Source organism: Cnephaeus nilssonii (assembly GCF_951640355.1).
Source record: "Cnephaeus nilssonii genome assembly, chromosome: 10".
Lineage (NCBI taxonomy): Eukaryota > Metazoa > Chordata > Mammalia > Chiroptera > Vespertilionidae > Cnephaeus > Cnephaeus nilssonii.
In genome coordinates, this window is record NC_137081.1 from 84,235,919 (window position 1) to 84,380,097 (window position 144,179).

At 44.8% G+C, this 144,179-nt stretch overlaps 2 protein-coding genes across 6 annotated transcripts; one reads left to right on the forward strand and one right to left on the reverse strand.

The window, feature by feature from the left end:
- Positions 1–23,640: 23,640 nt before the first annotated feature.
- On the reverse strand, positions 23,641–104,568 carry LOC307105835 (UPF0538 protein C2orf76 homolog). Of its 5 annotated transcripts, XM_079781724.1 has the most exons (9): positions 93,411–93,531; positions 89,235–89,341; positions 68,159–68,276; positions 67,722–67,778; positions 66,484–66,628; positions 48,166–48,216; positions 44,086–44,123; positions 32,958–33,039; positions 23,641–23,854 (listed from the first exon to the last, which is right to left on the reverse strand). In XM_079781724.1, the coding sequence occupies exons 5-9, from the start codon at positions 66,614–66,616 to the stop codon at positions 23,778–23,780; spliced, it is 381 nt and encodes a 126-aa protein (XP_079637850.1). In that variant the 5' UTR covers positions 66,617–66,628; positions 67,722–67,778; positions 68,159–68,276; positions 89,235–89,341; positions 93,411–93,531; the 3' UTR covers positions 23,641–23,777. The 5 variants fall into 5 exon arrangements, with proteins under 5 accessions (XP_079637850.1, XP_079637848.1, XP_079637847.1 ...); XM_079781722.1 differs by lacking the exons at positions 89,235–89,341; positions 93,411–93,531 and adding an exon at positions 104,500–104,568; XM_079781721.1 differs by lacking the exons at positions 89,235–89,341; positions 93,411–93,531 and adding an exon at positions 104,500–104,548 and having other exon boundaries at positions 68,205–68,276.
- Positions 104,569–104,648: 80 nt separating this feature from the next.
- Positions 104,649–109,791, forward strand: DBI (diazepam binding inhibitor, acyl-CoA binding protein). Its single transcript, XM_079782621.1, has 4 exons — positions 104,649–104,786; positions 105,873–105,990; positions 107,994–108,056; positions 109,505–109,791. Exons 1-4 carry the CDS (start codon positions 104,778–104,780, stop codon positions 109,576–109,578), a joined length of 264 nt encoding a protein of 87 aa, XP_079638747.1. The 5' UTR covers positions 104,649–104,777; the 3' UTR covers positions 109,579–109,791.
- The last annotated feature ends 34,388 nt before the right edge of the window (positions 109,792–144,179 follow it).

Here is a 144,179-nt window from a genome sequence, read left to right on the forward strand (position 1 = left end):
AGGCCCACCAAGAGTGTAAGCTCTGGAAAGTTCCGAAATAGCCATTAAGATGTAGAAAGTCGGGAAAGTGAGAGGTGTCCCGAGCAGCACATATAAATGGAAATGAGACCTGCATTCCCATGTGGGTTCATTCATCAGACATCCCTGCGTCGGAGTGAAATATCTGACACGGACAGGTTGGCGCGACTCAGAGAATCTGTTTTCCTTTTGAATTGAAGTTTCATCACACAAGGTGATGCTGGTGGGACTGTCACTCACCCAGCCTCCTCTCCGTCCTCTCGGGTGACTCAGCACTTCCCCGCTTGTGATTCCAGGTGACAACCTACCGCCCACTTGCCTTCCACTCTCTTTCGTGGGCAGAGCTGGGCTAGTTTTCACGTGTTGATTTTTTTAAGCCCCAGTGTCGCCGGAGATGGATGGCTAGCACGGTGGGCAACAGACTTGGGACCGTGGCGCTCTGAGCCTCCCATTTTGTGTGGCCGGGTCACTGGTGGCGCTGTGTAGTGTCCACCTTGGGCCTGATGGACAGGAGCGCACCAGGGCCCCGCATCCCTCCCTGAGCGGAGGAGGGTGATTTCGGAGGGCAGAGCTCCAGCCCTGGAGGCGGGGCCGCAGACACCAGCACACAGTTCTGCACCACCAGTCCAGCAGAACAAAAGTGGGAAGAGAGGATTTAAAAACAATCCAAACTTCATAGTCCTGACAGGCGTGTGATGGGATGGGGAACGGGCTCAGTGTTGACAACGGACTGAACTTGGAAACAGACGTCCTGGGAAGTCCAGAGGACAAGGCCTGCTTGGCTGGACGAGGACGTGGCCACAGCCCCGGGAGCACAGCTCAGACACTCGGGTGGGCTCCTGGCACAGTCGGCCTCCTGCTGCTCACGCGGCACAATAATGGTCTCAACCCCCAGGCTCACCCTCCCTCTGAGCCGCGTCCCTTTCTCCCTGGAACACTGGAGTCCCGGGAAGCCCTCCCTGGGTAACCAGCCCCAAGTCTAGGTTCTCCCTGCCCCTCAGCCTTCAGAACCAGCAGTGCGTCCCTGCTGACTGGTGCGAAGGAGTGTGCACATCCAGCCATGGCAAGAGCCGTGGCCCTCACCGAGTCGTACTTGGGGTGGCACAGTGTTGAGCACTGGACAGACTCCTGGTAGTTAATCCTGACCACCCCATGCACCAGGCCCCTCAGCCTAATTTCACGGAGAAGGAACGTGGGCTCAAAGTCAATTGCCTAGTGCAGTGATGGCGAACCTATGACACGCGTGTCAGCACTGACACGCGTAGCCATTTATGATGACACGCGGCCGCATGCCGAGGATGAAACATTTGCTGCTCCTGAGGATGAAACATTTGTGACTAGAGTCTTGGAGTTAGTTTTTTCCTCTAAGTGACACACTACCCGAGTTATGCTCAGTTTTTTGGCGAAGTTTGACACACCAAGCTCAAAAGGTTGCCCATCACTGGCCTAGTGTCACATGGACCCCAGAGCCTCTGCGCTAACCACTGTGTCACTGTACCCATAGGATCCGGAAGAGACCTCCGTGGGTCACTGAGTTTGTGTAGTTTTGATTTAGGTGTTTATTGTCCAATCACCTCCACCCTGAAACTACGCGGAGAGACTGGTGGGTATCAGCCTCTGTTCACTTTGTACACTGTGCATCTTTTTTTTCCTGTTTTTGCCATCTAACAACTAAATTATTTTTGTGTTTAGAACTTAAATACATGTACATGGATAACAAATAAGAAGAAATAAATATACCACAGGTGTTTGCCAACAAAATGTTATGGTTGACAATTTTCTAAAGTATGTAACCCAGCCCTGGCCAGTGTGGCTCAGTTGGTTGGAGCGTCATTTTTTCACAAAAGAGTCATGGGTTCGGTTTCCAGTCAGGGCACATGCCCAGGTTGCAGGTTTGTTCCCTGGTCAGGGTGCCTATAGGAGGCAACTGATAGATGTTTCTCTCTCTCGGTCTCTCTCTCTCTCTTTCCTCTCCCTTACTCTATATCTAAAATCAATAAAAAAAAAAAAAAACGTATCCTTATTGCATCAGATATTCTTCTAAAGGTTGCTGGGTTTTCTGGAATTTATATAAAGGAATTCAGATACCAGCAATAATATCCAGATAACGCAGCTGTGCCCAAATTGCCTGACGAGATCATCCCAGCCTCAGAGCTAGGACCACAGTTCTGTTTCTCTGATATTCTCTCCACGCCCTGACACGGGGCTGGGTATGCACTCCCTGTTCAAAATGTATTTGTTGACTTGAGTTGGCGGGTGGCGGGGGCTGGGACACAAAAGACACAGGAAGTGTGGACCCGCTGTTGAGGACCTGACCTAAAGGGAGACGGGAAGGATCCTGTGAGGGGAAAGCCGCTAACAATTACTGAAACTCTATGCCAAGGTCCTAGAGATGGCTGCGCATGCCCCAAAGAAGCCCTCCGAGCTGCACGGCCCGATAAAGGTCGATAAAGGTCTTCCTTCACCACATGATTTGTTGCAGTAAAAACAAGGAAGGAATCTCGAGGCAGTTAAGGTCACTTTGTACTGAGACTGATGGCACGCTGTCATGTGAAAGCCGGTTCACAGTTACAGTGTCTTTCTCTTCCAGTGATTTCGTGCACAGTAGATAATTTTATTACATATGTGCATATAGATGGCCTGGATTTGACTAGATATTTTACTTTTAAGAATTTACCAAAAAAAATTAATTAATTAAAAAGCCCTGGCCATTTTGGCTCAGTGAATAGAGCGTCGGCCTGTGGATTGAAGGATCCCGGATTTGATTCCTGTCAAGGGCACGTACCTTGGTTGCAAGCTCCTCCCCTGGTCAGGGCTCATGCAGGAGGCAACCAAAGGATGTGTTTCTCTCACAGCGATGTTTCTCTCTCTGTCTTCCCCTCTCTCCTTTACTCTCCCTAAAAATCAATGGGGAAAAATCCTCAGATGAGGATTTAAAAATAAAGAAAGAATTTCATAAAACATACAAACAAATGTGCATCTCGAAGGGAAGAAACCAAGATGGCGGCATAGGTAAACACCTAAACTGCTGCCTCACACAACAATTTCAAAACTACAACTAAAAGACAAAACTGACATCATCCAGAACCACAGGAAGGCTCGCCGAGTGGAAATTCTACAACTAGAAGGGAAGAGAAAAGCACACTGAGACTCAGAGGAGCTGCAGAAGGAAGAGGTACAGAGGCACGGGTGCGGAGAGGGCTGGCAATTGATTATGCGGCTGGCATTCTCAATCAGGAGGGAGACAAAAGCTCCCGACAGCTCTGAACTCCAGTTCCGGGTGAGACTCTGGGGACCCAGTCTCATTCGGGGGAAAAACTGGACTGTCTGGCAGCGGGCGAAACTCAAGGGCGGCTTTCTCTCAGAGGTGCTTGCAGAAATTACCACAGGACACTGAGACACAGGGGCCTCTTAGGGCAGGGCTGACGGGAAGTCATTGCTGTCTGCTCTGCCCTGAGACTCCGCCCCATCCAAGCTGAGCACAGAGGCTTTTGCAAGTCTTATCTCATAAGGGTGTCTCCAGCACAGAAGTTCTCCCAGCATAGACACAGTTGATCCTCACAGCCAATTGGCCTGGAGGTCAATACCTCCCAGTGATACCAACAACAATCAAGGCTTAACTACAACAAGACTGTGCACACAGCCCACAAAGGGGTGCACCAAGAGTGTCCACCTCAGGTAACTGGAGAGGCTAAGCCACTGAGCCCTATAGGACACCTAGCACACAAAGCCACTCTATCAACTCAGGGAAGCAGCCAAAATGTGGAGACAAAGAAACAGGTCACAAATGAAAGAAATGAAGGAAAGCTAATGACTGGATATAGAGTTCAAAACCACAGTTATAAGGTTTTTCAAGAATTTTCTAGAAAAGGCCGATAAATTTAGCGAGACCCTCAAGGATATGAAAAAGGACCAACTAGAAATTAAGCATACACTGACTGAAATAAAAAATAATATACAGAGATCCAACAGCAGACTAGAGGACCCCAAGAATCAAGTCAAAGATTTGAAATACAAAGAAGCAAAAAACACCCAACCAGAAAAGCAAAAAGAAAAAAGAATCCAAAAATATGAAGATAGTGTAAGGAGCCTCTGGGACAACTTCAAGCATACCAACATTTGCATTATGGGGGTGCCAGAAGACGAGAGAGAGCAAGATACTGAAAACCTATTTGAAGAAATAATGACAGAAAACTTCCCCCATCTGGTGAAAGAAATAAACTTACAAGTCCAGGAAGTGCAGAGAACCCCAAACAAAAGGAATACAAAGAGGACCACACCAAGACACATCATAATTAAAATGCCAAGGGCAAAAGACAAAGAGAGAATCTTAAAAGCAGCAAGAGAAAAACAGTTAGTTACCTACAAGGGAGCACCCATACGATTGTCAGCTGATTTCTCAACAGAAACTATGCAGGCCAGAAGGGAGTGGCAAGAAATATTCAAAGTGATGAATAGCAAGAACCTACGACCAAGATTATTTTACCCAGCAAAGCTATTATTTGAATTGAAGGTCAGACAAAAAGCTTCACAGATAAGAAAAAGCTAAAGGAGTTAATCACCGCCAAACCAGTATTATATGAAATGCTGAAGGGTATTCTGTAAGAAGAGGAAGAAGAAGAAAAAGGTAAAAATAAAAATTATGAACAACAAATACATATCTATCAACAAGTGAATCTAAAAATCAAGTGAATAAAAAATCTGATGAACAGAATAAACTGGTGAATATAATAGAACCAGGGTCATAGAAAGGGAGTGGACTGACAATTCTCGGGGGGAAAGAGATGTGGGGGGTGCGGGAAGAGACTGGACAAAAATTGTATACCTATGGCTGAGGACAGTGTGGCGGGGGTAAGGGCAGAGGGTGTGGTGGGAACTGGGTGGAGGGGAGCTATGTGGGGGGGGAAAGGAACAATTGTAATAATCTGAACAATAAAGATTTATTTCAAAAAATGTGCATCTCTTATGGAAGGAAACCTGAGAGCGAATGCAGGAGTACTGATGACTGTGGTGTGCTCTTTTGTAGATCAATGCTCTAATCTGGTCTCCACAGCCCTGAGCAGATATTATGCCCCCTCCTTACAGGGAGAAACCCAACGCTCAGACATGTTAACATGCCCACGGTCTCTGCAGCCAGTGCTGTACAGTGTAGGAGCAGAATCTAAGTTTTCTTCAGAACCTACAGATATTCAAGTCTAATTTCATGGTGTTTGAGAGCATGGTTAATCAGATAATTATTTGGTAAGAGGTCAAATACATTTGAAAACAAGGAAAATCTCAAGTTTTGTTCAGAAAAACAAAGGGGAGTAGGACCTTGAAGATCTGTACGGGGGCCATGACATTTATTCAAAGACATTAGGAATCTTTTGATTAACTGAGCTTTTCAATACACATGTGACATGCAGCTCTGCTGATTATGACGGAAACTGGTTTCCTCAAAATCCTTTCTAGGAAACAATAAGCTTCTCCTCACTCCTGAAAAAGGGGCTAGATTCAGACAACTGTTTTGCTTGTTTTGTTTTGTTTTAAGGAAATAGCATTGCTCTCACTTAAATGATGGAGAGGCAGAATTGGGGGAAGCGGAAGGGGGGAGGAAGGAAATGTCTGGGTTGAGGGCATGTTCTGTAAGATACAGATTGGGGTACAGTGTATACACATATTAAAACGTAACTTAAGATCTTTGCAGCTTCCTGTGTTTAAATTGCACTTTAATTAATTTATTTATTATTATTTTAAAAATAAAATTTTATTGCCCTAACTGGTTTGGCTCAGTGGATAGAGGTCAGCCTGCGGACTGAAGGGTCCCAGGTTTGATTCCAGTCAAGGGCATGTACCTTGGTTGCGGGCACATCCCCAGTGGGAGATGTGCAGGAGGCAGCTGATGGATGTTTCTCCCCCATCGATGTTTCTAACTCTCTATCCCTCTCCCTTTCTCTCTGTAAAAAAAACAATAAAAAATATATTTTAAAAAATAAAATAAAATTTGATTGGCTTAAGGAAGTCCTGTCCTCCCTCCATCTCCCCCTCCCGCCCCCGGCCCACACAGAGTCTGTAGCAGGAGCATAGTTAGTGTTGGGTTAAGAAAGGAAGGATGGAGGGCCCACTTGTCTAGGGCCCAAGGGCCAAACCCAAAGTGGGGACTACAAATAACTAGAATGCTCAGGTTTGTTGTCTCTGGGATTAGGGTGCTTTAATTTTTTTAGAAGGAAGTGATGGAAGGAGGGAGATTTCCAGTTGAACATAACAGACACCATATTCACTTTATTATCTCCTCTGGAAACAGCACTAAAAATGAAAGTAAAGGGATAATCCTATATAATAAAAGGCTAATATGCAAATCAACCCAATGGAGGAACAATCGGTCGCTATGACGCACACTGACCACCAGGGGGAAGACGCTCAAAACAGGAGCTACCACTTGGTGGTCAGTGCGCTCCCACAGGGGGAACACCGCTCAGCCAGAAACCAGGTTCAGTGGCGGTGGCGGGAGCCTTTCCTGCCTCTGCGGCTGCACTAAGGATGTCCAACTGACAGCTTAGGCCCGCTCCCCATGGAGCTGTCAGCTGGACATCCCCTGAGGGCTCCAGGACTGTGAGAGGGCACAGGCTGGGCTGAGGGATGCCCCCCACCAAGTGCATGAATTTAATGCATTAGGCCTCTAGTTAGGTATAAACCCATGAAGACAAAGAGACCAGGAGGGAAGACATCAGGGACAGGAGAGTTCATCCCATTTTTTAGGATGGAAAGTGGATAGAGGAGCAGGAATTGCCCACACAGATCTGAGCAAGCTCCCGCTGAAGTGCTGACAGAAAGTGGCATCCCTAAGGAGCTGGCTCCTTTCTCCTTCTCATCCTGGGAGCCCCAGGCCGTTCCCTGGCAGGGGCTGGAAATGTATTCTCGGGGCTCTGGAACACCCTGGAAGAGCAGGTCCCACCCAAGCATAGAGCGCTTGCAAGGAGCTTTGGAGTACCTCATGCTTAAATATAAATGGAGACATTTGAGGATGCCTGCACTATGTGAGAAAGAAACCAACTCAAAGAGAAACCAAAGGAAACAAAGACAAGGCAAGGGTCAGAAATAAATATTTAAAACTACACCTAACATTTTTAGGGAGAAAAGAGAAGATATTCCACCCATAAAATAAGAAATAAATATTGTGGGAAAGAAATATAGAACTAGAAATTGAAATTTGAAAATATAATAGCAGAATTATTTAAAAAGCAATAGAAAAATGGGAAGATAAATTTCCCAGAAAGGAAAAGCAGAAGATAAAACATAAGGGCTGAAGGAACAATCCAGGAAGCCCAATACCTGGTGAGTAGGAATGCCAGAGAGAACAGAGGGAACAGCAGAGAGAGAAAGCATCGAAGAACCTGTACAAGAAAATTCCCGACTGAAGAAGGGCCCACTAAAAACCAGCTCAGAAACTTAAAACGCGCCCACACCCACATAGACAGACTTCTATTGATTAAGTCCTGACATGTGCCAGGCAGTGGAGCAACAGTGAGACTTGATCCCCAAGCTTGGGGAGAGCCACATCTTGCAGGAAGATCTACACTAATAAAAGAGTAACATGCTAATTGACCATACCTTCACCACGCCCACCAGCCAATCAGGCGTGGGTATGCAAATTAACCCAACAAAGATGGTGGGTTAATTTGCATACACAGGCGCCCATCGGCTGGGGCAGGGTGGGAAGTTTGCATCGTAGCCATGGCAACAACATAGGTATTCTGCACCACCCCAGCCACCCTGGGCCTCTGGGAAGTGTGGGAAGGCAGAAAGGTGGCTCCGGCCAGAGTGAAGGCGGTGCCAGCAGCCAGGGGAAAGAAGCCCATTCTTGCATGAATCTTCGTGCATTGGGCCTCTAGTGGACATATAACAATGAAGGCCGCGTGTGGGAAGTGCTATAACAGACTGGCCAGGGCGTGGAGGGCCCAAAGGAGCTCACAGTCAGGTCTGTGGCCATGAGGAGGTGATAGAGGGATCAGGAAAACCCGGAGACCAGGTGATCCGTGACACTGTCTCCCTAGCTGAAGGCAATCTGGTGGCGAGAGCCCGGAGGCCTGTGGCCAGTGCACCCGAGAGCAGGCTACGGGGCTGGGGAGCTGCGGGAGGGCAGGGGAGGGTGCCAGGTCACACTGCGGGAGGAAGGCTGGAGGCGAAGCCGGGAACTCCCGGTGCCCTGCGGTGTGCACTGCGTCCTGCCGGAAGGTCCATCACGCGTTCTAAAGGGAGGGACACGGTCAGTCTGGCCGCGGGCAGGAGGGATAGCTCGGTGGGTGAGTCCGCAGGGTGCAGGTCCGTGAGGACGCGGGAGAGGGCGCCTCCAAGGCCACGGTGAGAAATGGTGAGGCCCCAGCCACCTGCGTCCCTCCTGACACCACCTGCGCCCAGGCAGGGCCGGAGGCGAGCTGTGAACGGAGCCCACAGAGGCGGCGCACCACGGCCACGGAGTCTCATCCAGCCCCCAGCGCCGAGGGCTGTGCTGTAATGTCTAGGTAACCTAGGAACAAACCCCGGGGCTTTCGTAAACCATCCAAAGGGCTCGCGGCATTGCCCACTCGCGTGTGGGAACACCCCCCCTGGAAAGGGAGGAGACGCCCCCTCACGCCAATGGGAGCCCTGAGGCGGGGCGCCCACCAGCAGGGGCTGTGCTCCGACATCACTGGTCGGGAAGGAATTTGTTTCAGCATCTCAGCTCTGCCCAAGGAAGTTACCCATAACGCCACGTGCTTGGGAGCCTTGGACAGAGGATCTATTAACACGTGCTTGCCACCTTGCAATCCTAGGCTTTCCAAGTGTAATTTTCAACAAGTAAGCAGGAGCATCTTGCAAAGCGTGAACACACCGTTGGTATTCATTTCAAAAATAAGGAAGGTTATAGAGGCCTAAGTGACTAAAGTTTTAGTTATTGACTTTGAAATAATTAGGCATTGACTTTTGAAATGAATCAAAATGTTAGGCAGCAGCAAGCACATGCTCGCGTTTGAACATGAGTGTAACATTGCAAGCCATTTACCGGCTGAAGGCTGTCACTTCCAGCGAAGGGCCCACCTGGCAGGTGGATGGACCTTCCCACCAGCTTTGAGAAAGGGCTGGGCTCCTTCCGCCTCCGGCTGTGAGGCCAGGCAGCCTCTGCTGACACCTGGTGGCCACAGCGGGTAGCGGACCGAGGCCACAGCAGGTTAACCTCCACCTGACCTGCTTCCTGGACGCCCAGTCTGTGTCATGAATATCGATGAAAACCGCAGGGAAGGTGTTTCATTGGAATGGGAGGAAGAGCTGCTGCACAAGATCGACAGATTAATGGTCTGGCATTAATCAGCACCAATTTAAAAAAGTCTGGGTCGGTCTCTAGAAAATTCAAATTGTAAAACCTGCCTTGGAGGGATTCTTCTTCCCCAAGATTATATCTGTTTGAACAGCCTCGGCATCTACCTCTGTGTCCATTTGTTCTCCCATCCCCGCCCTACTCACGTTTAAAGCAAGTTATGCCCAGAGAATAGAAAAAGGGAATGCTTTATTCTTCCCAAAAGTTTAAATTGTTCTGCTGTTGTTAATGAACTCAGCCCTAATTGGGAACAATTCCAACCAGAAGAAAGGGGACATGTGAAAGAAACATCTGACAGGCGACGTGATAAGGGCTGTTTGCATCAAGGGCAAGGCCCCCCAGGAAAGAGAATGGAAAGGACAGATTCTTGGGGAATAAAACATGAGTCCGTCCCCGGGTCCCAAGAACACTGGGCTGCGCAGTCGAAACGGACAGGTGAGGAGAGAGAATGGGCAAGCGGCAGGGAACACCTGCCTTCTAGGAAAAGACCTGGCTCCATGCCAACCTTTGAAATGGGAACCCCTCATTCTGGGTCTACACTCTCCCTCTGTGTAACAGAATGAATAGTTCCTTGTGAAGTAGCAGCGTGACACTTGTCCCCAAAATAGAGTATGTATGTGCCAGGCACCGAGCTAGGTCATCTTACCGGAGCCTTGGAGCAATTCTGTGAGGTCAATGTTGTCCCTCTTTAGCAGAGAAGAAACTGAGGCTCGAGAGGCTGAGTGGCCTGCCCAAGGTCACACCTCTAAGCTAGTAACAGCGGCTGCGTTTTTCCAAGCCAGGGCAGGCTGACTTCAAAGCCAATGCTCTTTACTCCTCATCACGTTTGCCTAAAGCAAACACTGAAAGATAAATAATTCCAATACATGCAAAAATGCACCATTTGCCGCTTTCAATTTGTATAATTTTAAATGTCACCATGAATTCTCTTCTAGGTCACTTTTAAAACAAGCAACTTTGCTTGAAGGCAAGTGGCGGGCGGGGGGCGGGGGGGTTCCCCTGCTTTAATTTGTATGGTTGCCGAAACCACTGTTCAGTCTTCTCCTCAGCTTTCCAGGGACTGTTCAAACAGCACAGAGGACAGCCTGGGACACCGCCTTGCCTGCTGTGAAGAACCATGCAGCGTTTTCCAGCTGGTAGGAAAGCGGTGGAGGAGGCGCAGGCTCGCCCCAGGCACATGGAGGAACTGTGGGCAGACAACTGTCAGCGGTGTGAGCATGCAAATGCAGCAGCAACCACATTCAGAGCAATAGAAACAAACTGTTAACTAGATTCTTAATCTCATTTCCTCAATTCCATTGGAAACACATATTCACTCAGGACTGCTAACCAATTACTCCAGGCACAATCTACAGCAGGGTATAAATCCAGATGACTATTTCAAGTAAAGAAACTTCTAGAATTTATCCAATCTACATGTGTCTACTTTGCTATGAGACGAGCTTCAAGATTCTGTAAAGTTTTGCTTTAAAATTGAAATACAATCTTAAAGTTATTCATTTATCCAAGAAATACTTATGCTGGCCCATTAAGTGCCAAGCACAGTTCTATATATTAGGGACATTCCAATAGCAGGAGACAGGCCAGAAAATGATGTTTTGTTTTGCCTTTTAAAGTAGAGTTAGAGGAACAGAGAATGCTGCAGAGGTATCTGCTGTTTTATATAGGACTAGAGGCCCATTGCACGAATTCGTGCACAGGTGGGGTCCCTCAGCCTGGCCAGCAATCGGGGCCAATCAGGGCCATGGGAGGTTGGCCAGGAGGAGGGGCTGCAGGAGGTTGGCTGTGGGAGCACATTGACTACCAGGGAGCAGCTCCTGCATTGAGCGTCTGCCCCCTGGTGGTCAGCGTGTCATAGCGACCAATCGACCAGTTGTTCAGTCATTCAATTGCTTGGTTGCTTAGGCTTTTATATATATAGACTAGAGGCCCAGTGCATGATTGAATCATGCACGTTTAGGGGGGGAGCTGGGTGCCTGTCCGCTGGTGCACCAGGCCTTTCAGAAGCCTCGGGCGCGGCGGAGGCTTCTGAAAGGCCTGGTGCCTGAGCAGACAGGCACCCAGCTCCCCTGCTTTTAATGGTCCGCGGTGGGACGTGAGCTCCCCCTTCTATGCCACAGCATAGCCATGGCACAGACGCTGAGCTTGAGCCGCCGCTGGCGACACGAGCTCAGCGTCCCGCCGGCCCAATCAGCCACCCCGGCCCCCCCCCCCCCGAGTCCTACCCCCCCCGCGCCTCCTGGCCAATCACGGGCATAGCGAAGGTACGGTCAATTTGCATATTTGTCTATTATTAGGTAGGATGCGCAGGGAAGTCTTCGTTAATGGCATTTGAATAGACACCTGATAGAAATGATGGGATAACCCACATGAATAACAGAGAGAGGCATTCAGAAGAAGGAAGAGCAAATGCAAAGGCCCTGAGGTGTATGTTTGGCATACACCAAGAGGAAGAGAGCCAAGGCCAAGGTGGCTGTTGCGGGATGATGGGAGATGTTAGATGAGGTCAGAGTTGGCAGGGGCTGGTCAAGCCAGAAAGAGAGGTCTCACCAAGAACCAAATATGCTTGCACTTTGGTCTTAGATTTCCCAGGCTCCAGAACCGTGAGAAATAAAAGTCTGTTGTTTAAGCTAAAAAATAAATAAATAAATAAATAAATAAACAAACAAACAAACAAATAAATAAATAAAGTGAAATGCATGAGGTCATCACAGGAGTGGATATAACCAGAGGTCTGAGGACTGAGCCGGAGTGGCCAATGCTGAAAGGTTGAGGAGCTGAGGAAGGACCAGCAAAGGAAGACGAGGACAGCGGAGCACAGGAAGCCAAAGGAAGAAACGGTGTGCAGCAGGAGGTGTCACTGCTTCTCTGCATTAATGCCTCTGGTAGGTTAGGTAACTTGAAGACAGAATCATAGTCCTTCGGCAACAAGGGAACCACTGGTGACCGTGACCAGAGCTATTTTAGCAGAGTGATGGGGACAGAGGCCCGACTGGACAGTTCAAGAGAAAATGAGAGGAAAGTGGGAAAAAGAGGGTGTGGAAACATGTGTTAAGAAATTTTTCTATAAAGGGAAAATGGAACAACTATTGGGGGAGGGTCAAGAAGGGAGACCTTACCGCATGCTGGTGGCAACGATCCCGAGGGAGGGGAGACGTGATGATGCAGCAGAGAGGTGCTCCTGAGCACTCAGGGGCAGTGGATGGGTGCTCCAGCCAAAATGTGGGAAGGGGCTCTAGTCACACCATCACAAGGCGGGCACATGGGGTGCAGCGTGAGCAAGCTATCTTCTGATAGCCTCTACTTTCTCAGGAAACAGGAAGCCAGGATGGCGGCTCAGAGTGGGAAGGAGAGGTGTTAGGATTGAGGGCCAAGGAGAACCTGGGGGAGCATAGGAACTACAGACATGTAGAACCACAGGGCTGCGTTAGGAACTTACGAGTTTGGGAGTCATGAGCTAAAGCGTCGTTAGTCGGCCTGTTTTTATCCAGCCATGTGCAGCTATACCAGGGCGGGTGTGGAGAAGGCAGAGTGGAATTAACCCTGGGGCGTGGGGATGGTAAGGAAAGTGAGAGTCCATACAGAGGAATGATGAGCACCAGAGAATCTTAATTAGGTGAAAGGAAAGGACAGTGAAGGGTCAGTGACCTGTAGGTCTGGCGAGGTTGAAGAACTGCTGGAGGGGGCAGCAGAGGGACAGAAATGGAGAGTCAGGAGCAGTGTTTGCAGAACGGGAGACACGATATTGAGATTATGTTGTGGACTAGAGTGTGGTTGCTGATGATGACTATGGCTAAGGTGTGACTGTGGGAGCAGGTGGCTGAGACAGAGTTGATGATAACGTTGAAGTCGAGCCGGGTGGGTGGCTCAGTGGTTGAGTGTCGACCTATGAAATAGGAGTCACAGTTTGATTCCTGGTAGGGGCACGGGCCCAGGTTGGGGATTTGACTCCGTGTGGGGCATGTGGAAAGCAGCCAATTAATGATTCTCTCTCGTCATTAATCTCTCTCTCTTCTCTCTCTCTCTCTCTCTCTCTCTCTCTCTCTCTCTCTCTCTCTCTCTCTCCCCCCTCTGTCTTCCTCTCTGAAATCAATTATATATATATATATATATATATATATATATATATATATATATGAACATTGCAATCGAGCTGGTCAATGACTCAAGAGGCCCCATGGTATTGGGAGGCTTGTCTACACTGGAGCAGGACAAGAGTGGTATTGGAGAGAAAAGCAGTGAGCAGGGAGCAAGGAGGAGCGGCACAGGGGCCCGCAGGTGTCTGCAAGAAGTGGGCGGGGAGGCAAGCAATGCCTAGTGATGGCAGAAGATGCAAAGCTGGCCTTACAGGAGGAGGAAGTCATGACCAGGAAATTGTGAGGGTTTTTTTGGGGGGGTGGTGGGGGGCGTTGCTTAACAGAATTCAACACTGAAAGGACTGAGGATGCAGCTCTTGAACTTTCTGGCTCTCATTTCCCACCAAGTGAGAGGTGGGGGGAAGAAGCCCTCAGGATCCTCGTCCTACCACGTGCCTTGTTCCTGTTAAGACTCCGAGAACTCGGGCCACTGCTTTGACTGACCACAAGAATATTGTTGCTGCTGGAGACATTTTCCCTGTGTCTTGGACTTTGTAGGAAGGAGCTGAAACCAAAAGCTTGAGTCTCCATGTCCGCATTCCCCAATCACCTGCCTTCGCCTATCTCAATTGTATGACATCACCTGGGACCCAAAGAGGATTGTGTCCGTCTTAGGCCTTGCTGCCTGAATGGCAGTACTTACTGAACACTCAGGCGAAGGCTCAGAAGCACAGGAAGAGCAGGGCCACCGATCTCTGAAAATCCACACTGCAGAGCAGCAGGACACATATCCTCTTTGTTTCTTTTAAATCATCACACATTATATGAGCGTCTCACTGACAATTGAAAAATGAGTCTCCAAAAGCCATTATCCCAAGTCAACATTATCCCAAAACGCACACTGGAGATGGGGAAGTGGTCTCAGTCTGATCCATTGAATAAATATAGCTCCTCTGATGGAAGGAAGGACAAAAGCTGCGCTCTCCTCCGCCCTGTCCTCACCTCCCACAAATGCTGGAAGTGCTGAGTGAAAGGTCAAGAGTGGCAATGAGTTTTATGCTGTGGGTTCAACATGAGAGACAGGTACTTTCCCAGCCTGCAGACACCCAAGACCTGCCATCTGGATGGTAGAGTTTGAAATACTAACCTCAAACCAGTTAAGTAGTTATTCCCCTTTCTCCAATCATCTTTGCTGATCTGATTAATCATGAAAGATTTTTAAAGCAGAAAATGAAGGGAAACTGCCAATAGCCAATAATCAGAGCTTTTCCCCCAACACACAAGCATGACACACAATGAAAAAAAAGGTGACAAGAGTCTGGATCCTCAGACATGGTCATACATGGACTTCTCTGTCCGCCAGAGACATGGTACAGTGATCTCAGATTCCCTCTTCCCCCTCCCCCGTCTCCTTAGCCATCAGCAACAGTTTTTCAAGGGGCCCAGGCCAGGCCACCTCTCTTGGTGTCCCAAACAGGCAAAGTGTCATCGCCTCTCCTGCACGTGTCTGGAAGAGAAGGGAAATAAGACACCTTTGCTGTGGCAATAAGCTCCTCAAACTCACATCACACTGTTATCAGAGAATTTTGTTGCAATTTCTCCATTGCTAGTAGAAGTGGAGTGTCCACGGGTGGAAGTGGGGGATCCCTTTCCCCACTGGTGCTGGGGGTCAGGTTATTACAATATCTTGAGAAAAAGAATTTTCTGAGACTCACATGGAAGAATGAATGCTTTTTATCTGCATGGAATTACATCCCTAGGTTTGCAAAGTCCCATTTCCTTTAAACCAGGCCTAGAAGATGTGCAGCTGGGGCTTCAGCAGAGCCCAAAGCAAAGCCAGTGTCCAGTTTCCGTCCCATGGTGGAGTGGAGCCCGGCCCAGCATCAACCTAATTTTAGTCCATCAGTCCGCATGTGCGCGGCCCACATGGGTGTGGGCCATGTGGGTGAGTGCAGAGCCTGAGAGCACCCCCCTGCAACAGGAGTCCCAAGAGATCGAGAGGGCCTAGTCAGACAACTCCCTGTGTTCAGGAGCTTATGTAGCTCAGATTTTACACTCATCTTGGCCAATGACCATCTCCCACGTGTGACTGACAGACAAGCACCCTCTCTACATTATTTAGACTTTACTGCATGAGTCTACTCGTTCTTTGTCCAGTCCCTTCCCCCAGGATCTGCGGGGAATGGACCTGGAGAGTGTTAAGCTGCAGTTTTCAGGCACAAATGGCATGCCTGTATTATCTGGCCTTTCCTTTTGCTCCTTTCCGGTTAGTTAATTAATTAATTGTACAATGAGATCAAAACTAGGGTATGATATTAAAACTAGGCTTGGATACTCGATGAGGCTAGGGCCTGTATGTCCCTTGGTCATGAGAAATTTATCTTCAACTGAGAATGGCACAAATGCATGTAGAAGGGGTGCCAGCCAACAAAAATGGGACACTGTCTCTTGACCCATGCTTGGGACAGCCTTCCTACCATGTTTTTCCAAGGGCGACACACCCCTTGTTTTCATAGAGTGGCAGAACATGGGATTTGGAGCCAGAAGAAACCTGCTCTTGGATTTATCATATTTTAGGCTTAGGCAAGTGGCTTAATATCTGACAGCATCAGAGTTCTTGAGTCACATGAAGTTGATGCTCCTGAACTGCCCATAACAGTCATCATAAGACATTTAATGAGCACTTACTACATGCTAGGCACTATTACTAAGCGCACTAGGCAATGTCTCCCTCGATCCCAGGGTTCTGTGAGGTGGGCATTATCCTCTCCATTTCACAGATGGGCCTAGCTCTGCCCAACTCGAGGACATGGATGCGAGGACATACAAAACACTCATTTGTGGAATATAATGAACAACATAAACTGATGGACAAAATAGATCCAGAGACACAGAAGCATCGAACAGACCATCAAACTTCAGAGGGAAGGCAGAGGAAGGGTGGGGGGGTAAGAGATCAACCAAAGGACTTGTATGCACTAGTAAGCATAACCAATGGACACAGACATTAGGGGGGTGAGGGCATGAGCGGGGAGTGGGGGTGGCCAGGGAGAGGTCAATGGGGGAAAAAGAAGACATGTGTAGTACTATATGTAGTACTTTAAACAATAAAGAATTTAAAAATAAATAAAAGTAAAGTAAAATCACATGCACTGTCTGGCACAGAATGATGATTCAAAACAAAATGAGACTCCTCAACCATATTGAGGAGAATGGTAATGTTTTAAAATACACAAAATGGTGCCCTGCTGGCGTGGCTTAGTGGTTGAGCGTCAACCTATGAACCAGGAGGTCACAGTTCAATTCCCAGTCAGGGCACATGCCCGGGTTGCAGGCTTGATCCCCAGTGTGGGGCGTGCAGGAGGCAGCAGATCAATGATTCTCTCTCATCATGTTTCTATCTCTTCCTCTCCCTTCCCTTCTGAAATCAATACAAATATTCTTTTTTTAAATAAAATGGTCATGCTTTGAAATGTATGTTTACATAATGAAATATGCACAGAAAAACTCTGAAAGTGTGAACACCAAACCATGCAAGGAGTGAGCTTTGAAGAAAGGAATTTTTACCTTTTCACCTGATAATTGGTTGTTTTTAACACTCAAGTATTACTTGTATAATTTAAAACTCACAAAAGAAGATCAGAAATACTGAAAAATATACATAGAAAAAATATCCTAGATGGAATATGACAAAATGTTAATGGCAATTGTCTGATGGGTTTTTTCCTGATTCTTTTCATTTCCATATATTAGCTTTTACTAATTCTTAACTCAAATACATTCTCCTTATAAATAGTACACATAAGGCTTTTTACTATCCACACCTCCCAATTCTAGTTCCCTCTCCAGAGGTAATCAATGTTATCAATTTGGTGTATATACTTTTGGGTATATGTATATGTGTATACCATGTGCATATTCATATACATACACAGTATATTATCCCTTTGTGCTTTTTTAAACAAATGGCATCAGGTTATGAGTCCCTCTGCAATTTCATCCATCAAGATGCCTCAAAGATCATCCATCAGTAAATAATATGGATGCCGCTCATTGTTTTAAATTAAGTAGTAACCCAGAATATAGATATACCATGGATTATTTAGCTAGCCCCCTACTGACATCATATAGGTTGTTTACAGTGTCTTCCTATGATAAATAACGGCAGTGAACTTGCTTACAAAGCCTCCTTCTGCAGGAATGAGAGGGTTTCTCTGGGGCAGATTCTGAGAAGTAGAACTGCTGGGTCAGTGGAATATGCTCATTTGTTATTTTAATAGATACCACCCCAAATTGCTTGCCTAAGTGACTGAACACGAATTTATACTCCCACTGACAGTGTAAGCACACATCACTGCCCATACTTATTACCAAATCTTTTACTTTTTGCCAACCCGATAAATGAAAATGGTACCCGGGTGTTTTAATTTGAATTTTCATAAATAACAGGATGTGCATCTTTTCACTTTTATAAGACATGTTTTTTATAAATTTATTTTTATAAAATGTGTCATTTTCTTTAGTATACTTGTCCTTTTCTCATTGACTTACAGTTCCTCTTATATTCTGAAAACAAATGTTTTGTCTTTACTACCAAAACTTCCATCTATAAGCATGTAATACTTCTCTTTATTTAGGTCTTTTATGTCCTCTAGTAACATTTTTTTTTAATATATGGATTTGAGAGAGAGTAACATTGATTTGTTATTCCACTTATTCATGTACTCATTGGTTGATTGTTGTATTTGCCCTGACCAGGGATTGAACCTGCAACCTTGGAGTATTGGGATGATGTTCTAACCAACTCAGCTCCCCAGCCAGGGCCTCTACTACCCTTTTTATAGCCTTTATGCACACTTCATGTTAGGTTCATTATTAAGCACTCCTGAAGTCTCTTATTAGTTCTTGTAACTCTTCAGCTGATTCTTTTGCAATCATTTTGTCAGAAAATAAGCATTCCTTTCTTCCTTTCCAGTAGTCGTGAGTTTTCTGACTCCTTTTCTTATTGTCCACCACAATGAGACCTGAATAAAAGTTCTGAATAGTCCTGTTGATAAGGGTCACCCTTGCCCTAATCATGTCTAATAGGTGTGCTCACACACTTCTTCATTAAGTAGCTTTCTGCAGGTAACATTCGTCAAGTGAAGGGCATTCTGTTCTAAATTTTTACTCATTCATGGGATTGCATATCATCAAATGCATCTATTGAGATAATAATTTCTTTTTTCTTTAATCTACAGATGGTGTGAATTACATCAATTGGTTTTCTATAGTTTTGAACCAATCTTCCATTTCTGGTAAAAGCCCGTTATAGTCATAATATATTTCTAGTTTTTATTTTTACATCCTGTTTGTAAGTGAAAAAAGCCTGTATGTAACTTTCTAATAAGGAAAATAAATACACACCAAAAGGATCATATTTTTGCACTGTTCATAAAAAGAAAACATACAGGTAAAGATATGCTTACTTTTTATTTAAAAACTTGTGTGTAAACTGAATGTTTATAAAATGATTAAATGGGAAGAAAAAGAAAATAACATAAAAATAAAATTAAAAACCTAAGTGAACAAATGGAATATGCTGTAACCTGTTCTTCTACTTACTAAATTCACTGTTTGGGTTAATGCTGTCACCATCAATCCAGTCACTTACTCAAGCAAGAATCACTGAAGTCTCCACACCTCCTTCTTCTCTTTCACCTTCCGGGCCCAGTCACTCACCACGTCCCAATGATTCTACTGGCCATTCTGATACCGCAGGCAGTTAGCTAGATACTAACAAAAGGGACCCCAGCAAACGGAACCAGACTAAGCCAGATTAACTAGGGAAGGGCAGTTTCGGTCACTCCAGGCATCTGAGCAGGCAGGAACGATGCTTTTTGGTCCCCCAGGAGACACCCAGCACCCCACGAAGCAACCAGCACCGTTCTGCCAGATTAACAGCAGGGGGGTAGGGACCACGAAGGGAAATTCCTTTCACTAAGGGCATGTGCAGTAGAAGCCAAATGATGAAGCAGAACTCTGAGCCACGCACAGGAGCCAAAGTGGCAATCATAAAGGGGGTGGGGACTAGCCTGGGAACTCTGTGGGGAAAGGTCAGAGAGTATGAGGGCAAGAAACCCTGGAAAAGCCAGGAAGGGACTGGATGAAGGGAGGGCTCAGGCACAGCCCCGGGGGAAGCCAGGGAAGAGAATGGATCGTGTGAAAGAAAGTCTGATCTTTTCTAAACTCCAGAAAATATATGGAGTCTTAGCAAGGACCTCGGGCAGCCTGCCCACTCCACCTCTCCGAGGGTGTACTACCTCTTTTCACTCTAATAAATCTTGCCACTACCGCTTAAACTCCTCCTACGTGTGTGTGTGTGTGTGTGTGTGTGTGTGTGTGTGTGTGTGTGTCCCAAAATTCTTTTCCTGCAACACCACAGAAGACTCCTCTTTCCAGCTGTGAGGGCAGCGCTGGGCTGGTCCTCCTCCAGTGATAATTCTACCTCAGACCTCCACTGAGAGGCCAGGTCAGATTTTAACAGACCAGCCTCCAACCCCAATGCACATCATTGCCTTGCCTTGAGTAAATCCCTTTACCTCTCTGGGCCCCAGTTTCCTCTTCTATAAATAGGTATGATACTATCAAGACTGAAGAGTTGTGTAAAAATTAAATGAGATCATGTATGTAGAGCACCTAACACAATGCCTGACCAAAGGTTAACACTATGGCAAGGAGGTCTCCTCTTCTCCTGTTATGTCCTTGGTCAAGGCCTTCCAGTTTTCACCTGCTCTATGACAAATGCCTTCTAGTCTTTCTGCCATCTGGACAATGCTCACTTCCTAAAATACAAATCTAATCATGTAATTTACCTGTTTACATCTTTTGACTGGCTCCCAGCTACCAACTAGATAAAGTTCTAACTCTTTAGCATGACTTACAAGGCTCAACTCACCTCTGGTTTTATCTTCCTCCACTTTATTCCAAGTGCTTTATACTCCAACTAGAGGCCCAATGCACGAAATTCATGCAAGAGTAGGCCTTCCTCCCCCAGCTGCCAGCACCAGCTTCCCTCTGGCACCCAGGACCCGGGCCTCCCCCCAGCCCCAGCTTCGTCCAGAAGGACATCCAGTCTAATTAGCATATTATGCTTTTATTATTATAGATGAAATTTGTACTTTCTAGTGAACACCCCAAGCTCGTCCACAGTGCTTTGCCTTTATATATGCTGTCCTTCTTCCTGAATGCCTTTCCCTTATTTTCCACTAAGCAAAAATTCCTACTCAATCTTTTAAAATAAAACTTAATCCCACATAGAATTAATTACCCCATCATTAATGGTCCTGTAGCAGTTTTCACTGCCATTAAAATTACTTGCTAATATATCTTTCCCCATTCATTGAGGCAAAACTGTATCTTTTTAGCCCCCAGAAGCCTAAACCGTGTGTGCATTCAGCAGTTCACTCAATGAATGAAACAATAAATTTCTTTTAAAAATAGGCTCTATTAATTTTTTTTTAAATATATTTTATTAATTTTTTACAGAGAGTAAGGGAGAGGTATAGAGAGTTAGAAACATCGATCAGCTGCCTCCTGCACACCTCACACTGGGGGTGTGCCCACAACAAAGGTACATGCCCTTGACTGGAATCGAACCAGGGACCCTTCAGTCCACAGGCTGACGCTCTATCCACTGAGCCAAACCAGTTAGGGCTCTATTAAATTTTTCGGCAATAAAAAAAAAAAGCATCTTCTTCTTATGTTAACCAAACTTTCAAAGTTGAGTTTTTAAAAATAATGTTTTTTCTCAAGTTAGCCTCTACCATCATGAAACAAACCAATTTGCCCTATGGCGATTTTAAAGGTTCATGGAGTAATTCTAGAGCCAACAGCCTGTCTAGGAGCTCAGATTAGATGCATGCTGGCTGAGAGGCCCCTCTTCAACTCCTCCTCCTCAGGCACCGGTGGTCGGTCAGCCACTGTCAGGAGCTGAAGTATTACTGTGAAAGAGTGTGTCTTCCATGACTGGCCTTGTTCAAAATGAAGTGCAAACATCCTGGTGCGCTCTTTCTCCAAATAAATGAGTTTGGTTCTATTTGCTTCTTAAGTCAGGAAACATAGCTCACATAAAAATATTTCGGCAACGTTATTTGTGTAGGCTGAAATATTAAAAGAAGAAGCTCTCTTACATCAGAAAACCTTCCTAAATTATACACGATTCAATTTCATGAGTGGTGGTGTGTATCACCGTGAGCTAAAAGATGGCATTGATAATCATAAGAGACTCTTAAAATCTCTGCTCGCCAAAGATAGCAACAGTGCCTTTAATTAGAAACTATGGAAAACACACAAAATAAACAGAATCACCTTAGTCTTATAATCTTTTTATTTATTTATTTATTTATTTTTGCTCAGTGACTCTTTTTTTTCACTTTTTATTTTATTTATTTATTTATTTTTTAAATTTCTTTATTGATTAAGATATCACATATTTGTCCTCGTCCCCCCATTCCCATCCCACACCCCTCCCCACACATGCCCCCACCCCCCTGTTGTCCTTAACCGCTGGTTAGGCTCATATGCCAGTCTTATAATCTTTTTAAAGAACTCAACATGCAAGTCACCAAAACATCCCCTAACTTCAGAAAAACAAATTATGACTAAAAACAAATATTCCATAATGATTTCTGGAAAACTATTTCTTCACTTTTAAAAAAACCAAACTTGGAAATTCTGGGCTGGAGCTTTCCGTCAAGTGGAGTAAGTAAACACTGTACTCACCTCCTCCCATGACCTCATCAAAATTACAACTAAACTACAGAACAACCATCGAGAACTGCCTGAAGTCTAGATCACAAGTCCTGTTGTTGCAGAAGACCAAAGGAAAACCAAGCAACGCTTTTAGAGAAAAGGAGTGACACTGTTTATGCCGGCGGACTCAGGGAATAATTTTCCAAATCTGAGTAAAGTAACATGCAGGGAGCTTCTCTTTTATATCTCCCTGTGGTCTTTGTCCCACAAATATGGATTATGCTTCGGGTCCTTTTCTTGGGCCTTGCAAGAAGGCCCCCAGGTGTTGGGGGTCTCCAGGCTGCATCTGATGGTCTGGCCTGGCGCCAGCATTAATAACCCTCCCTCCGGGGCAGTGCACTGTTCACAGTTTTATGGCCTCTGTAACAGGTTCTGCAAGACCAGTTTCTGGGAAAGAGGCAATGACTTAATTATAGGTCATCAAGAATGTACACTGGACTTGCTATCACAGATCCAGATTGCTAGCCCCCCAAACATCAGGGTTACATTGGAATTAGCCCTTTTTAGCCTTCTCACTATAACTAAGGATGTACAGAAGAGGCACGTGGAGATGGGTAGAAGGGGTGGAGAGGAGCCTGTCCCACACCCAGGTAGGGTGTTAAAGGTTAGAAGGGAGCCCTGGCTGGTTTGATTCAGTGGACAGAGCATCGGCCTGTGGACTGGAAGGTCCCAGGTTCAATTCTGGTCAAGGGCACATGCCCGGGTTGCGGGCTTGATCCCCAGTAGGGGGCGTGCAGGAGGCAGCCAATGGATGATTCTCATCATTGATGTTTCTCTCTCTTTCCCTTCTTCGTTGACGTTTCTATCTCTCTCCCTTCTTCTCTCTGAAATCAATAAAACATTTTTAAAAAAAAAGTTAAAGGGCTATCTTGGGTGCGGAGGTCTACCCTGAGGAGCAAGGAGTCCCAGTCCTGTACCAGGCTCCCCAGCCCAGGGTTCCAGTGGCAGGAAGCAGAAATTGTAAATGAGTGAGACAAAGGGCTGCTGGAGTCCCAGGTGTTCCCTTAAAGGGCCCATGCACAGACTTACTCACACTCGCAGGCTCTGAGCTCCAGCACTGGGCAGGCGCTCAAAAGGCTCCAGGGACAGACAGGGACGAACTGAATTGTCCAGCAAGGGCTGGAGGGGCAGCTTATTCCCAGACATAGTGCTGGCAGAGGCCATGGTTCCTGTGCTGGGTCCTCCTCCCACAAAGCTGGCAGATGGGTGCCATATCTGAGTTCCCATCAACCTGGTCACCCTGTTTGCCCACCTGGTGATTCCCTGAGACCCTGCCCACCCACCTTCCAGGCCCACCCATGCCATTTCAAATGGCTTTTCCAGAAAAATAAATAAATACATAAATAAATAATCCATCAAACTTTTTCTCACAAATAAATATATTATTTTACAACAAGAAAGAAAAACAAGACTGGCAGAGAGAGAAAACCCCACAGATTTTAACTCAAATAGCAGAGCCCGAGATTAATTTTTAAAGTTTATTTGTCAATTTAAAAACTCACTAGTGGAATAAAGAGCTTAATATAGGCATGCAAAAAGGAAGCCCCGTGGGGTTTTCACCAGGATGAAATGGGATTAGCTTTGTAGTTCTTATAATCTTCTTCACAGAAGAATGCAATTTCAGTTTCATTGGCTGAAAAAAAGATAAACAGAAAATGGAAAATAATGTTAATGTAAAATTGGATTTAAATAAGTATGGAAACCCACATTACTCTGACTTGGTGATTTAGATGCCTAAAATGAGAGAGATGAGTTATTTGTTTGGTTTCACAGTTCACTAAATCAACAAGAAGTATAAATTGGAGTTTTAAGATCTAGAAATCAAGTAATTTAAAAGTAAAAAAGAACAATAAAGAAAAAAAATTTATAACAATAATTAACACAAGAATCTGGTTTTCAGAAAATCATAAATTTGCTCATTTATAGTCCTCTTAACAGTCCTAGAAAATAACAAACCTTTATTTTTTTCAAATTTGCTACTCAATTACTGAAGGAGGAAAAACTCTTTTTTCCTCTGAAATTAGCCTGTAGGTATAATAATTTAATACTCAGAGGATCAGTAGAATATTTTACAGATCACTTTACATTCTCCCTCATGACCCATCAAAATATGTGTCTGAAGAAGTTAATTTTTTGCCTGCTTATGATTAATTCATGAGGCTTCAACAATATGCAAAGTGAAAGACACAAATTGGCTTCTACCTCAATACCTTCAAATACCTCTAATTATTCACAGGGGATACGGCACAGCTAAAGGACCCGCAAGGTTCAGAGCAGTCACAATTCTTTCAACCTAGCAGGTCAAGGACTCTGTCTTCTAAAACAATAAGTCAGCAACATTATTAATTCAGACTGGAGACAAATCTGATGGAAAGCCTTCCAATTATTAAACATGCAATTCTTTAAGGTGTTGCGCCAACAAGTTCCACATTCGTTTCTTAAATTAAACCAGAAGTTAATACAGTCTGCTTAGCTTTTACAGAAAGAGCAAAAGGGCCTTCAGAATCTCGACAAGAAAACAGACAAGATTATTTGTAATGAATACTGATCAGTCAATTAACATATCCTCTAAAAGCAGACAAGTAAACTCTTCAAGACAAATAAGTAGGATAATAAGGAGGGGTGCCCAGGATTACCACTTCATTTACAACGCTCATCTCATCATTAGAATATGTCACGAAACAAGGAAAGCAAACACTTAGTATGACATTTCATTAAAAATGTTTTTGCTGGTTTTAAGAATATCAAATTTAATGTTTCCCAAGTGTAAGTTACCCATGCTCATTACAGCAAATACAGAAATGTTGAAGAAGACAATAAAATCACTCGTAGTCTCAGACCCTCATTCTAGTCCACTACATGAAGATTCATCTTGATGAAAATCAGACTGCAAACTCTCATCACAATGAGCTTGGAGGGCGTGGGGGTGGGTACAGCAGAGAGAAACTGGGAATCAGCGAGGAGGGAGCATTTAGTTAATTGCACGCAAAAAAAGCATTTAAAAGAATGGGTAAGAGGCTCCACACTAGGAATCAGTAAAATGTTGAAAGGGGGCTTTCAAAAAATCCAATATTCAAAGATAAGATATTTTGAGATCTATCCTTTATATAAAAAGCTCCTGGGGTTTCCTTTTGAAGGGAAGCAAATCTAAAAGTAGACTTAATCATTTGCAAGTGATTTAATCATCTTTCTAATGGAGAACGAGCAAAAGCACCCTGTTCTTCATAATCACGATGCAAGGTTTCATCTACCACATGCTATTTACATACAGAACTCCCCACAGCACTGTGCCAATACACACTATCTGTAATGACAATATTCACTTCCCGAGGTTGACATTTATCTGTACCCCTTTTGAGAACCTAATACAGCGTACAGCTCTTCCGTACAGTAACAATAGGTCCAGAATAAGCTGATGTAAAGAAAGGACTGACAGAGCATTTTTCTTTTGACAGCAGGTTCTCCTGGATCTAATTAACTTATAGATCAATCCATTATTCATATAAAGTATTTATGCCACCTCTCATAATACAGGCTCAAATGAGATCATCTAAGATAAAGATTTTATTTTCAGATGAATGCATTTTTTCAAGAAAACTAGATTGGCAAATGAGTTAAACTCAAATTCATCAGGTTGATAAAAATTTTCTCCCCTGCCCAGCCAGTGTGGCTCAGTGGTTGAGCAATGACGTATGAACCAGGTCACCCTTCAATTCCCCGTCAGGGCACATCCCCGGGTTGCAGGCTTGATCACCAGTAGGGGACATGCAGGAGGCAGCCAATCAATGGTTCTCTCTCATCATTGATGTTTCTGTCTCTCTCTCCCTCTCCCTTCCTCTCTGAAATCAATAAAAATATATTTAAAAATTTTTTCACCCCTAACAAATTGGAAAACAATACCAATTGAAAGTTAGTTTCTCTAAACATTCAAAAGTAAAATATAAAATGAATTTTAAACTTTAGGAATGTGGTCTCAAACAGAAATAGAACATAATGTTTCTTTTAAATCTGTAAAACTCTGTTGAAAATGTTTGAGAGAATGATTTCAAGCACTTATAATGCAAATTTAGTTGCCAATTAAAGTAAAATGAATTATGAAAGATTTTCAAGACCTCTACACAATCACCCTTCCCACCATTAGCCCTTAAATCCTCGCTTCCCAGATTCTATTCAGATGGCTCCGGAGGAACCTCGGGAAGGCTGCCTGGCTGGTCCTCTGGGCAGCGGGCTGTGAATTAAAAGTGTGCAGGCGGCGGTGCCTGCGGCGCCCGGTGCCTCAGTGTGTGAATCTGAAATGAACGTGCGATCCAAAATCCACTAAGTACACTGCCCGCTCCTTCCTTTGTCTTACTAGCAAATGAAATCAAGGGCCATCCAAAAACATTTGTGGATCATTTTAACACTGACTTTCAATTTTAATGACATGAACACAAGCCAGCACATTCAAACTTTGGCTATAAAATCAGTAATTTTGTTTCCAAACAGGACACATACACACACACACACACACACACACACACAAACACACACACACACACACACACACACACACACACACACCTTTATCAGGAAAGTAGTAATAATGACTTTATATAAACAAATATAAAAACCAATTTTAAATGTAAAAATCTCAAGGAAAATTTAATGCAATGAACTCAAACCCAAATAACATCTCAATGAACTGGCCTCTGTGGACGAAAGGGGCCACATGCTGACCTGACAAGCTCAGGGGAGGCCTGCATGGCAAACTCAGAGACCTAAAGGAACCACAGAGGATGGTCTGAAATTAAACTTTAACTAAACGCAGTGATGGTGGGCAGTTACGTCCTAGGCTGCTATCTTCACTGACAAGGTCAACCTTCACTTTAACTGAGCCCATCTGTCTTTTTGCATCTATAATAACATACCCTTGAAATGTCTGGGTAACTCTAACTTCCCTTTTTCTGGAGCCCCTGGGGCACATCCAAATGTGGTGGGCGCCAGGACAGATGCCACAAATTCCTTCTGAAGTATGGTAGCAACCATACTTGGGTAAAAATTGCTGTTTAATGTTCTAACCTTGCTGTTTTGGGTTCTGTACTCATTTAAAAGTTATTTTGATTTTCTGAACTTATGTATGCTATCCCAATACTCCATTGATGATGGTTTGAATATCCCATTGATTGTGATCTCACTAGTCATCGAAGCACATTCTTCTGGGACCCAGGACAGATCAATTATCCTAAATTGCCTTAGTAGCTACAGATAGTGCATTCCTGTTGACTCAGTGATCCCAGAATCTGGACAGCACAATTATTCTAAATTGTCCCGGATAATGTGTTTCTGTTGATTCAGTGATTCGTAGATACTTTAGATAACTAACTTGCTCAGTTTCACTTCTGTAAAATCGAGAAACAGGTTCCTCACTCCAGACCCAAAGATGTAATCGATACTTTTGTGATATTCTGCCAATATAAGCCAGATGTGGCAAACTGTTCGGGGCTGCGAGATTTGGAGCTTTAGCCCCTCGTATGCCACCAACCATTAATAAATGACTCCATAATTCGACTTTTTTGAGGCGTCCTTTGTAAGATGGAGATTACATCACACTTCATTATCATGTTAATTGTTCCTGCACCCACCTAAGTATGTGTCCATCATTTTACTTTTTATCGAATCCCAGGGGTTTCCCACCGCTTTGCTTTATCCCACCTCCTTAATCTATCACCAATGAATTTCATGTAACCCACCTATGTCCCTCCTTTGATTGTAATGTATAAATACAGATGTAACCCGCCATTCTCCGGAGCATTATCTCAATTCGTTGAGGTTCTGCTTCCCGGCATATGTTGACAGTTTGGCTCAAATAAACTCACAAAAATTCTTTACAGGTTTCAATGTGTTTTTTTTTATGTTAACATTACTGATGAGAGTTCATGGCAGTTTCCAGTCCGAGCCGCGTCCCCTTCGGCAGCAGTGCCATGAGGCACTGCAACTGCTGTCTGAGAAGAGAGACGGACATGAACACTGACTTTGTGGTTCAGACAAAGAATGATCAGGCCAGGCTGTAATGTGATAATAATTGCAGATGATTGGCAAAAGAACCCCAACCCCCCAAAAATAGGAAGAGCTAGGTGTGGATTCTGCAGCAATTTGAGACCCAAAGGACAAAGTTCACCCTCATTCCTGCTCCGGGCAAATATCCTATCCTTCCAAGTTTCATAAAATCCTAATCCACAAATCATTCACAACTGTGCTGGCAGCTGAGTTATATTTCTAAATTTTCACCAAAGGAGGTCAACCATCCAGGAAAGACGGTCCCAACTACTATGTGTTTATTTCCTATTTGCTCCAAGTGTCTGTTTCAGATAGCTAGCAGAGAAGATTTCAAACTACAGTTTGAAGAAAACAGTGAAATAAACCTGATATTTGATAGGCAGGACACATGCCTGTGATTTCCACAATGGTGAGGGGAGGATAAAAAAGAATGGTTTATGGGAGGCTCCTTCTGGCCCCCCGTCTGGAACCCCACTTGTTGGGCCCACACCTCCTCTACCCAGTCCCAGACAAAGGCTCATAGTATGGCCTACTGTATCTTGTAAAAATTTTCCAATAAACCACAACTGGCTTTGGAAGAGTTTCCCTGATACTAAACCAGAGAGGATTCAAAAAGTATAACAGTTGTAGAATGTAGCAAAACAAAAGATAAAATACAGTAGTGCCAAGAAAAAAACACCTTACATGCAAATTTATTGCTTAGGGGAATTGGTCCATAAAATTACAATTGTTAAAAACAAGGTAAACTTCTTTAAAAGTGTAAGTAACAATTCTAGGTGAAGCCTTTTTCTTCCTTCCACAAAGCAAATCTTTTTACTTATGTGCCAGCACTGGTCCACAAACACTAACTTCCCCCACGTCAGGCAAACATACAGCTGGGATCTGCAGTGCAGATAAAAGGCCAGAGCAGGAACTGGAGAATTCCTCGGTGAGAAAAGAAATCTTCAAACAATTCTGTCCCCTGCACCACCCCCCCTCCCAGTCTCTCTTCTTCCTTTCAAGACTCCTGCAGAAAAGTCATAATGATACATTTTGTTACATTGGCATTATTCCCATGTCAACTGGCTGTGAGAGCAGAGTGACTGCTCCGCAGCGATATCAGTGGTAAAGGGGAGAGTGATGACTTGGATTTTTTCTCTCAAACCTCTTACAAAGCCAACCAGAGCAGCACCGAGGGAGGGAAAGTCCCCTAGGATAATCACACACTTCAAGGACCGTTTCACACTGCAGCTCTCCAGGGACCCCCTTTCCCTGCGCACTGTGGCCTGTTCTCCAAGTACATCACCACTGCTCTAGGTGAGAGCAAGGACTGTGCAGAGGAGAGAATGGTCCCAGCAGTGACCCAAGTGGCTCCTGACCAGGGCTGCGGGCTGGCCAGCGCAGGAGGGCAGTGGACGTTCTTGTACCGCCCAGAGACTAGCGAGAACTCATGGGAAGGATCTGATTCTGATCAAAGGCCTATGGCCTGGAAACGAGGAAGACAAACATGATGGAATTGATTCTCACCTTTACAGGTGACTCAGTACATGAATCTGAAATTAATGACAATTAAGCCAACAACTCAATGTTTTAATAAATTCAAAACATTTGCCAATTGCCTTCCCCAGAATGGTTCCTAAATAAAATGAATATTTTTGAGGGCTTTGCATGCATTTCTCCAGATGCTTTCGTATCCATGCTTTTACTCATCTCTATGACGAGCCTCTAAAATAGGTTTAATTACTTCTGTTTTGTTTTACAGAAGTCGAAATAGAAGTTCAGAGAGGCTGAATGGCTTACAGAAGGCCACAAAGCAAGTAAAATTCGAGCCTTCATTCAAATCAATTTTCTCCAACTCTAGGACTTTATTCTCTACAAGTAATAGATGTAATTTATATGTAAACTGTAGACAAATTTTAAATTACAAGAACAATTCGATAGTATGGTGAGGAAAGAAAAAAATCAATTTTTAGCAATGTCACCTCCCTCAGAAACCATTTCTTTTCTCCATATACACATACAGACATGTAAATATGTACATTTTAAAAATATATTTTTATTGATTTCAGAGGGAAGGGAGAGGGAGAGATAGAAACATCAATGATGAGAGAGAATAATTGATTGGCTGCCTCCTGCACGCTCTCCACTGGGGATGGAGCCCACAACCTGGGCATGTGCCCTGACCAGGAATTGAACCGTGACCTGCTGGTTCATAGGTCAATGCTCAACCACTGGGCCACACCGGCCGGGCAATGCGTACATTTTTAAATAACAAAGGTCTGGCACAATATATCCTATTTCCACTTCCACACGAGTGACTCACTAACGGGGAGGCGAGAGAACACGGCCGCCTCTCAGAAGACATATCACTGCCTCACAGGAGCCAGAGCTGGAGGAAGCAGGTCCTGTTGGCATGCCGACAGATAAGACACCACGTTAAGTCTGAGGAAGCCCTGCTGGTCAAACTGGAAGTTACAGGTGATGGATACTCCCAGCAGTAGTTCGGAAGATCGCCCCTTTCCCAACACCAGCACTTTCCTCATGGCTGCTACTCTTACAATTACCGCTGGCCCAAGGTCACCCAGCCAGTAAGTGGCAGATCAGCCATGAACCCAAGCCCTCTGGCTCCAGGTCTAATTCCTAACCCTTAGACTAGTACACGACATACAACAGTATCTATTTTCATGTGCATTTCTCATGAAATAAGGTTGAATTATTTTTCATGTTAGCTATTTCTTCTATCAGTAGAATTTCTTGTTTACCCTTTTCAGACTAATTATAGGTGCTTCTTATAAAATCAGGCTCATACCCTTTTATGTGTCATATATGATGCTAATATTTTTTCATAGTTTATTGCTTCACCTTTAATGCCGGAAGCCGATCATTGTTTTAATAATACAGAGCTGTGGACAGGGAATTTGGAGTGCTGGTCAACCTTAATTGCTCTAAAGGGTCAGAGCTAATTATTAGATATTGGTAGTTGAAGAAGCCCCCACCTGTTAGTCCTAAATTCACTGATTGGCTTTTATTGGAGTTTCCTGCCTAGGGGATATGGGTGTATCCTATAATTTTAATCTTTATAAAAGGAATGGAAAAGTCAGAGCGAGGAGTAGTTCTCCCACTAGAGTTGGACTACCGCCTGGCCCCCATTTCCCAAATTAAATGTTTTCTAAGTCTCTTTTCATTTGCGTGCGGCCTTCTCCAGAACTCGAACCCTGAACCGGAACCCTGAATCACGCAGGACGTGAAAGGGGCTTCCACACGTTAACTCTGTTTGCATTGTTTTTAGTGCTTGTGGTCATGATTAGAGCTCTTCTCTTCCCCAAGATTATAAAACTATTGAGCTACATTTTGTTTTTGTTTTTTTAATTTTACATTATAACACTTAATCCACCTAGAATTTATTTTGGAATAAAGACTGAGATTAAAATTTTAATTGTAATTCCCCAAATGCTTTGGCAATGAGCCCAACATCATTTTCTGGTTAATTCATTCTTTCCTCACTTATTTGAGATGTCAAAAATTGATCTAATTGTGACACCTTAATTTTTTTTAGTTTATTTTTAGATTGTCTATTCTTTTCCATAGATCTGTCAATTCCTGCATCAATACCAGTTGGTTATATTCATTATAGCGTTATGCTAGGGGCCATGTGCCTCAATAACACAGGTGCCACCTGCTATAATAATACAACAGCACTTGAAGAAACATATGCCAAAATAAAAAGGTTTTTTCAAATAATAACAATAAATCTTATGTATATGGTCAATCATAATATGAAAAGACACTAATCTAGCAAATAGTATGGACAAACATAGAAATCAAGTGTAATATTTCATAACATGTTATTTAAAAATCCTATTTAAATTAGAAGATATGTCAGGAACTTACTTTAGCTACACAATCAAAAGTAAATTCCTGACATTTGTGACTAAAGTGACAAAACAAAACACGGAAGGCTCCCTAACACGGGCCTCCCTGACAGTGCTCCTCAGCAGTGCACGTAGCAGCTGTAGAGTGTGACTTGTGCCGTTTCATTAGTCACCGACCACAAAGGTGTGTCAGAGGCATAAAGGCTTCAACTGCTCACAGCTCTCCCAAAATCTTCACTCCTGCTGCCAGATAATCTTTAGATGCACATATAAGTAGAATTAGAGTGACATCTAATGGTCACAAAATATGTAACAGCATTTATTTAAACTAGAACTGCATGCCTTTTCCAGGTTGAAAGGCTAAATCGGGCCATTTTTCAACTGTACTCACTAGGCTCCTATTTGAGATTCCGTGACTTGGTCGGCCCGGCGTGATCTGGACAACTATGGAAACCACGCTGCATGTTCTACAAACATAACCCTTCCTTATTCCACATTAGTTTCTACCAGGTCCACTTCTCTCAAACCATCGGTTCAAATGAGGCTGATAAGAATAAGCAGGTTATTGAGCAATAACCTGCCAATCATTTAAAATAACCCTCAGCAGAATTCTGAGCATACCTTCCGAAAAGAACTATTTGCATTCGGAACATTTAGAGAGCAGATAACTACTGCCCTCAGTGAAATGATCTGAATGTACATTCTTCTCATCCTCCTCTGAATAATTATCAGGCGGCGCTCAGGGCACCAAGAGTAGCCTTTACTTTGCAGTGAGTTATCCAAGTATAATCAGCCGGGGCCGCCATGCAGGCTGGGACTCCTGCTGGCACCACACGCACTCTTTCTCACCGATTCCAGCTGCTTTCAGAGTGTGGTCTTCTTTCAACATGAGTGTGTCATCATCTTCCAAACTCAGCACAAGTTCATTTGTCTAGAAAGAAGGAAAATCTGCATTTTAGCAGTACTTCTGTGCTTCATATGTGGTGAGATTTCTCAAAGACACAGAATTGCTATGTCAGGACACAGCAATAACCCGAGTCACATTCTACTCCCACTACTGTAAGGAGAGAAGTGAATGGACAGTAAGCACCTACTAAGTGCGCACACTGTGGAAAGCACTAGGGAGACAGTGCTACAGCACACTGCTTCAGAGTTCCACCAATGTCCAGCTGTGTGCTCTCAACAAACTACACAGCCTCTCTTAGACTCGGTTTCCTCATATGAACAAAACGGGGAAAGGACACATTTTCTCTATTACTTTGTGGTGAGGATGAAATGAGATGAAGCATATAAAACACTCAACACAGTGTCAGCCGCATAGCAAGAACTCTCCGTTAGCTGTTAACTGTTCTCTTGCTGCCACTGCCACACCACCACCACCACCATCATCATCACCATCTCATATCATCATCATCCTCTCATATCATCATCATCACCGTCTCATATCATCATCATCATCATCATCACCATCTCCTCATCATCATCACAACCATCTTAGCCCACCACACCATCATCATCACCACCATTTTATCCCACCACCACCACCATCATCATCACCATCTCATAACATCATCATCATCATCACCACCACCACCATCATCACCATCATCATCATCACCAACATCATCATCACCATCTCATCCTCACAATATTCCAGGACAAATCAGAGAGGTTAAGATACAGGCCCAGAGCAGGGTGGTAAAGACCTGGGGGGTGAGTTGGGGCTGGGAAGAGGGAAGGGAAGGGGGGTATTGGGAGACACCTGTAATATTATCAACAAAAAAAAGAAAAAGAAAAAGATACAGGCCCAGAGTACATGGCTAACCCAGAGTACTCTAGGCCTGTATCTGATCAGTCTGACTTCCGAGGTAAACAAAATCCATATAGCTAAAACCTCGCCCTAGCTAATAAATACTTGCTCCCATGTCATATTAACTGTCACTTTTCTCTATGTGATTTGGGGTGGGAGTAGATGAATCTGCTCTGCAATATTTACAAATCCAGTTAAAGATTATAAATATCGGAGAAAATTTTGAGTTGATATGTGCCACTAAACAGCACATAGAGGTGACCACTAGCTGGGCACACAGTACAACTTGTCAACTAGCACACAGCTGTGCAGCAACATTTTCTATTTCTAGAGTGCGGCTGAGAGGGAGCATCAACAGGAAGGCCTCTCAGCAGCCGAAAGAGCAGGCCCAGCAGCCATGCTCCACGGGGCACACCTTCACTCACTAGAGAGCACAGCGGCTCAACCTCCAGAGCACATAGACTATAAGGGAAAAAAATCTTTATTAAAAATATCATTTTAGAATAGGTCATACTCAAGATACAAAAGTCTCTAAGTATATATGGAGAGAGTGAAGCCAGTCTCCTCCTAACCCCTACCCAGCAGCTATGTAGTTCTCCACAGAACCAGTACCAATTCCTGTGTGACCTCCCAGAGACTGTCCCTGGCGTGTACATGCAGGCAGAGATGTGCATGGAAACTGTGTTCTCACATGTTACTTTTTTTCTCCTAAAATACAGCTTAAAACTTTTCAAAATCAGTGTAAGAGCTGCCTCATAATTTATCAAGGCTGCAGCATATTCCATTGAAGGGACACAAACACACATACACACACAGAGTCCCTATTGATGGTATTCAGGTCGTTTCCAATCTCTTGTCATCATAAACAAACCTGCAACAAGTATCCTGTACGTGTATCATTTTGCATATGTACAAGTTTTATAGGAAAGATAAATTCCTAGAAGTAGAATTGTTGGGTCAGAGAGTACTTGCAATTTTTATTTTGAAAAGTTGCATTTTAACGAATTTTAATTTGCAAGTAACTCTCCAGAGAAGTGGTACCAACTTACATTAACACTATCCATTGCTGAGAATACCTATTTCCCACATCTTTGCTGACATGTATTATCCAAACCATCTGATCTTTGCCAACTTAATAGGTATAGATTAAGAATAGTCTTAATTTGTATTTATTTTATTATGGGTAAAGCTGTGAATATTTTCTGCTTTTTAATGAACTTGTAGGATAATTTTTTTAATAGAATCACAGAATATCATTATTTACTAAGAAAATAAGGCCTTTTCTATCAGTTAGAAAATGTTCTCCAGTTTTCATTTGTTCTTTGATTTTTCTTAGAGCATTTTCAAGTAGAATGCTGAATTATGAAAAAATAATTAATGAGCACTAACCAATTTGGCGCAGTGGACAGAGTGTCAACCCATGGACTGAAAAGTCCTGGGTTTGATTCTGGCCAAGGGCACATAACTTGGTTGCAGGCTCGATCCCTGGCCCTGGTTGGGGCGCATGCTGGAGGCAACCAATCGATATGTCTCTCTCACATCAATGTTTCTCTCTCTATGTCTCTCCCCCCTCCTTCCACACTCTCTAAAAATCAATGGGAAAATATCCTCGGGTGAGAACTAACAAAAAAATAAAAAATAAATGAAATAAAATGTATCAATCTTTTATAGTATCATACTTAGAAAGACCTTTTTACCTTTAGATTACTTTTAAAATTCCATGTTTTCTTCAAGTACTTTTATTAATTTCATTCTTTAAACTTGTAATTATGAAGAATTTCAAACATACAATGTAGAGAATAGTACAGTGAACCCTCCATGTACCCATCACCCAGCTTGAACAAATTACCCACTAATGTCCAATCTGTTTCATCTCTACCCCACGGATAAGTTTCACTTTCACATTTAAGTCACTAATCCAATAAAGAAAAGGCTATGGATTCAACGTAACTGTTTTCTAGATGTCTACACGGTTGTCCCAATAACGCTTATTAAATCCTCCACATATTTGAAATGCCGTATTTACTATAAATTAAAATTCCTACATATATTTGGGTCTATATTTAGACTTTTAATTCTATGCTGTTGAACTCACAGTTCATGCGATGGTACCACACTGTTTTAATTACTATAGTTTTATAATATGTCTAATTAATGCTAAGGCCAGTCACTCTCATTTCTCTCATTTTCCTGACCATTATTCATCATTTATATTTTGCATATTAGTTTTATAATCATAAAACTATGTTGGACTTATTCATATGATCATGTTTCTTAAAAACTTTTGTTAGTGTTTTTGTTGGAGTGGCATTAAATTTGTAAATTAATAAAGAAAGACCTTACATCTTCATGCTGTACCTTCCCCTCCAAAATATTCTAAGCATTTCTTTTTTTTCTTTTTAAATATATTTTATTGATTTTTTACAGAGAGGAAGGGAGAGGGATAGAGAGCTAGAAACATCGATGAGAGAGAATCATCGACCAGCTGCCTCCTGCACACCCCCTACCAGGGATGTGTCCGCAGCCAATGTACATGCCCTTGACCAGAATCGAACCTGGGACCTTTCAGTCCGCAGACCGACGCTCTATCCATTGAGCCAAACCGGTTTCGGCTAAGCATTTCTACTTAAATCTTATTTTGGATCCCTCTTCAAATATATATTTTTCTTATTAAATCAAGGTAGAATTTCACATAAATAAAATGCACATATCTTCAGAGGAGTTCAGTTCAATGAGTCTGGACAACTAAAGATCCTCACTAGCATTTCAAAGTTTTCTAATTAAAGATCTCTCACATCTATATACATAAAAGCCTAAATGACCATCCGACTGTCCGATCGTTTGATGGTAGCTATGATGTGCTGACCACCAGGGGGTACACGCTCAACGCACAGGCATGTAAACATGAAACAGACTGATGAATCTCAGAGGGAAGGGGGATGTGGGGGAGGGCAGGAAGAGATTAACCAAAGATCTTATATGCATACTAGAGGCCCGATGCATGTATTTGTGCACCAGTGAGGTCCCTCGGCCTGGCCTGCGGTTATCGGGTTGAAACCGGCAGTCCAACATTCCCTGAGGGGTCCCGGATTGCGAGAGGGCACAGGCCAGGCCGAGGGACCCCACCAGTACACGAATCCACGTTAAACTAGAGGGGGAAAAATGTTACTAATTCATAATCAACAATATACATACCCTCATGCTATTTTCTTTATAATCTATGCTATACATTTATTTGAAATCTGACTAAATTTATGAAGGGCATCTACGATCAGAGAAGGGAATGAAATGAAGTGAACTTATAAATAATTACTTCATTCAAAAACTGCAATGGAAACATGCCTCAGAATGAGACAATGTGCTAGGTACTGGAGCTATGAAGAAGCAGATACGCTCCCTGGTCCTTGACTAGTTTGTATAACAAAGTAAGGTAGTTATAGTTATGAGTTAATACAAGGGTCATTGAGATTCAAGAAAAAGGATCACGCTAGTCTGTGCTGTAAGAAGCAAACCTTTGATTGTGGCTTCATAAAAAAATTACTCTAAAAAAGTAATGAAACACACAATAAACACATAAACAAGCAGTTCTCTGCGGGGCAGGTAAGACAACGTTAGGATTACAGATTTGCTCCCAGAGCCAAGTCCTGGGCCCTCGCTTACACAGTGAGAGCCAAGTCAGAAAAAGCAGATCATTTTTACCTTCTTTGGGCTCCTTTCTTCCCTTACAGGATTAAGAAAATGAAAGAGGTTGAATTGCCAGATAATAATTGGCTTCCTTTATATGTAACCCAAATTTACGAAGTTTTATGCTTATTTTCTGTTAAATATGTGCTTGATATCGTGTTTTTAATAACATGTATCGTGTTTTTAATAACACATTTAATTTTTTAATTTTTTTGTTAATCCTACCTGATGATATTTTTCGATTGATTTTTTAAAAGAGAGTGGAAAGGAGAGATACAAGATGGCTGCCGAAAGGACGGCAAGCTGCAAGATAGTGTGTGAGTGAAAGAACAAAAGGAGAGTGCGTGGATGAGCGGGGAGTGTCTGTATTTGTGAGGGAGGGACAGTTATATTCCAAGAATTGTTGGGGACTTCCGGACACAGCTCCCCTGGCCGGGCAGCCTCTACTGCTGCTGAAATCTCTCCCGGAGCGGCCAGCTCTGCCACGGAGACCATGCCATCTTGAAGGGGAGAGTGGTGGTGATCTGAAGTCAGCCTTACCTTCAACCGGGGACCTCGGATACCTCCCGGGACCCTACAAACACAACCCCCAGGGATGAGCTGCCTCAGCTGCAAACCTAAGAACACCAAGACTCCAGCCTCTCTGATCATGGGCACCTAGAAAGTCTGTCCAGAAGGAGACAAAGCAGCGTGAATACACAGACGAGCCCTGCACCTTCTCACAGAGCAGAGAGAAGAACAGCTGAATCAATTAATATCCACGCAGAATTGGCGAATTAAACACAGGTCAGATACCGCCTAGGGCAGTGGTTGGCAAACTCATTAGTCAACAGAGCCAAATATCAACAGTACAACGATTGAAATTTCTTTTGAGAGCCAAATTTTTTAAACTTAAACTTCTTCTAATGCCACTTCTTCAAAATAGACTCGCCCAGGCCATGGTATTTTGTGGAAGAGCCACACTCAAGGGGCCAAACAGCCGCATGTGGCTCACGAGCCACGGTTTGCCGACCACTGGCCTAGGGAAAGTCAATGCAGGAGAGAGAGAGCTACATAACCAAACATCCAGAGAGGAGTGATCATGGAGAGACAAACAGCCCGCATATGAAAGAAAAGGAGGAATCACCAGAAAAGGAAGTAAATGAAATGGAGGCAAGCAATATGTCAGATAAAGAATTCAGAGCAATGGTCATAAGGTCACTGGAAAGGATGGAAGACAAATTCAACAACATGTGTAAGAAACAAAAGGAAATGAAGAAGAACCAAGAAGAAATGAAAAATGACATCGCTGCAAAAAAAAAAAAAAAACTCAATAGAAAGCATTAACAGTAGATTAGAAGAAGCAGGGGATTGCATCAGTGAGCTAGAAGACAAGGTAGGAAAAAATACCCAAGCAGAGCAACTTCTAGAAAAAAACTTAAAAAACAGGAGGAGAGCCTAAGGGAACTTTGGGACAACATGAAACGAAACAACATCCACATAATACGGGTGCCAGAAGGAGAGGAAACTGAGCAAGGAATAGAAAACCTGTTTGAAGAAATAATAACAGAAAACTTCCCTGATATAGGGAAGAAAAAACTCACACAAATCCAAGAAGCTCACAGAGTCCCAAACAAGATGAACCCCAAAATACCAACACTAAGACACATTATAATTAAATCGGCAAATACCAACGACAAAGTAAGAATCTTAAAGGCTGCCAGAGAGAGACAGAAAGTTACCTACAAAAGATCCCCCATCAGACTAGCGACTGATTTCTCAGCAGAAACACATCAGGCCAGAAGGGAATGGAATGAAATATACAAAGTCATGCAAAGGAAGGGTCTGAATCCAAGAATACTGTGCCCAGCAAGGCTATTAATCAAAACTGAGGGTGAAATCAGGAGCTTCACGGACAAAAAAGGATTAAGGGAGTTTATTACCACCAAACCAGCAATGCAACAAATGCTAAAGGATCTGCTGTAAAAAGAAGAAATATGGAGGGAAGAAGGAACACAGGCATAAAGAATAAAAATGGCTACAAACAAGTACCTATCAATAATAACTTCAAATATAAATGGGTTAAATCCCCCAATCAAAATACATACAGTAGCTGAGTGGATAAGAAAACATGACCCATATATCTGCTGTCTACAGAAAACCCACCTCAGACCAAAGGACTCACACAGACTGATGGTGAAGGGATGGAAAAAGGTTTTCAGGCAAATGGAAATGAAAAAAAAGCTGGGGTAGCAATACTTATATCCGACAAATTAGACCTCAAAGTGAAGGCTATAACAAGAGATAAGAAAGGCTACTTCATAATACTAAAGGGAGCAATTCAACAAGAAGATATAACTCTGGTAAACATATATGCACCCAATACAGGAGCACCCAAATACATAAAAAAAAACGTCTGGAGGATATCAAGGGAGAGATTTACAGCAATACAATCATAGTAGGGGGACTTTAATACCCCACTAACACCACTAAACAAATCCTCTAAACAAAAAATCAGCAAAGAAACATCAATCCTAAATGACTCACAGATCAGATGGAATTGACATCTACAGAACATTTCACCCCAAAGCTACAGAATATACATTCTTCTCAAGTGCACATAGACCACATATTGGTTCACAGGCAAAGTCTCTTCAAATTCAATAAGATAGAAATCATATCAAGCATCTTCTCAGATCACAATGGCATAAAACTAGAAATCAACTACAATAAAAATCAAACACCTGGAGGCTAAACAGAATGCTACTAAACAATGATTGGGTTACCAAAGAGATCAAAGAAGAAATAAAAAGCATCATGGCAACAAATGACAATGAAAACACAACAATCGGGACAGAGTGAAAGCAGTCTTAAGAGGGAAGTTCAAAGCTCTACAGGCATATCTCAAAAAACAAGAAACAATGGTAATAAATTATCTAACCCTACAGCTCAAAGATTTAGAAAGAGAGCAACAAGAAAAGCCCAGTGTTAAGCAGAAGGAAGGAAATAATAAAGATCAGAGTGGAGATAAACGACATAGAGACAAAAAAACAAAACAAAACACAAACAATACAAAAGAGCAATAATACCAAGAGCTGATTCTTTGAAAGGATAAAAAAGATTGATGAACCTCTAGCCTGGCTCACCAAGAAGCAAAGAGAGAGGATCCAAATAAACAAAATCAGAAATGAAAGAAGTAAAGTAACAACCGATCCCACAGAAATACAAACGATTATGAAAAAATACTATGAACAACTCTATTCCAACAAAATGGACAACCTAAATGAAATGGACATATTCTTAGAAAAATACAAGCTCCCAAAACTCAATCAAGAATCAAAAAACCTGAATAGGCCAATAACTACCGAAGAAATTGAAGCAGCGATCAAAAATCTTCCAGCAAACAAAAGCCCTGGTCCAGATGGCTTTATAGGGGAGTTCTACCAAGCATTCAAAGAAGAACTAAAACCTATCCTCCTCAGACTATTCTAAAAAAATTCAAGAGGAAGGCACACTTCCAAGCTCTTTCTATGAAGCCAGCATTACCCTAATCCCAAAACCAGATAAAGACACCACAAAAAAAGAGAACTACAGGCCAATATCCTTGATGAACATAGATGCTAAAACCCTCAACAAAATTCTAGCAAATCAGATTCAGCATTACATTAGAAAGATCATACACCATGACCAAGTGGGATTTATTCCAGGGATGCAAGGATGGTACAATATCTGCAAATCAATAAATGTGATACATCACATAAACTGAGAAACAAAAATCACATAATCATATCAATTGATGCAGAAAAAGCATTTGACCAAATCCAACACCCTTTCTTGATAAAAACTCTCAGCAAAGTGGGAATAGAGGGATCACACCTCAACATAATAACAGCCTTATAGGACAAACCTACAGCCAACATCATACTCAATGGGCAAAAACTAAAGTAATTTCCCATAAGAACAGAAACAAGACAGGGATGCCCACTATCACCACTCCTGTTCGATATAGTACTGGAAGTGCTAGCCATAGCGATCAGACAAGAAGAAGAAATAAAAGGCATCCAAATTGGAAAAGAAGAAGTAAAACTCTCCTTGTTCGAAGATGACATGATACTATACATAGGAAATCCCAAAGACTCCATGAAAAAACTACTAGACCTAAGAAAGGAATTTGGCAATGTAGCAGGATACATAATTAACACCCAGAAATCTACGGCTTTTTTATACACCAATAATGAACGCACAGAAAGAGAAACAACAACAACAAAAAAAAACCAATCCCATTTACCATTGCACCAAAAAAATTAAGATACCTTGGAATAAACTTAACTAGGACGTAAAAGAACTATACTCAGAAAACTTTAGGACATTGAAAAAAGCAATAGAGGAAGACCTAAACAAATGGAAGAACACACCATGTTCATGGATTGGTAGAATCAACATCATTAAAATGTCCATACTACCCAAAAGAATCTACAGATTCAATGCAATCCCAATTAAAATACCAATGGCATATTTCAAAGATCTAGAACAAACTCTCCAAAAATTTATCTGGAATAAAAAAAGACCCCAAATAGCTGCAGCAATCCTGAGAAAGAAGAATAAAGTTGGAGGAATCACAATACCAGATATCAAGCTATATTACCAAGCCACAGTTCTCAAAACTGCCTGGTACTGGCACAAGAACAGACATATATACCAATGGAACAGAACAGAGAACCCAGAAATTGACCCAAGGCATTATGCTCAATTAATATTTGACAAAGGAGGCAAGAGCATACAATGGAGTCAAAACAGTCTCTTTAATAAATGGTGCTGAGAAATTTGGACAGATACATGCAAAAAAAAAAAAAAAAAAAGAAACTTACACCATACACAAAAACAAACTCAAAATGGCTAAAGGACTTGAATGTAAGACAGGAAACCATAAAAATCCTGCAAGATGCCATAGGCAACAAAATAGCAGACATATGTCAGAGCAATACCTTTACAGACACAGCTCCTAGGGCAATGGAGACTAAAGAGAAAATAAACAAATGGGACTACCTCAAAATAAAAAGCTTCTGCACAGCAAAAGAAACCATCAACAAAACAACAAGAAAGCCCACTGCATGGGAGAACATATTTGCCAATGATATTTCCGATAAGGGCTTAATCTCAAAAATTTACAAAGAACTCATACAACTTAACGAAAGGAAGGTAAACGATCCAATCAAATAATGGTCAAAGGATATAAATAGACACTTTCGAAAGAGGACATACAGAAGGCCGAGAGACATATGAAAACATGCTCAAAGTCACTAATCATCCGAGAAATGTAAATCAAAACAACAATGAGGTCCCATCTCACACCTGTCAGAATGGCTATCATCAACAAATCAACAAACGACAAGTGCTGGGGAGGATGTGGAGAAAAAGGAACCCTCGTGCACTGCTGGTGGGAATGCAGACTGGTGCAGCCACTGTGGAGGACAGTATGGAGTTTCCTCAAAAAGTTAAAAATGGAACTGCCATTTGACCCAGTAATCCCACTTCTAGGACTATATCCCAAGAAACCAGAAACACCAGTCAGAAAGGATATATGCACCCCTATGTTCATAGCAGCACAATTTACAATAGCTAAGATTTGGAAACAGCCTAAGTGCCCATCAGCAGATGAGTGGATTAAAAAACTGTGGTACATCTACACAATGGAATACTATGCCGCTATAAAAAAAAAAAAAAAAAAGGAACTTTTAACATTTGCAACAGCATGGATGGAACTGGAGAACATTATGCTTAGTGAAATAAGCCAGTCGGAGAAAGATAAATATCACATGATCTCACTCATATGTAGAATATAATGGTCAACATAATTAGATGAACAAGAATAGATCAATCCAGAGACAAATGGAAGGGGGAGGAGGTTAGAGAGCAACCAAAGGACTTGTATGCATGCATATTAGCATAACCAATGGACACAGACACTGGGGCGGTGGGGGCTTGCCTGTGGTGGGAATGGCTTGGCGGGGGGTCAATTGAGGAAAAAGGAGACATATGTAAAACTTTAGACAATAAAGAGAGAGAGAGAGAGAGAGAGAGAGAGAGAGAGAGAGAGAGAGAAGGAGAGGAAGAGACAGAGAGAGAAACATCGATGTGAGAGAGACACACTGACCGGTTGCCTCTCACACACACCCTGACCAGGGCTGGGGATAGAGCCTGAAACCGAGGTATGTGCCTTTAACCGGAATCGAACCCGGGACCCTTCAGTCCATGGGCCGACAGTCTGTTCACTGAGCCAAACTGGCCAGGACAAAAAAATTAACACATTTTAAAGGATCTACTATGAACAGGAATATGACTTAGATTTTTTTTTTTCTTTAATGGAAGAGTAAAGCTGTAGTAGGGGTTTTTACAAAATAAAAAACACTATTATGATGAAAATATTTTAGAAGTTCATATCTTCATTCATTTATTCACTAAGTCAACCAACATTGATTACTTGCTATGTACCAGATACTGTACCTTTGATTTATGTGCTTGATGAATAATCTTCAATTTATCTGAAAAAAAAAGCAAATTATCTTTTTACAAAGGTTATTCTAAAACTTCATTTCTAATTATTAAAGAGAGATGAGGGGAAGGCAGCTATGACATTAAAATATTTAAGTCCTTACTTTATGACCAGGTTCTCTTAAAAATCTACTATACAGTAAAAGAAAAATTACTTTTGCATATCATTAAAATTAAAGATTACTGTACAAAGACATTTTAAAGCCTCGGTCTTTGACACACACAGCTGTGTGTGTGTCATAACCTGAAGTCAACTCCGCACATGTCCCTCAGAACAGAAGACAAGTGAACCGTATCACTTTATCCTGGTCTTTGAAGTTGCTAAATGCTAAGATTAGCAAACAATGTAAAAAAAAAGTGTCTTAAATTAAGACAGACATTATCAAAAACAGTTCCAAAATATTCACTAATCACTCAGAATAGATCCAGTGACAGGAGATAAAATGATCACAGTGACAAGTCATTACTACACCAAGGACTCAAATACCATCACAGATCACTGGAAACCCGAACCACGCTGCTCATGCACAGGGAGTACCGATACCTGCCGCCCGGTTTTCACCCACTGCACAGGCTTCCACCATCAACCTGCTTTATTCAGTCCCTCCTTCGCTCCTTCATCTGTTCACCCTACAGTGAGGCTGCACTGTACTTTTCCAATAAGAAATTTCTCCACACTGGGTGTAATTCTGACTGCCGACAACCAGCTCTTAATCATATAATAGGCATAGCATTCCATGGGTTTAAATTAAGATATTTTCCAATTTTCACTCAGTTTTACTTAAACATTTAATTAATGTATTATGATTACATGTATGGATTATTATACCTGAATAAACTCTTAACCTTAAACTGAAATTCATTTCTACCCATCACACTGTTTGATTCAATGAGGAATCCCAACCAATCAGGACGAATATGCAAATTATCCAAACAAAGATGGTGGCTAATTTGCATATCGCTAGCAAGCAAGCCGGGGGGAGGAGAAGGGAGGAGCGGAGGCGGGGCTGGGGGAGAAGGAAGTTGAGCAGGCGGGGCCGGGGGAGAAGGGGTGGGGCCGGGGGAGAAGGGAGGAGCGGAGGCGGGGCCAGGGGAGAAGGGAGGAGCAGAGGCGGGGCCGGGGGAGAAGGGAGGAGCGGAGGCGGGGCCGGGGGAGAAGGAAGGAGAGCGGGCTGGCAGAGAAGTTAGAAAAGCAGGGGGGCTGGCGGAGAAGGCGGGGCGGGGGAGAAGGAAGGAGCGGAGGCGGGGCCGGGGGAGAAGGAAGTTGAGCAGGCGGGGCCGGGGGAGAAGGGGCAGGGTCGGGGGAGAAGGGAGGAGCAGAGGCGGGGCCGGGGCAGAAGGGAGGAGCGGAGGTGGGGCCGGGGGAGAAGGGAGGAGCGGAGGCGGGGCCGGGGGAGAAGGGAAAAGCAGGTGGGCTGGCAAAGAAGGCGGGCCGGGGGAGAAGGGAGGAGTGGAGGCGGGGCCAGGGAAGAAGGAAGGAGAGCGGGCTGGCGGAGAAGTTAAAAAAGCAGGGGGGCTGGCAGAGATCGCGGGGCGGGGGACAAGGGAGGAGAGCAGGCAGGGTGGGGTAGAGTGCAGCAGGAAACCCTATTGCAGGATTTTTCCTGCAACGGGAACGCTAGTTTAAAAATAAAACAACATGCCCTGTGCTGTAGGAACACAGTCTGGTCAAGGTAAATAAGTAATATATGTAGATGCCAACTAAATGAGAGGAATCCTATTTAATAAAAGGGTAATATGCAAATTGGCCATCACTCCATCACAAAGATGGCGGCACCCATAGTTGCCAGGGCGCTGGGAGAGAGGATGGGCGGGCGGGCCTCTGGCCAGAGGCCGGCTGGGGCGTGCAGGACGCTGGCATCGTGCAGGCCAGGCTGAGGGACCCTCCCGCCTCTGTGCATGAATTTCGTGCACCGGGCCCCCCCCCTCCCCCCCCCCCCCTCTCTCTCTCTCTCTCTCTCTCTCTCTCTCTCTCTCTCTCTATATATATATATATATATATATATATATATATATATAAATATATAAAAGTTTAAGTGACCTTTACAACTGAACAATCAGAACGACCAATCGTGACGGGTCACTATGACGCACTATGACGCACGCTGACTACTAGGGGGCAGACTCTCAATGCAGGAGCTGCCCCCTGATGGTCAATGTGCTACACAGCAGGAGCGCCACTCAGCCAGAAGCTGGGCCCACAGCTGGCGATCACAGCCTCTCCCACCTCCCTGGCAGTGCTACGGGGGGGGGGGGGGGGGGGGTAGTGGGAGGGCGGGCGGCAGCAGCAGGGCCGGGATGAGCAGCAGCGGAACTGTACCCGGCCCCCGGCTGGGGCTCCTCCCCGGCCGCCTGCCACTTCAGCACTGCTACATCCCCTGAGGGGTTCCAGATTGTGAGAGCGCATAGGCCAGGCTGAGGGACCCCACCCGTGCATAAATCCATGCACTGGGCCTCTAGTACATTTATAAATGAATGAAGGGCTCTGAGAAACCTCAGACTCTCTGTGGCCTGGCCTGGCCGAGAACCAGCCCTTTGTCCCAGGGCATGGAGACAGCAACTAACAAAACCGAAATTCGCCTCTGTGCCCTTTCCACTCCCTAACACCCAAAGGCTTCTGTTCCCACAGGGCTCGTAGCAGCCCTGGACAGTGACTGGTGAGAAAGTAACACTTCGGCCTTCCTCGTTGAACACAAAGCAGCAGACTGTTGAGGAGCCAAATTCAGACAGAATCACTTGAAGTCTATCTAAGCCTTAGTACTTCTCTCATTTCTCACAGATAAGCATATTCATTTTTCCTGCCAATTCCTCTGAATAGTGCAGGAATACTAGGACAAAAGGATGTCAATAAGGTAAAATCATGTAAAAGATACATACCTACCATGATGACTGGCAGCCAGATATTGTGACCCTTTCATTACCTAAAACTTATCTCTCAAAATAACTTACATGAAACACAAGTCTGAATATAGATACAAACCATGCAGAAGAGGGAAGCCATGCATAGTTTTTCTACGGAAATGGCGTCTGAAGACTGATTCAAGCTTCAGGTGCTATTTCAAGGCATCGTGTTTTGAAAGCCATGAAGGCAGGAACTGAGAAGGTTCATATTTACTTAATCGTGCTTTTTATTCCTTTCTCTTACTCAGTATTTAGTATGTAAATTCTTTAAGTCCAATAAATCAAAGTACTTTCCACTCAGTGCCTTCAGCTTCTGCCTGACTACCCCCAGTGACCTCACAATTAGTCTCTGGATATTAAAATGCATACGCACGGGGGAAGACTGTGATTTCAAAGAATTTTAGGTCAGAAGTTGCTCTACCAAATGGGAATAGAATTAAAAGCTACTCCAAAAAAATTATCTAGGGTAATAAAATATTTATACTTTAAAATGTCTATACCAATTAGCAGAAATATTTATTAGATGCACCATAATTCTCGAGAGAAGTCTCAGTTTGGTGAGTATCACTATGCTAAAGGTTAATAACCAACTGTACCATCTTTATAACAAACAGTGAAACTCAGCTTACTACTGCCGTATTACTACACTTTAAAATCAATAATTGAAACATGAAGGCCTGGGGTGGGGGGAGGGGTCTGGAGGGGGTCAACGGGGGAAATAAGGGGACATATGTAATACTTTCAACAATAAACATTTTTAAAAAATAATAATTGCAACATAAAAATTACTGCACAACACACTCAAGTTATTGGCATTTAAAATCTTAAATATCTTCTTTTTATTCCTAGTCTTTAATCATTTCTCCTTTTCTGATTTCCCGGCAAAGAAATTCATTTCAGACACAATTTGCCAACATGTTATTCCTCACAAACAGGCCACTTCCCTGCACAATCACATGTACTTTAATGACACACTATCAGAATTCCTGTATTTCTAAATAAACGTCCATATTGGTTTTTACTTACAAAGAATAAATTCATTTTTGAAAAGCAAATTTAAATTCATATCAATGTAAAACTAATGTGACATTATATTAACATATGCTTTAAAAAATAAGAAAAATTGGTTACCATATTTATAATTTCTGAATGGTGGTGGCAGGCTGGTCCTTAAAGGAATATCTATAAGAAAAAGATTATTTTTATTATAAAAAGTATATGCAGTCTTTTGGTTCTGTACTCCCATACCTCCAGTCTAAACTACTAAAAAACAAAACAAAACAAAAAACTGATGGGACACAGAATAAAGCTGACATCCTGGCAAGGTCCAAGATCATGTGAAACAAGGGAACCACTGATAAGATGCCGAGCTGCTACTAGCTGAGCCAAGAATTCAGTGACACTACTGAAAAAACTTGGCATTTTATTAAATACTAGAGGCCCGGTGCAAGGATTCGTGCACATTGAAAAGAAATTAATTAGAAGAAATATTTTAGAGGCAGGGGAGGGACCAAGGGAGGTTGGCTCCAGGGTGTGTCTGGACCATCTTGCCCAGTCCCGATTGGGGCCAATCATAGCTGGGGAGGAACCGTGGGAGGGCTCCAGGGCATGTCTGGCCTTCTCGCCCAGTCCTGATCTGCCGGACCCCAGCAGCAAGCTCACCTACCAGAGCGTCTGCCCCCTGGTGGTCAGTGCGCACCATAGTGATTGGTCGAACAGTCAGACACTTAGCAATATTAGGCTTTTATTATATAGGACTATCGCATCTATGTACATTTGAAATATAGAGTTCACATGTGTGACATTATATTTTTATCTAGTTGATGTTCGTTTAGCATGTAAATCTGGGAACCCCTTGAGTCTTTGGCCCATAGTGGAAACCAATGATCTAGAATAATCTTAATTATCTCACCAAAATTCAGATAACTCAGCAAAAAAAACAAAAACAGAGCAAATATTCTTTTTAAAACAGTATTACAATAATCAATATTAGCTTTAACTAATAACATCTGATGCTACAATCCCTACAGAGGGCAATTTGGTAATATACATCAAAAAATAACATGTGCATCAATTCCACTTAAGAGAATTTATCATATAGATTTTGCACTGTGTGTATGCATGTGTGTGCAATGACATACATACAAATGTAGGAACTTTAGCTTGTTTAAAATAGCAAATGCTTAGAAAAATCCAAAAGACCTTCACTGGGGGTACTTGTCAAATAAATTATAATATGCCCAAACAATGAAACATTTTTCAACTGCAAAACAATAAAAAAAAAAGGAGGAGGAAGCTCTCTACTAATATAAAATCTTCAAGATATGTTGACAGCAAAAACAGCATAAAGCTGAACATTATTTTTTTAATAAGCCAACTTCTGAGTAAAAAGAAAAAATAAGGATGTATGTTTGCATTCGCTTATACTTTCATGGGAGGGAGCATGCTGTACTGGTCAGATAGAGAACATAAGTGGGAAGGAGACTTTCACTCTATTCCCTTTTATATTTTGATATTAAAACCACATGAATGTGTTACCTATTAAAGTAAACTCTAAAAACCCACACATCTGAATTAGGAAATGTGTTTTTTGTTTTGTTTTTTAATGATCTGTCTTTATTTATTTATTTATTTATTTATTATTTTTTTTTAATCCTCACTCAAGAATATTTTTCCATTGATTTTTTAGAGAAAGTGAAACAAAGAGGGAAAGATAAAGAGAAATATCAATGTGAGAGAAACACATTGATTGGTTGCCTTCTGTACACTCCCTGACCAGGGCCCGGCCAGGGAGGAGCCTGCAACTGAGGTACATGCCCTTGACACGAATTGAACCCGGGACCCTTCAGTCCGCAGGCTGACGCTCTATCCACTGAACAAAACTGGATAAAGCAGAAAATGTGTTTTTTAAGTACATATGCTTTTTAGAGGTCAAACACATACTGAAATAAAACACATTCATTTATGTTACAGCTTTAAAGAACCTATTACCAGATATTTCAGGGACAGGGTCAGTAAGAAGTTACCACCCAACCAGTGTTGAGCCTCGACCTATGAACCAGGAGGTCAGGGTTTGATTTCCAGTCAGGGCATATCTCCAGTAGGAGGCGTGCAGGAGGCAGCCAATCAATGATTTTCATCATTGATATTTCTCTCTCTCTTTCTCCCTCTCCCTTCTTCCCTCTGAAATCACTAAAAACATATTTAAAAAAGAAGTTAGCAAAACAAGTCCCCACTCTTGAGAGCCCACGTTCCTGTGTAAATCCTGTAACAAAGGAATGTTCACAGCCAGGGCTATGTCTTAAGAGTGTGATTCTCACCTACTGCACATTACAGTCGCCCAGCCCAGCCCTAGAGCAGACTTGTAGCAGGCTGGTTCCACGCATAAATGTTTAAATATAAAATAAAAACTTCCTGAGATGATTCTGAGACAAATTTACAGGGGGCAGCCAGATGACAAAAGTGAGTGAAGTGTGTCAAACAGAAGGTGGCCGTGAGATCTGACAGCAATGCACCTGTGGACCCTGAGAAAGAAGATACCTACCCAGACGGGCTACTGATGGCTAACTGATCTCAAATTTAAAAGCAGAGCCTGGCAGCCATTTCTACACAGGGCCTCTCATGCAAACCACACTTCAGAGAGAAATCTGCCTGCCTGCACTGTGTTCCTGCCATCTGAGCCAGCCCTTATAAAGGAGTTCCTGGAATCCTATTTCAACCAATAGGATTGAGGCTTTCTCCAGCCAAATGGAGCTTCACAGCAGTATCTCCCATCAGCATCTTCACTAATCAATCAGGGCAGCTCCATTCTGACCAGTAAGGACAGTGCCTTTTGAACCAAACTGTGAGAATTTAGAGTCCTCATTTGCATGAGCATGAACCAATCAGGGACCAGGGATGCAGATTTCTGTCTAGTAAACTAGCTCCCCTCTGGCCCCGAAGTGCATTTTTCCTTTCCACTGAAGACTGAAGACTGCATTTCCCTGGCTGGAGCTGAAATACCAGAGATGAAACACTAAAAACATCTCACCAGACCACAGTGGAGCAGAGCAGAGCAAACAGCGTGTAGTAGACTGGCACAGAGCAAGTTGGCACTGCACAGCGCAGGGCAGAGTGAAAGCAGGTGGAGCAGATCAGGGCTGCCTCTCCCCAGGGCCACCTCACAGCTGTGCTGCTTCACAATTGAGCCTGCCCCTTGAGTGTGTCACTCATGTATGTGTAAAGTTGTAACATGGTATGGTCTGAAGCTGTCCACCAAGTGCACTGGCTCTGGGGCTTCCTGAGAGGTGCAAAGTCATCCACTGCCTGGGCCACCGAGCAGGAGCTGCAGAGCAATCCTCAGATGGCTGCTGCTTGTGTTGGGCTTAGAAGAGCCCAGGGGAGGCCAAGCTGTTCTGGACCTATTATTGCTAGGTATGGGTCACACTGACCCCAGCCATTGCTTGTTTGAGAAATTTTAGCAGTCTCAAGTGTGACCCAGGATAAGGCATTCATATGAAAAAGCCACTGCAAACAGCTTGGGTGGGGGTTCAAATTGGATGGGGCGGGGCTCAGGGAATCACCAGGGTGGAGTGAACACAGTGAGCCAGGCTGATGGAAACTCAGATATGGCTGCCAGTCAGATCTACGGCTGCGGAGGTCTCTGCACAGGAACAATGACCCCAACAAGCGTCCCTGTCTGAGAGAAAGCCGCTCCGATGCCAGACAATCCAGTTCCTACCCATATGTCCCTGGATCCCTCCAAGCTGTTGCCCCAGCTCGGGAGCTCAGAGGGAGCAAGTTCATGTGCAGGCTCTTTAAGAGGAACTGCCTGGGTTTCCAGCAGCCTCATTGTCACTCAGCCACAATCCCCACTGGTTTTTAAAGCCTGAAATTATGGGGACTTCTCTTCCTAGCTCTGGAACCCTGGGCTGGGAGTCTGGTGTGGGGCTGGGACCCCTTGACCCCTATTGGAGGCCTCTGCAGCTAAGATATCCCTCCTTATTATAAAAACGGCACATGTGGGTATTGGACCAGCCTGTTCCGTGCCTCCGCCCCTCCTACCAGTCTCAGTTTGCTTTCTTCTTTACTCCTCTAGCTGTAGAACTTCCATTCTGCTAGCTTTCAGGTGATTCTCAATGATGGCTGTTCTGTATTTTAGTTGTAATTTTGATGTGGTTGTGGGAGGTGGCAAGTACTGGCGTTTACCTATGCTGCCATCTTAGTTCTCTCCTCTGGCTGTTTTTCAGATTTTCTCTTTAGTACCAGTTGTAAGCAAATTGATTGATATGCTTTGGTGTAGCTTTTTTATGATTTGTTAAACTGCCTGGATATGTGGGTTTATAATTTTCACCACATTTGTAAAATTTTCAGCCATAATTTCCTCACATAGGTCTTCTGTTCCCTTGTCCCAGATCCTCTATATTTGGCTACTGGAAGCTGAAGTTGCCCCATCCTCCCCTATGGCTCCGTTTATTTTTCTTTCAGTCTTTTTTCTCTCTGTGCTTTATTTCAGATATTTTGTGGCTATGTTTTCACGTTTACTAATCTTTCTTCTGTTCATATTATCTGCATGTTAATTCGATCCACTGTATATCTATCTCAGACATTTTACTTTCTATCTCTGGACTGTTGTTTTTTAAAATATTTTCCATTTTCAACATGCTCAATCTTTCCTCTACCTTCTTAACTACTTGCAATGTAGTTATAAAAAAATGTTTTAATTGTCCTTTTCTACTAATTCTGTCATTTGCAACATTTCTGGATTGTTTTCAAATTGACTTATTTCTCTCCTAATTATGGTTCATGTTTTCTCTTTACATGACTGATAAGTGCTGATTTGTTGCAGGACACTTACTGAGTGCTGGATATATTTGTATTCTATAAACACCCTGAGCTCTGTTCTGGAACACAGTTAAATTACTTGGCAACAGATGCTTTTGAGTCTTGCTTTTGAGCTTTGTTAGGTGCGAGCAGAGCAGAATCTAGCCTAGTGCCAACTTTTGCCTACTATATTGCAGAAATCCCTTCTGGAAACCTCACCCAGTACGTGGTTTTCCACTCTGGCTGGTGCAAAGAAAACTATTCCAAGCCCTTTATGAGCTCCGAGCATGTTGCCTTCTGTTATCGTCATGTGGTTCTCTGCATGGCTTCTAGTAGTTTCCTTACACACTTGTGCTGATCTCATTCAACTGATGACTCATGCTCTCCACATCATCCAAGTTGCTATGCATAATCAGAGCTCACTCTCTGCACAGCTCTCTATTCCAGTACTCTGCCCTGTGAATTCTCCGGGCTCCACTCCAGACTGCCAGCTCTGACTCATAAACTCATGGAACTTGCCAGGGTCTGCCTGGACTCCCCGCCCTGCACAGTGTGGCCTGCACACTCTCTCCAGGCAGTAATCATAGGGGTCACCTGTTCATTTCCCCCAAGGTGGGGATAACAGTTTTGTACTACTTGATGTCCAATCTCTAAAAACCAATATTTCATTATTAGAAAGTTCACAAAAAGGTAACCACTAACTTTACTCATTCACTTAGGTCTCCAAAAGAGGGCATCTACAGAAAAATTATTAGACAAATAAGACAACTTAATAAATATACTGCTGGCATTAGGATACCACAAAGGAGTATAAAACGTTAAAACAAACAGATCAATATAAAAATCAGTAGTCTGAAAAATTATTAAAATATCAATGTTTAATAAAATAACTCATCAACTCATAGTAAAAGCTCTGAAAATAGAAGCGGTATATGTTGTAACTTATTACTAGATGCTGGACCTACATTTGAAGACTTTTAGGAAAGCACAAACACGTAAGGGAAAATAATAAATTTACTAACTCAGTGGCTAACCTGTATGGACAAGAATACCAAACACCTAACGTTAATCAGAACAACGTCCTAAAACTCTAATCTAATAAGGGGTTCTATCAGATATTATAGTAATATTCCAAGGTTAAGCTATATCAAGATGCTTTTTACTTTAATTATGAAATAACCTAAACATTAAAAGGTATGACGAACAGAACAAAAAAGTCATTGAACCCACCAACCAAGTTTAACTAATGTTTACATATTGTCATAACTGCTTCAGATCCTTTATTTCTTTGGTTAAATATGACGTGAGCACAGTTAAAACCTCCTTTCTGTCCTTCCCTAATCCCATTACCCTTGCCTTCCTAGAGTTAACCACTATTATTGAGTTCGTATGCTCTCTTTGTTGTTATACTCATTCCATAAGGCACAGCCACAGAAAACAGTATTATCTTGTGTTTTAAATGTACAGAGTTGAGCATTTAAACTAAAGAATCTATTGTGTGGTATAGACAGAAGAGCATCACCTCCACACAGAGTTGGAAGGAACAGGTCCTTTGTGAGAAGATGAAAATGGGCTATGACTGTGCTACTGAAAAACTAACCCATTCCTTCCTAAAAAAGAGGGGATTCAGGGAAGTGCTTCTTTACAGAAGAATACCAGGAATCAAAGAGTAAGGAAAAAAAATCCCTATTTTGCAACACCAATGATTCATCAATAGGTGCTAAAACCACTGGAAACAAGATATGCATATATCTTCATATTTACCACTCCATACAATACTTATTGATTTGAAAGATACTTTTACAACAGAGAAATCTGGTGGGCAGTATCTTAACCAAGTGGACTCCATCTGTCTCATCAATAATGGAACATAGTGGTAAACAGTGTCCTGATGTGATGAACGAGGAGGAACCACACAGATCAGGGGTCAGCAAACTATTTCTGTAACGGCCGGCTAGTAAAGCATTGGGCTTTGAGCCATACAGTCACAACCACACAACTCTGCCAGTGAAGCACCACAGCATGTAAACACGTGGGTGTGGCTGTGTTCCAAAAAACTTTATTTATAAAAACTGGAGGCAGGTCTGACTGGACCCGGGTTATAGTTTGTTGACCTGCAACCTACACAGTAATTCTGCTGAAAATGTTTAACCTGAATTGAATAATGAGAAAACAATCAGACAAATCCAGATTATGGGACACTATAAAACTCTGACATGATTTTTCTTTTAAAAAAATCAATACAATGAAAGTCAAAATAAGGTGGGGAACTATTCCAGATTAAAGGAGACTAAAAGACATGACTTGTCGTGAAAAGACATAGACAAACCTTCATTCTTTCTAAGTAAAAGAAGCCAGTCTGAAAAGGCTACATATTGTGTGATTCCAATTATATTATATACTGGAAAAAAAAAAAAGCAAAACTATAGAGATGATAAAAAAGATCAGTGGTTGCCAGGAACTTGGTGGGGAGGATGAGTAAGTGAAGCACATGGGATTTTTAGGGCAGTGAAACAATTGTAACAGTGGCTACATAACATTATTCACTTGTCAAAATAGATAGAACTTTATAGCACAGAGTGAATCTTAATGTATGCAAAGTAAAAAGCAAAAAAAGAAAAATTTAGTAGGTCAGGGAATCCCAGGAAAGAATGAAGACGGTGACAAAACAATCTAACTGTATTACAAATACATGAAACAACCTTACTGGAGGGAATGGAAGAAAGGATGTCGACCTAAATAACTTTGGCAATAAATAGATTTTGTAAGACGAAGGCCAAAGTAAATGCACAAAAGCACTATATCCGAGTTAATATCACGCTGCTTCCCACAGGCTACAGATGAACAGCTCTGACACTGCTGTAATGTACATGGAATTACACAATCAAGCAAATGGGCGGACGATGATGGGAGCCAGGCTTCTCACTGTTTGAGTTAATACCATGTAATAACCCAGTTAATAATTAATTGAAAAGGAGCAAAGGGAAGGCCAAATATTACGGGCATGTCATTTAGCAGCTTTGCCAGGAAGCTACAGTTTAGACACATGCCCATTAAAGTCTGGGTGACATAGGGAAGATACTTGTGTGTCAGTCACACCTGGGAACAGGTCACTGGCCAGAGTAGGCGTGGCCACTGCCAGCTTGGGAAGACCTGAGATACTTACGTTCCTAAACAAAGGAGTTTGCCCTCTTGTTGCCTTGGCTGGCACTCCTGGCTTGCGAACTCTCACACTCCTGCATTCGTCCACATGGCTCACAGGCATGTGGACCCCACATAGAATGGACTAATGGACTGCAACTAGCGTAATGCTAAACTGGACCCAGACACTCTGGACGCCGGCTTTGCTTCTAGCTCTGCTGAATCCCCAGCTGCACTTCTTCCAGGACTGGACTAAGGGAAATGGGACTTTAGAAACTGAGGAATATAATTCCATGCAAATAAAGCTTTCTACCACATCTCACCCTCCCGTGGGGGCCTCCTGAAATGCTTATTCCAGCAGCACCCCAAGAACCCCACTCCCACTAGCAACAGAGAAAAGCCATCCACGCATTTCTCCAATAAAAGGATGAGAATGTTCAGATAAGCAAGGGGAGGAAGCTAGAATGCCCATATGTTAGTGGATTAGAGTTGGAAACATCAGTAAGAGCTCATGCTTAACATAGAGATACAAGTGGTAACATGAAAATACTTATAGATATGTCTAGATACACAGGTTGAAAGGTTGATATATTTCTTTTCTCTGTCAGCTGAGAGAATCTAAAAGAAAATATTAGCAAAATGAATTCACCAATATATTAAAAGGATCACACAACCATAATCAAGTGGGTTTTTTTTCAGAAATGCAAGGATGGTTAAACATCTGTAAATCAATCAACATGATACATCACATTAACAAAATGAAGGGGAAAAAATCGCATCATATCAATAGAGGCAGAAAAAGCATTTGATAAAATTTAACATCCATTTAAAATAAAAACTCTGAACAAAGTAGGCACAGAGGAAACATACCTCAACATAATAAAGGTCACATATGACAAAAACCACAGCTAACATCACACACAATGGTGAAAAGCTGAAAGCTTTTTCTCTAAAATCAAAAACAAGACAAGGATGCCAACTCTCACCACTTTTGTTCAACGTAGTATTGGAAGTCTAGCCACAGCAATTAGGCAAGTAAAAGAAGTAAAAGGTGCTGCGGCTGGTGTAGCTTGGTTGGTTGGGATCAGCCCATGCACCAAAAGATTGCCAGTTTGATTCCTGGTCAGGGCACATGCCCAGACTGCAGGTTCCATTCCTGGTAGGGGATGTGCAGGAGGCAACCAATCAATGTTTCGCTCTCACAGCAATGTTTCTCTCCCTCTCCCTTCTTCTCTCTCTAAAAATCAATCAATAAAAATATTTTTTAAAAAATAAATAAAAGGCATCTAGATCAGTAAGAAATAAGTAAAACTATTTTTAGAAAATCCTAAAGACTCCACCAAAAAATTGTTAGAACTAATAAACAAATTCAGTAAAGTTTCAGAATACGTAAGTCTGTCATGTTTCTATACACTAATAACAAACTATTGGAAAGAAAAATTAAGAAAACAAACCCACTCACAACTACATCAAAAAGAATAAAATACCTAGAAATAAATGTAACAAAGGAGGTAAAAAAATCTATACACTGAAAACTATGAAATACTGATGAAAGAAATTGAAGACACAAATAAATGAAAAAAGTATTCCATGCTCATGAATTGAAAGAATTAATATTGTTAAAATGTCCATACTATCCAAAGAAATCTACAGTCAATGCAATCCTATCAAACTTTCAATGGCCTATTTCACAGAACTTGAGCAAATAATTCTAGAATTTGTATAGAACCACAAAAGATTCAAAATAGCGAGAGCAATATTGAGAACAAAGTTGGAAGCATCACACTTCTAATTTCAAACTATACTACAAAGCTATAATAATCAAAACAGTATGATATTAAAACAAAAACAGACACACAAAACCAATTGAAACAGAATTGAGAGCCTAGAAATAAAACCACACATATATGGACAATTAACAAATGACAAAGGAACCAAGAACATACAATGGAGAAAGGGAAGTCTCTTTAATAAATTGTGCTGGGAAAACTGACAGCCACATACAAAAAAAAAAAAAGAAAGAAAGAAAGAAAGAAAGAAAGAAAGAAAGAAAGAAAGAAAGAAAGAAAGAAAGAAAGAAAGAAAGAAAGAAAAGAAAAACAAAGAAAGAAACTAGACCACTATCCTAAATCATACACAAAAGTTGAGTCAAAATGGATTAAAGATTTGAATGTAAGACCTAAAACCTAAAATTCCTCAAAGAAAACATATGTAGAAAGCTCCCTGACATCAGTCTAAGTGATGTGTTTGTGGATCTGGCTCCAAAAGCAAGGAAAACAAAAGCAGAAATAAAAAAATGGGACTACATAAAACTAAAAGGCTTCTCCAGAGCAATGGAACCCATCATCAAAATGAAAAGGCAACTTACTGAATGAAGATATTTGCAAATCTATCTTGACTAATAAAAGGGTAATATGTTAATTAGACCGGGTTGACCAGACATCTTCCGGACGTCCGACTTCCTTCTGGACAAAGCCATAGTGGCGGGGGCCAAGGCAGAGATGGTTAGGGGCGATCAGGCCGGAAGGGGAGCAAGCCATTAGGGGCAATTAGGTCGGCAGGGGAGCAAGCAGTTAGGGGTGAGATCAGGCCGGCAGGGGAGGGCAGTTGGGGGCAATCAGGCCAGCAGGCAAAGGCAGTTAGGGGCAATCAGGCAGGCAGGCAGGTGAGTGGTTAGGAGCCAGCAGCCCTGGATTATGAGAGGGATGTCCGACTGCTGGTTTAGGCCCGATCCTGCAGGGGTCCCAGATTGGAGAGGGTGCGGGCCGGGCTGAGGGACACCCTCCCCCCATGCATGAATTTTGTGCACTGGGCCTCTAGTCTATATATATCCTACCTAATAATAGACAAATATGCAAATTGACCATACCTCCGATACACCCACAAGCTACGCTCACCATCCAATCAGAGCGAGTATGAAAATTAACCCAACCAAGATGGCTACAGCCACAGAGAGCAAGGTTTCCTAGGTAACAGAGGAAGCCAAGCTTTCCGCCTGCCCTTGCCAGGCCTAAGCCTCCACTCAAGCTACAAAGTTTTAATTATAGAAGGTAAACAAATTCAAACAAATGGCGGCAGAATGGAGCTTGAGAGAGCAGGCCAGGGTTGCCCCCGGCAACAGGGGAAGCAAAGCTTTCCGCACACCCTGGGCGGGCCGACCCGCTTAAGGCAACAAAGTTTCAATTATAACCACAACACAAATGGCTGCTGGCCGCGGAGGGAGCCCCAGGCTTGGCTCCGCTCCAGGCTACAAAGTTTCAATTGTAGAAGGAAAATAAATTCCAGATACCAGGGCCTCCACTTGGGTTGCCAGGGGGCGTGGCTGGCCTGAAAACCACCACAGGCCCCTCACTCAGGCCGCCCACGCCCCAAGGGAACCCCCACCTGATCCGGGACGCCCTTCAGGGCAAACCAGCTGGCCCCCACCCCTGTACCAGGCCTCTATCCTATCTAATAAAAGAGTAATATGCAGATCGATCATCACTGCAATACACAATATAGCTGCCCCCATGTGGTCAAAGATCCTGCCCCCATGTGGACACAAGATGGCCACCACAAGATGGCCAGCAGGAGAGGGCAGTTGGGAGGCACCCAGCCTGCAAGAGAGGGCAGTTGAGAAGGACCAGGCCTGCAAGGGAGGGCAGTTGGAGGTGATCAACCCTGCAGGAGAGGGCAGTTAGGGGTGACCAGGCCGGCAGAGGAGGGAAGTTGGGGGCAAACAGGCTGGCAGCGGAGTGGTTAGGGGGTGATCAGGCTGGCAGGCAGAAGCGGTTAGGGGCAATCAGGAAGGCAGGCAGGCAAGCAGTTGGGAGCCAGCAGTCCTGGATTGTGAGAGGGATGTCCGACTGCCCGTTTAGGCCCGATCCCAGTGGGCCTAAACAGGCAGTCGGACATCCCTCCAGGGGTCCCAGATTGGAGAGGGTTGTCGGACATCCCTCGAGAGATCCCAGATTGGAGAGGGGTCCCAGATTGGAGGGACAACCCCCCTCTTGTGCATGAATTTTGTGCACCGGGCCTCTAGTATATACATATATGCCTAAGCGACCGAACAGCCGAACAGCCTAACAGCCAGTCGCTATGATGCGTACTGACCACCGCTCAACACAGGAGCTGCCCCCTGGTGGTCAGTGTGCTCTCACAGCGGGAGCACTGCTCAGCTGACCAACAGGTGCCAGACACTGGGCTCATGGCTGGTGAGTGCAGCTGCGCAGTGTGAGCCTATCCCGCCTCCATGGCAGCGCTACTGAGCAGCAGTGGGGGCAGGTGCAGGAGGGCCAGGACGAGAAGGAGCGTGTGGCACCTGGCCCGGGCTCCTCCCTGGCTGCCTGCTGCTTCACGCACTACTACATCCACCGAGGGGTCCCGGATTGCGAGAGGGCACAGGCCAGGCTGAGGGACCCAACCAGTGCACGAATCCGTGCACCGGGCCTCTAGTATATAAGAAAGGGCTAAAAATCCAAAATATATAAAGAACTCAAGACAACTCAACAACAAAAGAAAGCAAACAGCCCAATTTAAAAAGTGGGCAGAGCCTTGGCTAGTGTTACTCTATGGTTAGAGCATTGGTCCGTGCACTAAAGGGTGATGGGTTCGATTGCAGTCACAGGCACATACCCGGGTTGCAGGTTCAATCCCTGGGCCCATTCTGGGAAGCAACCAATCGATGTGTCTCTCTCACATCGCTGTTTTTCTCTCTCTCTCTCTCCCTTCCCCCTCCTTTTCACTCTCTCTGAAAATCAATGTAAAAAATATCCTTCAGTGAGGATAAACAAGCAAGCAAGCAAGCAAGCAGGGCCCTGGCTGATGTGGCTCAGTTGGCTGAGCATTGTTTCATGCACCCAGAGGTTAGATTACCGGTCAGAGCACATGCCTGGGCTATAGACTCGATACTCGGTGCAGGAGTGCATGAGGCAGCAATTGATGTTTCTTTCTCTCTCTCTCTCTCTCTCTCTCTCTCTCTCTCTCTCTCTCTCTCTCTCTCTCTCTCCTCCTCCTCCTCCTCCTCCTCTCCCTTCCTCTTACTCTAAAAAATCAATAAAAACATTTAAAAAATAAAAAGTGAGCTGAGGATCTAAATAGGTATTTTTCCAAAGAAGACATATAAATGACCAAGAGGCACATGAAAAGATGTTCAACATCACTAATTATTAGGGAAATGCAAACCAAACCATAATGAGATATGACCTCATACTTGTTAGAATGGCTATTATCAAAAAGACAAGAAATAACAGTGTTGGAGAGGATGTGGAGAAAAGAAAACCCTTGTACACTGCTGGTGTGATTGGAAATTAGTGTAGCCACTATGGGTAACAGTATAAAGATTCTTCAAAACGTTAAGAATATAAAACTACTATGTGATCCAGCTATTCCACTTCTGCGTATTTATTCAAAGAATACAAAACCATTAATTCAAAAAGATGTACATACCCCTATATCCACTGCAGCATTATTTACAATAGCCAAGATATGGAAATAACATTAAGTGTCCATCAATGGATGAATGGATAAAGATGTGTACAAATATACAATGGAATATTACTCAGCCATAAAAAGTATAAAATATTTCCATTTAAAACAGCATGGAAAGACGTTAAAGGTATACTGCTAGGGAAATTAAATCAGAAAGAGAAAGACAAATAGTTCAAGTGTACCAACATTCACATCATGGGGGTGCAGGAAGAAGAGAGGGAGCAAGAAATTAAAAATCTACTTGAAGAAATAACGACAGAAAACTCCCCTCCCTGGTAAAAGAAATAGACTTACAAGTCCAGGAAGCATAGAGAGTCCTAAACAAGCCGAGCCCATTGAGGCCCACACCCAGACACATCATAATTAAAATGTCAAAGGTTAAAGGCAAAGAGAGAATCTTAAATGCAGCAAGAGAAAAGGAGTAAGTTACCTACACGGGAGCTCCCTTAAGACTGTCAGCTGATTTCCCAACAGAAACTTTGCTGGCCAGAAGGGAGTAGCAAGAAATATTCAAAGTTATGAAAAGCAAAGCTATCATTTAGAATTGAAGATCAGATAAAGAGCTTCTCAGACAAGGAAAAGCTAAAGGAGTTCATCACCACCAAACCAGTATTACATGAAATGTTGAAGGGAGAAAGGCGAAGACGAAGATGAAGATGAAGATGAAGAAAAACTGATTAAAAACATGAAAAATAAAATGACAATAAATATATATCTATCAATAATTGAATATAAAAATCAAAATAAATGAACAAGGAATGTAATGAGCAAAATAAACTGATGAATAAAATAGAACCAGAGGCATGGAAACATGGAACAGACTGATAAATCTCAGACTGAAGGGGGGAGAGGGTGGGTGGGAAGAGATTAACCAAAAAACTTAGATGCATATATGCATTACCCATGGACACAAACAATAGGATGGTGAAGGCCTGGGGTAGGGCAGGATCTGGGTGGAGGAGGGCAAGGGGGTGGAGAAAAAAGGGGTGAGACATCTCTAATACTCTCAACAATAAAGATTTAAAAATGAAAATAATATTCAGAAAGGCAAGAAGGCATCTAAAATAACCCCCAAAAGATCATTCATCACAGTGAACATTGTATCTGTGGGTAAATTCACTAAGCCATAATCTCAAACCATCCTTCTAGCTCTCAGATGAAAAACACTAAAGCACTTGTGAACCCACTTGTTTCAATGATCCTACTTAAGCAAGGGAGGCAGAGAGAAGAATAAGGGGCGCAGTGTTCCAGAGTACATGCTGTAAGGTTAAACTGCTGGGGTGAACTGCAGCTTTGCCTTTGATTAGTCATGTATCTCAGGCAAGTGTTTTTTTTAAATATATTTTTATTGATTTCAGAGAGGAAGGGAGAGGGAGAGAGAATAGAAACATCAGTGATGAGAGAGAATCATTGACCGACTGCCTCCTGCATGGTCCCTACTGAGGATCGAGCCCGCAACCCAGGCATGTGCCCTTGACCGGAATCAAACCCGGGACCCTTCAGTCTGCAGGCCAACGCTCTATCCACTGAGCCAAACAAGCTAGGGCTCAGGCAAGTTTCTTAACCTCTCCATTCTTTAGTTTCTTCACCCGTAAAACGGGGGAAAACTTCCTAATTTACAGGGATGTGTGAGGATAAAATGAGAAAATCTAGTTTTAATACAGTACCTAATACATATTAATTTCACAATTACTTCAAAAAATCCTCAGTATGAAACTCCTTGGTCTTTGTATGCACACAATTCATAAAAGGTAAATATGTGGTACAGCAACCTTCAGAGCAACCCCAATCAAATGACAAGGTAGGCCTGGGCACAGATCCCATAACTCAAAAACGTCTGTACCCCAAAAATTCCCCTTATAGTCAGTGGAACACACTTCCCACATGCTGTGTTTAAATCATTGCTAACACAGGTGAAAAGACGTGAGTGGGCAGAGCTGAGCCTCTAACTGTGATCCGCCTGCTGCTCTAATGGGTAGGCGTTAGGTCCTGGGAAGAACACAGTGACCCTGGGAAGAACACATCTCCCCACCATTGTAACAGCTTGAAGCTTACACTTTATGCTTGAGGACTTCAAGAACAACCTATTCTGTCCTGTACCAAGGGCCTCGTAGCACTCACTGTATCAATACTGAAACACTGTAACCCATAACACACAGATACTAAAATAAAAATGTAGGATTTGTTTCTATTTCATGAACATGCTTTTGGTGATATTCTTTCAAAAGCGGACACTCGATAGTTGTCAGTATCTTAGTACCAACTCTCAATCTCCCTCTAACAAGAACACAGCAATAAATATATCTATATACTCTAACAAGCCTAGAGTTACTTTAAGGAATAATTACGTTCTTATGAAATATTTTATAGTTACCACCAAGTTGACTAGTCAGTCTTCTCTATGGGTCTACATAACTCACCTACTCCTTACTCAGGTAATAGTGATCAGTAAAACTACCCAAAATTAGACAGGAAAAAATAACTGAGGGAGGCCCAGCTGATGTTGCTCAGTGGTTAAGCATCAACCCATGAGCTGATCAATGATTCTCTTTCATCACTGAAGTTTCTATCTCTCTCTCCCTTTCCCTTCCTCTCTCTAAAATAAAAACATTTTTAAGTGAGAAAAAAGAGTTTAGAAAATCTACAGTCAAGAAGTAAAATGTCAAGAATTGACAACATTTAAAAAAGTTAGCTATACACACTTACATTGCACATCCTACCTAATAAAAGCGTAATATGCAAATTGACCACACCTTCACCACGCCCAAGCCATGCCCACCAGCCAATCAGGGCGAGTATGCAAATTAACCCAACCAAGATGGTGGTTAATTTGCGTATCAAGACAGTGTAGGAAGAAGCCAAGCCTACAGAAGGGAGCGAAGCTGCGGAGAAGCAAGCAAGCCGGGCGGGGGAGAAGGGAGGAAAGCAGGCGGGGGCGGGGGAGAAGGGAGGAAAGCAGGCGGGGCTGGGGGAGAGCACAGCAGGAAGCCCTATTGCAGGAATCTTCCTGTAACGGGAACTCTAGTATATGTATAAATCAAGATCTTGGTTTCCCAATACCATTCTCTGTAATGGGATCAGAGCTCCTCAGAGAAATGGCTGATCCTAGGGCTGGGGCAGGGAAAGAACAAGACAAGTCTGGAAGGTCTTACTCTACCAAAAACTAAGAAAGTGCTCAAAGAATGCTGGGTCATGTTAAAAGGACAGGGAGCCATATTTATGGAGCCACCATGGGCTAAAACGGGAATAATTAGAGCATCAAAATAAATAATGATAGTAAAACGTTATAATCCCTTCAATAAAGTAAGAATCCATGATTCCACAGTTATATAAACAAATGATTAAGTAAATGCTGTGGAGTGGGCAGCTTACTGTAAAAACACAACTAATATATATATCAGGAATGATGGAGTAAGAAAAATCACCACTTACTAATCATCATCATCATAACTGATTCAGGCAGGAATCATCAAAGAATGCTAAACTAGTGGATGAAATTTTGAGAAGTAACAGGACATTCACATACATAGTCTCAGAATATGCCTCCATAACTTACTCTTCAATTACAATTAAAATTTGCAGAGCAGAAACTGGCAGGCACCACCTAAACCAATCAAAGTTACCGTTGCCAGTAATGGGGCTCATGGGCCGCAGAGCCTCCTGGTGACGTCAGCATCACTTCTGTAAGTTCTTTGCCAAAAGGCATAACCTAAATCTAATCATGAGAAAATATCAGAAAAGCCTAACTGAGGGACATTCTATAGAGTAACTGGCCTGTACTATTCAAACTTGCCAATGTGATAAAATACAATAAAAGACTCCAGATTAAAGAAATTAATTTCAGGTTAAAGGTATTGACTGTAATATGATTTGAATTTTCTTTTGTTACAGAAAGACCTTGTTGGAAAAATTAAAAATTTCAGTAAGATCTGTAAATTATGTAATAGCATTTTTTCCAATGTTAAATCCTGATTTTCATCTCTGTACTGTCATTATGCAAGAGAATTCCTTGTTTTTAGGAAATACACACTGATATATTTAGAGATAAAGGGGAATCGTGTCGGCAACATACTTCTAAGTGACTCAGAAAGAAAAAACTGGGAGGGGCAGTAAGGAGAGTAAGAGCTAAAAGGGGGAAGGAAAAAAAGGGGTGAAAGAAAACAAATGTAACAATATGTTCACATTTGGAAATCTGTGTAAAGAGCATCCAGAAATTCTCTGTCCTCTTTTTACAACATTGCTGTGCCTGAAATTACGCCAAAGTAAAAAAAAAAAAAAAAAAAAAAAGAAGTTGGATATAAAGTGATACATCTGTCAAAACTCATGGACCAGCATGCTAAGATCTGTACATTATAACATGTATAAATTACACTTCAGTTAACATAATTAAAGCTTATTTTAAATCTTTTATCAAATATTGATGACTAGAAAACTTCAACAATTGAAAACAGAAGTTAGAAACCCATCTAGGGCCTATCAAAATGGAGACTAACTTCATGTCCTCTGTTCTGGAGTGCGCAATGGAAAACTGGCACCAGCTAGTCTGGTCACTTCCGTGATCGCAGGACCCACAGCTCTCACGACCTGCTGGCTGTACAATCAGGCCCGCCACCCTCCGCCAGCTCCCCAGGGGGCCCTCTGTGTACTCAGCTCATAGTATCAACAACCTCTCACACTATTGTTTAATGTGTTTATTTCATCCTAAATGAGCTTCACACACTCCCTTACTAATCAACCCCCAAATACAGAAGCCCGTCACAAGTAAACCTGGACCTTAAATGTTTTTAATTTTAAGAGAGAGAGAGAGAGACCACATATGGCGGGAATACTCCCTGAAAAGACAGGCATTGCTGATGAGCCCTAGGTGACTCTCTGCTCCTGTTCAAGGCGCAGAATGGGAGTCAGCCTGGCCAGCACCTGGCTTCTCACCTACATTAATACCTTTCAAAGTGTTTTTTAAAAGATTACTATCAGTGTAATAGTCAACTATATTCTTTCAAAATACTAATAAAACAAAATGACTAAGGTGTCTCATACCTTGCTTCAGAAATACTATAAATTCCTTTACAGTCTGGTCGAAATTAACTCCGTGATATACCACAGGTTTGAAGTTCCGATGCTCAAAGGAACGAATGAGGCGAACTGTGATGGTCACTTCTTTGGAAGCCATGTGAAGAATCTCCTGTGGCAAGGGACACGAGAACAGTCTACATAACACCAACTCAAAGTTATGGGCTGCATTTCTGCCATCAGCTCTCTGGCACCCAGACCATGTCTCCCATACTGTCTGGCACAGCCCCCACACCAACGCTGATTCTCGAGCATCCAGGAGAGTCCCAAGGTTACTCCCACCTACCCGCTGTCACCTGAACAGCCTCATCACAGTTGCTGATAGTCTGACTGGCAGAAAACTGATGGCACGGAAGACGAACACAAGTGACATGTGGGGTGGGGAAGACTCGGGTTCATGTATGGGGACAAGCAGGGGTTGCCAAAGACAGATACCTGGCATACACACAGCTGCCTTGGATGTGCTATGCCGGGGGTCTCCTCACTTGGCCCTGAGATGAAGTATGTTTATATCAGAGTCAACTATGAGCAGACCACATCTTAATCTCACAAATGCTGCCAGATTTCAGTGTTGATTTAATTAAATGCCATAGTATCAACAACCTCTCATACTATTGTTTAATGTGTTTATTTCATCCTAAAACTAGGGCCATGTGCCAGGTGTTAATGTTATTGCGTTTTATTCTATCACCAAGTCATAAATTATTACACTCATTTTAAGGATGAGAAAACAGACTCAGAGAGATCGTACAAATTGCCCAAAGTCATAAAGTTTAAACAAAAAGCCAGGATTCGAGCACCAATTTAATTTCAAAGTCCAGGCTCTCTCTAATATACTACCAGAAAATCACCAGAATTATTTCCTCCAAAAATATCTGCAAAGTTGCCAATGCTTTAATGATACAATTACAGTATATTTCTATCTAGTAGTAACCACCTCATGCTTCTCTCAACTTTATATACAACTTTCAGCCATAATATACAAGTGCTAAGAAAAAATACCTGTGAAACCTAAGTAAAGATGTCCAATCTCACTAGTAATCAGGGGAATTAAAAATAACAATGAGATATATCACTCATCAAACTGAAATAAAGTCAGCAAGGGTGCAAAACAATGACAATTTAATCAGTGAAGGTGCGTATCCAAATGGTTACTACTTTAGGAGATGGTTGGCAATACATAGTACAGCTGAAGACACACATACCTTTCAATCTAGCGATTTCATTCGCAGGTAGTACCCCACCTATGTGCACAGGGAGAACTGTAAAAGAACATTCATAGCAACATTATTTGTTAATTATAAAAACTGGAAACAAATGTCCATCAAGAGAAGAACAGATAAGTAAATCATGGGTAGTACAGGCAATAAAAATGAATGGACTAGAACTATATACCTCAACATAGGTGAATCTCAAAAATAATATGGTGAATGAAAAAATGGTAGTCAAAGAATCAGAGTATACTACCATTTATACAAAGTTAAAAAACATAGCTGTTGTTATGTGGAAAAGGAGGTAATTACTGTATTTCCATGTGTAAGACGCTATTTTTTCCTAAAATCCTTAGACTGAAAATCGAGGGGTGTCTTATACACGGGAGTCAGTGGAGGAGGGAGCCGAGCGGGTGCATAGCTGCCCATACCTTGTCAAATAGGCTTCCTCCAATCACGAGCCTTATTGTCACTGACGTCAGCTGATGCCGTAATTGGAGGTGGAGGTGTAGAGTGCGCAGATGCAACAGGGACCAGAACGTTCTGAGCCTATAAAGATGTCAAAAATAGAAAGATAAATACCGGTAAGCGATTGTCTTACTCTGCAAAATACAAACTGAATGTAATGAGCCTTGCAAAAGAGCATGGAAATAGAGCTGCAGAGAGACAATTTGGACCTCCTCCCACTGAGTGTCTTATCACAGTGGAGAAAACAGGAAGAACAACTCCTGAAGATGCCAAAAAATAAGGCCTTAAGTAACCAGCAAAATGGGCAAACGTGGAGCTGAGGCTTAAGACTTGGATTATGGAGCAGTGCCAGAGTGGCTTATGTGTATCAACCACACTTATTCAATGTCAGGCAAGAATGTTTGCAAGCGAAATGAACATTTGATTTTATAGGAAAGGCAAAATGGTGCTTCAGTTTCATGAGGAGAGAAGGGTTGGCCATGAGAACGCGAACAAAGTTAGCTCAGAAAATGCCACCAATTTATGAGGATGATCTCACATATATGGTCAGTGACTCAGAAGACAGCAGTGATACAATAGAAGTTGAAGGAATTGATATGTCTGGAACTAATAGTGATGAAGAAGAGAGCAGTGATGCAACAGAGGCTGAATAAAGTGATATGCTGCATAATATCATAGTACTGTATGTAAACATTACCTGCGGTAATTACTAAATAAAGATGTGTTCTGTTTTATGTTTAAAATATTGACCTCTTAATTTTGGGTTGGAAAAGTGGGGGGCATCTTATACATGGGGGTGTCTTATACACAGAAAAATACAGTAGTTGTCATCCCTGAGGCAGAGGAAGAACACATGCACTTTGATTATGTTGCTAGCCATTTATGTCCTGAGCAGGACCTAGGTATACGGACAGTATGTTATACTTTATGCCTTTTAGCATGTCTGGAATGTTTCACAATAGACAGCAACAAGCCACACTAATTTGGCCTATAAAGTCTCTCTGAATCATAGAATGTTTATACAAACATTTACTAGGTTTGAGAGAATATATAGCATATTATATATAGAAATCAAAATTCAAGCAGTTTTAATACATAAAATAAATTGTAATTATAATTAGCATACTATAATTAAATGAATGGTTCCTAAGGGACTAGAAATAATATTTCCCTCTAAAATAATGTTTTACCTTATAATCTTTAATGAGTTTAAATTAATATTTTGATAACCCAATACTAAGCTACTATACTGTTTTACTATATATATATATATGTGTGTGTGTGTGTATATATATATATATATATATATATACATATATATATATATATATGTAATTTTATTGATTTCAGAGAGGAAGGGAGAGAGACAGAAACATCAATGATGAGAGAGAATCACTGATCAGCTGCCTCCTGCATGCCCACACTGAGGATCGAACCCGCAACCCGGGCATGTGCCCTGACTGAGAATTGAACCGTGACCTCCTGGTTCATAGATCAATGCTCAACCACTGAGCTATGCCAGCCAGGCTATGCTATTTGTTTTAAATCTAATTTACAATGCTCCCCAAAATTCTGATCCTAGAACCTACCACATAATAGCAGTTCGGCTAACATCTACAAAATTATAATTTAAAATAGACTGAGGTACTTAATAAAGAATACCTCTTCAGAGAGAGATATTATAAAGGACTTCTGTATTTCAGAAGCAGTTAACAGGTTTTTAAGAATTATGACTTCTTCCCCCTCTCACCTACCCGCCCCCTCCAACAATAAAGATGCCCTCCAAAACACACCCATACACACCTGCCCACACAAACTGGGAAGGCCTAGAACACAGGCCCAGTCCCCAACGAGGTTAGAGCTAGACAGAGGTAGCTTAAGTATCCAGCCTATCTCTTAGCCTCAACTCACACTTGGATCACACATAGTAGGATCTCAATAAAAAGTAGCTGCTCTTATTGTTAGTCTACTTGTGATAAAATAGGTTTGGGTATAAAGACAGCTCATATAGGCAGCAGATAAAGATACTAGATTCCCAGGTGCAATGACACAAATCATGTAAATGATCTAACAGAGGAAGCCAGATAGGCTGGCATATGCATGCCTATGAAACTGTTTTATAATTGTAGGGTGTGTGTTTTTTTCCACTTAACATAAAGCTGCCCAAAAGTTGTACTTAAAATAGTTGAGGCTTTCAATTAAAACTCATTTGTGGTAATATCTAATTTTGGTCAACAATGTACTGTCATCTTCATAAAAAATTTGTTATATATATACTCAGTAACTAAACAATAATAGATATTATCAGAAGGAAAGAAAGCATTATCTAGTTTGCCTTAAGGATTATGGGAAATGCTGCTGGTTAGCTGAGGGAGGCAGACGTACTAAATAGATAGCTTATAAAGCTAATATTTCAGATTATAAAATGACATTTTCCCAGAAGTTTGCCTTACATTTTAAAAAAAGTGAATCTAAAGAAGTTTAAAAACAATTCTTCAAATGAAGAGACAGAGAAACCAAAAACAATAAACTCAGAGATAAGTTAATAAAAAATAGTCAAGCATATAAAAAAGATTTGAATAAATGAAGCAATAGACCATGTTCCTAACTATGAAGTCTCAAAATTATAAGAAATAAATTCTCTATAAATTGAATAATACCCTACTCAAAATATACAAGAGTGGTTTGGGGAACTTATCACAAATATTTCTAAAATCCATCTGGAAGAATACATTTATTTTATTTTTTAATTAACAATTTTTTTCTATTACAGTTCACATTAAATATTATATTTGTTTCAAGTATACAGCATAGTGGTTAGACATTTATGTAATTTATGAAGTTATCTCCCAATAAGTCTGGCACCATACATAGTTACTATAATATTATTGACTATATTCCCTATACTATATTTTACATCCCTATGACTGGTTTTATAACTGGAAATTTATACATCTTAATCCCCTTTTTCAAGGAAGAATACATTTGTGAACTTAGTGAGCAAAGTCATAAAAGAAAAACGAGACCAGCAGCACCAGTTATTCGTATACCCTGTAAAGTTAAACATAATAGTAAGACATAAGAAAGCTTGTGTGATTTTCACACATCTACAAAATAAAATAACAAAAATTGTAAAGGATAACTAAGGCATAGTAATTTCAGCTGGGATACTGAAACAGGACTAGGCTGACAAATCAGTGAAACATAACAGAAAACTCAAAAACAGATATAAGATTAAAAAATTTAGCTCAACCCTAGCTGGTGTGGGAGCGTGTGGGAGACAACCAACCGATATGTCTCTCTTACATCTATGTTTCTCTCTGTCTCTCCCTCTCTCTTCCACTCTCTCTAAAAATCAATGGAAAAATATCCTTGGGTAAGTATTAACACAACGAAACTCAATTCGTTGCTCTGGATCCTAACAGAGCACTTAGTTGTTTTACCGAAAATGACTTTCCAAAATGGGAGGGGGTCACTGAAATGAGAAAATAATCCAATGTTTTATGCCTTTCTTATACAGACTGAATTTCAAGGTTACCAAGTAGCTGATGAAGAAAAGTTCTTTATAGAAGAATTGCAGCTAAAAAGCACTTAAAGAATGATAAAATTTAAAAATCATTATTTTCATACCTATCAGAATGGCTAAAATTAAGCTATTTTCCGGTGTACCTATATTTGCACTTTTCTAATGTGTTATACATCAACAAAAAGTTATTTCTAAAAGTAAGTTATTTCCATTTCTTTTAAAAAGAGGTAACTGAACAAAAGAAAATAATACAGAACTTATCAAATACTGATAAGACAGAGAGGGTCAGAAACTGCTTTACACACTGATGTTCACTAAGGGAACCAAAAGGTACTCCGCCGTCAGAGGCCCCAGAAGCAGGTCCGTGCCCAGAACAAGCCTCACCTTGTCTCAGAGGCACAAAGGCCTCCGCGCAGCCCCTCCCTGCCTCTCTGATGGTATTTGCCACCTTTCTCCTATCACTCCCGAGGGATGACCTGACAGCCTCCGGCTTCCCACGCACCATGCTGTTTCCAGGCCTCTGCCACATGGCTCCACTCCCAGCCTTTCTCCAAACTCCCTCTGCCCCTGGCCTCTCCACTTGACCACAGGCATCCTTCAAAACAGCGGGGACCATCTGCTCCAAAACACCTTTGCAGGAGCTCCTCTCCCCGCCCCCGCTCCCACCCCCAAAACAGCTCCCCCGTCTGCCCACAGCACCTGATCAGAACGCTTGTGAGCTCCTTGAGGGAAAGAGCAGTGTGGTTACTTTTGTGTACCCCGAAATGTGTGTGGCATGAGGCAGGTCTGGAGAACTGAAGAGCAGTGAAGGGTTGAGGAAAGCCCGATTTCCTCCTTTAGTAAGGACACACTGACATATCTGTCCTGCATTACAGGGTCTACAAGCTTTTTCCAGGGCCGTGAAATGTCTGAGATGGGATGGGGGGTACCTTATTGCTCCAGAATATGAAAAATTTTAATTAACACTTAATTAAATATATAACACTTCAACAGCAATTCAACTCTATTCATAATTATATATATTAATTTAATATAGAGTATGGGTACATTTTATATGATTTAGGGTGGGGATTTGAAAAGTAACAGTGCCTAGGGCTTACAAAGGTCTTTAAACCTCCCTGCCTAAAAAACCTGTTCTGGCTGGTATCTTACCCAGCTGGTTTAAGATGAAAGATAAGTCATGTCCAAAGCAAAGCAAACAAAACCAAGTCATACTAAAACCAAAGAAACAAACAAAACCATGTAGGAACCCCTCATCTGGAGCTCCCAGGTCCCTAACAGGTACCCACTGCACCCTCAGAGCCAGGAATGGCGCGGCCCAGCACCCTCTCCTCCTGGGCTAGAATTCCCTGGGTCAGTAAGAGCTGGTTTTTATGGCCTAGGCCAATGGTCGGCAAACTCATTAGTCAACAGAGCCAAATGTCAACAGTACAACGATTGAAATTTCTTTTGAGAGCCAAATTTTTTAAACTTAAACTTCTTCTAACGCCACTTCTTCAAAATATACTCGCCCAGGCCGTGGTATTTTGTGGAAGAGCCACACTCAAGGAGCCAAAGAGCCGCATGTGGCTCGCGAGCTGCAGTTTGCCGACCACTGGCCTAGGTTCCAATGGGTGAACAGGGAAGGTGCAAATTCCAGGAAAGCCAAGACAAGCTGCATGCCCAGTTCCCCAGCAGCCCAACTGCTCCCATTCCCAAGCTGGTTCTTCTCCCTGCGGCAAGTTCCCAGGGGAAGAGCCAGCTGTAAACCAGCTGGGGCGGGCTCCAGAGGTGAAAAATAGGCACAGTGCAGCACAGAAAGCTCAGAGAGCAGCGCAGAACATGCATACTCACAAAACACTTGATTACTGACTTTAGATTGATCTCCATCGGCTAAAAAAAGTACTACCACCGATTCTGGGTATTCACAGTGAAGAAAGTCTATATAAAGTCGTCCCCAACACCAAATTAATGAGTACTGACCTCTGCTCCTGAGGAGATACAGGCCTGGGTTCTCACAATGCTGTCAACACCGATCAATACATCACCTTATTTTATGTGTGTTTCTGAATAAAGGCACCTATTGAACATGTATTGTTGATTCACCAACATAGAACTCAAAGCCAGTAGCATTTTAAGTCAAGTCTTACCAAAGCTCATCTAATACTCATTTTCTTTGTGAGCCCCACACGGCCTTCATGCATTTAAAAACACTAGACAGCACGTCAGCATTGCAGCACTACGCTTGGGGGCTCTTTTAAAACAGCCAAATCACCAACAAAAAGCACAAAAATGTGAAACCATGGCGCTGAACAGAGCACAGCCCGGACACTTGTTTACAGTGTGAGAGCTGGAAGGAGGCAGCAAGTCGCCTTGTCTGACCTCAGCTGGAAGCATGAACTTCCTTGATGCAAATTCTCCACCCCTCTGCACATGTTGGGGAGTGACCAGGAAGTATCCTAAGTATTGCCTTTGGGATTACAATTTTATTGAGTAGGCAAATTTACAAACACAGAAACTGCAAGTACAGAGGACTAACTATAATTCTCACACCCCCCCCAAAAAAAGAGTCCTTTTTTTTTTCTTAATCCCAAGGATATTTTTTTCAATTGATTTTTAGAGAGTGGAAGGGAAGGAGGGGGGAGAGAGAGGGAGAAACATTGATGTGAGAGAGACATATCAATGGGTTGCCTCCTGCAGATACCCCCACCCAGGCCAGGATCAGGCCTATAACATAGGGACATGCCTTTTGACCAGGAATCAAACCCAGACCCTTCCGTCTGTGATGCTCTAACCACTGAGAAAACCGGCCAAAGCGCTTCCAGTACTTCTTTTTAACCTTTTGACCTTTTTGTAAGAGAATGGAATTCAAACTTGTGGAGAGCAGCTACAGTGTTTGGACAGGATCAAGCCTCGGACTGACTTGTGACAAAGCCACATACAAGTCCCAGCTTGGAGGGCAAAGCCCTCCCAGCACAATTATAGCCAAAAGGAATTGGTTGTAAGCTTGACCTTATAGTCCGACCCTGCAGTCCTAGATAGCTAAGGGATGTGGGATGTGGGATGCGGGTGGGGGCGGTTGTGCAGCAAGTGCTGCCTAAACAAAGCTTAATAGAGAGCAGAGAATGGCAACAACAGGAAAGAAGCAGATTTGAAATTCACAAGAACATTGTAAACATCTTGCCCTTGTTTTGCTTTGTGTGATCTGACTATAAAATAAAGCTTCGTTTTTTGATTTGTTGATGATAGCCATTCTGACAGGTATAAGTGGCACTGTCTCTCCATCCGAGAACAGTGTCCCATCTAGCCCCAACTGTATTCTCTTGTCTGTTTTCTTTAATCTTTCACTGCCCCTCCTCAGGTTCACCACTGGCCGGCCTGGATGCGATTCAAAACTGAGCCAAATATTAGCAGCCTTCAGTGCAGAAAAGCGCTCCACAGGGGGCAGTCAGCCTGGAGAAGCTGTACACCCCCAGCAGGAGAATGCACAGCCCGCCTTCTGAGGTGGCAGGCTCCCAAGAAGTGTGCACAGGACTTGAATTTTAAGACTCTTAGAATGAATCATTTTAATAAAAATATTTTGTAGAGTCGTATTTACTCCCTTAATTTAAGGATATCAAATATAAAAAATATATTTATATATTATTCACACTAAATGCTTAATTTTCCTCTAGGGTTAGAAACTAATATTATAGAATAAAGATTCCATTTGCCTTTCTTTTGAAACAAATCAATAAATAGAAGCTAAGAAATACAATTGATTGTTCTTTTATGTGAGGAAACTAAACAGGCATAAATGATCGGGTATAAAAGTAGGGAAAAGAAGAATTCTATTGAGATGAAAATCACTGAATATGCAAATGATTCTAAAATTGCACCTTAATGATTTTGAGTAAATTTTCCTATGTACTACTTAATAACATCCAACTATGTCATTTTACCAAAAATTTAAAAGTTGTTTAAGGCCAGAGGAAAAGGGGAGAAACCTACATTCAATTCATTACTTAAAAATACTGAGCACCTAGTATACTGCTAAGTGAATGATAAAAGTTCTCCTTTTAAAGATAACTTATCCTAGTCAAATAAATAACTGTATAAAATTTCAATTTAACTGAACTTCTTAAGAATGACAAATTATAATTCAGTCACATTTAACACTAAAAGTGCAATGTTAATTTCATTTTAATCTATTCTAGCCTACTTCAAAAGCATAATTTTTTAATGATTAGGTGGGAATAAAAAAATATTATAAAAATAGATCTCAGTAACAATAAAATACCAAAAGTTGGCCATTTCAATAAAAAGAAAAGTTAACAAGAACTTGCTTTAAGTTTTTTCAAAAGTGTAATCTATAATAATAAAAGCGTAATATGCTAATTAGACCAGACGTCCTTCTAGACGAAGCCGGGGCTGCGAGGGAAGCCTGGGTGCCTGCCGGTGGCTGGAGGGAAGCCTGGGTCCCAGGTGCCTGCCAGCAGCTGGAGGGAAGCCAGTGCTGGCAGCTGAGAAAGGAAGGCCTACTCTTGCACGAATTTCATGCATCAGGCCTCTAGTTTTTAAAATATAAAACTAGACCAGCCAGTGTAGCTCAGTGGTTGAGCACTGACCTATGAACCAGGAGGTCATGGTTCAATTCCCAGTGGGGGATGTACAAGAGACAGCCGATTAGTGATTCTCTTTCATCATTGATGTTTCTATCTCTCCCTCCCTCTCCCTGCCTCTCTGAAATGAATAAAAATGTATTTTAAAAAATAAAAATACAATAAAATGTGAAACTCAGTATACATTTATAGACAAGGACCATGTGAGGATTAAATATTTGATAACCTCTTGGTCTCCCCCCCCCCCCCAAACATTTAGCTATATAATTAGTTATATAATTCAAATCAAAGCACTATTATGTTAGAAAACTCAGTTTATTCATCTTTCACTAATATAAACCTTTTGAGAAAGACATTTTCAATGTACTAATTTACAAATGATTTTAGTCTTTAAGCTCATAACTCAGCAGTATGCTAGGTGCTCATTTTGAGAGAGGTTAAAAAAATAAAGCCTTCCGCATAAGTTGTTTAGATAGCACAGGTGCAAAATAAATATTAGCTAAATTTGACAATTCACAAATGCTTTTCTGTGCTATAACTATTGCATAACGACATTGTCAGTGGCATTTGCTAAAAGCCTAAGCGACCATCGCAACCAAACGGACAACCGAACAGGCTGCATGGGGCAACTAGGTCAGCAGGGGGGTCAATGAGGGGTGACCAAACGACCAAGCAGCAGGCTGCGTGGGGCGACCAGGCCCGCAGGGGGGCCAGTGAGGGGCGACCAGGCAGGCAGGCAGGCAAGTGAACAGTTAGGAGCCAGTGGTCCTGAATTGTGAGAGGGATGTCCAACTGCCGGTTTAGGCTCAATCCCCAGGATCAGGCCTAAACCAGCAGTTGGACATCTCCCAAGGAGTCCTGGATTGGAGAGGGTGCAGGCTGGGCTGAGGGGATCCCCCACCCCATGCACAAATTTCGTGCAATGGGCCTCTAGTCAATTATAACAAACTAGAGGCCCGGTGCACGAATTCGTGCACTAGTGGGGTCCATCAGCCTGGCCTGTGGGATTGGGCCAAAACCAGCTCTCCGACATAGCCCAAGGGGTCCCGAATTGCGAGAGGGTGCAGGCCAGGCCGAGAAACCCCACTGGTGCATGATTGGGGCCAGGGAGGGACGTGGGAGGTTGGCCAGCCGGGGAGGGACCATGGGAGGACTCCAGGGCATGTCTGGCCCATCTTGCTCAGTCCCAATCAGCCTGACCCCAGCAGCAAGTCTGAGTGTCTGCCCCCTGGTGGTCAGTGCATGTCATAGCAACTGGTCGACTGGTTGACTATCTTCCCCCTGGTGGTCAGTGCACATTATAGCGAGCAGTTGAGCAACCTTAGCATATCATTAGCATATTATGCTTTCATTGGTTGAATGGACAACTGGACATTTAGCATATTAGGCTTCTATTATATAGGACTAGAGGCCCGGTACATGAAATTCATACACTGGAGGGGGTGTCCCTCAGCCCAGCCTACACCCTCTCCAATCTGGGACATCCCTCTCATAATCTGGGACTGCTGGCTCCTAACTGCTCACCTGCCTGCCTGCCTGACTGCCCCTAACCGCTTCTGCCTGCCAGCCTGATCACCCCCTAACTGCTCCCCTGCTGGCCTGATTCACACCTAACTGCTCCCCTGCCAGCCCGATCGCCACCAACTGCCCTCCCCTGCTGGCCCAGTCACCCCCAACTGCCCTCTCCTGCCAGCCTGATCTTGCCCCCAACTGCCCTCCCCTGCCGGCCTGATCTCGCCCCCAACTGCCCTCCCCTGCTGGCCTGATGGCCCTCAACAGCCCTTCCCTGCTGGCCTGATCACCCCTAACTGCCTCCCCTGCCGGCTTGATCTCGCCCCCAACTGCCCTCCTCTGCCGGCCAATTTGGTTCTGATTGGTCGGTTTCTATGCCAGTCAGTGTCAAAAGCTCCGCCTCCTAGGCAGCCATTGGCTCCTCACAGTTGACCCAGATTTGGTTCTGATTGGTCGGTTTCTATGCCAGTCAGCATCTCTGGGCCTATCTCTGGGCCTGATCATAAAGGCAGGGCTGATCAGCAGCCACCCCAGGCTGCTGGCGAGTGGCTGAACTGCTGACCTCTGGGAGAGAGAGAGGCTTGGCTGCTGGCGAGGGAGAGAGAAGCAGGGTCTGATCACCCTGCTTCTCTATCCGGTACTCGCCAGCAGCCGCTGCCACTGCTGATCAGCCCCGCCTCTCTCTCTCTCCCAGAGGTCAGCAGTTCAGCCCACTCACCTGCTGCACGCGCAGCCTGGCGAACGGTCAAGCCTCCCGGTCGTTGCAGATGTGACAGACCCAGGGTTTTTATATATTAGGGTAAGTCAATGATTGCTGTTCACCTTGAGTATACCACCCACTGACAAATCAACACCTAAAATTCCACATACCTGCCTATGTAACCTTCAATTTGGGGCAAATACATAAAATCATAACTTGTTTTCCCTGCTCAAAGGAGGTAAGACTCTCAGAGAACTAACTGTTGTGAAGAGTTGAGTTTTCCAAAGGGTTAGAGACTTAGCCATTTGGAAAGAATATTTCACACATACATTTCTCCTTAAACAAGGTAACTGAATATAAATTCTATTATTCTTGATCCACTGTCATCAGTGGGCATGTTAACTCTTGTCCAGTGTGTTGGGAGGCAATTCATAAGTCTCTCACACTTCTGCATGTCTCATAAGCAAAGGTACTGGCTGCTTTAGTTCTGAACTGTCTGTTCAAGGAAGTCTGTATAGCAAACAGCATAGGAAGACTGAGATATTATCTCCCTCCTGAGTGGAGGGCAGATTTGTTTACTGTCCAGTATAATAAAAATGAGGTCTCTCTCCCTGGGTTAAGGTTGAGCAGGTTTTCTTGGATTACCTAAACTCGGGGTTCTGCAGCTGTGGACTTATGGGGAGGAAGACATGACACAAACATGAAGCTCCTGCTGTTGGCTGTGCTGTAATACAGTCCTTGGTCTCTGACCCAGGAGTCTCATGTCTTCCCTCAGTCTCAAGGACACTGACAGGCTGGCTGACCAGCTTCCAAGTAGGAGTCTTCACAGTTTTCATTGACAAGGATGGGATGCCAGCAGAGGCATGGCTTTCCAGAACAGAGAAGACAAAGGTCCCATGAGCTTAAGGGACATAAAATGATTCCCTGCAACCTGGCAGCAAATGTTCTTGTCCAAGTGGGGACTGTGGGGGAGTAAGAGTTAATTAACCTTTAGAGGATTACAGCAAAAGGTAGGATTGAAACAAGCTGCCCAATGGTGTTTTGGTTGTGGTTCTCTCTCCTCAATGAGGCAGCGAGTTCCACGACCCTAGGTGAGAGGCACTGTGGCTGTAGCTGTTGAGAGTCCCCAGAGTGGAAACAATGATGGCAGCAATGAGGTTGTAGAGCTTTGGGTAACTGAAAAGTAAATTAAGTTGAGCCGTGAATAGCCACCGGGCCACTTGAAACTAAGAGGAAGTATGCCTTGCGTGCTGGTGCAGAGCTTCCCTCCCTCTCTACACCTAATACCTCCCCTCACCTTCCAGGAAGTTTTAAGTAAGGTGATTAGGAGCGGGCGGCCAAGGTCTCCCTGACCCCAAGAGACTGAGGCCTTATGCACCCAAGTGTGTTGGGGAACTTCAGGGATGGAAGGGACTCAAACTTTTATGGTTCTGTGGGTACAGACACCCAAAGCACCACCCTACCTTGCCCAGTGTGGGGAGAGGGTACTCAGATTCAGCTAATGGGTTTTGGACAGGATTCACAGTGGCGAAGGGAAACTAACATGACGGAGTGGATGGGGTCCTTCAGGAGGATTCAAAGGATTGTTGTTTCCACGTCTGAATGTATAAATGATGTGTTATATATATGTGTATATATATGTAGACTTCCTTGTCCATTGTGCCAGAGGCGATTGATTCTCCCCCATCTGGAAGAGGTCCAGGTCCAGTGGGTGGGTCAGGATTCATGGAATTGCCCCTAACTTCTGATGTATATAGGTTTCATTATATGAAATGCCCTGCTCACTGACAAGTCAGAAACCTCCGTCTCAATGGTCCCTGACTGTGCTGTTACCACACCTCCACCAGCAGAATCCAGGGGTCTAGTTGCCAAGTACAGTTTCTTGGGATTGTGTGGATGAATTCACAAAGCCCAATCCCTCTAGCCATCAAGGAACACTAGCTGGCCCTTGAGCCACCGATCACCAGAGGCAGCCTGGCATGTTGTACTAGACTCTGGTAATGGAGGCAGTGTGGCTCTGTGACTTGTCAGTGTGGCCAAGCAGAGTGTAGCATACTTTGCTGTCATAATTAAAGCCCATAATCAGCTGACCTTAAATTACTCAAAAGGCAGCTCTTCCTGGGTGGGCCTGACTTCATCAGTTAGAAGTCAGGGAGGACTTAGGCCTTCCCTGAGCCCACAGACTGCAAACTGCAGTGGGGGCCTCAGTTGTTCTCCCTTCCTTTGGGTCCCCCTCCTGACCGCTGCCTGGGACCACAGCTTCAGCTGGTTGTCTGTGGGGCCAGCTACTCCTCATCGGCCCTTCCCATCTGCCTGCCTGCCTCTGGACTTCAGGGCTTACCACGATGGGGCAAGCCAACAACTTAAGTGATATGTGCGTGTGTTTTATATTTTGCCCTGCTTCTCCAGTTGACCCTGATTAATACAGTCCCCTCTTGGACATTCTAACTGGTCCTGTATACTGGCTACACCACAAGACAGCACCTTAGTGGTGCCAAAATCAATCGCCTGCATGGAGAGCTGTCCAGCAAGCTGCGGTGCATTTGGGACCCACAACCTTAACGACCCCTTTGAGGTTCCAGTCTCTGACGATTTTGCCAACTGGAGCCTCTAGCAAAGGGAGGCAGCCTCTGCTTGGAGGCACCCCTTGAGGTCTTGGAGTCTCGTCTCCCTGAATTCTCTTGTTGGTTACAAGATCCTAGATCACAAGGATAATGCCACTTGAGTACACTGTAGGCCAAAGTGGGGGACATAATGGGTCTCTGTAAGTTTTATAAAAATTCTCTTCAAAGACTAGGAATGGATTCAATAAAAAATGAAATTATTGCTACTGGAATGGGCACACGAGTTTTTCTGAAGACGGAGGAAAGAAATAACCTCCGCATGTAAGAAGACAACAATTTAACCCTGACTGGTTTGGCTCAGTGGATAGAGCATTGGCCTGCGGACTGAAAGGTCCCAGGTTCGATTCTGGTCAGGGGCATGTACCTTGGTTGCGGGCACATCCCCAGTAGGAGGTGTGCAGGAGGCAGCTGATGGATGTTTCTCTCTCATCCATGTTTCTAACTCTCGACCCCTCTCCCTTCTTCTCTGTAAAAAAATCAATATATATATATATATATATATATATATATATATATATATATATTTAAAAAAAAGAAGACAACAACTTATACCCCAGGAGAGAGGGTTGGGGAGGGCCACCCACTAAGGACCTCTGTCTCTCAGAACTGCGCCTGGGCCAGTTCTCAGGACACAAATCACTGTGGCAAGGCTCCACCAAACTGCTGAAAGCAGCTTAAATTTAACTGACTCCTGAATCTGGCAACTTCTGGCAGATGGCCTGATGACAATGTGATCACCATTACCAACAAGTCTATCAGAAACATGTACCCCAACTCCTGTGCCTCTCATACAATACAACTGTTGATACCCCAACCTCTTACCCATCCCCACAGCCGCTGTACAGACATTCTGTGGGACAAACATCACTCAGCTGGTAGCACAGACAAACAAGACAGACTGGACTGACTGCCCTCAGGCAGTTCCTCCAAAACCAAGTTCTAAATGTGATGATATGAACTCAAGTGAAAACCCTAATGCCTACCAGCTGACCGAAGGCCACACTGGAGGCCCTTGACAACCTGTGCCCTCCGCTCACATAGGGCCCAGTTGTAGATTGTAAAGAAATTCCTCCCCAGGAACACCATGTACACTTCTAGGCCTGTAATTTATTTGTGGAAGCCAGTATTGACTTAACCTCCTCCCCCCAAAAATACCCTTATTTCTATCTTAGACCTGCAGGTGTTTCAAAGAACACCATAAGCAAGCTCTCAGATGATCAATTACCAGACCACTGGTGGCAAGCTCTCCAAAACTGCCCTTGGTTAGTCAAGGAAGCTTCTAGGAGGGTTAACTGAATCATTATCTTAAATGTGCCCCAAGGGCAGTTTACCTACAATGAGTCTCCCAATTATAAAAGGTGGTAAGAAATCTTCTGACTTTAATGAAAGGGAGCAGTAATACCACCTTGCCCTGCGAATTCAGGTTAGTGGTTAGCTCACTGGCCAGGGTTGTTATGGATGACAGAATCGCTCCAGGCCTCTTCCTTGTGCCCCAGGTAGAATCTGTGCAATGGCTAGTACATGCTCCTGCCCTGTATTGATGCCTCAAACCTAGTGGGAAGTCAACAGAGAAACTAAAAGAAAAAGGCGGACAACTAAAATACAGAGCAATCAACCTGAAGACTAGCTGAAGAGAAGTCTTATAACCAAGGCTTTACAGAAGAAGCCACATAGAGACTGGTAGGAAGTGCAGAGATGCAAAAAGGGTTTGCCCTGCTCCCACGGGCAGTGGCTGAGGTTCCTGAGGGATATCTCAGCAGGGAACCGGGGGCTGCAGGGGGAGGGGGGCGGGGCAGGGGCGAGGGGGGGGGCAGTGAACACCTGATCAGCATGGGCTCTCAAGCCCAAGCCGGGCTCCCCAGCCCAGAGCACCAGAGCCTGGAAGAGGCACCCATGAAACACCGGGCTGGAAAAGCTGTGGGGTTTCTGTCCACTAGGGAGAGATGGAACTCCACTAGAAACTAGGCACCCTCTTAAAGGGCCAACACACAAAATCTTTCCCACCACTCACCCTGGCTCTGGCAGAGGGAGGGTGGAGCAGACTAGAGTCATGTGAGGAGAGACTGGAGTTTGTGGCTCTGGGGAGAGAGGTGAGGGGACAACTGCCTGGACCCCCTGTGCTGAGTCACTGTACTGCACCACAGACACCACCTTTCTTGGGTGGAACATGCTCCTCTGTGTGACATCATCCTGGGGAAAGCAATGGCCCCACCCTATGGACTCCCTGTTGATCCATCCTGCATGGGCTAGGGCCGTGGTCGGCAAACTGCGGCTCACAAGCCACAAGCGACTCTTTGGCCTCTTGAGTGTGGCTCTTCCACAAAATACCACGGCCTGGGCGAGTCTATTTTGAAGAAGTGGCGTTAGAAGAAGTTTAAGTTTAAAAAATTTGGCTCTCAAAAGAAATTTCAATCGTTGTACTGTTGATATTTGGCTCTGTTGACTAATGAGTTTGCCAACCACTGGGCTAGGGTGTAGAGGTATGGGCAGACCCACTTTCCCGTGATCCTGACTGGCGCCTCCACCTCACAGTAGATCCTCTTGATTCTGGGTGACTCCACCCTGACAAGGTTTGAGCAGAATCTGAGACAATCTGAGTCATGTAGCTCTGGGACAGGGGCCACCCCCCAACAACTTCCCACAAACCTCACCGGCACCTCCCCCTCTCTTGACTCCCAATGGCCCCTCCCTGTTGAGATCAAGCTCCTGGCAGAATCTGGGACAGATTGAGTTGGCTCTAGAACGGGGGAATTTTTTCCCTCACACCCTCAACGAATGCAGAGCCTTCCCTTCACATGGCCAAATCTTGGTTTGTTTAGATCTGCTAAACTCTGATGGCCTCACCCTGATGACTCCCTGAGACCTCACCCCACCACAAAAGTGTGCAAGCACCCAGCGGTAGCAGCTAGACTTAGTATACCCTGGGACACTGGCTGAGTGGCCTCAGACCCAGCACTGGCACCAAGACTGAATGCCTATAGATATGGAGAACACCTCTCGCCCCTACCCATTAACTCACTGAAAACCATTGAGTACAACTTGAGTACCGCCAGAGGTTCTCTCAGTGACTGAGCCTAATAGGTACCCAGCAGGCAGAGGCATTTGGAAGTGAACCTCGGGGTTCCTAGGGACTTTTGCTGACCAGCCCCCAGGTCCGGTGCTGATAAAAGCAAGCCTTGGTATGCAGTTTAATCCTTCCTGTGCAAACCCAAGCCCAGCAGAGGAAGCCACAAACTGTGGATCACACTGTAGCTCCAAACAGGTTGACAAGGGCCAGTCACAGACAGCATCTGACATTGACCTGCACCAGAGTCCCTCCCAAGAGGCACCAGAACCAGCATACCCAGTGGCCAGCATCAAACAACATCAGAGCAGGATCCAATTAGCTTCACAATTGGAATATCCAAAGAGAGATCTAGCAGGCAACAGACCCTGCTGAGGCAAATTCAGCTGAGGGGTCAGCACCTGCACAGCAGCTCCCACGCCTGTGGTTGGGGTAAATCCTCACCATTAGCCAGCCTGAGAATTGTCCCCACTATAAATGGGCCAATAGTAATCAAGACTCAATTCTAACAGGAGGGCCCACATAACCCCACAAGGGACATTCCTGAAGCACCCAGAGCAGGTGATCAAGGAGACTGTGCAGTGGGGTCCTACAAGACACCTACTACATAAGGCCACCTACATACACTGAAAGTCACAGCAGATCTACCCAACACATAGAAGCAAACACAAAGAGGCAGCTAAAATGGAAAGACAAAGAAACATGCCCCAAATGAAAGAATAGGAGAAATATCCAGAAAAAGAACTAAACGAAATGGAGGCAAGCAACTTACCAGTTTAGAGTTCAAAACAATGGTTATAAGAACGCTCAAGAAATTTAGGGGAAGAATGGAGAAATCAATGACAATTTAACCTAAGGGATAGCAAAGATAAAATATGACAGAGGAACCATAAAAAACAAGTCAGAGATAAAGAATATAATATCTGAAATGAATACACCAGAATAAATAACAGTAGGCAGGATGAAGCAGAGGATCCAATCAGTGACTTGGAAGACAAGGTAGCAGAAAACACTCAATCAGAATAGGGGGAAAAAAAGAATAAAAAAAAATAGATAGTCCTGGCCAGTGTTCTCAGTGGTTAGAGCACTGGCCCATGCACCAAAGGGTCACGGGTTTGATTCTTGGTCAAGGGCATATACCTGGGTTGCAGGTTCAATCCCTGGCATGGTTGGGGTGCATGCAGGAGGCAACCAATTAATGTGTCTCTCTCACATCAATGCTTCTCTCTCCCCACTCCCGCTTCCCTCCCTTCCTTTCGCTCTCTCTCTCTCTAAAGCAATGGAAAAAATAGCCTTGGGTGAGGATTAACAACAACAATAAAAAATACAGATAGTTTAAGGGACTTTGGGACAACATGAAATGTAACAACATCTGGATCATATGGGGTACCAAAACGAGAAGAGAGAGAACAAGGGATTGAGAACATATTTGAAAAAATAATGACTGAAAACTTCCCTAACCTGCTGAAAGAAAAAGACACACTAGTCCAGTAAGCACAGAAAGTCTCAAACAAGATGAACCCATAGGTGCCCACATCATAATTAAAATGGCAAAGGTTAAAGACAAAGAGAGAATCTTAAAAGAAGCAAGAGAAACACAGTTACCTACAAGGGAGCTCCTAACAGACTGTCAGCTGATTTCTCAACAGAAACATTTCAGGCCAGAAGAAATTGGCATGAAATATTCAAAGTGATGAAAAGCAAGGACCTACAACCAAGACTACTTTACCCAGAAAGGCTATCATTCAAATTTGAAGGAGAAATAAAAAGCTTACCAGAGAAGAAAAAGCTAAGTTTGTTACCATCAAACCAGTATTACAAAAAAATAAAAAGTTAAAGAGTGCTCTTGAAGAAACAAAAGAAAGAAGAAAAGAACAGTTATAAAGAAATAGAAAAGGAATCAAGATGGCAGCATAGGTAAACACCTGAACTTGCTGTCTCACACAACCACATCAAAACTACAACTAAAAGAAAAAACGGATATCATCCAGAACCACGGGAAGGCTGGCTGAGTGGAAGTTCTACAAGAAGAAGGAAAGAGAAAAGCGCATCTAGGCTGGTAGGAGGTGCAGAGGTGCAGAAGAGCGAAGGTACGGAGGCGCGCGCGGAAACAGGCTTGCAACTGGGTACGCTGTGGTCTTTTTCAATCGGGAGAGAGATACAAACTCCCGACTGCTCTGAATTCCAGTACTAGGCGAGACTCTGGGGACCCAGACTCATATGGGGAGAAACTGGACTGTCTGGCATCGGGCCACAACACGAGGGCAGCTTTCTCTCAGAGGTGGTCGCAGCGTGCATTGTTCCTGCACAAAGCCGCAGACACAGAGATCCAGGGACCTAGCTGGGGCAGGGCCAACAGGCTACCATTGCTGTTTACACCGCCCCATGATTCCCTGAGACCATGCCCCACCCAATTTACAACCCCACCCAAGCTGTGCACAGAGGCGTTTGCTTATGAATGGCCTGGCCTTTTGCAACCTAACCTAACAAACTGCAGCTGGGTCAAAGAACCACAGAGCTTCCAAAAGAAGGCCTAAAACTCGTCAGCAGCCTACATTGCTTCACAGCTGCGCCATATCTGAGCACCTCCAAACCCCAAACTAAGAGGAGGAATCTGCAGATCTCTCTGTAGCTCCTGCTGGGTGGTCTCAGGCAGGGGTTGACTTTGCACCTCCTTGGAGATCCAAGAGCCAGTGCACCCAGTGGTCAAAGTAAGACCACACGAGATTACAACTCTTCAGATCCATAAGAGACATACTCAGGGGGCAGACTCAGTGAGCACCAAAGGCCCACTGAAGCAAGTCCTCCCCCATAAGGGTGTTTCCAGCACAGCAGTTCTCCCATTGTAGACACAACTGGTCCTCAAAGCCAATTGGTCTGGAGGTCAATTCCACCCAGTGATACCAACAGCAATCAAGTCTTAACTACAACAAGACTGTGCACAGAGCCCACAAAGGGGTGCACCAAGAGTGTCCACCTCAGGTAACTGGGGAGGCTGAGCCACTGGGCCCTGTAGGACACCTAGCACACAAAGCCACTCTATCAACACAGGGAAGCAGCCAAAATGTGGAGACAAAGAAACAGGTCACAAATGACAGAAATGGAGGAAAGCAAACTACTGGATAGAGAGTTCAAAACCATGGTTATAAGGTTACTCAAGAATCTTCTAGAAACCTCCGAGAAATTAGGTGAGACCCTCAAGGATATGAAAAAGGATCAATTAGAAATTAAGCATACACTGACTGAAATAAAGAATAATGTACAGACATCCAAAAGCAGACTAGAGAATCCCAAGAATCAAGTCAAAGATTTGAAATACGAAAAAGCAAACAACACCCACCCGGAAAAGCAAAAAGAAAAAAAGAATCCAAAAATATGAAGATAGTGTAAGGAGCCTCTGGGACAACTTCAAGGATACCAACATCCGAATTATGGGGGTGCCAGAAGAAGAGAGAGAGCAAGATACTGAAAACCTATTGGAAGAAATAATGGCAGAAAACTTCCTCTACCTGGTGAGAGAAATAGACTTACAATTCCAGAAAGCGCAGAGAACTCCAAACAAGAGGAATCCAAAGAGGACCACACCAAGACACATCATAATTAAAATGCCAAGGGCAAAAGACAAAGAGAGAATCTTAAAAGCAGCAAGCGAAAAACAGTTAGTTTCCTACAAGGGAGTACCCATACGACTGTCAGCTGATTTCTCAACAGAAACTATGCAGGCCAGAGGGAGTGGCAAGAAATATTCAAAGTGATGAACAACAAGAACCTACAACCAAGATTACTCTACCCAGCAAAGCTATCATTTAGAATTGAAGGTCAGATAAAGAGCTTCACAGATAAGAAAAAGCTAAAGGAGTTCATTACCGCCAAACCAGTATTATATGAAACTAGAAGCCCGGTGCATGAAATTCATGCACGGCGGGGGGTTGTCCCTCAGCCCAGCCTGTACCCTCTCCAATCTGGGACTCCTGGAGGGATGTCCGACTGCCCGTTTAGGCCCGATCCAGGATCGGGCCTAAACGGGCAGTCGGACATCCCTCTCACAATCCAGGACTGCTGGCTCCCAACTGCTTGCCTGCCTGCCTTCCTGATTGCCCCTAACCGCTTCTGCCTGCCAGCCTGATCACCCCCTAACCACTCTGCTGCCAGCCTGGTTGATGCTTAACTGCTCCCCTGCCAGCCTGTTTGCCCCCAACTTCCCTCCTCTGCCAGCCTGGTCACCCCTAACTGCCCTCTCCTGCAGGGTTGATTACCTCCAACTGCCCTCCCTTGCAAGCCTGGTCCCTCTCAACTGCCCTCCCTTGCAGGCCTGGTCCCTCACAACTGCCCTCCCTTGCAGGCCGGGTGCCTCCCAACTGCCCTCTCCTGCTGGCCATCTTGTGGTGGCCATCTTGTGTCCACATGGGGGCAGGATCTTTGACCACATGGGGGCAGCTATATTGTGTGTTGCAGTGATGATCAATCTGTATATTATTCTTTTATTAGATAGGATAGAGGCCTGGTACACGGGTGGGGGCCAGCTGGTTTTCCCTGAAGGGTGTCCTGGATCAGGGTGGGGGTTCCCTTGGGGTGTGGGGCGGCCTGAGCGAGGGGCCTGTGGTGGTTTGCAGGCTGGCCACGCCCCCTGGCAACCCAAGGGGAGGCCCTGGTATCTGGAATTTATTTTCCTTCTACAATTGAAACTTTGTAGCCTGGAGCGGAGCCAAGCCTGGGGCTCCAGCAGCCATTTCTGTGGCAGTTAATTCACCTTCTACAATTGAAACTTTGTAGCCTTAAGCGGGTGAGCCCGGCCAGGGTGTGCAGAAAGCTTTGCTTCCCCTGCTGCCGCCGGCAACCCTGGCCTGCTCTCTCAAGCTCCATTCTGCCGCCATTTGTTTGAATTTGTTTACCTTCTATAATTGAAACTTTGTAGCTTGAGTGGAGGCTTAGGCCTGCAACGGCTATGGAAAGCTTGGCTTCCTCTGTTACCTGGGAAACCTTGCTCTCTGTGGCTGTAGCCATCTTGGATTGGGGTTAATTTGCATACTCACCCTGATTGGCTGGTGGGTGTGGCTTGGCTGGTGGGTGTGGCTTATGTGGCGGAGTGATGGTTAATTTGCATATTACCATTTTATTAGAGAGGATGCTGAAGGGTATTCTTTAAGAAGAGGAAAAAGAAGAAAAAGGTAAAAATAAAAATTATGAACAACAAAGTGACAACAAATATCTATCAACAAGTGAATCTAAAAATTGAGTGAATAAAAAATATGATGAACAGAATAAACCGGTGAATATAATAGAATCAGGGGCATAGAAAGGGAGTGGACTGACAATTCTCGGGGGGGAATGGGGTGTGGGGGTGCAGGAAGAGACTGGACAAAAATCGAACACCTATGGACGAGGACAATGGGGGTAAGGGCATGGGGTGGGGTGGGAACCGGGAGGTTTGGGGAGAAAAAAGAGGAACAATTGTAATAATCTGAACAATAAAGACTTATTTTTAAAAAAGTATAAAATAGCAATAAAAACATACCATCAATAATTACTCTAAATGTAAATGGCTTAAATGCTCCAATCAAAAGACATAGGGTAGCTGAATGGATAAGAAAATAAGACCCATATATATGTTGTTACAAGATATTCACCTCAAAATGAAAAATGCACAGAGACTAAAAGAAAAGGGATGAAAAAATAAAATTTCATGCAAATAAACATGAAAAAAAGCTGGAGTAGCAATACTTATATCTAACAAAACAGACTTTAAAACAAAGGCTATAGTAAGAGACAATGAAGGACACTACATAATGATAAAGGGAACAATCCAACAAGAGGATATAACCCTTGTAAAGATTTATGCACCCAACATAGGAGCACCGAAATATATAAAGCAAATCTTGATGGACATAAAGGAAGAAATCAACAGTAATACAGTCATAGTAGGGGACTTTAATACCCTATTGACATGAATAGATAAATTTTTTTTCAGACAGAAAATCAACAAGGAAAGAGCAGCCTTAAATAACACATTAGACCAGATGGATTTAATTGGTATCTTCAGAGCATTTCACTCCAAAGCAGCAGAATATACAGTCTTTTCAAGTGCACATGGAATATTTTCTAGGGTATGTTAGGACACAAAACAAGTCTCAATAAACTTAAGAATGAAATCATATCAAGCATCTTTTCTGACCATACTGGTATAAAAATACAAACCAATCACATGGAAAAAAAACAACAACACTGAAAAACACACAAAGACATGCAGGCTAAATAACATGATATTATTAAACAACAAATGGGTAAACAATAAGATCAAGGAAGAAATCAAAAGATACCGTGAAACAAATGAAAATGAGCAAACAACAATCCAAAATCTATGGGACACAGCAAAAGGAGTCCTAAGAGGAAAATTCATAGCATTACAAGCCTATCTCAAGAAACAATAAAAATTCAAATAAGCAATCTAACTTTACACAAAAAAAGAACAACTAACAAAGCCCAACGTGAGTATAAGAAATGAAATAATAAAAGTCAGAGAAGAAATAAACAAAATAGAACCTAAAAAACTAATACAAAAAGATCAATGAAACCATGAGCTGGGTCTTTGAGAGATAAACAAGACTGATAAACCTTTAAGCAAACTCATTAAGAGAAAAAGAGAGAGGACCCAAATAAATAAAATCGGAAATGAAAGAGGAGAAGTAACAACTGACTCCACAGAAATACAGGGATTGTAAGAAAATATTATGAAAAACTATATGCCAAAATCTGGATAATCTGGACAAAATGAATAAATTCATAGAAACATACAATCTTCCAAAACTGAATCAGATCATCTGAATAGACAGAATGTAACTGATGAAGTTGACGCAGTAATTGATAAAAAAACCAACTCCCAATAAACAAAAGTCCTGGCCCTGATGGCTTCATAGGAGAATTTTTATCAAATTTCCAAAGGAAAGCTAACACTCATTTTATGAGGCAGCATTGTCCTAATTCCAAAACCAGATAAATACACGACAAATAAAGAAAATTATAGGCCAATATCCCTGATGAACACAGATGCTAAAGTCCTTAACAAAGAAATTGGAGAACCAAGATTAACAGCATAGATAAATGCCTGTGCTCGACACCTCCCTCAACCACATCAAAATTACAACTAAAATACCGAACAACCATCATTCAGAACCACCTGAAAGGTGGCTGAATGGAAGTCCTACAACTATAGAAATAAAGAAGAAAGCACACCGGACTGGTAGGGGGAGCAAAGGCTCGAAACAGGCTGGTCCGACACCCACGTGTGCCACTTTTTTAATCCAAACGGAGATCATCTCTGTGGAGGCTGCCCATGAGGAGCCTCCACACAGACCCCCAGCCCAGGGTTCCAGAGCTGGGAAGAGAAGTCCCATAACTATGGGCCGTAAAAACGAGCAGGGATTGGTGCTGAGTGACTTGGGAGGCCGCTGGAGATCCAGTTGTTCCTCTTAAAGGGCTGGCACACAAACTGAATTTACAAAGTCCTGCTTCCTCTGAGCTCCAGCACCAGGTCAAGGCTCTGGGGGACCCGGACACATACGAGGAGGAACTAGATGGTCTGGCATCAAGGCAGGAATTCGGGGGCAGCTTTCTCCCAAACAGAGGTGCTCTCAGGGGTCATTGTTCCTGTGCTGGGACCTCCCGGGTCACAGGGCTGACTGGCAGCCATATCTGTTTGCTCCATCATGGTGATTCCTTGAGACCCCACCCCATCCAACTTGCAGCCCCACCCAACCTGTTTGCAGTGTCTTTTGCATGAATGGTCTTCCTTGCTCAGGCCTCAGACTTTGCTAAAATCTCTCAAACAGGCTGCAGCTGGGTCAGCGTGCCCCAAACCTATCAATAAAAGGCCCAGACCATGCACTAGCACCAGCCTGCCTTGCTTAACACCTGGGCCTCTCCAAGCCCAATAGAAATAGCTAATTTTGCACCTCCTGGGAAGCCTGTGAACCAGTGTACCCAGTGGACAGCTTCAGACCACAGCATATTATAACTCTACACATCCATAGACAACACACTCAAGGGGCAGACTCAGTGAACACCAAAGCCCCACTGAAGCATATCTTGCTCCATAGGGGTGTTTCCTGCACAGCAGCTCTCCCACTGTAGCCGCAGCTGGTCCTCACAGGCAATTGGCCTGGAGGTCAATTCCTCCCGATGACACCAACAGCAATCAAAGCTCAACTACAATAATGTATGAATACACAGCCCACACAGGGATGCGCCAGCTTAGATGATTGGGGAGGCTGAGCCACTGGGAATCTACAGGACACCTACTACCAAGGTCACTCTACCAATTCCAGTAGATATAGCAGCTCTTCCTAATACAGCAGTTTCCAACCTTTCGGACCTCACGGACTACCAGTGGTCTGCCTCCGGTTGCCGACTACTGTCCTAATACATAGAAACAAACACAAGGAAGCAGCCAAAATGGGGAGACAAAGAGACATGTCACAAATGAAAGAAATTGAAGCAAGCAAACTACTGGATACAGAGTTCAAAAGCATGGTTATAAGGTTACTCAAGGATCTTCATGAGACTTTCAAGTTATCTTAGTGAGAAAGTCAAAGACGTGAAAAAGGACCAGTCAGAAATTAAGCATACACTAACTGAAATAAAGAATATTTTACAGGGATTCAACAGTACAGTAGAGGAGTCCAAGAATCAAATCAACGATCTGGAATATGAGGAAGCAAAACACCCAATTAAAAGAGTAAAACAAAAAAAAGAATCCAAAAATATGTAGACAGTGTAAGGAGCCTCTGGGACAACTTCTAGCATACCAACATTCACATTATGGAGGTGCCAGAAGGAGATGAGAGAGAGAGAGAGAGAGAACACAAGATATTAAAAACCTATTTGAAGAAATAATGACAGAAAACTTCCCCTTCCTGGTGAAAGAAATAAATTTACAAGTCCAGGGAGCACAGAGAGTCCCAAACAAGAGAAACTCAAGTTTCTAGATGCTGAAACATTAGTGCTCCCCCGGGTCAGTACTACATCTGGCTTCTCTCCTTACACTCTCCCCCGAGAGGCACACTTCCACCTCCACACCCCTGTCTTTCATAGCCATCTGTATGATGACCACTCTCTAAAATATATTCCCAGCCCTAGCCAGTTTGGCTCAGTGGATAGAGCCTTAGCCTGTGGACTGAAGGATCCCAGGTTCGATTCCAGTCAAGGGTACGTACCTCAGTTGCAGGCTCCCCCCCAGCCCGGGCCCTGGTAGGGCACATGCAGGAGGCGACCAATCAATGTGTTTCTCTTACATTGATATTTCTCTCTATCTTTCCCTCTCTCTTCCACTCTCTCTGAAAAATAAATGGAAAAAGATCCTCGGGTAAGGAATAAATAAATAAATAAATAAATATACATTCTCAACTTTCAGTTCAAACTCATACATTAGGCTGTTTCACTACCTAACTACCACAAGGCATTTAACATATCCCAAACTGAACTTGGCAATTTAAATCTGACCTCAACCACAACCCAGATTTCCCAGTCTTGGTAATTATACAACCATCCACTGAGTTAATCGATTAGCAAAGGAGTCCCCCTTTCTCTTACTCTCTAGCTAATCCATCAGCAACCTTATCAGCTCTTTCCCCAAAATGTATCTTGAATTTTCCATTTCTTCCCATCTTTATTACTGCCACCCTAGTCTCTGTCTCTTTCTTGAATAATGGAAAAGGTTCCCAATTAATTGGTCTTCCCATTACTGTCCAGCCCCTTTATCGATGTGGCATATAGCATCAAGAGTGATCTTCTGAAAATATAAATCCAAGTATCTCTCCCCTGCTTAGATTCTCCACAGGCCCCCACAGCCCCTGAAGTAAAGTGCAATCTCCTATCATGACCAGCAAGTCTCTGTGTGATTTGAACCCAGACTCTGTCTCTCCCAAGTCCCCACCAACAGTGACACTGGTCTTCTTTCAGTTCAATGCTGGAAACCTTCTCGATTTTTCTAAAGCTGGATCCTCCTGTTCTCAATGGAAATGTCACCTCCTTGGAAGGACCTCTCCTGGCTGGCTCAGCCCCATTTGTTACTCCCATGCTCTCTGTTGCCCCAACCAGGAGACAGTAATGCATGAGGGGAAGGACTACGGTTTTTTGTTTGTTTGTTTGTAAATATATTTTTATTGATTTCAGAGAAGGGAAAGGGAGAGAGAGATAGAAACATCAATGATGACGGATAATCACTGATAGGCTGCCTCCTAGGGATCAAGCCTGCAACCCAGGCATGTGCCCTTGACCAGAATCAAACCTGGGACTCTTCAGTCTGCAGGCCAACACTCTATCCACTGAGCTAAACCACCTAGGGCAAGGACTGTGTTTAACAGCAATTTGCTTCTGGTGTTTAGAAGAATGCTGATATGGGTTGAATTGTGTCCCGTTCCCTCCACCCACACACACACACAAAAAGATAGTTGAAGACCTAACCTCCACCCAGTACCTCAGAATGGGGCCTCATTTAGAAATATGGTTGTTGAAGGTGTAATCAGTTAGGTGAAGTCCTACTAGGGACCCACTATGACTGGTGTCCTTAGAAGATGGCCATGTGAAGATGGATGTGAATCTACAAGCCAAGGAATGCCCGGGGCCCCCAGAAGCTAGGAGAGAAGCTGGGAACCAACTCTGCTGACGCCTTGGTTTGGGACTTCGAGCCTCTGGAACTTTAAGACGATTAAGTTCTCTTGTTTACGCCACTCAGTATATGATACTTTATTCCAGCAACCCCAGGAAACTAACACAAATGCCAAATTGGAAAGTCATATGTAGAAATGAGAGGTGTTCTTACGGAGGGAAGGGCGGGCACAGGGACATTCATATTATGTGTCTTTATTTAAAGTAAAACTTCTTAAAAAGTAATCTAATTGTTAAAAGATAGACTACAATTACAGTGAAGCCTCGCTACTAGGCAAAAACACAACCCTTCGTGCAAATGTCTCTTATTACACCGATCCATGTTAAAAGATACCACAGATAGGTCCTGACCAATTACAATGGAGTCAATGAAGACAGGCCACAAACTCAACTCTGTAACCTTATTGTAAGGACAGCGAAAGTTATCTGAACTCTGCTTTTGTTACGAGTTTGCCTCAAGGTTTCTGCTTTAATAAATTGCATTAATGATTGTATAATAGCTACCCAGCGTGTGTCAAACATTGTGCTAAATGCTACAGGTACATCATCAATAATCTTCAATAACTATCAGCAAAGTCAGTATAGCTGTCCCCATTTTACAGATGAGGACATGAAGGATGTGTGAGTTAAGAATAATGCTGCTGATTCAGTAGCAGAGCCAAGACTTGTCATTTCCATCGAGAGCTTCGTATCATATTACACAGATAATGTATTTGGCTCTAATAGAGAACCAGTTTCCCTTGCAAAAACTGCAGTGCTTGTACTTATAATCAGAAAATACTGTCAAGAAAGTTAAATTCGAAACTTACTTTTGGTATTATCCCAGAAAGGATGATTTTTAAAATAAACTATTTCTAGCCTGGCCAGCATGGCTCAGTGGTTGAGCATTGACCTATGAGTCAGAAGGTCACGATTCAATTCCCAGTCAGGACATATGCCCGGATTGCAGGCTCAATCCCCAATGTGGGGTGTGCAGGAGGCAGCCAATCAATGATTCTCTCTCATCATTGATGTTTCTATCTCTCTCTCCCTCTCCCTTCCTCTCAGAAATCAATAAAAATATATTTTAAAATAAATAAACTATTTCTAGAGGCAATATTTTTTAAATGTACATTTTACTAAGCACTAACCAAAGTTTGATTAAGCTCTACTGGAACTCATCTTTAATAGCCAAACCAATTAAGTATCTGAGCTCTTAGCTTCTTAAGAAGAGAAAATCCTGCTATTAAATTTGGTAGGGGATAAGCTTTAGCCACACGAAACAGCTTTCAAATAGCCAAAACAGAACTAATACTCTCCTGAAGAGAATGGGGAACAATGAGTCTTTATTCAACTTTTATAGCCACAACTTTCAGTTACAAATCAGGATACAATGTAATTCAGAGAAAATAGTAACAAATTTCAAACAGAACTGCCCTACACTTCTGCTTCTGAGAAGATGGAGATGTACTTTTTCCTATACTTCCTACTAAGTTCAACTAAAAGTCCCGGACACGATATATAAAACAAACATAAGATCTGAAAGGTGGAGAGAAGGTGGCAGACTGGCTAGGGACCTCAAGACCCAAGGAAAGACACAATGGTGAGGTCCCTGGAAGAAGTCGGCAACCTGTGAAATTCAGCAGGTGAAAAAACAACAACAAAAGCCTGCTCTTTGAGGGGTCAGTGCCGACATGTACTCATAAGGAACTGGTGGACATTGATATTGGGTCTCAAAAGAACTGTTGGTCCAGAAAGAAACTCACTGCAGACTGATTCATTTGCCTGTCAGCATAACTATTATTGCTCGTCGCACATTCAATTCTTACAAGTATATCTCTAGTGACACTTGATTTCGCTCATCTAGGGGAAATGATGAACAACATAGACTGATGAACAAGAACAGAACCAGAAACAAGGAGGCATCGATCGGACTGTCGGGCCTCAGAGGGAGGATAGGGGAGGGCGGGGGGAGGGGGGAGAGATCAACCAAAGGACTTGTGTGCATGCATATGAGCCTAACCAATGCTTAAGTTCAACAGAGGGTTGGGGCATCCATGGGGAGGGGTGTGGGATGGGAATGGAGGGATGAGGACAAATATGTGACACCTTAATCAATAAAGAAATTAAAAAAAAAAAAGCCTGCTCTTCCTAGCCACAGAACCAGGGAAGGGGCAGTCTAGCAAGACAGAAAACTTTCGGACAATAAGCACTCTACCCCAGCGAGAAATCACAGGAGAAACTGCCGCCCACCCACACTAGCAAAGGTGAAGCTGGAGCCCAGATTCCTTCACTGGCTTCAATAAAGAGGCCCCCAACGCACCCACCCTCAGGGCGATGTTAGAGAAGGCAGAGCAGGGAGCTGGGCAACAATAAGCCTGACTCTTGAAACCCAGTGTCAGTGGAGACCTCCTGGGGAGCTCAGCCTTCCAACTCCACTGAGCATAAGGTAAGGCCCCTCCCCTTAGAGTTTAGCTAAGGTACCCATTGTATTGCTACGTGGACATCCCATTTTGCTTGGCCAAGCGGCCTGCAGGGACCTTAAACTGACACTTGCCCCCTCATGCAAGTACATACCCTAGACAGCAGCCCACAGAATCCCCATGATTCCCTCAACAGTCCTTGTGAGCTACAGTTTCCCCTCCGGGCCTCCCCTTGTGCACCCCTTAGGTAAGACCCCCTGGGGCTTCCCAGAACCTCAAACTTTTGAATTGACCAGCAAGCCCTAACCTGAGGACCCCAAAGCACTCCACCCACAGACCCTAATAAAGGCATGTGCCCCAGGTCCTGCCGCTCTGTCTGCATGCACCCTGCCTTGACCTCCCCATGTGGCCCCATGAGGAGTGCCAGGTAGCTCCTCCAGGACCTGTGAATAATAAACTTCTCTATTTCAATTTCGCTCGCAATCTCTGGCTGAGCTCAGCGTCCTGCACCCTGTGCTCCACTTAACAAATGTTAATTTAACAAAATCGTAACAGGTAGTATCAGAGGAGTGGCAGTGAGTCAGAACTTTCACAACCACCCATCCATAATGAGGCCACCCCCCACCTCTACCTCAATGCCTGGGGAAGACACAAGGGGAGCACTCCTACCCCTCCCAAACAGAACTTTATCCTGAGGAGGCCTAGTGGGAAGTGAAAACTCCCACCCCACCTCAGGTGTCAACAGGAACAAATCAAGGACCTGAACTTCTATCCCCATCTGCAGTAGCAAGTCTTCTGTCAGGGAGGTGTCTGAAAAAAAGTCACTAAAACAGGAGATTTAGATAAGAACCAGAGACTCAGACTGTAACACCCAAAATTCTAGGTTTCAACTGAAAATCACTTAGCATATCAAGAACCACGAAGACCTCAACTGGAATGAAAAAAGGCAATCAAGTGATGCCAACACCGATACAACAAAAATGTCAGAATAACTGACAAAGGTTTTACTCAGACATCATGCGCTTCAATGAGCAACTGTAAATGTGCTTGAAACCAATGAAAAAATTACAAGGTCTCATAAAAGAAATGGGAGTTATAAAGAAGAACCAAGTGGAAATTTTAGAACTGAAAAACATAGATCTCAATTCAAAAACTCAGTGAATGGAGGGAACGCAGGGAAAAATCAGTGGACTGGAAGATAAAACAACAGAAATTATCCGACCTGAACAACAGAAAAAAATAGACTAAAAAAAAAAGCCCTGGCCGGTGTTTTCAATGGTACAGAGTGTCCGCTCCCAAGGCACGTTTGGGAGGCAGCTCATCAATGTCTCTCTCACCTCTCTCTCTCTCTCTCTCTCTCTCTCTCTCTCTCTCTCTCTCCCCCCCCCCCCTTCCATTCTCTCTAAAAAAATCAATGGGAAAAATATCCTCAGGTAAGGATTAACATCAAAAAATATATGAGCAGAGCCTTAGAGCCTGTGGGACTATAATGATCGGAAAAGAGCAGGGTTAAAAAAGTAATGGCTAACAACTTTCCAAAGTTGGTAAAAGATATAGTTCTACAGAATCAAGAGTGAAGTGAACCCCAAACAGAACAAACCTAAAGAAATCCACTCCAAAACACATCATTATCAAACTTTTAAGCCCTAAAAGAAAATATCTTGAAAGCAGAGAGAAAATAAACATTGCCTATAGGGGAAAAACAAATGCAAATGGCAGTGGGTTTTTCATCATAAATCATGGAAGCCAAAGGAAGTGGCACATTTTTCAAGTGCTGAAAGAAAAGAACCATCAACCGCCGGGCTGGTGTGGCTCAATGGACTGAGCGTCCTTCCAGGTTGGATTCCTCCTGGTCAGGGCACATGCTCAGGTTTCAGGCTCCATCCCCAGTAGGAGGCAACCGGTTGATGTTTTTTCCTCATCGATGTTTCTAGCTCTCTCTCTCCCTCTCCCTTCCTCTCTGGCTAAAATCAATAAAAAAACATTAAATAAAAAAAGAAAGAACCATCAACCCATATACTCTACCCAATGAAAATACTCCTCAGAAATGAAGAGAAAATCAAGGCATTCTCAGATGAAGAAAAACTAAGAGAATTTGTTAGCAGCCCACCTACCCTAAAAGAATGAAAACCATGGACCAACAGGGTCAATCCACCAACAAGATACAGCAATCCTAATGTGCATAAAAACAAAGCTGTTAAATACGTGAAGAAAAAACCTGGTAGAACTGAAAGAGGAAATAGACAAATCCACAACTGTGGTTAGAGATTTCAACATCCCTTTCTCAGCAAATGGTAGAATAATTAGAGAGAAAAGCAGCAGGGATATAGAACTCAACCATCAATCAACAGACTGCAATGGACATTTACAGAACATTCCACTAATGACAGCAGAATGCACATTCTTTTAAAGTGCCCATAAAATATATGCCAATAAGACCATATCCTAGGCCACAGAAAAACACATAACAAATTTAAAGAAGTGAAATCATACAGAGTGTATTCTCTGATCTCAGTGGAATAAAAATAGAAATCAAAACCAGAAAGACATGGGGTAAATCTCTAAACACTTGGAAACTAGGCAAGAGACTGTTATACAATCCCTGGGTCAAAGAGGAAGTCTCAAGGGAAATTTAAAATACACTGAACTGAATTAAAATGAAAATACAACATAAAGTTTGGGGGACACAAAGGAGAACTAAGAGGGAATGTATAGCACTAAATGTATACATTAAAATTTAAAGTCTCAAATCAATAATCTAACCTCTCACTTCAAGAACCTAGAAAAAGAAGAGCAAAACAAACCCAAAGCAAGCAAAAGGGAAAAATAATAATAAAAAAAATCAATAAAATTAAAAAACAGAAAGACAACAGAAAAATCAATTTTAAAAAAGAGCTGGTTCTTTGGAGAGATTTTTAAAAATTGACAATCTTGCACAAGCTTGTCAAAGAAAAAAAAGAAAACACAAATGACCAATATCAGAAATAAAATAGAGAATATCATTACAGACTCTGCACACATCATGAGGACAACAGGGAATGCTATGAACAAATCCAGGTATGCAAATTTCACAACTTTCATAAAATGGACCAATTTCTTGAAAAACACAAACTACCACCATTACCCATATGAGATAGAAGATTTTTTTTTTTATTGATTTTTTACAGAGAGGAAGAGAGAGGGATAGAGAGTTAGAAACATAGATCAGCTGCCTCCTGCACACCCCCCACTGGGGATGCGCCCGCAACCCAGGCACATGCCCTTGACAGGAATCGAACCCGGGACCCTTGAGTCCACAGGCCGACGCTCTATCCACTGAGCCAAACCGGTTTCGGCGAGATAGAAGATTTTAATGGCCTATAATTTTAAAACTCCCAGAAGAAGAATCTCCAGGCCCAGAAGATTTCATTGGATAATTCTACAAAACATTTAAAGAATTAACATCCGTTCTAAGCAACTTATTTCAGAAAATAGAAAAGGAGAAAACATGTCCTATTTCATTTTATGAAGCCAGTAGTTCCATAGCAAACCAAAGACATTAGTTAAAAATAACTACAGACAGATATTCCTTATGAATACAAACATAAGCACCCTTAAAATATTAGCAAATATAATTCTGCAATATATACAAAGAATTATACACCATGACCAAGTGGGGTTTCTTCCAGGGAAGTACGGCTAGTTCAATATTTGAAAAGAAATCCATATAATCTACCATTTTAATAGGCTAAAGAAAAAAAATCATGTAATCATATCAATCAATACCAAAAAAAAGCATCCGATAAATTTCAATATCCATTCATAATAAGAACTCTTAGAAATAGCCATAGAGGGAAACTTCCTCTACTAGATAAAGGACGTGTACGAAAAACCCTACAGCCAATATCACACTTCATGGTGAAGGACTGAGTGCCTTCTCCCTGAGATCAGGACAAGGCAAGTATATCCACTCTCACCAAAGACCTCCAACTCTGCCCACCTCTCCCAGTCCTTTCCCAGAAGCATTTCCCAAGTGCCGCCCTCCCTTTAAAACAGGAGTCCCCTCCCAGCTTTCCTGGAGCCAAGCCTGAGGAGTCACATTCCAAGCAACTGGAAAGTAAATACCAAGTGAATAGAATTCATCCCTTGTTAATACTCTACCCCGTGCCTTCTAGTAAAGCTTTGCTGTAACTGTAGTCCATTTTTTAATGATAGGTTACTTTTAGGAAGTGAGATTTCGTTTATAAGGAGAAATCTAATATTAAAACTACTATTCAAGAACTGCTTTCACTGCTGCTAATGCATCTTGCCTGACGGACTACCCTGAGAACCCGCAAGTGAAGCCTCTTAGTCAAAACAGGGATCCCAGGCAAGTGAGGGCGAGCTGCTATAATGGCAGCCGCCTGTCAACTCACTGGGAGGGGCTGATTAGGCCGCCGACTGGCTCACCGGGTTCCCCCTCTTCCCTTAACACTTCAAGTGTTCTGTTTCCACGGCTGGGAAATCAGAGATGACATGGTCCTTGCACCAGAGTTCATCTACTCTAGCCCACGGTTTCACATTCAGTTCTAATAAACTCAGCTGAGTTCCAGCTCATGGCTAATCAGAAGGAATACATTTCATAGTCAGAAAAGCACTTCGTTCATTCAATTAACATTAGTCGAGTGCCTAAGAAGTTCCAGGCATTTGGAGATAGGCATTGACCAATACATGGTGATCCCTATCCTCCCTAGCTTATGTAGAGGGGGCTCAGAGAGATGGATAAATTAAAATGAAATAATTACAAAGTGTGACAGTGGCTGACGTGGCTATAAACAGACCTGAGGATTTTATTTTTAAAAATAAATTTTAGAGTATATTCGGGGCCAATAAATTATATGAATTTTTAAAAAATATATTTTTACCAATTTCAGAGAGGAAGGAAGAGGGAGAGAGAAATAGAAACATCAATGATGAGAGAGAATCATTGATTGGCTGCCTCCTGCACACCCCCTACACTTACACTTTCTCCAGATATGAAAAGCAATTTCCTTTCCAAAACTGTTGAAATACAGAATTAAAAATTCAGCCCTAGCTGGTTTGGCTCAGTGGGTAGAGCCTCAGCCTGCGGACTGAAGGATCCCAGGTTCGATTCCGGTCAAGGGCACTGCCCTGGCTGCGGGCTCTATCCCCAGTAGGGGGTGTGCAGGAGGCAGCCAATCAATGATTCTCTCTCATCATTGATGTTTCTATTTCTCTCTCCCTCTCCCTTCCTCTCTGAAATCGGTAAAAATATATTTTTAAAAAATTCATATAATTTATTGGCCCCGAATATACTCTAAAATTTATTTTTTAAAATAAAATCCCAGATGCTGGTTTGTTACTATCTCTATGTTAAAAGCTGAATGCCATTCCACAATCCTTACTAGTTCCATACTTGAGTTGCTTTAAGCAACTGTTGTAGACTCACCTAGGCACAAAACTACCTTGTGGAAAATGTTTTGTTTTTAGGAAAGTGAAGTAGATTCCAAACAAATCAATCAACCACTTAAACTGGAGACTGCCAAGATAAAACACGAATCTGGCTTTCTACAATGTTTAACTCCAACCAATCTGAGGTACATTTTTAAAATTACATTATGAGAGGTACCTCATCTTTTCAAATATGCCAAACACAATAACCTAATGTTAAAACCTACTGACTAGCAGACACCGTTGACTGCAAATCTAACCTACACAGACAATAACCTGAATTTCCATCAAGGACGATGTAAGCACCAAATGATAGCCAAAATGCTTCCAGGTTTTATCGGGAAAAACAGCTCTGAACTACCATTTGGGGAGAAACCCACATTTCTTACAATTCAAATGTAATTTCTTCATATTTAACTCCAAGGCTTTTGTTAACGTGCTTGACTTTGTTTTCTCAAAATTATTCATAGACTACAGGCTCTAGATTTGTTCCTTACTATTGTACCTCTACTTCCTCCCATCTCATGAAGCCTCACCTACATTAAGTTACTTCTGAAAGCTTCCACCTGGCTTTTCTTTCTAATCACCTACTTTTGTAAATGGGGGGAGATTTGTAGTCCAGTCCTCTTGTCACATATTAGGAATAGGAAAGGAAAGATCTCTCTTTTTAATAATCTCCAGAGAATTTTCCATCAAATCCCTCCCTTCACCCACTCCTTTGTAACCACCAGGAAATTCTCCCTTTCATCTCTTGGGCATCACCCTCAAACTCTGCCATCCACCTGTGCTGCTCCTTTGTGTTCCCATGGAGAACATCAGCCTCTGTAACAACCTTGCAAGGGCCTGCCCCCCCCTCCCGCCCCGCCCCCTCTTCATCCTCTGCTCCAAAGCCTCTAGCTTCCCATCTCTCTCCGAATAAAAGCCAAAGTCCCTATAAAGATCAAGCTCTGCATCACCTAACTAGCCTGCCATCTCCTTAGCTCTCCAGCCTCATCTCTTTCCACTCCCTCCCTCACTCCCTGCTCCCACCTTTACACTGATTTTCTGCCTGGAATGCTCCCTCCTCTCCCTGAGGGTCCTTCTCAAACGTTACCTTCCCTTAACCCTCCACTGGCCCATCCCAGGTAAAACTGTAAACTTCCAACTCCCTATCCTCTAACAAACTTTCTATTTAACTTATTTTATTAACTATTATCCCTAATATAAGTTCTAAGGATGCAAAAAAATTATGTGGGGTTTTTTTTCCACTGCTGTATCCTGAGGGCTGGGAAGGTGCAAGTTACCTGACAAGAGTTGAGTAAATATTTGTCAATGAATGCAAGTGTCATCCACTTAAGAGAGATTTGCTGGACACCAGGCCTGGGCCAAGTTTGTTAAAGATAAGACACCGTCCCTGCCTTGAGAAATGCACCACAAACAAAAATGTGCATCACAGGGCTGCAAACTAAGGCAACGGGAAGGAGTGCCAAATGCTCAGAGGACGAGGCCGGCTTCGCTTTTCTAGGGACCGGTTCAGCTACCCATCGGCGCGCGGTCCTCCAGGCATCTCCTCTAGATTCCTGAGACGCGCACGAGGCCCCTCGCCCTCCCCACGCCTGGGAGGTTACTCATCCAGAGCGACTTCCGGCCTGTTCGCGCCCACCGGACACGGGATTTAAAGAAACAAATGTAACAGTCTCTGCTCTTCAGCCTTCACCCCCTCTCCTTTGCCCTGTGGGTCAATCCTCCCCGCAGGCTGGGACTGAACCCGGGTCGGACCACAGCACCCTCTCCATTATGTGCGCCCTACTTCCGCGGTCCCCACCTGCTCCCGGAGTTCCCTTCGGCTCCTATCCGCGCGTGCGCGTGCGCGAGCAGACCCACGTGGGCTCGGGTGAGGCGGGCGGCGGGCGCCGCCCAAGAGGATGGCCACGCCCTCGCGTAGAGCTGGCTTCTGATTGGCTGCCGGTCGCTCGCCCGAGCCCAGTCGGGGAGGCCTGTAACTGCGCCTCTAAAGGCGCTGCCAGACGGGTGTTGCGCTACTTCTGCCAGCTCCTCGCCGCCTCCGCCAGCTCCTGTGGTCCTTGCACCTACTCCGCCGGCATGTCTCAGGTATGACACATGCCTGGCTGCGAAAGTGCAGCGGGGCGGGAAGCCGGCGTGGGGACCACCCCGCAGGCAGAACCCTGGAAGGTCTTTCTCTTCCCGGCTCCGCTCTTCCTCCTGGACGCATGCCCAGCCCTGACCCTTTGGACAGAGCCTGGAGAGCGGAACTTTCCGGTTTGGGGCTCCCTACACCGCCATCCACCCTGCAACTGCTGGGAAGTTGCCCATCGAGTGGACTTCGCGGTGAAGCGGGGAGAGGGATCGGAGGCGAGGGTCCGAGGTAGAAAGACGAGAGGTAGAGGGTTGCGTGGATGGAAGGAGCAAGGGGACCGAGTCCCCCATCCGGAAGGACAGGACATGAGTAAGGGCGGAGTAGGGAAGCATGGAGGCGGTGGCTGAGCGCTTGGAGGTCAGAAGTAGGGGCCGAGTGTCCGGCGTGCGGCCAGGGAGGGTGCGCCGGCAGGGGGAGGGTGCGCCGGGGGAGAGGTGACCCCCGAGGTCTTTCCCTCCCTTGAATATAGCCGCTTTTCCGATACCGAGCTGTGTTGGGCGACCTTTGGCTCCTCTCCTCTCTCTCCAGTCGGGCACTGGGACAGAGGTTGGCGCTGGACGCCCCAAACTCAGGGGAAGGGGGCCAACTGACTCAGGCCCTGGCCCTGCTGTACTCATGCCCTGTCCCCTTTTCAGCTGTTTTAAGCACCTGTGCCACCCCTGTCCACAGGTCAGGGCTTCACTGGGACCTCAGCCATTCCCTAGCGACCCGGTATTGACCAGGCAGTTGGCCACGCCGCCTTTCCTGCGGAGTAACTCCCGCTGCAGGCAGCCTTAGCCTGTCTCCTTCCCGCGGCATTTGCAGTACCTGCCACCTGGTATAGTGAGAGCTTTCTCAATGTAGTTATCAGATAAGGGAACCTGTGAGCCACCTCTGTGTTTTGCTGGGTCTTTCTAGCTGTCCGGTTGTGAGGAGGAGGGGAGACACTTGAGAGGGCGCTGCTTTTCCTCACCTGCGTTACAGGAGTGCGTGCTGCCTTTGCAACTCCTCCATCCCCATTACTGAGCTCCATTCAGGCCTCTCCTCTCCCTCGCATTTAGGCTGAGTTTGACAAAGCTGCTGAGGATGTTAAGCACCTCAAGACCAAGCCAGCAGACGATGAGATGCTGTTCATCTACAGCCGCTACAAACAGGCAACTGTGGGTGACGTAAATACAGGTATGCGGAGATGAAGCTGGGCGGGCCCCTGTTCATCAAAGCAGACTCAGCAGCCTTGATTGGTGCTGGAACTCTTAACCTGTGGGAACCCTGCTCAAAACCTCCTCTTTGGATGGGACGGTAATTTTTCATGATGTTCCTGGGGTGTAAGCTGGGAGAGGTTGGTGGAGATCATGTTCCTAGATTGGGTTTACAGACCCTGCACTGTTCTTGGTTCTTGGTAGCTCAGGTAGCAGAATTCAAATCCTAGACTTTACTGATTATCAAGAGCATTTCCCATCCACTTGGGAGGTGGTGAAGGCCCCCAGCTTGGATGAGATTTGCTCAACTCAGCTCACTGGTAGCTTGGTTGAAGCACACTGCTTCCACCCTAAATGGGCAAGATCAAAGTCTCAGAGCACTTGGCAGTGGACCAAGCCTAAATCAGGAGCAGAGAAGCAACTGGCTTCCTGGGACAGGTCAGAGCATTTTTGCTGAAACATTTCCTGGTGACCATCCCCTGCTGAAAGATCTTGGTGCAGGTTTTGAGGCCATAGTTTGAATTAACATATTCCATAGTACTGCCTTTCCTGCCTTGGCCAGTTTTTATTCTGCCCCCAAAGTCCCTGATACTCAGGTGTATATTTTTCTCTCAGGAAAAATCTCCCACAAATCAATAAGAAATAGACTAACAATTTGGTGGAAAAATGGGGCAAGGGTATGAACATACAGTTCACAGAAAAGGACACTCAGAAAACTAACCAGTAATGCATGAGACAGAGAAATGGGTTAGGCAATGGCATGATTCAGTCCATGCAAGGACTCAGAGGTGGTGGCCATGGCACCACAAAGGAGGTTACCCTCCCCCTCCCTGATCAGGAGGGTGAGTGTGGCCCCCAGTTCCACTGCAGTTGGGTTGGAGGTGGAGCAGATGGGCTGGCTGGGAGCCTGCTGGATGCAGAAGTGCCCAGAGGTAAGGATCTGGTGCAATGCCAAATTAAACTTGGGTTCCCAGGGAGGGCTGAGCTGAGAAAGGTCTTGTGGTGGAGGTGAGTTTTATGCTGGGTTCGTAAACTGTATCGGCCTGGCAAGGGGGTGGAGAGATGAAGTGGGGGTGGCTAGAGCTGCCAAGATGCTCTTCTGCCAAGCAGTGTTTTCCAGAGACTGGGCCTGCCCTGTTGAAAGATCTTGGTGCAGATTTGGTGTCACGTGAGGGTAGGTAGGCTGGGAACATATAACTTCCCGATCAGGGAGGGATCAGCACCCTCTCGGGTTTCACAGTCCAGTACAGTAGTCACTAGCCACACGTGGCTATCTACCTTTAAACTGAAGATAGCTCACATTAAGTAAAATCAAAAGTTCAGTCTTCAGTCGCACAAGCCACTATTCCAGGAGCTCAAGTGACACATGGGACAGTGCAAATGTACAGCGTTTCCATCATCACAGAAGGGCCGCTGGGGGTGTGCTGCTCTAGAATTTGGTTGATGACTGCAGGTGCAGTTTCTCCCGGGTACCCCTGGGAGTGCTTCCCAGCAAGCACTTAGGAAGGCGTGATCCTCTGGCACAGGGTCCAGCTGTGGGCGCTGTGACTGCTCCCCTTGGCTCTGTTCTCAGCATGGCAGGGAATAGGTCAGCAGGCAACTCGTGAGTGTGTTTCCCAAGTGCAACTGATAACCAGTCTGTAAGCATAAAATCGTGGTGTAACTTAAAGAAACGTTGCTAACCAGTAATGCATGAGACAGAAATGGGGTGGGAAGGAAACTTTGTAGTATTTTTTAAAGTTTTTAAAAGACTTTTGGGAGTTACTTAACTTAGAAGACAAGGACCCGCTAGTAATGGGAACAGTTGCCCTTTTACTTTCTGGATTTTAAGTCTGTATTTCTGTACACAGTCTGGGCCTGCTTACCTCCATGACAGTGTAGAAGGGATCGGTGTAATAAAGATGCCTTTCATGGCAAGAAAGCTGGTCAACTTTTCCCTTGGAAGTGGAAGCAGACCTAATGTCTTTCCTTTTCTTGTTGCAGAACGGCCTGGGATGTTGGACCTCAAAGGCAAGGCCAAGTGGGATGCCTGGAATGAGCTGAAAGGTAATTGTTCTCATCAGTTTCCCTCATTTGTGAAGTTCAGTAATGACAACTCCTGATTATGGCATGCAAGGGGTGAGGAGGGAAAACAAAGTGGGTGAGGCACGGGCTGGAAACCGCTTGACCTGTGTCAGGATGGAAAAAAACTGGGCCACCTACTTTTTCTCTTAATACCAGCAATGCCTTTTCCAAAAGCACCATCTCCAAGTAGTGGTGTCATCGAGAGGGGGGCCAGGGGCCAGGCCACTGAGAAACAGATTAGAAGGCAGTATAGTTGGCAAGGGCTTTATATATACTCAGAATTAGGGGAGGTTTGCTGCCCACAACTCCTCTCCCCCACAAGGCCAGGCAGTGACCCCATAGCCCAAACAGCCCTCCCCAGCTCCCTTCCAGCCAGAAAGGCACAAAAAAGAAAGGAATGAGCTAATGCATGGCAAGCCTCTGGCACTCGCAGGCTCAGTGAATGGAGCTATTCTGTGCTAAGCAACAGCAGCCAAGTGTCCCAGCTCCGACTTAATCACGTGCCACCTGCACTAGCAAGACCTAAAAGTTGGCACTAAAGGGCCTGCCAGCTTTTTTGTTCTTGTGGCTAGCTTCTGAATAAGCCCTCTGTCTTCCTGCAAATGAGAAACACTTGAACTCAAAAAGGTTTTGAAGACAATAAAAACACTCCTAGGATTTGCAGTAACTGGAACAGGAATGCCTGTCCGACTGTCCATTTTCCTTGGGCATTTCCATGTCATCCTCGGGGCCCACACACTCAAGTGCTTCAGACACGCTCCGACTTCCAGCAGGTATCTCCTTCACTGTGGATCCGGGAAACGAGGTGTTCCTGTCTCTGAGGAATATGTAGTCAGTGTCTCTCATACAGCAGCAAGAAGGCAAAAACTGGCCTCATCTCCCTCCAAGAGCCAGCTACTTTTGCTCAGAGTTCTCAAAACTTTTCTCGTAGCTTCTCTCTGGGGAGAAAAGGGTGCCTGGCTTTGCTGTTTCACCACCAGCTTAACAGCTCTGGCAGTTAAGAGCCCAACAGAGAAATACTTGATAAGCCAAAGCAAACCAGGAAGTCAGCAGGACCCGTAAGGCCACTGTGGCTCCCCAAGTGCGGCTCTCCTGCCTGTCTGGAGGGCCCCACCTTTCCCTAAGGCTCAGACTAACCCCTCACTCATGACAGTGGGGGACTCACAAGGCCAGCAAGGCCATTGGCAGGCCTCAGGACAGCCACACACACATTGGTTCAGTGCTTTATGGAGCATTGGGCATTCTCTGTGGGCCAGGCTTCTCGAGTTCTTCGTCAGATCCCGGCCAGGTCTCCGAGGTGTAGGGAGTAGGGCCCCCCCTTTGCAGGTGAGAAACTGAGCCTCGGAGCGTTAAACCAGAGCTGTCTGGGGCTCTGAGGCTGCCGCTCGACTACCGTGCTGCCGCTGACAAACACTGTTGATTCCTTACAGGGACGTCCAAGGAAGATGCCATGAAAGCGTACATCAACAAAGTAGAAGAACTGAAGAAGAAATATGGAATGTAGGGACTGGGTTTGGCTGCCAGCCACGCATGTCATCTAAACTGATAATCATGCCTTGTTTTTCTAATAACACGGATGAAGTGAAATAATGAAGTTAACCTCCTTCCTGAACACTGTCCAGGATACGGCTCCAACATTAAGGAGCGGAAATGGTTACTCACCTTTGCGGAGTAGTTTTTATCTATAGATCAATTAAAACTGCATTTGTTACTTTAAGTCTTTGGTAATCTGGTTTCTTGAAATAATTTATACTTCCAGTCTCACTTCCTTTTTCTAAAGATTTTGTCCGGAAGTGTGTGAGCTGTCCCATTCCCGGTCCTCTGCCAGGAGTGAGGCAGGCAGTTCCACCTGTTCCAGGCGCGGAGTGCACTCACCTCCCGTGGGCAGGCAGCGGCCATACGCGTGGCCTTTCCCACCTCTTCTCCCTCCCAATTCCAGCCGCACCCTTCAGGGGCCTGGCAGAGGCTTCAGTCTGCGGGTGCTTAAGCCCCCGTCAGGAACATTGCTAGCCTCCTGCTCAGAGGAAGGCAGGGTTGACAAGTGTTTGAGGTTTGTCTCAGGTCAAACCAGTCCACAGTTCCAGAGCCAATGAGCAAGGAATGACGTGCATTTGCCACGGGCATTCCCAAAGGCCCAGGGGAGGCTTGGCCACAGGCAGCTGGGCAGGCAGAAATGAGCAGGGGAAGGGAGATCGGGACCTGGGGAATGGGGCGGGCAAGGGGTTAGGCTGCAGAGAAGAAAGACGAGCTTGACCCTGGAGGAAGTAGGTTGTTGAAAAGTAAAAAAGAAAAAGCGAGAGCTGCCAGCTGTCAGACCCTCCTTGCAGGATGTTCCCCTCCAGTCACGCACAGTCCTGCACAGGAGATAAGAGCTTTCCATTTTGCAGGTGATGTTGGGGCTGACGATTGGGGAGAAGCTCTGAGGCCAGGCAGCAGTCAGTTCTCGCCAACGCCTGTGCCCTATCTTAGACACACTTCAGCTTCGCCCCAGAAGGACAGGTCTCAGGGTTAGAGTGACTTGCCCAAGGTCACTCTGCTGGTGAATAAACGAAGAAACATCATTCAGGTACAGATTATGGTTCAGATGCCAGCACCCCCAGGTGGCCTCAGGCAAGACCAACGTGGGAGAAGGGAACAGCAAGGCGGGCAACCCGTGTGGCTGTGGTGGGCATGCCTTCGCTGTAAAATGTAAAGCACAGAATTTGACCGTAGGTGATGAGGCGTGAGTACATGGTCAACAGCTGTTTGGAGAACAGCGATTCTTCCAGTCAGCCCAGCCTGCCCATGGGAAACCAGGCCGCAGCCCAGGGGTAGTCAAGGGAAGGTTGCTCCAACAAAACAACAGGGTCACGGTCCAAAACCCCAACAATGTGGCCCAAGTGAGGTGACATTCTGAGTAGCAGTGTCCTTTATGTGGGAGACAGTCTTTCCTGGTGCTGATGTAACTGAGGGCGGACGAGACAGGAAGCCTCCAGTCCTCTCCACCCACCTGAGCGCCAAGGGAGGCAGAAGGATCCACAGCTACTCACCTGTACCCATACCTGGACCGTCTCCCTGGCTCAGTTATTGGCTGTTTGAGGAGTGAACCAAAGGAAAAACAACCTTAGATGAAGTCCAAGGCGTGGTTCTTGTCCAAACAGATCTGGCTCCAGGAGGCTGGTGCAGCTCCCCGGAAGGTGGAGGTGAGCATTAATGAGATTATGTGAGAAGCTCCTGGCATAGAGTGCGTGCCCTGTGTGCCCCTTTATCAGGAGTTTTTCCACCAGCTTTCAAATCAACTCTTGTCCCTGACAGCATCGGAGTCACGGACCGAGTCCAGGAACAAGTGATCACTCCGGTAACACTGCCCAGCATTCTGCCCTATTTCTAGCCCATGAAAGGCAGCCTGGCAGATGTGTGTTCAGGCCCCGGGTCACCGCCTCTGTGGGACAGAGTCGGAGAGGAATGGGCCTCGCCTACGGAAGCCCTGATACAGCCCGCCTGGTGCTCGGAGCCACACTGGGCTGAGAGTGTTGTGACGACTCAGCAGTTCTGTGGGTGGATGGGAGAGAAGCATTGTGGGAGTGAAAAGGCTCAGGCCCATCTGCCCACCTCTGGTGTGGCCTCTAATTAACGGCCATCATTTGCTGAGAAGCTGACGGGCCAGGCTCCCACTCCGGTTCTTTGATTTGGTTCTCGAATGTATTCCTTGTCGTGCCTGAAGGTGGCCCTACTCCTCACTGTGCAATGGGGATTACTGTGCTCATTGTTCACATGAGGAAATTAAGGTTCTGGCGATGTGTGTGGGTCCAAACTCAGGGCTCTGGTCAGAAAGGCCCTGTTCGTCCCCTTCCATCATGTTTCTTCTAATGGTACTGGCTGCCACTCAGCTCTGTACCTCACTGTCACTCAGATGATAGGGTGACCCCCATCTCACTGGGCTAGCATAAGATGCAATAAGTTCCTCGCCTGCTGCACAACTCCTTCCAGAAGAGCGGCTTGGGAAAGCAGGTCACATCTCCACGGCTGGAGTGGGAGCCAACTTTTGTAAGTACCTGAGGTGATTCTGAGGCATGGCCAGGTGGGAGGGCCCTCCCTCCCACCCACTGTGAAGCAGTGGTACCAGTTTCTCAGAAAGTAATGCTGGGGTGGTGTGCTGAGAACACGCCCCGGCAGCCTCAGGGCCAGGCCTGCTCCCTTGGCTTCTGCGGGTGTCCATGCACCGCCCAGGGTGTGTCCCACACAGGGTGTTATTTGGGAACAAATGAAGCAATGGGAGCAGAGTGGGGCACAGGCTTCCCCTCTCCTCTATGACACGCCCACAGCATCCCTGTGGTACTTTGTACTGCCAGCCTGGCTCTGGTGACAGACTTAGCTGTGAATCCCACTTCAGCCTCTCAGGTACTAAGTCACTATCTTCTTGGAGACACACTGCATGTGGACAATGGGCTGATTAGGTGGGGCAAGTGCTCAGCACAATACCTAGCAAACAGCAACTGGCTAGCAGCCTGGGGGTCTTTCCCAGCTGCATCCTCACCTGCCCCACCGACTGCACAAATCCTGCCCTGGGGCCACGAAGTGCTGCTCCCCACCTTGGCAGTGCTCCAATAATTTGGGGGTCAACCATGCAAGTCAGTGGGGGTTTCCTAGGATGTTCTCCCCACACCGAAGTAGTTCCTAGGTCCAAAAGCCTGGGAACCAGTGCTGTGGATCAGGGACCACACAGCTTGGGGGACTTGGGAAGGCCGCTGATTGCAAGTCAGAGGCCTTGCCCCTGCCCAGGGCAGAGACAGGGAGCGAGTTGTGTCACCTGTGTCAGCCTTGCTTTCTTCATCAGTAAAAGGGCTGGCCAGGAAGGTCATGTGTCCAGTGTAGATAAGAAGGAGAGCCACAGGAGGGGGCGGAGAAGGCCCTGGGGTGGTTGGCTTGGCGGAAGTCAGGCTGGGAAGTTGTGCGGGGGTGGTTTAAGCAGCCAGATGGGTAACGATTAAAATTCAGTTACAGGTGTTTGAAGTTGAGGATGAGTCCAGAAGTACCCAGGAGGCAGGCTGCAGTGAAGCTGTGCCTTTGGGGCCTGGGCCGGGGCCGGGGCAAGACAGCACCTCTGCCCTTGGCCGCTCCCTGGGAAGAGAAGCTTGGAACTTTCTTCCCTTCTTGATGTGTATGGTTGCAGATGAACTCTTTTCTGAAAGAACATCGGGTAACTAAGAAACAGACCAGAAAATAAGCAAAGCGGCTTCAGGATGGGTAACTCAGGCGCCAGCCTGGCCTGAAAGAGCCGTCACCACAGTGCAGAGCTGAGGCCCCCTGCAGCGCGCTCCCTGCACTGCCCCCGCTTTGCACCTCCCCTGCCTTGGATCCAGCTCAGTCCTTGGAAGACCAGGACTTCGTAGACCCACAGCTTTTTGTAGGGTTTTATGATTTTTTTTATAACTATTTTTACTAAGTAATGAATGAACATGAGCCTCCGTTGCAAATATTTTCCTTTTTCTGTAAAAATCTCCCCATAAAGTTTTTCCAGGGAAATTGGTGAGGAATCAAACATGGCACAGGACTCTGCACTTCCCGGGTGGGGGCGGTGTTCTAAGGGTGTGACTTGTGGGGTCCCAAAGTACCCTTTGTAGTGATATGTCCAAGTCCTAAGGCCCCACGCACAATGCCGAGTAAATGTGATCTTATTTGGAAATAGGATCTCTGCAGATATAACTAACATAAAATATCTCAAAATACAATCACTCTGAATGTAAGATGGACCCTCATCCAATGACTGGTGTCCTTATAAGAGAGAGGAGGGGTGGCATGGAGACACAGACACACAGAGAAAAAGGCAGGTGACGATGGGGCAGAGACTGGACTCATGCAGCAACGGGCTGCAGAAGGCCAAGTGCTACCACAGCAGAAGCTACGACAGAGGCATGGAATGGATCCTCCCCCAGAGGCCCAGAAGGAACCAACCCCGCTGAGACCCTGAATCTGGACTCCTGGCACCCACAACTGTGGAGAACACATTTCCGTTGTTTTAAGTTACCCAGTTGATGTGATTTGCTGTGGCAGCGCTAGGAAACGAATATGCCTGCTGACCCCTGTTACATATGTAACACCATTGCCTGGAGGGCTTTGTTGTGAATAATTGATTAGGTTCATCTGTTAGAGACCAGGGGCCTTAAAGGACGGGAATTAGCATAGTTTTGGTTGAAATCATAGAGAAGCTAGAGCTCAGATTGCTGCCATGATGCCCGCACTGAGAAATCATCACCAGCTCTAGGGCATCTGCATCCAGGAAGAAGGGAGGGAGGGAAGGAGGGAGGAAGGGAGGGAGGGAGGGAGGGAGGAAGGGAGGGAGGGAGGGAGGAGAGGAAGGGAGGGAGGGAGTTAGGGAGGGAGGGAAAGGAAAGAAAGAGCCCTGACCAGGTGGCTCAGTTGGTTGGAGTATTGTCCCCTACACCAAAAAGTTTGGGGATTTGATTCCTGGTTGCCAGCTCAATCCCCAGTTGGGGTGCATACAGGAGGCAACTAATCCGTGTTTCTTTCTCACATCATTCTCTCTCTCTCTCTCTCCCCAATCCCCCCTTCCTTCTCTATCAAATCAATAAATATATCCTCGGGTAAGAAAAAAAGAGGGGACTGCAAAATGGAAGGGTTTAAGGGGCAGATTACCTGGGCTCTTAACACTATTTTGCCTAAGCATGGCCCTGAGGGATGCTGTCAATTCATCAAGCATATGTTGGAGTGGAAAGAGATGGGCTTTGCAGATAGACTTGAATTTGAATCACAGCATGGCCACTTTTGTTCTTCATGACCTTGAGCAAGTTTCTTATTTTCTCTGAGCCTCAAATATTTTGTCTATAAAATAGGAATAATTTCTATGTTGCACAATTGAGTGATGATTTAATAACTGTCTAATACACAAAAGAAAAATGAATATATAATATCTATTATTAATCAAAAGAGTTTGAATAAAGAATGAATTAAACTTTTTAGGGCTTTAAGATTTAAAAGATTCTGGTTAGGTAGCCTAGACGTCCTCAACCTTAAGTTGTATACTCTTGTTCCTGTTTGCTTGGACTAGCATCCCTTCTTTTGAAGAATAATTTCCTCTCCTATTCTTGGGGAATTGGCCCATCAGAAGCCTAGTGTATAGTAGAGATTATTTTTACTGACGGTCCCAACATAAAAATCCTAGGGAAGGAAGGCTTCCAGTCAAGATGATGGCACAGGTAAATGCGGTAGTCAACCCACCACCACATCAAAATTACAGCTGAACTACAGAACAACCATCATCCTGAATCGTTTGAAATCTAATTGAACACAAGTCCTATAACTAAGGATATAAAGAAGAAGCCACATCGGGACTGCTAGAAGGGGCAGAAACTCAGAACAGGTTGGCTCCACACCCATGTGTGGCCGTTAAAAATCGGGAGGGATATCTCGGCTTTGGAGGTCCCCCCTGAAAAGTGAGGAGTCCCAGCCTCACAACATCCCAAGGTTAAGTCCCCCACACCCAAGGTTAAGTTCCCATAACTTCTGGCTGTAAAAAACAGCAGGGATTGTGGCTGAGAGAGACAGAGGGGTCCCAGGCAGCTTTTCTTAAAGGGCCCATGTACAGACTTACTAGGACTCGCCCACTCTGAGCTCCAGCACTAAGGCAGCGAAAGGCAAAAGGGACATACGAGGATGAACTAAAGCATCTGGCATCAGGGTGAGAGCTGGAGGGGCAGCTTCCTCCCAGACAGAAGTGCTGGCAGAAGCCATTATTCCTTTTCTGAGCTCTTCCCCCACAGACCTGACAGGCGGGTGCCATATCTGAGTCTCCATCAACCTGACTAACACTGTTCACCCCTCCCTGGTGATCCTGAGACTCCACCACACCCAACTTGCTGTCCCACTGAAGCTGTTTCTGTGGCTTTTCCATGTGAATTGCCTGCCTTGGCTCATGCTTCAGACTTTCCTAAGATCTCTCAGACAAGCAGCATCTGGCCTCAGCATGCCACATACCTCTCTCTAAGGGGCCTCAGGCCTGGTACTAGTGGCAGCTGGCCTTGGTTCACAGCTTGGCCTCTTCTCCTGGGCACCTCTAAGCCCAGCACAAGTAGCAGCCACCTGCAGATTGCTTTGCAGCTCATGCTGGGTGGTCCCAGACAGAACACAGGTGGTGAATGACCTTGGCCTGCCTCTTCTGGGAGGTCCCAGAGTCAGCACACCTAGTGAACAGCTTCAGACCAAGTCGAAGCACCACTCACCCACCTTCACAACCGACACACCCAAAAGGGGCAGACTCAGTGGGTACAAGAGCCCCGCTGAAGTAAGTCCTGCTCTGGGGGAGCAGGAGGGTGGAGGTACCTGTACAGCTTGATCATCCAAGGTGATCACGGCCAATTCTTGCAGCCAATAAGCCTGGGGGTAAATCCCTCCCATTGACATGCCAGCAACAATCAATGCTCAACTACAACAGGAAGGTGTACACAATCTACATACGGGGCCCACCCAGAACGCCCCTCGGTGACCGGGAAGGCTGTGCCACTGTGCCATACAGGACACCTACTATATAAGGCCACTCTATCTAGCTTAGGAGGCCTCACAGCTCTCCTTAATACATAGAAACAAACACAGGGAGGCAGCAAAAATGAAGAGACAAAGAAATGTGTCCCAAAGGAAAGAACAGAACAAAACTCCAGAAAAACAGCTAAACAAAGTGGACAAAAGCAATCTACTAGATGTAGAGTTCAAAACACTGATTAGAAGGATGTTCAATAAACTTAGGGGATGAATAGATGAACTTAGAGAGAACTTCCACAGCATAAAAAAAAAAATGACATGGAAACCATAAAAATGAACCAGTCATAAGCAAAGGATATACTAACTGAAATAAAGAATAATTTACAGGAAATAAACAGTTGAATAGATGAAGCTGAGAAGCAAAACAGCAGTTTATAATATAAGGAAGCAAAAAACACCCAATCAGAACAGCAAAGAGAAAAAAGAATTTTAAAAAATGAGGATAGTGTAAGGAGCCTCTGGGATAACTCCAAGTGTACCAACATTCACATCATGGGGATGTCAGAAAGAAAAGAGAGAGTGCAAGAAATTGAAAACCTATTTAAAAAATAATGATAGAAAATTCCCCTAACCTGGTGAAGGAAATAGACATATAAGTTCAGGAAACTCAAAGAGTTCCAAACAACATGAACCCAAAGAGGCCCACACCAAGACACATTATAATTAAGACGCAAATGGTTAAAGACAAAAAGAGAATCTTAAAAGCAGCAAAAAAAAAAAAAAAAAGAGTTGTCTACAAGGAAGTTCCCATAAGACTGTCAGCTGATTTCTCAACAGAATCTTTGCAGGCCAGAAGGGATTGGCAAGAAATATTCAAAGTGATAAAAAGCAAGGACCTATAACCAAGATTACTCTACCAAGGAAAGTTATCATTTAGAATCAAAGTATAGATCAAGATCTTCCCAGACAAGAAAAAGTTAAAGGAGTTCAACACCACCAAACCAGTATTACATAAAATATCAAAGGGTCTTTTTTAAGAAAAAGAAGGGAAAAATAATTTAAAATAGTAATAATAAAATGGTAATAAATACATATCAAAAATTGAATCTAAAATAAATAAACAAACAAACAAGCAGAACAGAAACAGATTCATAGATATAGAGAACATTTTGATGGTTGCCAGAGGGGAGGGTTTTTGGAGGGTTGGGTGAAGAAAGTGAAGAAATTAAAAACTATAAATTGGTTCCTATAAAATAGTCATGGGGATGTAAAGTACAGCATAGGAATATAGTCAATAATATTCTAATAACAAGGTATGCTGTCAGATGGGTATGAGATTTATTGGGATGATCACTTAGTATCTATAATAATAAAAGGGTAACATGCTAATTAGACCAGACATCCTTCCGGATGAAGCCAGGGCCAGAGGGAAGCCTGGGTCCCATGTGCCTGCTGGCAGTTGGAGCAAAGCCCGGGTCCCGGGTGCCAGAGGGAAGCTGGTGCCAGCAGCTGGGGGAAGGAAGGCCTACTCTTGCATGAATTTAATGCATCGGGCCTCTAGTCCTATCTAATAAAAGAGAAACATGCAAATTGACCATACCTCCGCTACGCCCACAAGACACGCCCACAAGCCAAGCAGGGGTGAGTATGCAAATTAACCCAACAAAGATGGTGGTTAATTTGGATATTCAGGCACCAGTGGCCTAGGTCCTGGGAACATCCTCGGGACCCAGGCCACTCCTAGCCTGTAGGCCCGCACTTAGGCCCTGAGCAGCAGGGGTCCCAGAACACCCCCGGCCACTCTGGGACTATGGGTGCAGCCACTTGCACGTGCGCCGGCACCAAGCGGCGGTTCGGGTCCACACCCCCAGCCCAGCGCCCACGACGGGGGGGCTGGCTTCCGGTCTCTGGGGTGTGCGGAGACCCTGGTGGCCACCTCCGGGTGGCAGGGACACCCCCCTAGCCCAGTGGATACAATGCAGGGGCCGCATGAGCTGCAGAGGAAACACCATTTTTAAAAAATATATATATTTTATTGATTTTTTTACAGAGAAGAGGGGAGAGGGATAGACCGTTGGAAACATCAATGAGAGAGAAACATCGATCACCTGCCTTCTGCACACTCCCCACTGGGGATGTACCTCCAACCAAGGTACATGCCCTTAACAGGAATCAAACCTGGGACCCTTCAGTCTGCAGGCCCACAGTCTATCCACTGAGGCAAACCAGTTCCAGCGTAAACACCTTTTCTGACCGTTCATTGGTTAAGCTCCCTGTATGCCGCCACTTGCAGTGTTCTAGGTAACTTGGGTAGAAAGAATCCAAGAAGGTAATCTAGGGTTTTTCCACCTCACTCCTGGAGGAAAAAACGAAGGTCCGCTGATGGAGGGGCTAAGAAATGTCATATCCTGCCCTAGCCGGTTTGGCTCAGTGGATAAAGCGTTGGCCTGCTGACTGCAGGGTCCGGGTTCGATTCTGATCAAGGGCATGTACCTAGGTTACAGGCTCCTCCCTGGCTGGGACCCAGGTCAGGGCTCATGCAGGAGGCAACCAATCAAAGTGTCCTTCTCACATTGATGTTTCTCTCTGTCTCTCCCTCTCTCTTCCACACTCTCTAAAAATCAATGGAAACATCCTCAGGTGAGGATTAAAAAAAAAAAAGAAATGTCATATCCTATGAAAGAGACATCTTGAAAATGCCTAAAGAAAGTTGTCATTTTTTCACAGTGAAGGGACTAGAGTCTGTATTGATGAAAACACCTTGGCGGCTGCAGTGGCTGGCAGTGGCTGCAGCAGCGGGGTGATGGGGCTGGCGCCTTCCCTTGATCAGCCCGGTTACCTCCCACAGAGGGTGACCAGACTGCAGCTGAGGCCCGCTCCTCATGGGGAGCAGGCCTAAGCCATCAGTAGGACATCTCCTGAGGGCTCCCAGTCTGTGAGAGGGGGCAGGTTGGGCTGAGGGAACCCCCGACCGTGCATGAATTTCATGCACCAGGTCACTAGTGTTATATAATGTCTAATCACTGGGATGTACACCTGAAACTTATATAATACTAGAGGCACGGTGCACAAAATTTGTGAACTTGGAGGGGGGGGGCGGGGTCCCTCAGCCCAACCTGCACCCTCTCGCAGTCTGGGAGCCCTCGGTGGATGTCCGACTGATGGACATCCTTAGTGCTACCTTGGAGGTGGGAGAGGCTCCTGCTACCACCACTGCGCTTTCCAGCCATGAGCCCGGCTTCTGGCTGAGTGGTGCTCCTCCTGTGGGAGCACACTGACCACCAGAGGACAGCTCCTGCATTGAGCGTCTGCCTCCTGGTGGTCAGTGCGTGTCATAGTGACCAGTTGTTCTGCCGTTAGGTCGGTTTGCATATTAGCCTTTTATTATATAGGACTAGGGGCCCAGTGCACGAAGATTCATGCATGGAGGGTGGGTCCCTCAGCCTGACCTGCACTCTCTCTAATCTGGGAGCCCTCAGGGGAGCCCGCTCCAATCCGGGAGTTTCTGTCTGTCTTTGCAATCATATGAGTGAATTGTCAGAGACCCCAACCCAATTTGGTTTGTTGCTCACAGAATAATAGAGGCTTTTTTTTTTTTTTTTTTTTTTTTTTTTTTTTTTTGCTTTGCTTCATTGATGGAGATTTCCTGAAAGTTTTAGGATATCTTCCCTTTAATTTTTCCTAGACACTCTGATTTTACTTATGTCTCTCACCTTTGCTTTCCCTCCATCCCCCACTGCAACAGTAACTTGATCCAGGCTCACTTTGCTCTAGTGTCTAGGACAGTGATGGCGAACCTATGACACGCGTGTCAGCACTGACACGCGTAGCCATTTCTGATGACACGCGGCCGCTGAGGCGGCCGCATGCCGAGGATGAAACATTTGCTGCTCCTGAGGATGAAACATTTGCAAAATAATGTTTTTTCCTCAAAGTGACACACTACCCGAGTTATGCTCGGTTTTTTGGCAAAGTTTGACACACCAAGCTCAAAAGGTTGCCCATCACTGGTCTAGGAGATCTGTCTGCCACCAGAACTATGATACCCAGCATTCCTGGTGCTCCCTGCACTCTAGGTTTTCCCTTCCTGCTCTGTCTCTGTCCCATGGCCTACTGCTCTGCCAAGTCCTCCAAGCTGCCAGCTCTCCCTCTCTGCTCTCCGTCTGGCTGCTTGGGGAGCCAAGTTCCCCAAGCCGCTCCACTCTCCGCCGGCTCTCCCGCTCTGCTCTCCACCCGGCGCCTGTGTATGCAAATTAACCTTCCATCTTTGTCGGGTTAATTTGCATACTCACTCCTGATTGGCTGGTGAGTGTAGGGGAGGTACGGTCAATTTACATGTTTCTCTTTTATTATATGGGATTGTATATCAACTGTAATTGAAAAATAAATAATATTTTTTTAAAAAAAGAAAGAAAATCCTAGGGAAGAATGATTTCTTGTGTTACCTGACCATCTCTATACCAAACCATACTCCCAGAATCTCTAGTTGTAAGAATATTATCAGCTAGAGTTGCTTGCTGTTATTTAAACCAGTGGCATGGAGGAAGCTATGTGCCCTGGCAATAAAATGATGTTAATATGCAAAGAGAAGCAGAGGCGAGGGATCGGCAGAAACACAAAGCTCTGTAATATAATATGGGTTCTGAATGCAGCCATATAATCTGAATGCCAGATTTGCCTGGGGCTTCTCATATTGATATAGCTTGGCTTGTTGTAATTTTCAACAGAAAAAGTAACAAACAGTATTCTTAACTCTCCTGAATTGACCAGCTGGTGAGTGTATTAGTCAGTTTTTTGCTGTTATAATGCTCTTAACAAATAATCCCCACAAGTCTACCTAATAAAAATAAGCATGTATTTCTTACTCATGAGTCTGCAGTAGTTTAGCTATGACCCTGATGGATTTTCTTGGGATTAGCTGAGTTTGACTCCAAGTTGAGATTTAGGTCCATGTCTGTTCCACATATCTTCTCATTATTTTTTTAACTCTTTTTAAAAAATATTTTTTATTGATTTCAGAGAAGAAAGGAGAAGGAGAGTGAGATAGAAACATCAATGATGAGAATCATTGATCAGCTGTCTCTGGCATGCCCTCCCCCCACCCCACTGGGTATTCAGCCTGTAACCCGGCATGTGCCCTTGACTGGAATAGAACCTGGGACCCTTCAATCCACAGGCTGACACTCTATCCACTGAGCCAAATCAGCTAGGGCTTTTTTTTTTTTTTTTAATATCTTCTCATTCTTAACTAGCACCCACCTGGGCATGTTCTTCTCCCTGAAGATTGCAGAAATTTCAAGAGGTCGAATCAAGATGTGTACACACATTCAAAGACTCTGCTTGGGTCACATTTTAAAATAAAAACAAGTTTCAAGGCCAAGTCCGAAGCCCAAAGGTTGGGGATATTCATTCTGCTTACTCCAATGAGAGGCACTGCAGTTTCATGACAAAGGACATAGACGTATAATTCTGTTATAGGGAGGGGGAGAGAAATTGAGAATACTAGTCTAGAAAAGAGAACAGGCTTGGGAGCTGGAAAGTCCTAGGTCACAAGTGTAGCTCCACCACTCATGCCTTGACCAAAAGACATTCTCCTTGGTCTGTGGAGGTCATCCTTTCCAACCAAGTCATTAATTTCAGAAGAATGTACGTGGAATGATGAAGGAGAAAAGGGACACCCAAGCAGACATAATAGAGGGGCTCCAGCAGTTATATTGGATCCTGAGGAGAACTTGAGGACGGAAACATAAAGATAGAAGGATCCTGATTCCTGATGATTCTGGAGAAGCACTGAATTATCCCCGGGCTGCTTACCTGAAGACTTCTTCCTGTAAGAGAATAGTCCCTGTGTGTTTGAACTTCCTTTTTCCGGGCACTGTCACTTGCAGCCAAATGCAATTCCTAGTGGTGCTGTTGTAGGCGGTGGGAACGTCACCATGTGTCTGACCAGTGAGGTCAGACCAAACCTGGGTTCAGCAACCTCGGTACTTGGGTTCTGGCTAGGAAAGAATTCAAAGGCCAGACCCAAACTGTAAGAGAACGTTTATTTGGTAAATTACAGAGGTAGAAGAAGCAATTGTTAGAAGAAATCGGCTTAGGAAACAATGGGGGTAAAGGAAGGGCCCTTGGGTCTTGGGGGTGAGGAAGCTAATGGTAACGTGCCTGGGAGTGGGGGTGGGGAGGAGAAAGGAAAAGGCATGGGTGTGCTCCCTGGAGGGAGAGCACACTGGGTCCTCAGTCCTAAGGATTTTAAGGGTGGAGATTTTAGGAGAGGAACCAGGGGAAGATCTCAATAGAATATTCAGTAGCTTTCCAGGTGTGTCCACTCAGGGTTGTGGTCTCCACTGATTGATTGGCTGGCACTAGGGCAGGGGGTCATTATTCCATGCAGCTGGTCCTGAGGCTGGTTTTGTTGCTTATCTGGGCCTGGAGCTCAAATACAACGTGAAGCCTAGATATTATCTCTAGGGAGGAGAGGTCAGGGGTCCAAACCTCATGACCATGATAAACTAGGGGAGGGAAAGTCACACTCGGGGCAAGGTCCTGCCCTACAATTGATTGTCCATTGCTGGACAGCTGGGGCTTTCCACCCTGGTGACCTTCTGTACCTGGCCTATCGTCTTTGCTCAGCTCATGTCTGTCTAACTGCCCACAGTAGTACAGATGCTATGATTAGTCAGGACTGTCCATATAAGATAAATATGGTAAAATTCTAGTGTATGAGATCCAAATTCTGGAACAGAAACTACTGCATTTATAGTTATCTGAGGGCCTTAAAAATTTTATGTTCCAAAAATAGAAAAAGAAGAGAATACAAATCTAGGTGATTTTTTTTTTAGTAAGAAAAAATTCTTAAATTGGGGTTGTGAATAGATATTTCAGTATGTGTTATATTAGTCTCTTCATTTCTCTATATGTTTAAGTATCTTTTAAAAGAGTGGGAGGAAAAGAAAATCCCTTTAGTACCCATTCTGATCACAGAGTCTAGTCCAACAAACTTCCCCACAGGTGAGGGGAGTTGTTTGGTTTATGCCACTGTGGTCAACCCTTTAACCCTCCTTGTGATGGAATTTTATGTCCATGCCCTTTGCTTTGTCCCTTTGAAGACCCTCCCAGTAGAATGGGGCGAGTGCTCACCTCCATCCCATTGACTCTGGGCTTGGTCATGTGACTTGCTTTGGTCAATGAAGTGTGATCAGACATGATGCAAGCAAGAACTGTAAATGTGCTGACTTGACTTGGCTTGCCCTCTTGTATTTCTGCCGTCGCCATGAGAATATTCCTGAGAAGCACTGTGCCAGGTGAATGAGAGCCAAGTAGAGCACACCTGAACCTAACCCACAGCCTCAAGTCAAGACCAGTCGATCCCAGACAAACCTGACAGAACCACCATCATCTGAAGACCTTACCTGGGTCTAGGGGTTGTTGGTCATGCAGCGTTATCATAGAAGGCATCTGCGAGGAGGCATTTGGTGCTTTTGCCTTTGCAATACTCTGTCTCCCATTCTACTGGTAACAATTCGTCTTTCATTTGAGCAAGTGCCAAAAGGTGGTTCTGATAGGCTGCCAACACAGAACCTCATCCCAGAGATGGACATATCATGAGTCCATTCAAGGCAGCAGGAAGGAGGAGGAAAATACAAAAGGGTAGTTTTTTTCCTTCTAAGTATCTGTGGTAGGCTGACTGACAACATCCCAAAGGTGTCCGTGTCCTGATCCCCGGAACCTGTGAATATGTTGGGCTACAAGGCAAAGGGGAGTTAAAGTTGTCAGTATTCTGACCTTAAAATAGGGAGATGAGTCTGGCTTATCGTGGTGGGCCCAGTGTAATCACAAGCGTCCTTAAATGTGGAAGAAACAAGGAGAACCGTTAACGTCAGAGTGATGCAACACAAGAAAGACTCAACTGCTGGCTTTGAAGATGAAAGAGGCCATGATTGGAAAAGGCAAGGAAAGGACTCTCCCCTGGAGCCACGGGAAGGAATGCAGTCTTTCTGGCGCCCTGACTCCAGCCCAGTGAGATCGCTGTCAGATTTCTGACCTCCAGCACTGCAAGACAATAAGGGTGTGTTGTTTTAAGCTACAAAATTTGTTGTGACTTGTTACAGCAACAAGAGACGATGCAGGGTTATTGGAATAAATGCAGGATCTGTCCTTGAAGAACCACACACACCTCTGCTTGTATCTCATTGGCCAGAATTTAATCACCTATCCATGCCTAGCTACAAGAGACACCGGGTACATTGTCAACCCAAATAAAATTGGGCCTGGCCTGCGTGGCTCAGTGGTTGAGCATCGTCATATGAGCCAGGAGGTCACGATTTGATTCCCCGTCAGGGTACATGCCCAGGTTGTGGGCTCGATCCCCAGTAGGAAATATGCAGAAGGCAGCTGATCAATGATTCTCTCTCATCATTGAGGTTTTATCTCTGTCTCCCTCTCCCTTCCTCCCTGAAATCAATAAAAATATATTAAAAATAAAAAATAAAATTGGGATGTCGTTAACCAGGGAATGGAAAAGTGTATATTGGGGTGGGCAGGTGGCAACTAGGTCACCAAACTCCATTCCTTGAGCCCTAGTGATTATCAAAGGGTGGGCATGTGACTTGACAGACTAGCTCTGACCTGTGATTGTATTTAGACACCGGCAGAAAAAAGTTATCTGTTGCTATGTAACAAGTCACCTCAAAAATCAGTGACCTCAAACAACAATAATTTCATTATTCTCATGGACTGAGCTTGACTAGACTCAGCTGAGTGGCTCTTGTGCAGCCCGGCTCATGTGGTTTCAGCTAGAGGATGGCGGATGCAGTCATCTCAGACCTTCCTCAGTCACGTGTCTGGTGGATGATGCTGGCTGTCAGCCAGAACACCTACATTCAGCTCTTCATGTGGCTTGAGTGTCCTCACAGCATGGTGGCTGAGTTCCCAGAGATCCAGGCAGAATCTGTATCACTTTTTTATAACTGGCCTCACAACTCACATAGCATCACTTCTGCCGTAGTCATAAGCCCACCCAAATCCAAGGAGAGAGAACACAGACCCCACTACTCCTTTTTTTAAAGGTATCTTCATTGTTGAAAGTTATTACAGATGTCCTCTCCCCACCCCCATTGGTCCCCTCCTCCTGCCCCAAGACCCCATTTCTTGATGGGTTGAATATCAAAGTCACTTGTAGGAAAGACCTGTGGGGTAGGAGACACTGTTGCAGCCATTTGGGGAAAATATAACTTGCTAGAGATTCATGTCTTATCCTATGAGGCCTCCATCAAGCTGCCCTTTCTGGATAACTGAACCCCATTACATCACTCTTTAATGGTTCAACAACATTATAATGCACATCTCACTGGCTTGCTGTAAGAATTGGGTGACTGATAGTGCTTGCAACATTCACATCGCAATGCAAACTGTAGTGGAAGTTCCTTCCCTTGCTCCCTCCCTCCCAGTGACCCTTTCCTTCCCCTGAGGATAGAGGGAAATTGCAGTTAATGCCACTGATGTTGCAAGATGGCAGCAGAGCAACCTTTACCACTATAGACATTTCACAGTCCTGGCTTGCAATTCCACTCTCGGGAATTTTGTAATACATTTGTTCCAGCCCAATGCAGACAGAACCCCATGCTTTAGCAGTAGTCTTTGTTCCTTCTACCAATTGACTTAACATTTGCATCAATTGATCCTAAACTGGGATCTCACTATCTTCATATTATAAGGAAAAGAGTTTTCAAATTGATTTTTAAGAGCTTGCTAAACAGGTGTGGGTGAGGAAGAGACTGTACCCTCAAGTTCTCTCAGCTAACCTAATAATCTAAAGACATGAGACCGATAAGGAAGAGAAAATAACCAAACTTAATATGGACATATGCATACACGTGAGGTTCAAAGACCAAAAGGAAAAGTGTGACTTTTAACAACCTGAGTCAGGGGGGGTGATGTAAGGTGCCCTGGGGGCTTCAAAGTGTCATTGCAGGATGATAAGAAGAGCAGGCACTTAGTAATTAGAAGTTTGCCCTTACATATACATAGGTAAGGAAATGGTTATCCTGTATAATAAAAGGCTGATATGCAAACAGAGCGAACTGCGGAACAACTGAACAACCAGTCGCTATGATGTGTGCTGACCACCAGGGGGCGTGCGCGGAACATGGTGGGCATTGGCCGTGGTGGGATGGTGGAGCAGGTGAGTGGGGGCGCCAGACCAAGGTGGGGCGCCTGTGGCTGTCATGGGGTGAGTCTCTGGTGGTTACTGAAAATTCTTTGCTTCCATGCACCATGGTCCCGCCCAGTGCTCACACCTGCTGCCAGTGCCGGCCCCACTTGCACCCGCTGCCGGCGCCGAAGCCGCCACTCATACCCTATGGCTCAGTGTCGTCAGCAGGTGGGAGCAGCAGCTGCTGACCCCGATCACTCCTCAGGAGCAGGGGGAGGTGAAGAAGCCCTGAAGGGCAATCAGGGCCAGCAGCCATCTCTTGCATCCGCTGCCAGCAATGACCCTGCTCGCACCTACTGCCGGCACCAGAGCTGCAGCCCACACCCTCTGCTGGTGCCCAGTGCCAGTCTCAAACACTCAGCGCCATCAGCAGGTGTAAGCAGAGGCTGCCAGCCCCGATTGCCCCTGAGGGCTTCTCTGCCTCCCCCTGCTCCTGAAGGGCAATCGGGGCAGCAGCCACCACTCACACCCGCTGACGGTGCCAGCCCTGCTCGCACCTGCTGCTGGCGCCGGCCCAATCGCTCTGTGCCGTCAGCAAGTGTGAGCGGGGCCACGCTGTCAGCGTGTGGGAGCAGCAGAGGTGGGAGCTGGGCTGCTGGCAGACAGGGGATGGGGGGGAGGGGGGGCCATGGCAGGAGGGGCCGGGCGGGGGCTCGGAAGATGGGCTGAGACTCACCCCTGTGCCCACTGCAGCCTCAGGGCCCACAGTTCCTTTCAAGGTGCATGAATTCGTGCACTGGACCCTAGTCTCTAATAATCTCTTATCAGCCCATAAATTCTGTAGGTAGTTAAGTGGGACAGAGTTTCTTTTGAGACCACAGAGTCTTAGTTGCCTCTAGCTCAAAATAATTGGCATATCACAGAGGCATATCTTAGGGTGACTCATTCTGAACCCCCACACAAACCTCTTATGATACAGTTTCTTTAAATATATCATATCCCAAATTCCCAGGTAGACACATCTATATCCCAGTTCCAGAGTGCTTCATTTAAAACTATGAAAAAGAGAACAAAGAGTCTCTCATAATCTGCACACATGGTGTATAAAGTTCTATAACTTGATTTTCTCCCCTAAAAATGTCTGCATAGCCCTGGGTGGTGTACCTCAGTGGTTAGAGCGACCACCTGTGAATCAGAGGGCTGTGGATTTGATTCCCCATCAAGGGTACCTGGATTGCAGGTTCCAAACCACGCGCGCCCACCGCCCCCCGCACCTCGGGGTTCCTGCAGGAGGCAACCAAGTGATGTCTCTCTCACTCTCTCCCCTTCCTTTCCTTCCTCCCTTCCACTCTCTCTCTCTCTCTCTGAAAAGCAATGGAAAAAATATCCTCAGGTGAGGATTAAGAAAAAAGAAAAGCTCTTTCTGGTAATTTATAAAAGTGTTTTCATCATCACATACTTTCCAACATTGAATAGTATCATTTAAAATTTGTTTTGTTTTTATAATTTGACAGGAAATGAATGTAGTGTCCTGCAGTTTCAGCCTCCCTTAAAGTGAATAAAATTTGAGAGTTGCATTCTCCAAGATCTTCTTTTGTGGCCTCTACTCCTTCTCATTCTCTCTCTCTCTGTCTCTCTCTCTCTCTCTCTCTCTCTCTCTCTCTCTCTCTCTCTCTCTCTCCCCCTCTCTCATCATCATCATCATCTTGCACAATCTTGCATAGTTTATCATTTCTGGTCGTTTGTTTTCCTTCCTGTTAGACTGGAGCTCTTCTCGCAGACTTTTCTCTTTCTCGGTTCCAGCTCTGCTCTCCAAAGTCTAATTCTGCCAGGAAGCAGTGGCCATATGTTTTCTGTTAACCAAGGTCCTGCATGTTAAATAGTTACCCAGAAGCCCCTGGAGGCAGCAGCGGTGCTGAGTGGGGCTGCCACACACACACACACACACACACACACACACACACACACACACACACGGAAACCAAAAGCCAGCCTTTTCTGGCCTCCTTGCAGATAGTAAGTGAGGAAGCAGCCCTCCTGACCCACACACACTCACAAGATTGAAACGCGTGTGCAGGCACCAATCTCCTGCCTGGGCAAAGGGAGTGGTGTTCCGGGCCCTGAGGGAGGAAGCTGCTTTCCAATGCAAACAGCCCCGGGGCAGAGCATCTGGCCGCCCAGGGGAAGCAAACTCTGAGGAAGCAGGTGACTGCGGAGGAGAAAAGCTGGCCTGGACCAGAGCAGACTGTGCTTTTAGCCACACCAACCTTCCAAGGACATGCAGGCCTTTCTACTCACTTATTTATTTTTGTCCATTTTGTTATGAAACTTTTCAAACCTACAGAAAAGTGGTAAGACTTGTACAGTGAACACCCATGCACCCACTGCACAGATTTTTACTGCAGCATTTTACTCTAGTTGTTTTATCATTTAGCAATTCACCCATTAACTGTCTATCCAGCAACCCAAATTATTTGTGATGCATTTCAAAGTAAATTGCAGACATCAGTAAGCGTCCCCCTAAATACTTAGGCATGTATATTGTTAAGTAAAGTCCAACATGTTTTAGTTTTATTATTTCTTTTGGGTAAACATTATATACAATAAAATGCAAATATCTTCAATGTACCAATTGATAAGTTTTAACAAATGCATATACCTGTGCAACCTAGATCCCCAGCAAAATACAGAACATTACCATCAATCCAGAAAGTTCCTTCATACTCCTTTCTAGTCATTACCTGTCATCACACTCCCAGAGGCAAATACCGCTTTTATTGTCTTCCACCAGAGATGCCTGTTCTACCACTTACTAGAGATGGAATCAGATATTTGTATTATTCGTGTGAGACTTCTTTCCCTCCATCTAAGGACACATTTTTTTAAAAATTGAAAAATATATTTTATTGATTTCAGAGAGAGGTAGGGAGAGGAAGAGAGAGAGAAACATCAATGATGAGAGAGAATCATTGATCAGCTGCCTCCTGCATGCCCCTTACTGGGACCAAGCCCACAACCAGGCAAGTGCACTGACCTGGAATCGAACTGTGACTTCCTGGTTCCTAGGTTGTCACTCAATCACTCAGCAGGGACCTTTAAGGATACTTTATTGTGTAAGAGGAAACTGGCAAACTATAGGGCCTGCTGGAAGCACAGTTTTCATTCAGGGACAAGGGAACAACTTTTCCCATTAAACAAAATTGAAAGTGACAGTGGGAAACACCATTAAGAGAATACAAAGGCCCCCTAGCCAGTTTAGCTCAGTGGATAGAGCGTCAGCCTGTGGACAAAGGAGTCCGGCTTCAATTCTGGTCAAGGGCATATGCCCAGGTTGCAGGCTCAATCTCCAGTGTGGGGTGTGCAGGAGGCAGCTGATCAATGATTCTCTCTCATCACTGATGTTTTTATCTCTCTCTCCCTCTCCTTTCCTCTCTGAGTAAAGGAGAGGGAGAGAGACCAATAAGTGGAACAACAAATTGATGTCTCTTCCTCTCAATAAAAAATATATTTTAAAAAAAGAGAGTACAAAGGCAAGCCACAGAGTGGGAAAATATGCTTGTAATATATCTATCCTATAAGATTATCCAGAACATATAGATAACTCCTACAAATTAATAATAAAAAGACAGATATCTGTCCTGGCTGATGGACAGGCTCAGTTTGTTAGAGTTTTGCCTCAATATATCAAGGTTGCAGGTTCAATCCCAGGTTAGGCACATATAAGAATCAACTATTGAAGGCATAAATAGGTGGAACAACAAATCAATGTTTCTTGCTGTCTCTCTAAAAATCAGTAAACAAAGTAATCCTATATAATAAAGAGGTAATATGCAAATTAACCTTCACACCCGTGCACAAGATGGTCGCACCCATGTGGTCACAAGATGGCCACCACAAGATGGCCTGCAGGGGAGGGCAGTTGTGGGCAATCAGGCCAGCAGGGGAGGGCAGTTGGGGGGGGACCAGGCCTGCAGGGGAGGGCAGTTAGGGGCGACCAGGCTGGCAGGGGAGGGCAGTTGGGTGCAACTGGGCCAGCAGGGGAGGGGAGTTGGGGGCGATCAGGCTGGCAGGGGAGTGGTTAGGGGGTGATCCGGCTGGCAGGCAGACGCGATTAGGGGCAATCAGGCCGGCAGGCAGGCGAATGGTTGGGAGCAGCAATCCTGGATTATGAGAAGGATGTCCAAGGGGTCCCAGATTGGAGAGGGTGCAGGCTGGGCTGAGGGACACCCCTCCCCCCAGTGCACGAATTTCATGCACTGGGCCTCTAGTAATTAAAAATAATTTTAAAAAGGCAGATAATGGGAAAATGAGCAAAAGAACCTCTCAAAATAGGCTATCCAGCCCTGGCCAGATGTCTCAGTCGGTTAGAGCAGTGGTCAGCAAACCGCGGCTCGCAAGCCACATTCGGCTCTTTGGCCCCTTGAGTGTGGCTCTTCCACAAAATACCACATGCAGGCACGCATGTACAGTGCGATTGAAACTTCATGGCCCATACGCAGAAGTCGGTTTTCGGCCTGGGCGAGTCTATTTTGAAGAAGTGGTTCTAACGCCGAGCCACATTCAAGGGGCCAAAGAGCCGCATGTGGCTCATGAGCCGCGGTTTGCCGACCACTGGGTTAGAGCATTGTATCAAACACCAAGGTTGCAGGTTTGATCCCTAGTCAGGACACATACAAGAACCAACCAATAAGTGGAGCAACCAATAAGTGGAACAACAAATTGATGTCTCTTCCTCTCTCTCTAAAAATAAAAATAAAAATATACATAAGACAGATAACCGAATAGGGAACTGAGCAAAGGACTTGAACCTCTCAAAAGAGGCTATTCAAATGGCCAATAAACACATGCAAAGGTATTCAACCTCATTAGTCATCAGGGAAACTTAAAACCACAGTTCAATATTTTGTACAACTGTTTGGCAGTGTCTACTAAAGCTAAATATACGCCCCCAACCTTGCAGGGACCTGAACCCTCACCCCTTCTGAGGGAGGTCTCCTGCCCCCATGGCTGCTTTGCTTCCCACGCCCAGCTCAGATCAGGACACAGGTGACAGACAGAGACTTGACCCAGCTCAGATCGGGACCCAGGTAACAGACAGAGACTTAGCCGACAGCAGCTGCCCTATATCTAAATCCAGCCTAGCACCAGGAATGCTCAGGGCATACTCAAGAATGCAAATAATCCTTTCTACTAATATTTACAGGGTAAACTAAGATTGTTGGTAGAGTATTAAATTTGACTGTAAAATAGTAATCAAGTTTTCAGATTAATTTAAATAGGCTAATTGAAATAAGTGAATATTCAAGAAAATTTAATTGTACTGGACAAAAAGCTGTTCCTAAAGTAGTAACTAAAATTTCTATTGGTAGTTCATCTCATGGTAAAATTCCTGAACATGCAATGAACCTAAAGCAGTCATATTTTTGTGCAAAAAATTAAAATTTAAAGTTATTAAGACTGCATTATAAAATTTACAAAAGCCTCCATTAATCAAAAAAGGGGGGATAGTAGGGTAATATCATGTAAGGAAAAATATCCTACAATTAAATTACATCTAGAAAATTTTTACTTTACAAAATTAATTTTCATTTGTAATGCTAACAGCAAGACACCCATTAAAAACACACATGGTGTCTAAATTAGACAAAGGAAAATCATTTGGGCAAAAATAAAAAGGATCCCAAAACAATTATATAGAAAAGATTCCTTTATTAACTTTTGGTCAAGAATATGTTTGTATATTTTCAGAAAAAAACTCCAAGACCATGTGGATTCCTGCAACAGAGAGGAATTGACAGGTCTGTTCCAACCACGAAGACAAGAGGAGAAAGAGTCCAGAGATGGAAGATGCTGATGATGTCTTGCCACGCTAGCAGTCAGCAGCTGTGCGTCACTGCAGGTTGCCTAGGACCAAACCACAGAGGTTCGGACCTGCATTGCCACCATGTGCCCACCATCCAGATATCATTGCTGACATGTACAAATAAGGAACTGTTTGACATTGAAATGGGGACTCAGAACTGTTGGACATGGAATTTGGGACTCAAACAGTTTTTGTTATTATATGTTTATTTCTAGTCTGCAGAGGCAAGATTTTTTAAAGGAAAGAAATGGGGGAAAAATAGATACAGAGGCAAAGAAGCATTGAACAGACTGTCAAATTACAGCGGGAAGGCAGGGGAGGTTGGGGGGGGGGGGGCTGTAAGAGATCAACCGAAGGACTTGTATGCATGCATATAAGCATAACCAATGGATACAAGACACTGGTGGGGGGGCAGGTGAGGGCATTTACTGGGGGGTAGGGGAGGCCGGGGGGAGGTCAATGGGGGAAAAAAAGGAGACATATGTACTACTATTTGCAATACTTCAAACAATAAAAAAAAATAATTAAAAAAATATATAAAAAGCTAAATATATACCCTATGACCCAGAAATTCAATTCCTGGTTATATAACCACCTGAAATGGATACCTACATTTATGAAAAGACTTGCACAAAAATGCTCATAATGGTCAAAAACTGAAAACAACCCCAATGTCCATCAACAGCAGAATCTTATATAATAAAAGGGTAATATGCAAATTGACCATCATTCTAACACACAAGATGGCTGCCCCCATGTGGTCAAAGATGGCCACCCCCATGTGGACACAAGATGGCCACCACAAGATGGCCAGCAGGAGAGGGCAGTTGTGGGCGATCAGGCCAGCAGGGGAGGGCAGTTGGGAGGGGCCAGGCCTACAAGGGAGGGCAGTTGGGGGCAATCAGGCCTGCAGGGGAGGGCAATTAGGGGTGACTGGGTTGACAGAGGAGGGCAGTTGGGGGTGACCAGGCCTGCAGGGGAGGGCAGTTGGGGGGGACCAGGCCTGCAGGGGAGGGCAGTTGGGGGCAACCCGGCCAGCAGGGGAGGGCAGTTAGGGGTGGCCAGGCTGGCAAGGGAGGGCAGTTAGGGGCAATTGGGCTGTCAAGGGAGGGAAGTTAGGGGTGACCAGGCCTGCAGGGGAGGGCAGTTGGGGGCGACCAGGCCAGCAGGGGAGGGTAGTTGGGGGTGACCAGTCTTGCAGGGGGGGACAGTTAGGGGTGACCAGGCTGGCAGGGGAGGCAGTTAGGGGCAATCGGGCCAGCAGGGGGGCAGTTAGGCATTGATCAGGCTGGCAGGGCAGTGGTTAGGGGGTGATCAGGCTTGCAGGCAGAAGTGGTTAGGGGCAATCAGGCAGGCAGGCAGGCAGGCGAGCGGTTGGGAGCCAGCAGTCCTGAATTGTGAGAGGGATATCCAACTGCCCGTTTAGGCCTGATCCTACCAGAATTGGGCCTAAATGGGCAGTCGGACATCCCTGGAGGGGTCCCAGATTGGAGAGGGTGCCAGCTGGGCTGAGGGACACACCCTCCCCCATGCACAAATTTTGTGCACCGGGCCTCTAGTAGATAAATAATGTGGAATAGATAAACATATAGAATACAGTCCAAAGACTGTAAGGAACCATCTTCAATTTGATGAAGGGTATGAACAATAGAACTGTAGGTAATATGCCTAATGATGAAAAACTGACTGCTCTCCCCCTAAGATTAGGAACAAGGTCCAGACATCCACTCTCACCACTCCTATTCAGCAGCATGCTGGAGGTTCTTGCAAAGCAATGTGGCAAGAAAAAGAAATAATGGCATGTAGATTGTAAAAATAAAAAAGAAGTAAAACTGTCTTTATTAGCTATACATTTATCTGACAAAAAAATTGTATATAGAATATAGAGAGTTCTTACAACTCAATAAAAAGAAGATAAACTGATTTTTAAAAATGGGCAAACAATTGAAATAGTCACTTCACAAAATCTTACCTTATAATAGAGAAACATGCAAATTGACCGCACCTCCGCTATGCCCACGATTGGGCCGGCAGGAGGCTGGGGGCGGGACTCCGGGTGGCATATCCGCCCTTGAGAAGATCAAGATGGCGGTGCCCAGTGGCCGGGCCCATGCCGCCGCTCCCGGGGGTGCCTGGGGCGATCGGCACCACGGGGGGTCGTGGCCGGGCCCATGCCGCTGCTCCTGGGGGTGCCTGGGGCGATCGGCACCCCGGGGGGCGTGGCCGGGCCCATGCCGCCGCTCCCAGGGGTGCCTGGGGTGATCGGCGCCACGGGGGGTCGTGGCCGGGCCCATGCCGCCGCTCCTGGGGGTGCCTGGGGCGATCAGCACCCCGGGGGGCGTGGCCGGGCCCATCGGCACCCCGGGGGGGCGTGGCCGGATCCATGCCGCCGCTCCCGGGGGTGCCTGGGGCCGAGGCTTTCCGGGCCTTGGACACCAGCGGGCAGCCTGCACCGATCGCAGGAAACCACTGGGGGTCGGCTCCTGTGATCGGTAGCAGGGACGCTGGGTGCAGCGAGCCCAAGGCCAGGAAAGCCTGGGGTGGAGGCTTTCCCCGCCTTGGGCACCAGTGGGCAGCCTGCACGGATCGCAGGAAACCACTGGGGGTAGGCTCCTGCGATCCTTAGCAAGGATGTTGGGTGCCGCCGAGCCCAAGGCCACCTCCCGGGGCCAAGCCCCGACCCTGAAAAAGGCAGAAGGCGGTGGCCACAGCCAAGGCCTGGGTCCCTGGTGCCGGCAGAAAACTGGTGCAGGCAGCCAGGTGAAGGAAAGTCTATTGCACGAATCTTCGTGCAAACGGGCTACTAGTAAGATATATAAAAGGCCCATAAAAACAAAAAAGATGATTAACATCATTAGTCATAAGGGAGATGAAAGTAAAAACTACAATGAGATATCATATATATCTACTAAAATTGCTCAGATTGCCCTGGCTGAGTAGCTTAGTTGATTAGAGCAGCATCCCTATACACCAAGGTTGTGAGTTTGATCCCTAATGAGGATACACACAAGAAGCAATCAATGACTGCATAAATAAGTGGAACGACAAATCAATGTTTCTGTCTCTCCTTACCTCTCTCTCTAAAATAAATCAATAATTTTTTAAAATAGCTCAGGTTAAAAAGGCTAATGCTACTAAGTGCTGGAGAAGATGTTCAGCAACTGGAACTCTCATACATTGCTGATGGAAATGTGAAATGGTGCAACCACTTAATAATTTGATAGTTTTTTATTAACAAACCTTCACCATATGACCAAGCGATTCCTCTCTGTAGGTATTGGCTAAGACAAATGAAAACATGTCCACAGAAAACCTCATACACAAAGGTTTAGCAACTTTATTCTCAATAGCCAGAAAACAACATAACATAAGGGAATGAAAAAGCAAATTATAGTGTACTAATACAGTAAAACTACTATTCAGCAATAACATAGAACCACTGATACATGCATGGATATTCAAAACTTTATGCTGAATAAAAGAAGTCAGACACAAAAGTACATGCTTTATATTTCACTTATATGAAACTCTAGAGAAGACAAATCTAATCTATAGTGTCAGAAACCAGCTCAGTGATCGCCTGGGGCCAGGATGAAGGTGGGGAACTGGTGGAGACGGGGCACAGGGAATTCTTTGGGGGGTGATATAAATGTCCTATATCTCAATTGTGGTGGTCTAACATGATGATGTAAATTTCTCAACACTCATCAGCTGTACATTCAAAATGGGTGTATTTTATTGGTTTTAAATGATACCTCATAAAGTTAATGTTTTTAAAGTAACAAAACCAAAAGAGCACTAATAGAAACAATAATAAAGTTGTACTTTAATTGCATCTTAACATTTTAAGCCTATTAAAAATTGGATTCTCTTCCAGTCTTGCTGTATCATATATACATGCTTTTCCAGTAAGAAAAGCATGTATATATGATAATATACTAGAAATAGGTAGTATAGGAAAGGGGTGTCTTGGGGGCAACATATAATCATTCAGTTAGTGTTCTAGCAGTGGTGATCATAGGTAATTCTAAGGCAGAGGTCCTCGTGGGCCAGGAAGTAAATATCCCAGAGAAAGTAGAATTGAGGCAACCAGTACATTGAGTAGAATTTGTGGGAGAGCCAGAAGACATTGAAGGTGGGAGAAAACCTAAACCTAAAGTTGTACTGTGACCGTGGCCATAACATCTCAGCAGTAGAAGAGGGCTGAGCTGTCACAAGGAGACCTGATTGCCCCGCGCCCCAGGGAAGAGGACAGGCGATTCTACCCACCATTGCACGGGAGGCAGAGTAGGACGAGACAGTCCAGAGGGAGCCAGCTACAGTTGCCAGAGAGGCACAGAGAGAGGTGGTGCGACCGCGCCTGGGGTGGAGTGGGCCCAGGTCTGGAGGAAGGAAGGCCTGGGGACCGGTCATTGTGTGCACGCCCCGCCGGAAGGAGCCCTAGGATAGAGAGCTTAAAGCATGGGGTTTACTTCAGTGCCAGCTGTCCTGGATTCAAATCCTGCCTCTGCCACTACTTACTCTGGGACTTCTTTTACTCTTCTGGGGGATAAAACACACGTTGTTATGAGCGTTGAATGAAATGTATGAAGTGCCTGGCACCCAGCATCTGCTCAATAAATGGGACAATTTTTATTGTGTGGAGGGAACAAGCACTTGGTGTGCAAATTCCAGAAGGAGGGGCAAGAATTCCCTACCTATGGTGGACATAGAGCCAATCCCCTTTGAGTTCCTCTGGAATCCCACACGTGAGCCTCTGGGTGGGCTGATCACAGGATGGAATTTAAATGACCTGTTTCTGTGTCTCTGTCTGCTGCCTGCTGGGCAGTGGGATTGGAGCTGACCTGGCACCCCTGCTGTCAGTGTGAAGTGGAAGAATGAACCTTTATAGGCAGCATCGGGGCTCCCTCTGGAGGCCAAGGGAAGCACTATGATGACGCCAACCATCACTGTAGGGGTCCCCACAAACTCACTCCAGGGCTCACTGCGCAGCCTCTTCTTGCAGTGGCTGGAAAAGGCACTCTGAGGGTAGGTTTCTGCTCAATCTTGAACTTTTTAAAAAATATATTTTTACTGATTTTTTAGAGAAAGAGGAAGGAAGAGGGAGAGATAGAAACGTCAATGAGAAACATAGATCAGCTGCCTCCTGCACACCCCCGACTGGGGATCGAGCCCACAACCCGGCTCTGTGCCCTGATGGGAATGGAACTGCGACCTCTTGGTGCCTGGGACAGCAGCCCAACCACTGAGCCACATCAGCTGGGCTCAACCTTGAACTTTTTATGTAGAGCTCAATCCTGTACCCCACCCACCTGCCTCACCTGCCTGGTGGGACCTGATGGGTTATCTGCTTCTTCGGCCCACCTCCCAGTAGTCCTTCCCACCCCAACCTCTCCCTGCCCAACTATAGATCGAGCTGGCCCCAGGCCGTGGCATCCTCGTATGCCCTTGAAAAGTTGTTCCTTTTTTTCTCCAACTGGTAACTTTGTCGTGTATCCCACCCACCACAAGCTATAGTTCTATCACAGGACTCTGCATGCTGTATGAGAATGATTTCTTAGCACAACTGCCTGCTTTCTCCCGGGTGACGTCCTTGTATCCTCAGACCTTGGCCACATAAATCCTCAATAAACGTTTGTTAAATGTGTGGAGGAAAGGGCCCCTCAAATTCATTCTTCTTCTCGCCTTCCTTCATCCTACCCCCTTCAAAGATATTTTAAAATAAAGTATATTAATAAATCTTCATTGCTATCCACCATTGCCATAATTAAGATGATGTCATTTGTTATAACAATTAAAATCTCAGTGGCTTAATTCAGTAGAATTTTACTGCTCACCCGTGGGACGCCCCAAGCAGATTTCTGCTCAGTGGCTGGCTCCGCCCTTCCCTACAGCCTTGGAGGCCTCCGTGTTCAGCCTGTGCCCTGGGCAAGACGTGGAGGTTTTGATGGGCCAGGTCTGGGGCGGATGTGCCTGGCCTGTGCTGACATTCCGCTGGCTAGAATGCCATGTGGTACCTAACTGTGGGAGGACGGGAGGTAGTCTAGCTGTGTGTGCCCAGAGAGAAGAGGAAATGGCCTGCTTAGCAGCTTACCAGTCTCTGCTATTCACCTTAATGGGAATGCTTTTACCAGGTGGAAGGCTTGGGGAGTTAGAATCAGCTTTCCCTTCACCTTGGCAGACAGACTATTTGAATATCAGAAGGGCTTTGGCACTTCTTTTACCTTTGTAGGGTCATGGGGGGGCCTACTTTGATACTGAGGACTAAGAAGCAGGTAGGCAGTTAGGGACGGGACTGGGGAAAAAGGGAAATGCAGCTGAACCCTGCAGGCGTGAGCAGGACCAGTTGGACATGTTGTAATGTACCCCGCGAATCACACAAGGACGCCTCAAGAAGTCGAATTAAGGAGCCACATTTCTTTCATAAGCCGGAGACTATGAAGGGGCAAATGCTCCCCAAATCTCGTAGTGCCCCCTTGGCTGACACATCAGACTTATATAGGCAAATATCACAAAGGTATTGATTACATCTCGAGGTTTGGAATGAGGAACCTGGTTTGCAAAAAGCAGTTTGTTATGGAAGCTTAGATTGAGCAAGTTAGCTATCTACAAAGATTAATTATAGTTTCGGGTCTTGGGACCACTGAGTCAATGGAAACACATTATCTGGAGCCACTGAGGCAATTCAGAGTAATGGTGCTGTCCTGGTCTCCAGGTGCAGAGGAATGTGTTTCGAAAGACCAGTAAGATCACAATCAATGGGATATTCAAACCACAATCAATGGAGTATTCAATCGAATGGGATGACTTATACAAGTTCAGAAAATCAAAATAACTTTTCTATTATTTTAGCAAGCAAATAATTACAGAAGCCAAATCAGCAGGTTAAAATATTAAACAGCAATTTTTACCCAAGCATGGTTGCTACCATGCTTCAGACAAAGCAAGAACAAAGGGCCCTGGTCACAGGCTGGACACACAGGGAGGGGGAAATGAGCGGGAACCCTGAAGTTTAAAATGTTGGATGTTGCGAGGGCCAAATTTTTCCAACCAACCAATGGGAAGTTAGCCGGGCACATATTAACCCCTAGACAAAGAAGCTTCCACAGCTACCCACCTGGGTCCCTGCCCTGCAGCAGGGGGCTTTTCTGTAACAAAACTTTGCTTTCACTCATTTCTTTGTCCATGAACTCATTCTTTGATTTTGCAAGACTGCAAACTCAGATCTGAACAGAAAATTGGTATCAATACCTTCTAGGAATACAATAAAAAGACCCTGGAAAGGGCAGAGGAGGGAGGAGAAGATGGAAGAGGAGAGAAACGAAGAGGGGGAGGAGGGAGAGGAGGAGATGTACCCAGACAATCAATGGGTCTGCGCTGCCTGTCACTACAGGGTTGAATCATATATGAGCATCTATTCCAATAATGCTGGCAGCATGGGGTAGCAGCAGGTCACCCACAAAAATCTGCTCTGCCCCACCATAAGCAGCTGCTTATATTGGGTAGAAGGATAAGATTACATGGGGAAGCAGCCAAAGGGTATGCCAAATGGGCAGTTAACGGGTAAGCAGAGGGCTGGGGTCTTCAAAGAGCTTAGTGATATGCAAGGACTGGGGGTCTTCAAAGGGCTGGTGGCTCTGGTTTCTGCAACAAAGTTGTTAATCTTTCCATGGTAACAGGCAGCTCCCTGATGGGGAGGATGGGCCGCATGTCCAGGTGAGCTCCCAGGTCCTGGGTGCAGCTGCCAGCCAGGTTAGAACGTGCCTTCTTCAATCAGAACAAAACAATCCCAGTTAACAGAGCATGATTAGTATTTCCTACAATTCTAGCTGGCTCCCAACCTTCTATTTCTGCCCCTACCAGAAGCACCTCACTTTATGAGGAGGAGTCATTTACAGCCGGAGGTTTCAGCTCCCAGAGCTCAAGGAATGAAGTCTGGGCAGAAGAGAAGCAGAGTTTCCCCAGAAAATGCCTTTGGGGACATAGGTCTTAAGCTGGGTGTTTTTAAGAAACAAAAGACGCAGGATAAACCTTTGCCCTTCCCCCTACTGCCCCAAAGAGGACCTGCTCCAGGAAAACCAGCATGAGATAGACATGGAGGACCCTCGCAGGCCCATCTGTCCACAGCCCCTCCTTGTCCCATTGGTAAAGAGGGCCCAGCAGACCTCATGTACCAAACATTTGCCTTTGCATCCCCTGGCAAATCCCTTCCTGCCCTTTGAGGTCCCAAACAACACCTCCCCGCTTCTCCGTAGCTCCAGACTGACTTACAAGCGGCAGCTGCCAGGGCTGTGCCTGGGTCTCATACTCTTGTACCCCACGTAGACATCTGCCATAAACGTGTGCATTTTCTGGCTGCGGACTCCAGGAGGGCCAGGCAGCAGAGGGAGGGGAGCAAGGGGGCAGGGCTTTGACACTGGCTCCCGGTGTACTTTGGGCTCCTGGGTGATAGAGGGCACACCCGGGCCTCCACTCACCAAGCCAGCTGGTGTTTTTCAAGACTCATTGAAGCCAGGACCCGCCTCAGGCCTCAGAAGCATTCCGAGGCCTGGAAAGCTTATCACCGGCTCCCCAGAGTTTTGTGTCCGGCTTTACTTCCGTGGGCAGCTGGTTGCACTGCAGTAGGATTCTTTCCCTCTGCCAAACAAAGTTCGTACAATCTGAATGTGTTTTCTAAATACACATGCCCCATCCCACCCCCTAGATACACACACACACACACACACACACACACACACACACACACACACACACACACGGCTCTGAGAAAGACTCTGCAAGGCCCGTGGCCATGAGGCCGTCCTCTGGGACATTCTGGGATGACAACCCCCGCTTATCTCAGGAGCTAAACCTGCTCAGAGCGTCTCCCCCGTGGGCTGCTCCTCCTAGATGGAAGCAGAACCGGCCTTTCCAGACACCCCTTCCAAGCCTCCATTTGCTGGATTTTTTTTTTTTTTTATCTTACTCTCATCCCCAGAATTACTTAGGATTTAATGCTGTCTACACATATTTGCTTTTCAAAAGGAGAAACGAGGGACAGGCAACGCTCACCCCTGAGAGATGACTCCGGGCGTCTGTGGGTGTCAGAGCCACGAAGATGCGGGGGCGGTGCCGCCTTCCCAGGGTCACTGCCCGAGGGGCCTCAGCACTGCCGGGCGTTCAGGCGATGGGGTAGCTGGGATGGGGAACAGGTAGGAGCCGCGCGCCAGGAAGTAGGTGCTGTTACTGTCCCCACTGATAGGTTCTGAACCTGAGACCCAGAGAAGTGAGGAAAGTGGCACAAGGTGCACAGCGAGAGGCAGCGCTGGCTGAGACCTGGTGCCAGCCCAGAGCCCTCGCCCCAGCCCTCCACATTGCCTCCTCATGCGCTTTTTGACAAGAGAAAGGAATGGTGGCTCTGCAATACCTGCTCCCCCACTCTGCCCACCCTGGCAACAGGGAGTCTGACTCAGCCCCTTGCGTGGGCTTGGGGTGCGCTCCGGGTTAGGAGGGGTCTGCCCACAGACAGAGCCCACATTGCGGGGAGAAGGCATTGGAGTGGCCCGCACCAGGGGATGCACACAGGAGCCTGATGCAAATGGAGGCCAGGTTCTCACCTTCTGAAAGGCCGCAGCTGATGATATTGTTGTATTTAACTCAGTCATCAATTAACTGGGGAAAATAAAATAAACAAGAGGAGGCGGAATATTATAGGCACGCCCAGTTAAGTCTGGGTGACGTAGGGAAGGTACACCTGGGAGCAGGTCATTGGCCAGGATGGGCATGGCTACTGCAAGGCACGACCTGAACCAAGGAGTCCCCGCTCTTGCGCTCTCTTGCACGTTGGGCTCCCGGATCTCTTGTTGCAAGCGGCACGCTCCTCTGCAGTCACCCACATGGCTCACCGCTGTATGGACCGCACACAACGGACTGATGGACTGCCACTAGCCGGATGCTCTGCCAGGCCCAGCTCCCCCTGGAACCGAAACTCTGGACTCTGGCTTTGCTTCTAGCTCTGCTGAATCCCCAGCTGCACCTTTCCCAGGACCAGTTTAAGGGAAATGGGACTTTTGAAACCATGGGATATAATTCCATGCAAATAAAGCTTTCTACCACATCTCATCCTCCTGTGGGGGCCTCTGGAAATGCTCATTCCAGTGGTACCCAAGGACCCCACTCCCACTAGCAATGAGAAAGGCAATCCATGCAATTCTCTGCTCTGAGAACACTGAGACTCCTCATCTCAGGCACAGGGTTATGGAGGCCCTGCCACACAGGTGTCTGTTCCTGCTCTCAAGCCTTCTCAGTCCCCTGAGAAAGAGGCAAATGGAGCCATTGTTCCACCTCTGGGTCCTTAGCCCAGTCTGATCAAGCTCCAGGCCTATCAGTTTATAGGAAATGTAGGACACAGAGGAAGAACATGTGAAACTACCCCATGGGGATGCAACCAGCAAATCCAGTGGGCACAGATGCTTAGGGCAAAACTCCAGTTTTGTCAGGAAGATGCAAAACTTTGGGGGACATAAAGAGGGAGGAAGAACTCCTGAGAGACAAATCAACCAAGTGCAATGGATGGATTGTGTTTGGGTCCTGAGTTGAGAAAAACAACTCTTTTTAAAAAGAGATAAAGCCCTGACCGGTGTGGCTCAGTTGGTTGGAGCATTGTCCTGTACACCTAAAGGTGACGGGTTCAGTCCCCCATAGGGGCGCATATGGGAGGCAACCGATTGATGTTTCTCTCACCTCTTTCTCTCTCTCTCTCTCTCTCTCTCTCTCTCTCTCCCTCTGTGTGTGTGTGTGTGTGTCTATCTCTCTCCCTTCCTCTCTCTAAATCATTTTTTAAAGCTAAAATAAAAATACATCCTTGAGTGAGGATTCAAAAATAAAGTGATGAGATAACTAGAAAATGTGAATACTGATAGAACATTTGATGATATTAAGGAATTACTATTGGAGGAGTGTGTTATTGATACTGAGTTATGATATTTTTAAAAGAATTCTTATGCTTACATTTTAGAGATAATACAGAAGTATTTCTGAATGAAATAAGAAGTGTTTGCTTCAAAATGATCCAAGGGTCGATGGGGGTTAGGGGAGTAGGTAGCAGTATATACGTAAGAGAAGACTGGCTGTGAGTCGATGATGGGTAGATGCTTTTGTATAGACATTTTAGTAATTGACATATAAAATAGAATTCAGGGCACAGGAACGTAAATAATCAGTGACCCTAATTGCAACCAGTCCTACAGCTTGACTCTCCGTACGTGGATCCAGGCCTCCCCCACCATCAGGAGCTGAGCTTTCCGGAAATTTCTACAGCTCCCAAGGAAAGCCAGGAGCTTCTGGCCTCCTAACACCTGGGGTGCCAATGCCTGAGCCTCGTGGAGGCCGAGCTCACACGCTGCCCGCCAGGTGCTCGCAGGAGGCACTTGCTGAGCAGGTCGTCTCAGGCTCTGTGCTCCTTTAGTGCTCACAGCGGTTCAGCCGATGAGCCCGCAGAGGCGACCTGCTGGTCCGGTTTGCCCAGGAATGTCCTGGTGTCAGCACAGAAAGACCCGCATCCTGGACACCCGCTCAGCCTCAGGCAGACCTGGATGGCTGGCACCCTGAGCCTATGCCTGGGGGGCCCAGGTTCTTT

Bases quoted from the DNA above. Each gene is read 5' to 3' on its own strand.
- DBI (XM_079782621.1), top strand. The intron at 105,991-107,993 runs GTATGCGGAGAT...TTCTTGTTGCAG, and splicing joins TGTGGGTGACGTAAATACAG to AACGGCCTGGGATGTTGGAC. The intron at 108,057-109,504 runs GTAATTGTTCTC...GATTCCTTACAG, and splicing joins TGCCTGGAATGAGCTGAAAG to GGACGTCCAAGGAAGATGCC.
- LOC307105835 (XM_079781722.1), bottom strand. From the start codon at position 66,616: ATGGCTTCCAAAGAAGTGACCATCACAGTTCGCCTCATTCGTTCCTTT. The intron at 48,217-66,483 runs GTATGAGACACC...TTTTTCTTATAG, and splicing joins TATAGTATTTCTGAAGCAAG to ATATTCCTTTAAGGACCAGC. The intron at 33,040-44,085 runs GTACAGTATCTG...CCTTCTTTCTAG, and splicing joins ATCAAGCACATAAATCAAAG to ACAAATGAACTTGTGCTGAG.